Source organism: the organism of the source record quoted next, unplaced genomic scaffold, assembly GCF_019419815.1.
Source record: "Pyrus x bretschneideri cultivar Hongxiangsu unplaced genomic scaffold, Pyrus_bretschneideri_v1 Contig10, whole genome shotgun sequence".
NCBI lineage: Eukaryota > Viridiplantae > Streptophyta > Magnoliopsida > Rosales > Rosaceae > Pyrus > Pyrus x bretschneideri.
Window position 1 is genome coordinate 2,869,212 of NW_025999391.1, and position 141,005 is coordinate 3,010,216.

Below are 141,005 nucleotides of genomic sequence, written 5' to 3' on the forward strand. Positions count from 1 at the left end.
CATGCATTAAAAAACAATTCATAAAACCCATGACTTTCAAAGCCTAGTATATGGTGAACCATAAGACTCTTTAACAAAATTAAAGAGAATAAGAATTTAGAGATTCTTTACCCTTGAAGCTCATCCTTGATTGCACAAGGGATTCACCCAAGTGGAGGGCCTTCAAGTCACCTCCTTGCTCCTTGAATCTTCCTTGTGATTTCCTCCCTTTTAGTGCTCCTTTTCTTCTTTGAGGATTTGAGGATTTGTTCTCCAAAACACCAAAAGTTTGGTGTCTCTAAGTCTCCACACCAAAGATGTTGTGTGAAGATGAAATGGATGACTTAGGTAAGAAAGATTGCTAGATGTTCCTCACCTAAGGTAATGAGAGAATAGGTTTCACCCAAATTCAATTAGAAAAACCCTTAAGGTGAAATGGCTATAAAGATGTATTTATACCACCTCACAATGGAGTGGCAAACTTGCAATTAAGCCAAGTTCACTACCCTTGAAGGTTATGGCCGGCCATATAATGTATTTGGGCTTAATTGCCCATTTTGTTTTAGTTGTCATACAACTTAAACATAATGGGCCTTGTGGACCAAAACGTTTTTGTGCCCCGAAGCCCAAAACTAACTTAAACGCCCAATACGAACCTTTCGTATAATTAATTAACTATTTAATTAATCTTGACCATTCTTCAATTAAACCATTTAATTGCTTATCCATTTCATATAATTTCTTCACTTATATCTTTACTCGGTGTACGATCCATTAGGTTCCAATTAGCGAGGTAGTGGGCGATGTTACTCTTAACGATCGATTGTGAATTGAAACCACATTTCAATTCTCCCTTAAATTAGTGTTTGCTAATCTTTAGGGCTTCCACAAACCATGGGTGACGCCTAGCAGCATGTCATGGTTACCCAAGCTAAGTAGAAGTGGTTGGAGAACCTATCCAGTTACAACTACAATGCAATACGGTCCTTATCTAATACAATACTCTTAATCACATTGTTTAAGTGATAGTTTGTTTCATGTCTACTATCCAATGTGATACTTCTCTATATGATTCAATTGAATAAGATTTGGAACATCTTTCTTAGTCATATTCATATGCTTTGGCCAAAGACTCTCGAATCATATCTTAGAGTATTCTCCTTCCATCATGGAAGGTTAGAGATCCCTTGTTGTACATTCATATGCCTACATGACTAGATAGCTTGACCCCAACAATGCCGTGGACACTCCAATGGAATGCCGTTGACATAATCAAAGATCAAGGACCTAACCATTAGACATCAATGATGCCTCAGGTCAAAGGACTACTTTGCATATTGCAACTATTGAGTTCTCACATGACATGTATGTTCGAACTCTTGTTTGATCGTTGTTCAGTGTACTCGATTACTCTTTCGAGCACCTATGTGTTTGCCTTAGTGTCCAACACCAAATGACTTGAGACTAGTTCATACTCACGCTTGAGTCGACATAACACATACTAACCTTAGCGGATTGTCAATGCCCAATTGGCAATCCTATGGCTAGGAACGTTTTAGGAATGAACATAAGAGAAAGGTCTCGTTAATTTAACTAACTTAAATCACTTGTCTCTTAGATCAAATACATTCCTTGGATTCCCTTATTGCTTAAACACAAGATACTATAAATAGTGATTAACAATAAGCTTTGCCCTTCTATTAAACATATAAAAGTTTAACACAATAAGTATTCCAAAAAGGTATTACATCAAATGAGTGGCTTTGTGGGCATACTTCCAACAATCTCCCACTTGCACTCAAAGCCATCCTCCCATGTATCTAATACCCATCTTTTCCATATGGCGGTCAAGTTGGATTTGAGACATTGGCTTCGTTAGTGGATCTGCTACGTTATCGGCTGAAGCAACTTTGAGGATGTTGACTTTCCCCTCGGCAGCATATCTTCTAATGATATTAAAGCACCTATCAAAATGCTTGTTCTTTTGATGTGCCCTGGGTTCCTTGGCTTGAGCTATCGCCCCATTATTATCACAGTACAAAGTTACTGGTGACGTAATGGTTGGAACCACTCCAAGTTCAGTGATGAACTTCTGCATCCAGAACGCTTCTTTGCCGGCTTCAGCTGCAGCGACATATTCAGCCTCTGTCGTGGAATCAGCAATTACACTTTGTTTCTTGCTTTTCCAGCTGACAGCCCCACCATTCAGAGTGAATACATATCCGGAGTTGGAACTTCTATCATCGACGTCAGATTGGAAATCTGCGTCTGTATAGCCTTCCACTCGCAACTCTGATGCTCCTCCATAAACGAGGAACATGTCCTTAGTTCTTCTTAAGTACTTAAGGACCGTCTTGACAGCTGCCCAGTGTTCTGATCCTGGGTTAGATTGATATCGACTAGTAATGCTCACAGCATATGCGATATCAGGCCTTGTGCATATCATGGCATACATGAGACTTCCTATGGCGGAAGCATAAGGAATAGTATTCATATGCCGTATCTCTTCAAGAGTCTTAGGTCCCATGGACTTAGAAAGGTGAATTCCATGTCTCACAGGAAGAAAACCTTTCTTAGATTGTTCCATCTGGAACCTACTTAGCACCTTATCAATGTACATAGATTGGGATAATCCAATTAATTTTCTGGATCTATCACGATAGAGCTTTATCCCAAGTACATAAGATGCATCTCCTAAATCTTTCATGTGGAAGGTTTTGGATAACCACACTTTTACAGAAGAAAGTACTGCAGTGTCATTCCCGAATAGTAATATGTCATCTACATATAACACTAGGAATATAACTGCTTCCCCAACGACTTTTTGATAAACACAATTGTCGTCTTCGTTTTGAGTAAAACCAAACGATTTGATTTCAGTATCAAAACGAATGTTCCAGCTCCTGGAGGCTTGCTTAAGTCCATAAATAGACCTCTGAAGCTTGCATACCTTAGTCTTTTCAGACTTGGACACGAAACCTTCGGGTTGAGCCATATAAAGCTCTTCCTCTAGGTAGCCGTTCAGAAAGGCTGTCTTCACGTCCATTTGCCAGATTTCATAATCATGGTACGCAGCTATAGCAAGCAAAATCCGAATGGACTTAATCATGGCTACAGGAGAGAAAGTTTCTTCATAGTCAATCCCTTCTCGTTGCCTGTAACCCTTGGCTACTAGTCTAGCCTTATAAGTCTCCACGTTCCCATCAACGCCTATCTTCCTCTTGAATACCCATTTATTTCCAACAGGTACTATACCTTCTGGAGGGTCTACAAGAGTCCAGACTTGATTTTGATACATGGAATCCATCTTGGATTTCATGGCCTCATGCCATCTCTTTGAATCAATGTCGGACATTGCTTCATTGTAGTCTCTAGGGTCCTCCTTTGTGTCATTGTCACCTAGAAGGTGCAATTCCGCAAAGTCATTGTCTAAGCCATACCTCCTAGGTTGCTTACTAACCCGTTCAGATCTACGTGGAGCTAGGGGTTCAGGAACAGGGTTGTCAACTTGTCGAGTGCTTGTTTGTGGTTCATCATTAATCTCATTAATTTCCTTCAATTCTATCTTGCTAGTTCCTTTAAGAACTAATTCATCCTCCATGAATATAGCAGTTCTGGCGACAAAGACTTTCTGGTCGTCAGGGTGATAGAATTCGTATCCATAGGTTTGTTTAGGATACCCCACAAAATAGCATTTAACGGATCTCGCTTCAAGCTTTCCAGCATCTTGTTTCTTAACGTATGCTGGACAACCCCAAATCTTAAGATGTTTAAGACTTGGCTTCTTTCCATACCATATCTCATATGGTGTTTGTGGAACAGATTTAGAAGGCACTGTATTTAGCAAATAAGCTGCTGTGTGTAGTGCATATCCCCAGAATGATATTGGTAGATCAGCGGAACTCATCATAGAACGAACCATGTTCATCAAGGTTCGGTTTCTCCTCTCAGAAACTCCATTATGTTGAGGAGTTCCTGGTGGAGTCCACTGTGATACAATTCCACACTCTTTGAGATAATCTAGGAACTCGTCACTCAGATATTCACCCCCTCGATCCGATCTTAGGGTCTTTATCTGTTTCCCAGTTTGCTTCTCAACTTCATTCTTGAATTCTTTGAACCTTTCAAAGGACTCTGACTTGTACTTCATAAGATACAAATAGCCAAACCGAGAGTGATCGTCGGTGAATATGATATAGTAGGAGAAGCCTCCTCTCGACGTAGTAGACATAGGTCCACATACGTCAGTGTGGATTAACCCTAGAATTTCAGTGGCACGCTCTCCTTTCCCAGTGAATGGAGATTTGGTCATCTTCCCCAGTAGACAAGGTTCACAAGTTCCCATGAGGTCATTACCTAATGGGCTAAGATATCCATCTTTCGACATCTTGCGAATCTTATCCTGGTTTACATGTCCAAGTTTAAGATGCCAAAGTCTAACTTGGTTAACTTCTTCTCTAGCCCTTTTGGGTTTTGAGGTATTCCCGCTTTCAATACAGTGCATCCCACTATTCGTCTCTAGGTGAAAAAGTCCCTCTATCATATTACCATGAGAGATAATACGACCGTTCAAGTATAAAGTGCAACTCATTTTGTCAAACAATACTGAGTGCCCATCTCGTAAAAGCTTAGAGATAGAAATCAAATTCTTTATACATGAAGGAAAATATAAACAATTTTTAAGTTCCAGGACTTCCCCAGAGGGTAGGTTAAGCATGTAGGTGCCTATTGCTTTTGCAGAGATTTTGGCGCCGTTCCCAACTCGCACAACTATCTCCCCATTGCGCAGTGTCTTGCTCCCTACTAGTCCCTGCATCGTATTACAGATATGTTGACTAGCGCCTGAATCAAATATCCAGGAATTGGAGCTCACTGTAAAAGCACTTTCTATGACCGAAATAGTCTCTTCAAAAGTTCGTGTCATAAGGCTCGCAATGCGCACCCTGTATTTCTTCTTCCAACGTTCATCCCTTCCACAATGAAAGCATGTTCCTTTGGATTTCTTTGCCTTCTTCTTAAGAAACCTTTTCCTTGTTTTTGCATTCTCACTCCCACTGTCCCTTTTGAAACCTTTTTCAAATTTACAGCACATGTCAATCATCTCGTTAAAAGTATGATCGAATCTATTCACTTTATAGTTTACAATAAACTTAGTGAAATCATCCGAGAGATATGCAAGGAAAAAGTCTTGGGCCATTTTGTCAAGTATAATGGTGGGTAGTATTTTAGGCATGTCGTTAACTACATAACATAACAGAAATCGTATTAGATTGTTGATTAACTACTTGATTGGGTCTTGAATCAAATAGTACCACCCACTATTTTTGGCAAACTCCACATCCCTCAATGGAATTCGAGAGTTATATTGAACTCTTAGCGGGGTATGGGAGACTCACCATTACCAAGCCCACCTCACGATTATACGATATCGGTTAGCAAAAATAATGATGAGAGAATAACACTTTACTCATTTACAACTCTTGTAATTACCCATCTAGTTTGGCCTCTAGAGAATGAATGCCTCAGAATTATATCATGTTGGCACCATTGCACTTAGTTAAGTTATTCCCACCATGCTTAGTTTATGTAGAGGTTCAAGCACAACCTCAGAATTATATCATTTTGGTCATACTCGTTGTCTACACTCACCTCATCATATGTTTATGGACTCCTCTTGAATGTAAGCCCATACTTTGTACCTCCCCATTATAGGGTGAAGTCGGTGCATGAGTCACAAACGATTGGAGCCCACCACGGTGGAAGGCCTACGAAGAAATGTTCAAAACATCTCTCGTTTATCAACTTAATATTCGTTTGAGGGAGTAGTTTTGGGCTACATCAAAACATTTTAATCATATTAAAAGAACATGGCCCTATCATAACTATTGGTCCAAGTTAATATGATTTAGTAGCATATAATACTCCCACTGTTTCGTTGAAACAAGCGAGACTATATGGAACTACTAACGAACGCATTGCATCCTCATATGGACTATATAGTCATATTAGGTTTTAGGATGATTATGAACCATTTGATTTGATCCAACACGAGCCTTGTGTTGGACCTTGGGTTTAAGGTAGATAGTTGTTGATTTTAGTTACGCGTTTAATCCAATTAAACCGTTATTTCCTATTGGGCGTTGGACCCAACTATTCCAATTTGCATACATATAAACAAAGAGGAATACATGAAATAATAAGAAGGGCTTATGCCCTTTTACAACACAAATAATGGGCTTATGCCCTTTACAACAACTTGAACTAATCAAATTACATTCATATCTACATTACTTAAAACCCAAGCATTCATAATGTAAATCGGCCAATCACATAGCTCAATTATCGAGGCCTTTGGTTCATAATCACCCTTTTCTCAATTAACTAAATTAACTAAGAAAGCAACTTTAAACAATTGGTTTTTGGATCCATAGAATTGATTTAAATGGAACTAAATATAATGAAAATCCAATTCTCATTAAAGAGACAAAACAATTTTTGTTCTCATTCTATTTGGGCCATTTTGCAAAAACACAAACTTTTGGGCCAAAATACAAATACACAAAAGTATCAAAACTTTATTTAATTGCACAAAAGCACCCCACTAGAGGAGTGGCCGGCCATTGATTGAAATATTGAGTTTTTGATACAATAAAATTTTGTAAGTGGATTTTGGTGGGTGAGATTAAAAATGGTGGGGATGGTTTGAAAAGAAAATATACCTTTGATATAATTAAAACCATTTAATCATTTCTTACCAACAAACATCATCCATTAACTAATATTCAAAAATATATCTTTGACATAATCATCACCCATCAACTAATATTCAAAACTTTATGTAAAACATAAAACTTTTGAATCAAAACTTCAAAACTTTTTGTTCTTGATAAGAACTTCAAGAAATATGAAGAACATACATGAAAACTCATAATAGCTCCATGGATGTTTTCTTTCATCAAAACTCAAATTTTCACAACTCAAAAGAGGGTTATTATCCTAGGGTACTTAGGGGTTCCAAAAAGCACTTTAAAACCATTTTAACAAGCCTAACATGAACCCAAAAAATCACCCTTTGGATTTGGCCGAAAATCCCAAAACACTTGGCACCAACTTTTAGTTCCATTATTCATGCTTTAATGAAATACATCTACAACATTTGAGATGCTAAATTTTCAAGTAAAATTTATATTCAAAGCAAGAACAAAGCTTGTAACATTTACAACACTTAAATCACAAAATATGAAAAATCACAAAACCCAAAAGGATCCACCATAAACTAGGCCTAGGCTCTGATACCACTTGAAGGAAAAATTTTGTCCTAGCTAAGAACATGTAAGAACATTTGAATACATATGCAAACTAATAACTCTTTAAAGTAGGCATGCATTCAAAAACAATTCATAAAACCCATGACTTTCAAAGCCTAGTATATGGTGAACCATAAGACTCTTTAACAAAATTAAAGAGAATAAGAATTTAGAGATTCTTTACCCTTGAAGCTCATCCTTGATTGCACAAGGGATTCACCCAAGTGGAGGGCCTTCAAGTCACCTCCTTGCTCCTTGAATCTTCCTTGTGATTTCCTCCCTTTTAGTGCTCCTTTTCTTCTTTGAGGATTTGAGGATTTGTTCTCCAAAACACCAAAAGTTTGGTGTCTCTAAGTCTCCACACCAAAGATGTTGTGTGAAGATGAAATGGATGACTTAGGTAAGAAAGATTGCTAGATGTTCCTCACCTAAGGTAATGAGAGAATAGGTTTCACCCAAATTCAATTAGAAAAACCCTTAGGGTGAAATGACTATAAAGATGTATTTATACCACCTCACAATGGAGTGGCAAACTTGCAATTAAGCCAAGTTCACTACCCTTGAAGGTTATGGCCGGCCATATAATGTATTTGGGCTTAATTGCCCATTTTGTTTTAGTTGTCATACAACTTAAACATAATGGGCCTTGTGGACCAAAACGTTTTTGTGCCCCGAAGCCCAAAACTAACTTAAACGCCCAATACGAACCTTTCGTATAATTAATTAACTATTTAATTAATCTTGACCATTCTTCAATTAAACCATTTAATTGCTTATCCATTTCATATAATTTCTTCACTTATATCTTTACTCGGTGTACGATCCATTAGGTTCCAATTAGCGAGGTAGTGGGCGATGTTACTCTTAACGATCGATTGTGAATTGAAACCACATTTCAATTCTCCCTTAAATTAGTGTTTGCTAATCTTTAGGGCTTCCACAAACCATGGGTGACGCCTAGCAGCATGTCATGGTTACCCAAGCTAAGTAGAAGTGGTTGGAGAACCTATCCAGTTACAACTACAATGCAATACGGTCCTTCTCTAATACAATACTCTTAATCACATTGTTTAAGTGATAGTTTGTTTCATGTCTACTATCCAATGTGATACTTCTCTATATGATTCAATTGAATAAGATTTGGAACATCTTCCTTAGTCATATTCATATGCTTTGGCCAAAGACTCTCGAATCATATCTTAGAGTATTCTCCTTCCATCATGGAAGGTTAGAGATCCCTTGTTGTACATTCATATGCCTACATGACTAGATAGCTTGACCCCAACAATGCCGTGGACACTCCAATGGAATGCCGTTGACATAATCAAAGATCAATGACCTAACCATTAGACATCAATGATGCCTCAGGTCAAAGGACTACTTTGCATATTGCAACTATTGAGTTCTCACATGACATGTATGTTCGAACTCTTGTTTGATCGTTGTTCAGTGTACTCGATTACTCTTTCGAGCACCTATGTGTTTGCCTTAGTGTCCAACACCAAATGACTTGAGACTAGTTCATACTCACGCTTGAGTCGACATAACACATACTAACCTTAGCGGATTGTCAATGCCCAATTGGCAATCCTATGGCTAAGAACGTTTTAGGAATGAACATAAGAGAAAGGTCTCGTTAATTTAACTAACTTAAATCACTTGTCTCTTAGATCAAATACATTCCTTGGATTCCCTTATTGCTTAAACACAAGATACTATAAATAGTGATTAACAATAAGCTTTGCCCTTCTATTAAACATATAAAAGTTTAACACAATAAGTATTCCAAAAAGCTATTACATCAAATGAGTGGCTTTGTGGGCATACTTCCAACACCTATTAGATTAGGAATGTGATTGTATAAATCCTAACATATCTAAGATATACTTATGAGATTCCACCATATCTCTTAGACTAGATATTATCCTATTAGAGTTGTAATCCTATAGAGGTAAGGAATTTACCTTCCCTACTACTATAAATAAAGGCACAATGAAATGATATAACACACACCTCACAATTAAATCTCTCTCTTCTCTTTCTTGCCGCCGTCTTCTCTACCTCACTAGTCCTAAATACAATTCAGTCAAATAGACATACAACAATTTAATATTTTTTTTATGTAATTTTTTGTTTGCTTATTAATTTTATTAGTTTAGTATTTTTTTTTGGTGAAGATTAGTTTAGTTTGATAAAAAGCTTGAAGGGCCAAAAAAAGAAAAAGAAAAAAGGTCCCCTAAGATTATTATAACATAATTACACGCAACCAAGGAGCTTAATGACGGAATTGGATACCATTTGGTTTCACTTTGGGGGAATCCTAGGATCTCCACATCTTAATCATTCATCGTGTATCGTGCGATTATAAATCATTTGACTTTTTTTTTATTTAAAATTAAACACAAATAATATCTGACAAAAACTGGCCACACGATGTATAATGAATGGTTAGGATGTAGAGATCCCTTGGATCCCCACAAAGTAAATCTGGAGAGTATCCTCTTCCCTTAATTAACAACTACTCATCTTACAATGCTCCATAAAAAATGCAATTGTCCTTTGCAAAGCTAATATATAGCGTTCTCACATCCACAATAAAGAGTTTGTTGTAACAAATATTATTTTTTAAAAAGGGCACAAAATGGATTATGTATTGAAAATGTTCAATACCTCAGTCTCCTTTCGTTTACAATATAATTACAATGATTAAGAATATTAATCCATGAAATTTATACGTATTACTAAAGTAGCTATTCATACATACATGGCACCATAAGAGCTCATATCATATATTAGAGTTAATTAACGTCAAATTAAGCAAAAAAAAGATTAAAGAGAAAAATTAACGACATAAAACACAATGATAAACTCCTCAAACTAAAAAAAGGGATACCAAATAAAAATCCGAGCAAAATACAGGACCAAAATGGTATTTCAAAAAAAAAAAAAAAAAAAAAACTTTTCCTCTCCAATTTTAAATGCAAGAGAATTGTGTAGGTCCATGTTATATAACATGACTTATAAAGAGAATTAAAATTAATTTATTATGTCATAAATAAAAATTGTCACATCCCAGCCCTGAACGGATCATTTCCTGGGCCCGCTCCACCACCGTAGTACGATATTGTCCGCTTTGGGCTTACCATTCCCTTACGGTTTTGTTTTTGGGAACTCACTAGCAACTTTCCAGTGGGTCACCCATCATGGAATTGCTCTCGTGCGCTACTCACTTAACTTCGGAGTTCCCATGGAACCTGAAGCCAGTGAGCTCCCAAAAGGCCTCGCGCTAGGTAGGGATGAGAATATACATATAAGGATCACTCCTCTAGGCGATGTGGGATGTTACAATCCACCCCTCTTAGGGGCTTGATGTTCTCGTCGACACACCACGGCCAGGGTTAGGCTATCATACCAATTATCACATTTCGGCCTAGGGCGGATCACTTCCCAGGCCCGCTCCACCACCGTAGCACGATATTGTCCGCTTTGGGCTTACCATTCTCTCACGGTTTTGTTTTTTGGGAACTCACGAGCAACTTCATAGTAGGTCACCCATCATGGGATTGCTCTAGCCCCCTTCTCGCTTAACTTCGGAGTTCCTACGGAACCCGAAGCAGTGAGCTCCCAAAATGCCTCGTGCTAGATAGACATGGGAATAAACATATAAGGATCACTCCCATGGGCGATGTGGGATGTTACAAAAATAGTGTTGTTATTTCCAGCCAATATTTTATTTCTCTATCCATTTTTTTAATGAAATTTTTATTATAAGTTTGTCCATTTGTAAAATAACTGATAAAGACCTTAAAAAATAATAATAGGTTGGATGCGAAAATGTAACAGGAGCTCTAAACTTGCATTAAGTTGTGAAATGAATGGACAATATGTGAGCCAAATTCACAAAAGATACATAAAGGATGAGGGCAGAGGAAATTCTAGAATGAAAAATTGTGGATGCCCTTTCCAATTAAAGAGTAAGAAGCTAGCAATTGATGTTGATTGGATACTGATGGTAATATTATTAGATTGCATAATCACACAACAGAGCATTTGGAAGGTCATTCATTTTCTAGTAGATCATCGTCGAATGAGACTTTGTTGTTGAGCAAATATCATTACAATTTTTTTTTTTTGGAATAATAAAGGGTGAGGAAATAGCATTTCAAATTTTTCATTTTATATGGTGAGTGGGATTATTATTTAGTTGGAGAAATAAAACAACGAGATGAGTCTAGCCGCTATTGTAACTAATGAGGTGATGAGCTACATGTGAACCAATATTTTAATAAATACGATATTAAATTTTTGCCCATACATCTCGAATTTGAAACCTTTTTTTTTTTCAATATTATTGAATAGTTTCACGCTCGGTGATGAGCAAAAGTGAAGTTGACCACTTAAACAAGTCATAAACTCCAATTCGACAAGAATATGCGAACCTAAATGTAGAGACTCTCACCTTCCTTTAATTGTTCTCTTACAAATAGGTTTCCCCTTGGGCACACAAACCCACCTGTACACTCCTTTTGCCTGTTCGATTCCAAATCCTCTTCAATTTCCTTCGTTTTCATTACAATTTTAATTGTTTATTCCCCCAAAATTTTTATTTCCATATACCCATATATATAACGTATACATTTAATTAGTAGCACAATTTTTCTGGGCTGTTACCTTTCACTTCGGAGGCATCGATTTCAATTTCGTAATTTCTAGGGTTAGGGTTTTCGATTCATTCGTCCTTGCGATCGATCGATTGGGTGGGAGACAATTATGGGTGGGGAGGGCGATTCCAGCGAGCCTAAAGTCAGTGGCCAAGGAGGAGAAGGAGGAGAGCAGATTAACATTCGATGCTCGAATGGTTCCAAGTTTTTGGTGAGGGCGAGCCTGGACTCGACTGTTGGGGCATTCAAGGAAGTTTTGGCTCAGAACTGCGATATTCCAGCTGATCAGCAGAGGTTGATTTACAAAGGTCGTATTTTGAAGGACGACCAGACCCTCACTAGTTATGGTACGCTCGATTTCATTCTCTGCTCGTTTCGATTTTTTAATATTTATTTTGTATTTTGTATCGAATCTGGGTTTGATTGTGATGTGGGTTTGTGTCAATTTGTCGAAATTTGCTTATAATTTTGTTATATTTGTCTCGGAAAATTGATTTGGGTTTTGTGGTTTATCGATGAATGTTTCGGGTTGAGATTGTTGGATTTGGATGCTGTCAATGGTAGTGAAAGTTCCCATATGTCTTGTTTTGGTGATTTACTGTAATCTAATCCATGGTTGGTTTCTTGTGTTGAAGGTCTGCAGGCAGATCATACTGTTCACATGGTCCGTGCCTTTGCTGCACCTGCATCAACCCCCGCTCCTCCTGCTGTTAATGCTACTTCTGCTAGTCCTACAACTGCTCCAGGTGTTACTCGCGGTGTTGGTTCCACTGAGCGTGAGGGGCTTCAGACTCCCGATCTTGGGGCATCTTTGTTGTTTGGGCAGGGTTTAAACCCACTTGGTGGTGGTGGAGGACAGGGGTTATTTGGAGCTGGTCTTCCGGAATTTGAACAAGTGCAGCAGCAACTGACTCAGAACCCGAACATGATGAGGGACATAATGAACACGCCTGCCATTCAGAGTTTGATGAATAACCCTGATTTGATGCGTGGCTTGATTATGAACAATCCGCAAATGCGTGATATCATTGACCGGAACCCAGAGCTTGCACATGTACTTAATGATCCTGGCATTCTCCGACAGACATTGGAAGCTGCAAGGAACCCTGAACTCATGCGTGAGATGATGCGAAACACTGACAGGGCAATGAGTAACATTGAATCTTCCCCTGAGGGATTCAACATGCTGAGGCGGATGTATGAAAACGTTCAGGAGCCATTTTTGAATGCTACAACCGGGAATGCTGGAAATGATTTGGGTTCAAATCCATTTTCTGCTCTTTTGGGCAACCAGGGTGGGGCACAGGCCCGGGATGGGTCTAACAACCCTTCAACCACTGGCTCAGAAACACCTGCAGGTTCTGTTGCACCTAATACAAACCCACTTCCTAACCCTTGGGGTGCTGCTGGTGGTGAGCTTCTCCCTCTTTGTTCTCTATTTTCCAAATATTAGTTTTGTTGATAGTGTTTTAATTTTATTATTCTTGACAAATTATGGGTATTAAATGGAAGAGACTTCACATGAAAGTATAATATTTTTATCGGCACTAAATTCTATCCTGAAAGTAGGACTGATTTTGCCGTTGGAGATAGTCTTGGTTATACAAACTTGTTGCTGGGTCTTGAATCTTAACACCAATCTGCTTAGTTGTCAATTCCAACACTTGTTACATTTGTAGTTGTGGAAATTTTAGCATGATATGGCCCTCTCATTTTTAATGCGGGGTATGTAGATGTTCTCAGTTTGTGCACCCTTCTGGAAGTTTATGTTCGAGTCTGCATAATATTATTTAAATCGTTGCATAAGAGTCTTTAGTAAATGCAGTTGCTTGTTTGACGTGGATTCAGTTACTGTTGACCTTCAAATTGATTATTAGGTTAACTTAGGCCTTTTACTGTTCTATTTTTGAGTTTTTCTTGTTTTTGTTTTTATTTTAATTTTATAGACTTTATCTTTTAAAAGAATAGGTGCTTTGAATATATTATGAAAACCATATTGATATATCATGATCTGAATTGTTAGGAGGAAATCAGCCAAATACTACCAGGACAAATTCTGTTGGGGATGGAAGGGCAGCCGGTATTGCTGGCCTGGGAGGTCTTGGTCTCCCCGGAATGGAACAGATGCTTGGTGGCATGCCAGATGCTAATGCAATGAATCAGCTTTTGCAGAATCCAGCGATATCACAAATGATGCAAAGCATGCTTTCCAATCCCCAGTACATGAATCAGGTACCATCATTTGACAAAGTTTCCCTCACCCAAGATGTTAGCATTTTGAGAAAGTGATGTTTTTTAATGTTTCTGTTATGTTTAACTTTAGATTCTGAATCCACAACTACGCGGAATGGTTGATTCAAATCCTCAACTTAGAGAAATGATGCAAAATCCAGAGCTACTGCGGCAGTTAACAAACCCTGAAACAATGCAGGTATTTTCCCTTTCAAAAGTCTGCTAATTTTCCCCATTTCCTGCACGGATCTGTATTTCTTTGTTAATCTAGACGTGCTGTCCCTAAGAACACAGAAATTGTTTGGCTTGTGAACAACCAATCTTTAATGTTAATCTTTTTCTTACTCTGACTTTTCATCTCGCAGCAAATGCTCGCGTTACAGCAGTCGCTATTTTCAGGCAATCGACAGCAACCAACTCAGTGAGTCTATAGACCTTACCATGCCTGCTTGGCTTCCACATTCAAATTTTGTAGTTATATTTTGTCGTTGTCTGATTGGTTTTTCACTTCATACTTCTGTCTAAATACAGCATCCTTCTAAGGTGTCAATGATTTCATAATATACTTGTGTCTAAATAAATATACATCATTTACCCCAAAATTATTTCTATGTCCATGGAGGTGTGTCAACTCATCTCAACTAGGAGTTTTGGCCACTGAAAAGGAAACAGAACAATACTTGTCCTTATGTTAACTTTATTACTAATCATTTGTTGCGTTCTTGCCAGGGATCCAACTCTCACCGGTGGTGCTACAGGTACATTGATAATAAAGAAGTTCAAATATAATTACGGGTTCTTGCAATTTTCTCCTTTTGGGTGTTCACTTTTGTTCATTTCTAATGTATAATCAGGTGCCCCCAATAATACTGGGTTGGAGATGCTGATGAACATGTTTGGAGGTCTTGGAGCCGGCAGCTTGGCCACTGCAAACCCTAATGGTTGGGCTCCCTATTCATTCTCAATACATCTTACCCTTTATGAACTCAACTTTTTGTCACAAGAAGTCGAATTAAATCAACTGTTATGTTGTCTCTGAACATTTGTCTTTGTGGTTGCAGTACCACCGGAAGAGCTGTATGAAACTCAGCTAAGGCAGCTTCAAGAAATGGGTTTCTTCGATACCCAAGAGAATATCAGGGCATTGCAAGCCACTTCTGGGAACGTCCACGCTGCGGTGGAGCGACTTTTAGGGAATCCCGGGGCGTAACTTTAATCGGCTTCATGTTTTTATATTTATTCAATTGGGATTTTTTCTTGTGGACGTGTAAAAGTAGTAAAACTTGGAGTGAAGTCGTCTCAAGACACAAGACATACAGGCACTTGTAGATTACATTTTGGGGGTGTGGATAAGCAACAACACACACGATGATGATAGAGCTGTGAACTTGTGGCTAAGCTTATGCCTAGCCCCAACTGTTTACCTGCGTATCTTACTCTCACTCATGTTTGCTTCAAAAGTGCTTTGGTATACAAAAGTGCTTTCTGGTTCATGTATACGTGCACATTTTTATTAAATAAATGGTTTCAAATTTCAATGCCTTGATTTATTGAATCGATTATCAGTCAATGCAACTATACAAGGCCCTTCTTTAGGAAAACAATTTACTTAACACGGGTATACTGCCGTTATAAATAGTACCCTTACATGAGTATCCATGTGTAGGGGAACATGGCGATGAGATCCTTCATTTCTCTTTATTGTGTAATTTGGGTGTTTATCTATGTTAACCTAATAGTAGCGGGGATTGAATTTGAGATTTTAGATGCATGAAGAAAGCTTTTAACCGATTAAGCTACGACTTAAGTCTAATAATATACAACTAAAATAAAAGTTAGAGGCCCAACAGGCTTCTGTACAAAATGACAATCAAGTCCTTCTGGGGTGAAAATTAATTATCCAAGGACTGTAGGACCAAGTCCAAACTTTCTAAAAGTAGTAAACATAACGGGGAGACCAAACTACAAATTCGTCGCGTTATTCGAGAGCCAAAGCTTCTGGCTTTTGAAACCCCTTCTTCCTTCATATGTTTCAAGCGGTTCCAATGAGCTAAGGTAAATGCTCTTCCCGTTCACCTTCCATTGCTTTTTCTCGATCAACATCTTCCTTTTCTTCTTCGAATCATTCGCTGTTCTGGTCTTTTTTCTCTTGTTAGGTGTTGTGGCGATAGAACATGAATAAAATCTCAATTGCATGTGGTTTTTTTCGTATGGATTTTCATTATTAAGTTAAATTGATCAAATGGGTGTTGCTTAATTTTCGATTTTAGTGGAACCCATGTCTCGAAATCGATAAATTCATGCATAAATGCAGTGATTTGGGTAAGGGTAATGCTTTGATGCATGTTTGTCTTGAAGTTTCCGGAATTAGATAGAGGTATCGAAATGTGCGAATAGATCAAGTTATTTGATCATTCGTTAGGGTTTGAGCTGCTTTTCGTGTGGAAAAAAGTATGCATTGTTGGGAATTTGGAGGCAAAAATTGTGTTTCTATGGGATTTGAGTTTGGGTCTTCTGTGTAAGTTGTTAAAGTTCAAATGAAACTTGCAATGCAATTTTAGGTCATAATACCGAACTTAGAGTTTTCCCGCCAAGAAAGAACTAGAAAGATAAAATGTTGATCATACAACATTTAATGTTTTTGCCCATTTGGATAAGGGTAGTTTCTTTGATGGATAATTGTCTCAAAGTTTCCGGAATTAGATAGAGGAATCAAATGGCATCCATAGAACAAATTATTTGATCATTCATTAGCCTTTAAGTTGCTTTTGCTGTAAAAAAAAGTATGCATTGCTAGGTATATGGAAGCAAAATTGGTGTTTTTATCAGACTTGAGTTTGGGTCTTCTATTTAAGTAAGTTTAAAATAAACTTGCAATGCAATTTTAGGTTATAATACCAAAATTGAGTTTTTCCCGCCAAGAAGGAATGAGGGAGATAAAATGTTGAGCATACAACATTTAATGTTTTTGCTGATTTCACTTATTTCTTTATTTATAATGCACTTATTAGCACCTTCTTGTTTTAGAAATAGTAGTTTTCTACTTGTGTAGATGATTACAGAGGATGAACACTTGGTCAAACTACCTCTTGTAAGATATTACTTTTGTAGTATTGTGTTTAGATGAACTCTCCCAACGGTTTTAGCTATGTGTACCACTTTGCAACCTATGTCAAGGATGATCTAGTCTCTTATGCGCACCATTAGGGTCTGTAGGTGAGAATTTCTGATCAAGAACATTCTTCGTTTGTCATGCTCTGGCGATCTCATGCAAATAAGCTTGTCTGTTTTAGTTTCCCATTATAAGTTGGATTTAGTAAATCATTGGGTTACCATTTTGTTTCTAATTTTTACTGGTTTTTCCCTCACAAGGTCAATTACTTCAGATGGTTCAGCAAACCATAGATTCTATAGTCAGTGAATATGGGATGGGAACTACAGAATCTGAGTCGTCTATTCATGATAAACGACAGCCAGTTCCTGTAAAGAAGACAGTGTTAAGAGATCTGCAAAATGTTCCCAAGGATAGACCCACTAGTAATGCCCCTAGAGTTTCGGGTACCAAGAGACCTTTACCTGAGAGGCCAATGAGCCCTCCTCAACACCAATCCCCCAGTAGCAGTCCTGCAAATACGCAGCTTGTCTATGTTCGTAGAAAATCTGAAGCAGATGCAGTCAGAAATAGTACATGTGATAATGCAAGCATTAATGCTGAGTGTCAGATGTCAAGGAAACTTAGTCACCATGAGGCAAGCACCCAACCCATACCCCAAACAAAGGAAACAAAAGTTTATTGTGTGCCGGCTTTTGCACCTTTTCCAGTGGCAGCTTCAACCATTCCGCCTGGAAAACCTTCAGTTCCGGTCCCGCCTAGTAAGTCTGGTACTGGACTACCACCAGCAGGAGCCAATGGTCATCCCCATACTTCTTCTACAGTGCATTGTTCTATGGGTCTAAAAAATCTGCACTGGGAAGAGCGATTCCATCAATTGCAGTTGCTATTGAGGAACTTGGACCAATCAGAACATGAGGATTATATCCAGAGTACGCACTTGAATTGAGAAAATCCACCTTAATATGTTTTGTTTGGATTTCCTTAAATTGTAACTGTACTGACTTACCCTTTGGATTTTGATTATCTGTTAGTGCTGCGGTCGCTCTCCTCGGTTGAACTGAGCAGACTTGCAGTTGAGTTGGAAAAGAGATCAATTCAGCTTTCACTGGAGGAAGGTAATATGATTCTCTTCTTTTTATGTTTTTTAAATATCTATTGTAGTTAGAAAGATGTTAACATGGAAATTCTTGTTTTATTGTCTTACTACAAATTTAATTATCATGGTCTTTGTGTAACTCCACATTGGGAAAGTTAGCTATAATATAGATTAAGAAATCTATGACCTGCTTTCAAGATTTTTACCTTGCAAATGTTTGCCAAATCTGCAAAATATCTGTCTACTTAATCTGTGAAGATTCACAGGTTATTTTGGTTGAAATGATCTTTACCGTGGTCCTACCTTTTTTAGCAACGCTGTGAATAAATAGTCAGTTGACTTTCTTTTATAACCATTGACACCTTCGGTGTCTGCTATTTGGTTTCTCAAAATTCTCAAAGTTTTTCACATGTTTGGTAGCTACCATGTTTTGCCATAGTTGTTGTTTGTGTAATAGGATAAAAGAGAATGTTTATATGAAGATAATTTAAACAATAATAATCAGTAAGTTTCTAAATTTCTTCTTCTTTTAAAGTAATAAGTAGAGATGTTTATGTCCACATGGTGCGTGGCATACATATTTGTCCAGGTTCTGTAAGTAAGATGATATTTTTTTCCTATCCTCATGCATAGAAAAATTAAGTCATCCATTGAGTTGGCCATCGTGGCGCCCACACGATACGGGTGAGTTGGTGATGACAAACCTTGCAAGGCAGCTTGCGCCTTATTCATTCTTGTCAACGAGTTAGGTTACAAATGTATGTGATCTGTGAATTGCTATCACTTTTAGATCCACTAAACTGATAGATGATATTTTTATTGACCTCTTTTGGGTGGATTTGTGTTTTCGGTACTTCAATGTAAGTGCAGTCGTCCAAATACGTGGCATCTATCTTTTTTTAAAAATAATCCATTACTCTTTGTCATGGACAGAGCCAATGAAGGCTCAGTGGTGGCACATGCCCCCACTCAAGTACTTTGTTTGTTTAGTTGCAGGCTACAATTATATAATATACACGGGTTATCTTTGAAGAAAATATGTATCTAATATCCAACATACATTCATTCTACTTATACTTCATATCAAATATTATATGAGCAATAATGCTCTTGTTCTGTCATTCAAACCGAAAAAACCCTTTCCCGCCTATCATGTACTTATATTTTTTTCGTCACTTTGCCACTCTCCACTACTATATTGAAATTTTTGTAACATTGAAATTGTGATACATCATCATTTGAAACCATCCTTAATATCATATTACGTATAACCATACTATAATAAGGTTTTCTTAATTTGTTTTCGGTTGCCCCACTAGAAAAATTTCTGGCTTCGTCCCGCTTTGTCATTAAAAAACTCTATGATTCGTTTGAAAGCATAATGTTTCATGTCATATCTGGTAATCATGACCTCTTCCTTTTGTCGCCATAATTGTTGTAGCGAGATGGTGGTTACGTATCAACTTTTGAAGCTTTCTATTTATTTTTCCTATTATACCGCCCTGAATGTCTGGACGCGGCATAAAACCTCTCTCTTGCATTCCTCCTTACATCTCCCATTACTACAGCAAAAGAGTTGCAGCACGTTGGGCGATTGAATGTTCTGGGGAAATCTGTGAAGCTGTTTAAAGTGCCCTCAACTCAGGAAGACCGATCGGAGGATTGAAATGACACCAAGGAAGAAGGAGCAAATTGTGCTAATCAGTAAATTGCAGCTGGATAAAAGTGTGCCTGCTGCTGCTGCTAGTTTATTTTCCACGGGTTCCGACCTTTTCTGCAGTTGGTTGTCCTGCTTGTATTCACCACAAGTTGTCTGTAAAATTTGGGTTGCCGTATGTGCACCACAAGTTGGTTCTCCTGCTTGTATGTGCAGTATTCTTACATCAGCTGTAGCCAAAGCTGCTGAAAGTATTGAATTGTAACCGTTGAAAAATATAATTAAAAGGGTAAATTTGTCAACTGCTATCTCAATGCTTTGTTCCTGCGGTGCAGCTTCTAATCTTATACTTGTTTGTTTGTGTATTGGGCTCTGTCCTTTGAGGTGCATTGGGCCCAAAATGTGGTGGGCCTGTCACTATTTTAAACCCAAAGTTTATGTGAGCGTTTGGTCTTTACAACTTAAGCCCAATTGTATGATTTGTGACAAATCAATGTGGAACAAGCATACTGACTGGTTTCTAAGTAGAATTTGTTTCAACAAAAAATTAATAAAAATTCGAATTTGTGTGGTTCAATACATGTAGAATTATAGTCATCTTTTTAAGCTTATGATAATCCTTTAATAATTAAAAACTTCCCCAGTTGATGGGTCGTTTAAAAGGGTAAATATTTTGGCACCTTATTTGTCGTTGCATACCAGGATGGAAAAAATTAAATATATCCCTTGGTATTTGGCGTGGGTGACTTAGAAAATGATGCTTCATGGACATGGTTAATTACAAAATCGAGAGGGTGTCATTGGAGATTTAACAGACTTGGTGTTTGTATCTAATCGGCATGGAAGCATTGTAAAGCTGTGCAAACCTTGTTTCCAGATGCACATCATGGAGCATGTATGTATCATATAGCTGGCAAAATGAGGAAATTTTTAGTCATTAAGGTCATATTGGTACTTTCATTTCAATTTTTTGTTATAGTTATCATAAACTTAAAAATGTGGCTATAATTTTATATAGAATTCAAATTTAGTTTTTTTTTCAAATTTTCCATACATCTTTAGAAGTCTCCTTTTTATCAATTTGAAGTCCGCATTTTATAACATAGTTGTATGATTAAATCATACATTTGAGTGTCATTAAAAATATAGTTATTATTCACCTTTGCAAGAGAATCTTGGGTCATCCAGCCTAATTGCGTGGCATTTTTTATGTTATTGATTACTGACATGTGGTCCGTATTATTGATGTTATTGATACTTTGACTTCATAATTAAATATATGTTTATTAGTGTCCATCTAGGTGGAATTTTCATTGTGGAAAGTACATGATGATGTGGCAACATTTGCGTTATTGAAAAAGAAACATAGTTAGGAACCGACTCAAATTATCTCTCATTTGACATGTTTACTTACCAGGTATATGGGGGAAATAAAAATTAGGAAATTTTAGTAATAAGTGAAGTAAAAAATTGGGAAACCAAATTATCTCTCATTTGACATGTTTACTTACCAGGTATATGGGGGAAATAAAAAGTAGGAAATTTTAGTAATAAGTGAAGTAAAAAATTGGGAAACTTAAGAATAAGGGAAGTGAATAAAACAAATTAAAAAATAAAAAAACATTTGGGCTAAATACCCTATTCTGGATCCATTAGTTTGAGTTCATGGTTTAATCAGTTTGCTACATATTCCAGTTCCAAAGAAGACCTAACTCAAAAACACCAATTAATAATTGCTTCCAAACAATCTTAGCTATTGGAATGGAACACAATTGCCAATTTGATTCAATAGCCCTAACGTCTGAACTTCTGATTTTCAGACTAGATTTCCTTGTATTAGACAGCTTGTAGAGGAAGACCTACATATGCTCCAGTTAGAAGATGCGATTATGAGACAGAGAGTCATGGCAAAAAGGGTAAAGGAAGACCTAGGAAGCCTTTGAAAGAGACTAAGAAAAGATATGGAATACTTGGAGCTAACGGAAGATTTGGTGCAAAACTGAGTGCGTTCTAGGGTTCATACAATGACTCCACTTAGAGGGATAATGCTTGGTTGTTTTTGTCTAAGACAGCTTGTAGCTACAAATCGATCCGGTTACCGCTCAGAAATTAGGTCTAACTACTGAAATTATACACAACATGGCTTGTAACTCAATCCCAGAGTTGATCTGTAGTTCAGTGGACAACACAAAGCAAATGACAAACCAAACTAGCAAGAAGGTGCAAAGTTGAAGTTGAAAGTTGAACAGAATAACAAGCATTAATACAAACCAAACTCAGATAATTTGTAATTTATGCGTATAAATATAAAGCTATCTTTACAGGTATTCTGTAAACCACAATATTAATTTATATATAATCTCCCAATTGAGGAGCCAATAACAAGTACTTTAACTACAATACACATATATATATATCTTCCAAGTCAAATATCAATTGTTACAAAATAAATCACCTAATTATGTTCCAAGACACACATATACATATACATATACACTAATTCAGATTCATTCAAAGACCCAACCTTAAATCCAAAGTGAGTCCAGAAGAAGAGTACGAAGAGGAGTAGTACTGATCATCTGCAGTGTGAGAAGTAGAAGCAGCAGCAGAAGGCAAATTCAAGACCAGCCCACCACTACCACCAGCAGAATTTTGACCTAACAATAATTCCCTTGAAGTTCCATAAGGCTGCTGCAGGTTGAACCCTAACCCTAACTCTAACTGGTTCTCCTCCCCTTTTTCCCAGTGACACCGCATGTGCCCTCCCAATGCCTGCCCACTTGAAAATACCCTCCAACAAACACTGCACTTGTGCCCTGCTGATGACCCCACCAACTCCATGTGATCCTCATCCATCACATCATCATCACCATCACCATCACCATGTTCATTGTGGTGATGATGATCCTGATCAACCTCTCCATCACTCCTTGTAATTGCAAAACAGCCCTTCACATTCTTGTGGCTTGCCCTGTGGCCCCCCAACGCCTGGTGGGACGCAAACACTTTCTTACAACTCGAGCACTCAAACCTACCACTATTGTTACTATTACCACCATCAAACACCTCCTGTATACCTTGGAGATTACTAGTATTACTCACACTCTGAGTAGCGGTGGTAGTAACGATGATCTCATTACTTGTCCCAGAAGTAATCCCACTGGAAAGCATTAGCAAACTCGAGGCGGCCTCGTGGTCCTCTTCACCCATGGCCAATCCCAACTCGCTCAACGTGATGTTGGGTGAAGCGGGCAGCCGCAGATTCGGTGGTGGGTCAATGCCCCTCCACTGGCGCTCGGGGTGGCACCGCATGTGCCCGAACAAAGCCTTCCATGACCAGAACGTCTTGCCGCACTCAGTGCAGGGTTTCGTGATCTTTGGGGCAGATGGGTCTGGTTTTTTCGCATGCTTAGGCCTCAAAACCTTGTTCGGAGCAGCCTGGTTGTCGAGCCTGATCAGCTTGGAGCGTTTCTTCCTGGGATTGTGGTGGGTTTTATCTTCTGCAGTGAAACAAGTGGAAGAAGAAGAAACCGCGTAGGCAATGGTGGTGGCGGGGGCGGCCGGAACGACGGCGTCTTGGTGGGTTGGAGGGGATATGGGGAATCGGAAATCGATGTCGGGGGAGTTGTTCATTGAGGAATGTGCTGTTTTCTTGTAAAAGATGAGTGGATTTGGTGGAAGAAGAGACAAGATAATGGGGGAAGAGGAAAAAAGTTCAACAGTCGGGAGTGCGTTCAGAATTTGTAGGGCAACAAAGGGCGGTTACTTTGGACTCATCTCTGAATTGGCAGTTATAGACAGTTATTCTAGTTCCTATCCGTACAGTTCAAACCCCACTAGCCCACAATATTTACTTTTAAAAAAAAAAAAAAAAAAAAAATTCTTCCTCTGCAAGCACATTGCGTGCGCATGAAGGTGGAGGTGGTGGTGGTGGTGGGAGAGCTCTTGTATAGAGTTTTTATTGGCCTTAATTTTGTTTACTTTTCCTGCCTGGAGATTTTGTGCAGGAAGGAATAACCGAACAATGTTTACTTATCGCAAGTGGATTGTAACTCTGCTGCTTAAATAATTTTTCTTTGCACTCAAGTTTTCGTGTTCAAATTCCTCTCTGTAATTTAAATAATTATAACAAATTATCCTATCGTTTGTCAAGAAATTTTTTTTACTTACTAAGAATGGATAGGAGAGAAAAAGAATTATATTTTCAATTCGCTTTTCATCTTTACCAACACATAAAGAATAAAAAAAGAACATGCGCTCAACTTCAAATCATTATTTCCATACCATCAAATACTAGAGTGAGGCTACACGCTATGCATGTGAGATAGTTTCTACAGGAAAATTAGGGTGCGAAGGAAGAGAAGGACTTGCATGGCAACGGTTCACTTTCACATAGCGTTTCGTGTCAATAACGCAAGAACATGTGTTAGTTTTTTTTTCACATGTTCTTATATTATTGGCATGAGACGCAACATTGTAGCGATGAATTTGTGTCATACAAGTTGTTCTCGTAAAAAAGGAGAAGGTCTTAGGTGCGGCACAAACCAGAATTTCTGGTGACAGAGAGGGAATGGGTAAACTAGAATTATAATGCCGCCCTTAGTTATTAAAGTTATATTTAAACCTTTTAAGGTATCAAGAACATTGTAGTTATTTTATCCTCTATATAGTATAGTTGACTAATAAAATTTTCATAATATATTGTTGACCCACAAGACCAATTACATAATGCCACATGGAGTATTTAAGAATCCAAAATCTAAATGACCAAACTGTTGAGTTAGCAAAACATAAAGAGATAATTTGTGATAAAACCCCGTCTTATTTTTCTCATCACGAACAAGTTGCTCAAAACTCTCACAATAAAAATTAAAACACCGTTGCTGAACATAGTTGACGGCTGAGTGATTTTGTATTATACATTGATTTTTGAAGTGTTTTTCGCTACTATTTTATATTTATACATTGCTAAAAGTATGGATCGGTTCACAGATACAGGCAGAGTGGAGTACCCAAGTACAAAAGTATCGAATATGAAGCACGTAAGGGCCAATGGAGGCGTAATAATCAAGTAGATGCCGATCTGAGGTATTCAATGGACTGATGGAGGTCTCACAGTTGAGTAGAGGCCAGTTTATGACTTGGGGCAGCATGCACCAATGAGGAAAATCACACACTTCCTTTCTCATGCATCCTCTGGAGGTAACAACTGAGGTTCTAGCTTCCTCTAACTTTGCTGGGTCGCCAATGCTTTCGGAATGTCATCTAATCATAGGAACAGAAGCCGAATCTAGTTAACTTGATGCACATCAGGAAGAAACTCCTGAAGAAGAAAGATTGGGTGAGCTTTTGTGACAGAAATTAAGGAACTATAGCAGGTAGCGGAAAGGTTAGAATAAGAGACAACAAAGGTTGGATCTTCACAAGGAGACGATAAGAATTCACCCGGTCAGTTAAATTTTATTCAGAGACAATGTGAAACTATGTACATCAACCATGTTGGGGTGAAGAGAACTTTATGGAAGATAAGAACTCAAGCGAGCAGCTTAATACTAAGTGAGTTGCATAGCCGTACATACCATAAACTTTTCCTTTTGCGAATTTTAGCAACTAAAAACAAAGGAAGAAGCATCGACACCATAGTAATAGATGCCTCCCATACCCACAATGAATAAGGGCGTTCTAATTATGGACAGGACGCTAATCAATTTCTAGTTAGTCCATTCAATATCCTAGGAAGGATTCCGGCATGTGTGTGTCGTAAGATATCTGAAATCAGTTAATGTAATTCTGTTTAATTATTGAGCTGAGCAAGCATTAAAATCCAGCAAACTTGGCTGCAAATCTTAAATGAGATGTTAACAGGATTTACTTCTGGGCTTTCATTGATTTCACATTGCCCGACACTTGTGAGAAATTGTATAAAAATATAAAGTAGAAGAAAATAGAAGGAAAAAGTCAAAACCAGAAAACCAATTGTACCTGAGATCCTAAAGGTTGATATCTTTCTTGGCTTTGTTTTGGGGTTCCATTATCTCTCCAACCAGCTGAAAGAAATTGACGGATCATTTCCTCTCAATAATCGATAAATTTAGTTGTCTGGGGCTGCAAACTCGTTAGACTCTCTCGACCCCAGCCTTTCTGTACCCGCTTAAGGGTTTTCAATGCAATTCCACTGCCATCATCTCTGTGAAAGAAAAAAGGTAAGTTACCAAACGTCATAATAAAATTAAGACTAGATTGCACAAATAAAAGCGTAAAGAGCTTCAAGCATCAAGGCCGCACTACTGCAAGGGTGAGATAAAAAAACCTAGTGAAATTAATATGGGCAGGCCTGCCTCAGCCATCAACTATTGATTTGATGATCAAGGCATTTATTAAGTACCTCAAAGAGTCATTTAATAAGTTGTAAAGTGGAGAGCGGGAGAATAAAAAAGAGTACAACTCATGAGACATCAATTCAAAAATATTAAGAAACAGACATGGTCCATGTATAATGGCAAAGCAATGCCAGAAGTTGTTTGAACCAAAACGGAAAAGAATCGTGTATGTATGTCAACCATACCTGTGCACTATGGTCTGCCAATCACTTCCGTGGGTGTTATTTGGTTTCCGACCAATCATTTCCCTCTCATTTCGGTAAACCTTATCTGCTACCCTACCTTCGGTCTCCATTTCCAACATTATCTCTGAAAGTTCATCAGCCTCCTGCTTATTTCCCCTTTTACCTAATCCATCAATTACTGGCAGGAATGATGCTGGATCAAATCCGTATCCTTTATTCTTCATTGCACGAAGGATGCTAGCAGCATCCTCTAACATTTCATCCTTGCAAAGTCTGTCAATGAGATCATTGTAGTTAAAATTCCCCAAATACCTGTACAATGCAATTTCAAATAGCTCTTTAGCACTCCATATTTCCCTTCCAGCGAGCAAACAACAAACTATACAAGGCTTCCTTGTAGCCGCAGCATACACTTCAAGCAACGTCGAATACCTCATGAGCGGCTCCAAAATCATATCCCTTGGCGAAAGCTTCAATCAATATTCTGAAGGTAGATATATTCGGGGATATGCCTTTCTGCAGCATTTCATCTAAAAGAGAAGTGGCATCTCTTACTCTCTCTCCTTCAAAAAGACTTTTCATCATGTTATTATAAGTGCATACATCAGTAGGGACTCCTCTTTCTCTCATCTCATCCATCAATCCGTATATTTCAAAATTTTGCTTTTTCCTCCCTAATCCCAGGATTAATGAATTATAAGTTCGAGTACTCGTGTTGCAACCATTTTTCTCCATGTCCTTCAACACCTAAAATGCTGATATCTTTCCTTGTTCGGAAAAACTTTGTATAAACAAATCATAAATCAGTGAATCAGGGTGCAAGTTTTTCCCCAACATCTCCATGAACTTCTTCTTCGCTTCATCAAGCCTCCCAGCCTTGCATAACCCACCAATTATGGTTGAATACGTTATCAAATCAGGGATGCATTTCTTCCCATTATTACCATCGTCAACCAGGCCAATAAATGAGTTCCCTAAGTTTCCAAGAGCCGCACTTCCATGAGTCCACATCCCACTCACAATTTCAATTGCTTTGTCCAATTTCCCATCATTGCATAGACCATCAATCACATTATTGCAGGTCACAGTATCTAAGCCATAACCTCTCTCATTCATCTTTTTCAGAAGCTCCTCTGCTTCTGATGTCCTTCCCTCCTTCCAAAGGCTATGCAGCAAAGTGTTGCAAGTATGAGAATTTGAGAAGCAATTATTCGTCATCATCTCATGCAGAATATTGTTGGCCTCAAATACCTTACCCTTACTGCAGAAACCGTGAAGTACAGTACTGTACGTCACCGTATCTGGGGAAATATTATTTCTTTCCATTAGACTCATCACCGTTCTTGCATCACGGAGCCTCCTGCTTTTGCATAACCCATTTATCACAATGTTGTATGAGTAAATACTGGGTTCTATGCCTTCATCTACCATCTCTTGAAGAGCTGATCGTGCCTCTAAGAGCTTCCCGTGCCTTCATCTATCATCAAATTATATGTTACAACATTAAGTTGCTCAAAACTCTCACAATAAAAATTAAAACACCGTTGCTGAACATAGTTGACGGCTGAGTGATTTTGTATTATAAATTGATTTTTGAAGTGTTTTTCGCTACTATTTTATATTTATACATTGCTAAAAATATGGATCGGTTCACAGATACAGGCAGAGTGGAGTACCCAAGTACAAAAGTATCGAATATGAAGCACGTGAGGGCCAATGGAGGCGTAATAATCGAGTAGATGCCGATCTGAGGTATTCAATGGACTGATGGAGGTCTCACAGTTGAGTAGAGGCCAGTTTATGACTTGGGGCAGCATGCACCAATGACGAAAATCACACACTTCCTTTCTCATGCATCCTCTGGAGGTAACAACTGAGGTTCTAGCTTCCTCTAACTTTGCTGTGTCGCCAACGCTATTGGAATGTCATCAAATCATAGGAACAGAAGCCGAATCTAGTTAACTTGATGCACATCAGGAAGAAACTCCTGAAGAAGAAAGACTGGGTGAGCTTTTGTGACAGAAATTAAGGAACTACAGCAGGTAGCGGAAAGGTTAGAATAAGAAACAACAAAGGTTGGATCTTCACAAGGAGATGATAAGAATTCACCTAGTCAGTTAAATTTTATTCAGAGACAATGTGAAACTATGTACATCAACCATGTTGGGGTGAAGAGAACTTTTCCAACTTTTCCTCGAACTCAAGAGTGATGCCTTTCTGCAATCTTCCATATTCAGGATTTATCTACAAATAAAAAAGAATGTTGTTATTATGTAGTTTATGATTACTATAACTAGAATAACATCATAACTGATACAAAGTGCACATACCTGAATCTTATTATTCCACTATTCATCAAAGGCATCCATTGTTCCCTTGCTTGGATTCCACTCTAGGCCAGTTTCTTTCCCAATTAGTTTTTTGCACAACTACCAATTCTTTTTTAGTCTATCTCACTTATTTTTCAATTGCGCTTTACTATAAGAATTTCCTGTTTCTTTCCTAAAGTTTTCTATCAAATTTGCCGATCTTTCTTTGTTAAAGTGAGGGCCAAGACAATGTCTGAACTCAACATCCTTGATGCACAACTCACTGAATACGGATATATTATGATCATTGCATGTACCATGTGGAGCTCTTGCTGAAGTTCCCACCTTTTTTGCCATCCTTATATATATAATATTAAAGGAAAACTAATGAAAAAGACTTGAAAACTTTGAATTTTATTAATAGAGCAAAACAAGACACAACGTTCAATGGAGACCACAACAACATCAGAAGCTATATGATGTATATGGATCTGGAATGGAGACCACAACAAGTCACGCAATAAAGCAAAAAAAACCACAACATCATCAAGACTTACATAACATAATTGTAATTATGAGCCAGAGATAAGGCTCTGAGATGTTCATTGCCTGCTCAAAATCATATGCTTACTATGATTCTGCAATCTTCCATTTCATGCGACTCATACTATTTTTTTATCTTTTGGTCCAAATAAAAAAACTACTTTTGAAAAGCTCACTATCCACATGCCGGTGTAAATTTATGTTGCAGACATGTTTTCGCTGATACCACGTGAAAGAGAGTATCCATGTCTGTGTAAATTTAATTTAACAGCAATCAAATCTTCCAGTATCATCCAAAAACTAATCACCAAACTAAATTACAACTAATCAACTAATTATACGGGAAAAAACGATTCTAACCAAATTAACCAAAGAAATTAATCCACCTCAAGTCCCAGAAATTAATTAAAAATAGAATTTAACCAAATTAATCAGCAAATTTCAATCATTTTGGAACAAAAATCAATTGCAGAAAAATGAAGAAAATGACTTATAGTTGAATCAGTTCAATATTTCAATATTCCAACAATAAATTGTCAAAATAAGCAAATTAGAAATTGAAACGAAAGAAAACTCACCTGTTGTTGGTGAAGAGTGCTTGAACCGGAGGAGATGAAGAGGATAGATGGGCTATGCCCGAACCAGATGAGAGAGAGAGGAGAGAGCGCGAGAGAAGGATAGTATTGTCAGCATAAATGTTTCATTAATTGACAATTCTTACGCGCTTCTATGAAAAAAAAGTGCTCTTTTAGAGTCTAACCTGATTTTGCTTTCTATTGTTTTTGATCCACAATTGAAGGAAAAAAAAAAAAACTCTTTTTTCTAACCAAACACAATTTATGGTTCCAACTTTTAAAAAAAAAAAAAATTAAGCAATCCCAAGCCAGCCTTATGTTTAGAGGAGGACATATAAATTTAGAATTTTGGCATGGAAAAAAAAAAAACTTAGAATTTGGTACCTTCAATTCCTAAATTTTGTTTCATGTAAATAGATGTTATTTTCATATTTCTATAAATGAGAGTTTAAAAATAACAAATTCTGTATTCAATTCTATTGTTCTTTTAGGTTAGTCAAACAAGCAAATTCACAAGTTCTAGATAATAAAATTTTGTCATTTCAATTTCCATCATTTTACAATTCTTTAGTAATATAAATTATTTTCAACCAAACAGATTGTTAGGTTTTATTCTTATGCTATGTGTGTACGTCATTTTGTAGTTTAACATAAAGAAGATGAATTAATAATCAATAAGAGTATTGTCTCCATTTTTCTAATAATATATGAACACAACTACAAGTTATTTTAACTTAAGATAGTACAATTCAAAAAGAAAATGGTGCAACCTCCACTTCAAATTTCTAGAGTGCACAAAATTTGCCACAAAAACAAAACAAAAAAAATCCTTCCAATTTTTTTCTCGTGTTGCACAATGCCAAAATATCATGTGCATTCTCCGCACCTCCAATTTTCCATTTGCGAAAAATCTACAAAAAGAAAGTCTTGCTCAATTTTCATATTGTTTGCCTCATTCGTCTTGTGAAAAGACATTAAAATTTGTTATTGATTCCTGCAAACAGAAAGTTAAGCGGGTAAATATATAATATAATTAGCATTTATGACATCAAGTACACATCTATATTTGTTTTTATGTATTTGTAGTTGTCATATATGACATGTCATCTCGACCAAACTTTTTTCCTGTATTATCAGACTTATTTCTTCTCAATTCGCCCTAGTCAACTACTCTCTTTTTTCCCTTCTTATCATCTTTTCTTATGTATTGAATAGTCTCATTCTTCTTCTCATCATTTGGTCCAACAGTTTTAGATTGTAAACAAATATCTTCCGTGGATTCCTCCATAATATCTGGTGGTAGTACACTAGACAAAGGTAAGATCCACTTGTCATATAACTATTGTATTGAAAGATATATCTTTCGATGAAGTGGAAGAAATAGATCAAAGGAAATCTATAAATTAGAGCTGAGGATGCTTAAAGGAAGAATATCTTATATTATAAAAAAAAATACAAATATGCTATATTATGTTATGCTTAAAAAAAAAAAAACGAATGACTGAAAAAAAAAAAATACAAACAGATGACATGTTTCACGATATATATAGTAATGGGGGATTATGGGACAAAAAATAAATCCATTTGGCATGGTGCTAGAACCTTGTTTCGAGATGTTTTTGCTGGTATTGATCCAGATTTAGATGCTCAAGTGGAATTTGGAGCATTCCAAAAACTTGGAGATCCAACTACAAGAAGACAAGTAGTCTGATACAATATGCTTTGTTACTTGTTACTTTTCATTTTTATTTTCTTTTTGTGATTTTTAGATGGGGTACCAGATAAATCTTGATTTGAATCACTGCCTTTTCTTTGACTCTTGTTCTTTATTTATCCGGGAGACGATCCCAAATAAACAGGTATGGAAGCTATAATTGTAAACCACGATCGAATCTATGGAAGCATTGGTTCATACATTCCTTTTAGTCTCAACTCTAGAAATAATATTTTTCGCTATCTTTTTTCGAGAACGGCCTAATGTTCCAACTAAAAAGGTAAAATGATTTGTTATCATCTCAATTAAAGTACGAATCCTCCCAATATTGGGAGAATCCATACTTCAACTGGTCCCTTTGTTCCTCGAATGGATCTCTAAGTTGTTGAGAGGGTTGCCCAAAAGAAGTATATAAGGTGTACACTTTTTTGGTTGATAAAGGGATCAAATGGTATAATTCTTTTGTTGGTAGATTGGAGGATTACGAACATGAATATTGCTTCCCTATTGGCTGTTTTTGCATTAATTGCTACTTCTTTAATCTTACTGATTAGTGTACATGTTGCATTTGCTTCTCCTGAGGGTTGGTCGGGTAACAAAAATGTTCTATTTTCCGGCATATCATTATGGTTTGGATTAGTCTTTCTGGTGGGTATCCTTAATTCTCTCATATCCCAAACCTATTCGTTCTATATCCAAAAATGAAATGACCCCCCCTCCCAATTCCTTCAGGTTGTGAGACACACTAAAATTCAATATAAGTCCCAAAAATTCAAATAAAGAAAAAAATTAGAAAAATTAGAGAGGGGTCAAACTTTTGTGTTTTTGAATTGTAAAAATATATATAAATGAAAAATATTAAATCAAAATAAATAGATGTAAGCTAATAAAAACCAGTCTCTTGAAACAATTAATCAATTTCTTGTACTACCAAGAAGAAGCCACCCCAATGGTATCCTTTCACAATCTTTAGGAGCGAAATTGCCAATTTGAGAACCTAGCTATTTCGATGCCTTCTTAATTAGCGTGGAAATACAATTTCACAAAACCACACGGATTCAATGACACGCCCCGACCCCGATATTCCCCGAATACCAGGGTAGGCACGTGCTGGCCGACACCCGAGGGTGACGAAAGCCATTTATTGAGTGCAAATGCTGAAAACAAAGGATAAATAAGGTTTATAAATATAAAAGAGTAATGAATATGCAAATAAGGACCGTGTTCAGAGCACACTACAAATCTAGAACACTAAAAGAAAATAATATAAAATTGAATGAAACAAAGGAGTGGTCCTACGCCGAGAGGACTCGAAGATGCCGATGCGAAAGTGCCTGGACGTCGGGATTGCATGCCTTGATTTTAAGTCCTGAAGGGGGCGCAAAACAAACATGAATGGACCAAGTTGATATATATATAATAAAACAGTTATCAACATATTAACCCCCCAAGTTTTATGAAAACACATATATAATGATAAACATAGGTTTTCCGAAACCTAGTATGTCGTGCAATGTCTCAAATCATAATTCGCATAAATAATAACCACTAGTGAATGTCCGATACAACTCTCCAGGCCCCATGCCGACTCCCTATCTCTGAGCACACAGTCAGAGGAAAATACACTTCAGGCCCCATGCCGGCTCCCCGTCTCTGAGCAGACAGTCAGAGGAAAACACACTCCAGGCCCTATGCCAACACCAAATCGTCGCTTGGGACGGACCGGATCTATCCCTACGTCTAGTAGTGGAAAGGACCACTAGGTAAGTACCAAAACCAATGAACATACATATATTGAAAATCAAAACATGTTCTAAATATCATATCGTCATCCATCAGATATTATATAAGAACATGGGTTATAGGAAAAATAGTAATCATTCAAACTAGCCTTAGTAAGCATGTTATCTCGTAAAACGTTTCATAAAACGTAATCATCAAATCATGTTTTTCACGTATGCATTTCTACTATCAAAACATGCATTTTTAGAAGGGGTCCACTCACAGTACTTCGCCGTCAAAAAGCCACACCATCTAGCGAAGAAGGAAACGCCACAAATAATCACCCCTAAGCACATAAACGGTACATTTAGTCAAACTCTACTCAAACAATTAAATTTGGGAAAACGGACATCGGAAACGGGTTCAGAACGTCGAAATTAGCCTAGGAGGGGTCCCGCACGAAAACCCAAAAAGGCAACCCGAGGTCAAAGTCAACGCTGACAGTCAACGTCAACGCTGACCGTTGACCGGGTCAATGGTCAACGGGTCAGGGTCCGGGTCAACAGGTCAGGGTCACGGGTTTGGGCTTTAGGGTTTGGGTTAGGGTAAATGGGTTTAGGTTTTAGGTGAATTGGGTTTGGGTATTGGGTTTGGACTTGGGTTGGATCCGGGTTGGGCCTAAGGGTTTGGGTCTAATGGGTTTAGGGTTAACGGGCCAGAGGCCCTAAAACAAACGGCCCAAAGGCCTAATTACAAAGGGTGTTGGGTTGGGCTGCCTAGGTTTTGGGCTTGGCAGGAAAGGCCCAAAGGCCATGGGTGTTCGTCGGAGTCCAAGGAAGGAGAAGGCCGGTTCTTGGCCGGAGAATTCCCAAGCTCCGTTGGAGCTCAAAAAGTCAACCAAAACATGTCATTCAATATACCAAATTGAAGCCCCGAAAGTAAGGAATCGAAATATACCCTTGGTTCCCATCATCGTGGCCGGAGTTGGCCGGAAAACAGCCTGGAAGTCACGGGTGTCCGCCGGAAACTGGGTAAGATTCAAATGAGCATAACTTCTTCAATACTCAATGAAATTGGGTGAAACAAAAAGGAAAGTTGTAGTACTCAGCGAGACGAAGAGATTGATACCTTGCACGCCGGCCAACTCGCCGTGTTTTGGCCGGAAATCGCCTCGAAAGGGACGGTGCTCGCCGGAAAACTGGGGAATGTCTCCAAGGTGATTTCTTCGTGGTTTGACGTCCAAAACACAACCACGGGGTTAGAAAAGAGCTATAGGTGTGGGCATGGGTGTGTGTGTGTGTGTGTTTCACGGGGAAGAAGAAGAGAGAAATGGGGGAGTTTCGAAGGAAGGGAGAAGGTGCAGACAAAACAAAACAAAAGAAAGGAAAAGAAGAAAAAAGAAAAAGAAGAAAGAAGAAAGGAGGGACACGGCAGGGGGGACAAAACAGGGGGTGGGCCCTTGGGCTCACCAAATAAGGTTCAAAAACAATTTTAAAAAGGAAGGTATTTCCTAAACTTAGTGAAAATACAAAAATACTCATTTTCTTACGTAAATCCCGGGACAGGATGTTACATTCAATATTAAAACTCTAACAAGAAGAAAAAGATCAAGATTAATTAATTCTTCATCCTTATCGACTATGTACTTACGTAAAGAATTCTGGTCATAAATTTCTACCTTTTTGTTGGGTCAAATAATTTTCTACTGTTTGAATAAGTCTTTGTAGCTAATCGCCCATATTCAACTTCAAAAGTTTTGCCCATCAACAGTTGGACAGGCATAATATAAATATGCAGATAAATGACTCTTTGTTTCCGAAACCAGAAAACATTTTCTTTCCCTAGAAAAGTCAAGAGTATTCAAGGATTGATCATTTCAAATTAAGATGAGATCGATCCAACTGTTGTGTACATTATCTTACTTTTCAACTCAAGGAATAATTTTTTTATAAATAATGTATTTTTGTAGTATAAGTTATTAATTTCTTAATCTTAATATGAATATCATATATACAAAAAACTATTCAAATTGAAGACTGTTTAGTCATCCAAATGTATCAATAAAATGAATAGTTCGTTATAAATCTTTTATTGAAATAATCTAAATGATCACAATATAAAATTTGTAGAATATGTGCATTCCTCATAGGTGGAACGCAAGGATTATCCATTCTTTTACGTACGTAGACAACTATTGGGTACATGAAACGTGCTTTCTTTTAAATTACAGACCATGACTTGGACTTTAAACTAGGACTTTCAAAGCCAATTTTGTTTACAAATTTTAACCCTTTACTATTCTCATTCTTGTACCAGCAAGAAGAATGTGTAACTACTATACTTTGAAGGGTGTCCAAACCTTCGAAAAAACCACTCCAATGGAATCCTTTCACAATCTTTAGGAATAGCCAACTTGAGAACCTAGCTATTTTGATGCCTTCTTAATTAGAGTGGAGAGACAATTTCAAAAAACCACTAGGTTTACCAATTCAATACTAAAACTCTAACAAGAAGAAAAAATCAAGATTAAATTCTTCATCTTTATCGCTTACTACTTATGTAAAGAATAGTGGTCATAAATTTCTGTTTTTTTGTTGGCTCAAGTAATTTTCTACTGTTTGAACAAGTCTCTATTGCTAATCTTCCATATTCAACTTCAAAAGTTATGACTTCAACATTGGGACATACATCATATAAACATGCAGATAAATGGCTCTTTGTTTCCTAATGCAGTTAACATTTTCTTTTGCAGGAAAACTCAAGGGTAACTCAAGGATTGATCATTGCAAATTAAAATGAGATTGATCGTACAGTTGTCTACATTATCTTACTTTTCAACTCAAGGAATAATTTGTTTTTATAAATAATGTATTTTCATATATATAGTACATGTTATTGATTTTTTAATCTTAATTTGAATATCATATATGCAAAAAACTGTTCAAATTGAAGGCTGTGTAGTTATCCAAATATGTCAATAAAATGAATAGTTCATTATAAATCTTTTACTTAGTATCAACACTATCGATTGGGTTCATATATTTAAATGACTAAACGATCACAAATTCAAATAATTATTTTTGTTTAGATGATCTTCAAATAAAGATTAAGGAACTGAAGGATCACAATATAAAATTTGAAGAGTATGTGCATTCCTCATAGGTGGAACGCAAGAATTATCCATTCTTTTACGTACGTACACAACTTTTGGGTACATGAAACGTGCTTTCTTTTAAACTACAGACCATGACTTGGTCTTTAAACTAGGGCTTTCAAAGTCAATTTTGTTTACAATTTTTAACCCTTTACTATTCTTATGAGCTAGTACGTAGACACCATATCCCTTCCTCCCTTTCTCTATATAAACCCCATGCAATATTCCAGGAGGAGATAACTTAATTATCTCGATCGATATCAAAACTCCCAAGTTATGGCAATGAAATATTCACGATCTTTGCTCTTTGGTGTGCTGCTACTCATTGGCTTTGCATTGACAAATAGCAAAGCAACTAATACAGATCCACCTGTTCATTGTGAATTTCTCAATCGCAGCAGTTTTGAACCAGGGTTTATATTTGGCACAGGTTCCGCAGCTTACCAGGTCTGTATATATATGTATTTTACACACACACACACACATTTATATATTTCTTTTGGGATTATTTACCATATTTTTGGTGTATTTTATACATGCAGTTAGCATCCATGCATGAATTATAATGTTGACATCTTCCTTGCGTGTGTAGTAGTACTCTTACGTATATGCATGTGTGTATATTTCAGTATGAAGGTGCAGTAAAAGAAGATGGAAGAGGCCCAAGCATATGGGATACCTTCACCCACAAACATCCAGGTCTGTGATTTAATCAATTGGTAATATGAAAACTTTAGCTACTTCAATTCAAAAGGAGTATAAATAGCACTGCATTCTTTTCTTCGTGAGGACAAGTAAACTCCAACCTCTCTAATAACCATGCACTTTGTTGGGAGAGGAATAGTACGTGGTCATGTGATATGTACAATATATGTATATACATCATCAGTGCGCACGCATATAAAGTACTTTGCACATGATATGGATTTCACCATTATGTTTTTGAATGACTACAGAAAAAATCGCTGATGGCAGTAACGGAGACGTCGCTATAGATCAATATCACCGCTATAAGGTCTAAAACCTCATAACTTTGTCTCTTGACCCTTTATACTTGAAGGGCACATGTTAACATATTAAATTGGAGCCTCTATAAAAATAAAATAAAAAGGACAATATATAATGAGATCCTCAATATTTAATTTTAAACTTTTGTCATTTTAGGAAGATGTGGGGATTATGAAGGATATGGAGTTGGATGCTTACAGATTATCTATTTCATGGTCCAGATTATTACCAAGTAAGTTGCTCCACATCCTCATATTTGGTTGGGACCAATGTCAATATTGTGCATAAGAATTATTTTTCCTACAAGAAAATTATTCTCTTTATATACTTTTAACTAAAGTAATGTGATCGAGTTATCTACTGGTTAACCCTTTTTTTTTCTTTTTTTTTTCTAATTAGATGGAACATTAAGTGGTGGCGTTAACAGAAAAGGAATTGATTATTACAACAATCTCATCAATGAACTCCTACGCAATGGTTAATCATCCTACCTTAAACAATTATTACATGAATTTTTAGAACATCATTCAATTAGACTTTTAATTCGATTTTACTGATCACGTACTACAGGTTTAAAGCCGTTTGTAACACTCTTTCATTGGGATGTTCCCCAAGCTTTAGAAGATGAATATGGTGGTTTCTTAAGCCCTCGTATTGTGTAAGTGAACAAAATTTATTTTCTCATTGATAATTTGATGAAATACATACTGATATACGTAACATAAATTTGTATCTACAGCGATCATTTTAAAGACTATGTAGAACTTTGTTATAAAGAATTTGGTGATCGAGTCAAGCACTGGTTCACGGTAAATGAGCCATATACTTTTAGTAGCATGGGTTATGCTGTTGGGACTCTAGCACCGGGACGCTGCTCTTCTTGGCAAAATCTAAACTGCACCGGTGGAGATTCAGCCATTGAACCATACTTGGTGACACACCACATTCTTCTTGCTCATGGAGCAGCTGTAGAATTGTACAAGAATAGATATCAGGTTCAATAACAGTTTCTTTCTTTTTATTTTTTATTTTATTTGTTTGGGTCAGCATATTGGCTCCTAATTGAGAATTCTATATGAATCATTATTATTGAGTTGTAATACAAGAGGGAATACTCTCAATAGTAAGATAATCTAAAGGTTGTATCTTTTTCTATAACTCCTATTTATTCAACCAAAATTCATATTTTTGGGCAGGCATCTCAAAAAGGCTTGATAGGAATAACATTGGTGACATACTGGTTTGAGCCTGCTTCGAAGTCAAAGCAAGATAAAGATGCTGCCTTACGATCTTTGGATTTTATGTTTGGATGGCAAGTGTCTTAATAAATTATATATAAACTCAATTACACGTTTACTTATGACTTGTAACATTGATACAACTAGCTAGCATTACTCTTTATATATAATGCTATAATTAGGCAAATATTTGGAATTTTCATGTTTTGTAGGTTTTTGGACCCGTTAACAAGTGGTGACTATCCACACACCATGCGATCAATTGTTGGAAAAAGATTGCCAAAATTCACAAAAGAACAATCCAAGTTGCTAAACGGATCGTTTGATTTTCTTGGAATAAATTATTATACTGCTAGATACGCAACTAGTACACCGAAGAACAATTCACTACAGGCAAGCTTCGTAACAGACCCTCAAGCTGATCTTACAAGTGAGTGCGAAAGGAAACTTACTTTCAATAGCTTAAGTTCTTTGTTCTTCTTGACCTAGTTTGACTTCTTAATTACATTAATTATATTCTAATATTCACACCAATTGTATTCTAATGTTTGTAAATATTGTGGCAGCTGAGCTTAATGGAGTACTTATTGGTCCACAGGTATACATCAAATTTATCATTTTGAGCTATTTGCATTTGGAGGATTAGTTTTTTACCCCAACATTAACGTATTATCTTGAAATGGTGTTGCAGACTGCTTCAGATTGGTTATATGTATATCCAAAAGGAATTCACGATCTTGTGCTCTACACAAAGGAAAAATATAATGATCCACTCATTTATATTACTGAGAATGGTATGTCATACATACTTTTAAGCCTTGATTAAATGCAAAAGTTTCACATATTTATAATGGTGTAAAATGAAACTACCCGTTTTTTTTTTTTTTTTCAGAGGAAAAATCTAAATTTAATTTTTTGTGCAATAATATGTACGTAGGTGTATCAGAGTTGAATAATCCAGAACTATCAATTGACGAGGCTCTTCATGATACCAATAGAATTGACTACCACTACCGTCACCTGTGTTACCTTCAATCGGCGATCAAGTAAGTAGTTATTAACAAATTAATTAAGGCTATATACTGCCTAGCCTTCTTAAGTTATTGTTATTCAATCATTATATTGACCTAATCCATTTGAACATTTGTGTATTTGTGTGCAGAAATGGTGCGAAAGTGAAGGGATACTTTCCATGGACATTGTTGGATGACTTTGAATGGGATTCTGGATACACCGTCCGATTTGGTTTAAACTACGTGGATTATAATGACGGGCTAAAAAGACACCCAAAACTCTCAGCACATTGGTTCAAAAATTTGCTTAAGAAGAATTGAAGGAATTAAAAGAAATTTATTGTTGATTATAAACATTTACGTGGATAATTGTCCTTTTTATGTATTTGCATTTCAATTCCTTCCGCATTTGTATTTCCTTTCAATAATGTAAGTATTCTTTGAGATTCAATAATTCAATAAAAAGCTATAAGAGCTGTGAATGCTACAGTAAGACCTCTCTATACAAAGGAATAACTTATTTATAGCTGTAAACAGTTTTGGTCCTAGTTTGGGTTGAGGAATAAATAGCACATTGTAATAAGTTATTATTTTTCTTGGTCCTATTGTAAAGAAACTCGCCTCGACATAGTAGTAATTGTTAATAAGTACAATAATAAACAAGGCCACAAAAAAATAAAAAATAAAAAAAATAAATAAATAAGAACAGGTTTTAGATGGACTAAAACATTTCTATACTATTGTTTGGGATGGTTTTCTTTTTTTCTTTTTTTTTTTTTTGTTTTTTTTTTTTTTTTTTGATTTTTTTTGGAGTTGATACCACACCTTGGGGCTTTTGGGTACGTATGTAAAACCTTGTTAATATCTTCTTGTTGAAGTCAAAATATTTCTAGCTCCTCAGGATTATCTTCGTCCCCTTCTTGCCTAATTGTATTAGTGATTATTTTTTCAATTAAAGCGTGCTCAACTTTTTGCACAACTTAACACAAATGTTTTCAGTTAGCTGGCTTTGCATATGACCTTGGGTGACGTGACAAATTTGATAGAAGAAAAGAAAAAGTATACGCTTGAACTGGTCGAAGGTTGGATTGTACATATTTGTCAAATTTGTTTAGAAGAATTAAAGAGTTTTAAAACTTTTGCTATATATTACAAACATCTATTTTTTATTCTTTGTTGAACATAAGGATGCTAATAGATTTTAATATATTCCACCTGTTTAACACAGTTTTAAAATTCACGGCATCGCGCGGGCTTAATTGCTTGTAAGAAACTATTTACAAACGTTGATGCACAAAATCAGTGAGACTTTGAAACGACGTAAAGTGTTGAGTTTGTAACCATCGCAATGTTGCTTCATCACCTAGTGAGGATAATATGTAAAGAGATGGAGGTAGGGAAGCAACACAAGATGTACGTGGTTCACCTTAAATGGGGCTACATCCACGAGGGTGGAGGAGTCCTCATTAATAGTGAAGATTTTACACAAGACATAAGTTTAAGCATAATCATCATTAGTGAGTTCTAATGATGAGTTTATGCACAATAATGACATTAGGAATTAATTGTTCGAGAACGGTCTCCTTGTATAGTTGATGAGGGTCTTTGGCTCCCATCCACGATTGATGTGGGACTCTAGGAGTTTTATTTTTAGGTTGACGCTTGTCGTGTTGTGATTGGTCTCTTGATTGGAGAAAAACTCATGTGCTTCGGCAAGGGTGCCTCCACATGAAGTCTTCAGTGGGTCCTTGATGGTATAAGGTTGACCGGTGCTTAGTAGTTTCGAGGGTGGTGAACTACGGAACAAACAGTGGTCCCCCAAGTTCACGAGTGAGGAAAGCTTCTCGGTTGGAGACTTGCAAAACCCAAATTGGTGAGTACTCATGAAACTTTTGAGTACTAAAGTGCATTAGCATATATTAGGAGTCCACCAAATCTCCTATCGATGAGGATTACCGAAGGAGGTGTCTTATATTTCCCGAGCCAATGAAGAAAATAGACTTTAAAAATTTTTTCCTCTTTTTTTTGGATGTAGCCCAAGTACATATATTTTTTTTCTTAAGCCCAATTCCTTCTTTCTTTTTTTTTTTTGTTGAGAAAAAAAAATCTGATTGAAGTTTTTCATTTGTGTATATAACTTGAGTGGTTGAAGCTTTTTCCTTTGGACAAATGGCTTGAAGGGTTGATGTTTTTTCCTTTGGGCACATAGCTTGAGTGGCTGAAACTTTTTCCTTTAGACACATAGCTTCAGTGGCTAAAGATTTTTCTTATGGGCGCATAGCATGGCTGAAGTTTTTTCCTTTGGCCACATTGTTTGAGTGGTTGAAGCTTTTTCCTTTGGCTGCATAGCTTGAGTGGCTGAAGCTTTTTCCTTTGGATACATACCTTAAGTGGTTGAAACTTTTCTCCTTTGGACACTTAGCTTGAGTGGTTGAAGCTTTTTCCCTTAAGCACATAGCTTCAGTGGTTGAAGCTTTTTTCTATGGACACTTAGGTTGAAAGGTAGAAGTTTCCATTTACCATTGTTGGCAAGTAAAGTTAAGATATAACACTTGCATGTTGTCATGGTGGCTATATAGGTTATTGAAGTTTGTGACTTCGAAGTTCTTGTAAATGTTGGAGTAGAAAATGCCTGAGGTTTTTAAAAAGCCTATAAATGAGTTTCTTTCAAACCATATCCATGGCAACCCAACTAATTTAATGAAGCTACAATGTTTGACCTCCTTGTATAGTTGAAGGAGATGTTAATAATGCTTCATACTGCATGGTGCAAATTAAGCCACTGAAGAGTTGAAGCCTATGTGTTGCTTGAAGCCTTTTGGAAGCTATACAAATTGATTGACCTCCTAAATGTGTTATTCCCCCTACGTAGTGCCTTTATATATAATAATAAGGTTGGAAAGAAATCATTCTCCTCCAAGGAATATAAGTCCTAATAGGGAAGAATAACTAGAATAAAATCTAATTTAAGATTTACACAATCACACTTAAATAAGAAGTTTATAACACTTCACCTCGAGTGTGTAAATACTCAAGTAGATTCGGCATCATGTGTTGTTGAGGAAGTCGACTTGTCGTCACTAATTCTAGGAACACGGTAGTCTCAATAAGGTAGGAACATGCATAAGGAAATAAGTCTCATAAAAAATCCTAAGCCTATGGTAAAAATCCGAGTAAGGACAAAATAGTTAAAGAAAAATTTGTGAGCAATGCAAAGTCAAATGAAATGTTTACAGGACGTCATTAGGGATATAACCAACCCAAGATGAGAGCCTCGTCAAAACCTCGTCAGGTAGCAAAACCCTAGTGGGAAAAATGCTTCTAATCGTAGGGAAAAATAGTACATTAAGATCAAGCAAGTATACTTCAGGATACTCCCCTGAGTTTGACATAATTCCAAAGGGAACTAACAATGTCACAACTCAAAAAGTTTACGCATACCAATCCTTGAACAAGCTTCTGAAACGTCGCCTTCGGTAGTGATTTGGTAAAAAGGTCAGCCAGATGGTCTTGTGAACGAATCTGCGTGACTTCAACCTTCTGATGCTCTTGTTGTTGATATGAGAAGAAAGACTTCGATGCAATGTGCTTGGTGTTGTCTCCTTTGTTGTAACCCTTCTTAAGCATTCGATGCATGTTGCGTTGTCTTCATAAATCATCGTCGGGAACAGATTGTGCAACCTAATATCCCAAATTTATGCTTTTGGCAAAGACCCATGAATTTGAAATTGCTTTGTGTAGGTGATTCACCATATTTCTGTCCAATTTAACTTCACTAAGGTCTCTCTTATTCTGGTTTCGTATGGAGGCTAACCCTGAAAAATGCGAGAGGAAATATGCAGCTTTCTTTTGTTTTTTTTTTTTGTTTTTTTCTTTTACTTGTCGGTTCAGTATTGCATAGACTTGTGATCTATGAAATAAACACGTGCTAAAGGCTTCTCCAATTCCAACAAGTGACATGCACTGCACATAAGGCAAAAGAAAATGAATGTAGGCCACAAGTATATTATACAGCCAAATAGGTAGACACTTAAATCATAACAAACCATTAGGTTTATTTAAAAATAAGGAATTATAACATCATATTTTCCTCCACCTCATTAATATAACTATAAAAGCACAACACTATGTAATTCCTTTCGTCTAAGTCCAAAATATCACAAGAAAATGTAGCTTTCGCAAGAAAATAAATAGTAAAATATGCGTTCATCATTATGCTATTTCTTAATGCCTCCATCCCTCCTTGGTCGTGATTTCGATCTTCCTCTTCATCATCATCAATATCGCTCTCTTCACTATAGTCTTCGGGGTCATCAAAATGCCTATCACGTTCAGAATGCCTCCTTTTGTAGTTATGAAGAGCCATTGTAGCAATGACAATATTCACTTGCTTATTGAACACACAATCAAGCATATCCCTCAAAATTGCCCACCTTTTTTTCATACTCTAAATGTACACTCAATTACGCTTCTAAGAGAAAAATGTATATGGTTGAATACGTCTTTATGCCCTGTTGGTTGGCCACTCCTATAAAAATATGAGAGATGATGTCTTTGACCTTTATGCCCCATGGGGTGGTATTAAATTTCAAATCTATAAGTTTGATAATATCTATTGCCATCTAACATACAGTATCCAACATAACACCAAAATATCTACTAATGATCTCCGAAGAGTGTTGAAATTGCTCTTAGCTATTCTTTTTTTTTTCTTTTTTTTTTCTTCTATACTATGTCCTAACATATGCAAGAACATTCCTAATATCACTTTCTCCTTGAACCTTTCAAACTATAGTTAGCTTGCAATACTTTCATTAACCAAATGTTACCTATTTGAAAAAATTCATACATGGAGTTTTATGCACATATTTTAGATAATATGCTTCAATAGCTCGAGTACAAGCACATGCTAATATGTCAAACTCTTCCTCATCATTATCTAGAATGTCCATATTCAAGCGCACGTGCAAGTTAACAAATAATCCTTAACAAAATTCAAGCACCTTGCCGATTAACAGTTGTACCAATATTGAAAACAAAGTATCTAAAAATTAACTCATAATTCAAAATAACATTCAAGGAAGGTGTCAAACAAATTCTACGACATAATCCTAAAATCTGACTAAGAGTGTACAAATCCAGAATGTTTTGTAAAACTACAACTCCCTCATTGGTTGATGAACTCATAATTCAGCCAAGTAAGTTGCACACTAGGATCTTTCATGATAGAGAACATCTCTCTCTTCTCTTGATTAAAAAACAAACGAGTTGCAAACAGCCACAACGGGCTAGTACGCTCACAACCGGTAACGATTCAACAACCTGCACAACTTCAGGAATACTAGTGCCTGTCACCAATTGCCTCATAGTGCTCTTACCCTCTACTCCACCAATAAGGCGGTCAATTTGACCATACAATTTTCCAGCATCGCCAACCTTTTTCCTTTTTCTATCAAACTTACTTGTTCTTAATTCACCTTGTTCAGCTCTTTTCTTTTTCTTTCAGCTTTTTTCTTTTTCCTTTCTTAGCACCTTTTCTCATAGATTCGGTAGTGCACTCTCCTCATCATCTGATCCAATAGATTCATTTTGTATATTAACATTTCCTGTTGAGTCATCCCTACTATTTGGTAGTAGTGCACCAAATGAAGGTGCCCAAGCATTTGCACCAATAGCAACGCTATTTGAGAGCATCCTATCCAACTTTTCATCGAACTCGGGAGTGATGCCTTTCTGCAATCTTCCATATTCAGGATTTATCTAAAAATAAAAAAGAATGTTGTTATTATGTAGTTTATGATTACTATAACTAGAATAACATCATAACTGATGCAAAGTGAACATACCTAAATCTTATTATTCCACCATTCATCATATGCATCCACTGTTCCCTTGCTTGGATTCCACTCTAGGCCAGTTTCTTTCCCAATTAGTTTTTTGCACAACTACCAATCCTTTTTTAGTCTATCTCACTTATTTTTCAATTGCGCTTTACTATAAGAATTTCCTATTTCTTTCCTAAAGTTTTCTATCAAATTTGTCGATCTTTCTTTGTTAAAGTGAGGGCCAAGACGACGTCCGACCTCAACATCCTTGATGCACAATTTACTGAATACAGATATATTATGATCATTGCATGTACCATGTGGAGCTCTTGCTGAAGTTCCCACCTTTTTTGCCATCCTTATATATATAATATTAAAGGAAAACTAATGAAAGGGTTTGAAAACTTTGAATTTTAATGATAGAGCAAAACAAGACACAAAGTTCAACGGAGACCACAACAACATCAGAAGCTATATGGTGTATAGCATAATTGTAATTATGAGCTAGAGATAAGGCTCTGAAATGTTCATTGCCTGCGCAAAATCATATGCTTACTATGATTCTGCAATCTTCCATTTCATGCGACTCATACTATTCTTTTATCTTTTGGTCCAAATAAAAAAAACTACTTTTGAAAAGCTCACTATCCACATGCCGGTGTAAATTTATGTTGCAGACATGTTTTCGCTGATACCACGTGAAAGAGAGTATCCATGTCTGTGTAAATTTAATTTAACAGCAATCAAATCTTCCAGTATCATCCAAAAACTAATCACTGAACTAAATTACAACTAATCAACTAATTATACAGGAAAAAACGATTCTAACCAAATTAACCAAAGAAATTAATCCACCTCAAGTCCCAGAAATTAATTAAAAATAGAATTTAACCAAATTAATCAGCAAATTTCAATCATTTTGGAACAAAAATCAATTGTAGAAAAATGAAGAAAATGACTTATAGTTGAATCAGTTCAATATTTCAATATTCCAACAATAAATTGTCAAAATAAGCAAATTAGAAATTGAAACGAAAGAAAACTCACCTGTTGTTGGTGAAGAGTCCTTGAACCGGTGGAGATGAAGAGGATAGATGGGTCTATGCCCGAACCAGATGAGAGGGAGAGGAGAGAGCGCGAGAGAAATAGGGAAAGGTGGAAATTGAACGAAGCATAGGAGAAAAGGATAGTATTGTCAGCATAAATGTTTCATTAATTGACAATTACGCTCTTCTATGAAAAAAAGTGCTCTTTTAGAGTCTAACCAACTTTTGCTTTCTATTGTTTTTGATCCACAATTGAAGAAAAAAAAAAACTCTTTTTTCCAACCAAACACAATTTATGGTTCCAACTTTTTTTTTCAAAAAAAATTAAGCAATCCCAAGCCAGCCTTATGTTTAGAGGAGGACATATAAATTTAGAATTTTGGCATGGAAAAAAAAACTTAGAATTTGGTACCTTCAATTCCTAAATTTAGTTTCATGTAAATAGATGTTATTTTCATATTTCTATAAATGAGAGTTTAAAAATAACAAATTCTGTATTCAATTCTCTTGTTCTTTTAGGTTAATCAAACAAGCAAATTCACAATTTATAGATAATAAAATTTTGTCATTTCAATTTCCATCATTTTAAAATTCTTTAGTAATATAAATTATTTTCATCCAAACAGATTGTTAGGTTTTATTCTTATGCTATGTGTGTACATCATTTTATAGCATAACATAAAGAAGATGAATTAATAATCAATAAGAGTATTGTCTCCATTTTCTAATAATATATGAAAACAACTACAACTTATTTTAACTTAAGATAGTACAATTCAAAAAGAAAATGGTGCAACCTCCACTTCAAATTTCTAGAGTGCACAAAATTTGCCACAAAAACAAAACAAAAAAATCCTTCCAATTTTTTCCTCGTGTTGCACAATGCCAAAATATCATGTGCATTCTCCGCACCTCCAATTTTCCATTTGCGAAAAATCTACAAAAAGAAAGTCTTGCTCAATTTTCATATTGTTTGCCTCATTCGTCTTGTGAAAAGACATTAAAATTTGTTATTGATTCCTGCAAACAGAAAGTTAAGCGGGTAAATATATAATATAATTAGCATTTATGACATCAAGTACACATCTATATTTGTTTTTATGTATTTGTAGTTGTCATATATGACATGTCATCTCAACCAAACTTTTTTCCTTTATTATCAGACTTATTTCTTCTCAATTCGCCCTAGTCAGCTACTCTCTTTTTTCCCTTCTTATCATCTTTTCTTATGTATGGAATAGTTTCATTCTTCTCCTCATCATTTGGTCCAACAGTTTTAGATTGTAAACAAACATCTTCCGTGGATTCCTCCATAATATCTGGTGGTAGTACACTAGACAAAGGCAAGATCCACTTGTCATATAACTATTGTATTGAAAGATATATCTTTCGATGAAGTGGAAGAAATAGATAAAAGGAAATCTATAAAGTAGTGCTGAGGATGCTTAAAGGAAGAATATCTTAGATTATAAAAAAAATACAAATATGCTATATTATGTTATGCTTAAAAAAAAAAATGAATGAATTAAAAAAAAAATACAAAACAGATGTCATGTTTCACGATATATATAGTAGTGGGGGATTATGGGACAAAAAATAAATCCATTTGGCATGGAGTTAGAACCTTGTTTCGAGATATTTTTGCGGGTATTGATCCAGATTTAGATGCTCAACTTGAATTTGGAGCATTCCAAAAACTTGGAGATCCAACTACAAGAAGACAAGTAGTCTGATACAATATGCGTTGTTACTTGTTACTTTTCATTTTTATTTTCTTTTTGTGATTTTTAGATGAGGTACCAGATAAATCTTGATTTGAATCACTGCCTTTTCTTTGACTCTTGTTCTTTATTTATCCGGGAGACGATCCCAAATAAATAGGTATGGAACCTATAATTGTAAACCACGATCAAATCTATGGAAGCATTGGTTTATACATCCCTTTTAGTCTCAACTCTAGGAATAATATTTTTCGCCATCTTTTTTCGAGAACTGCCTAATGTTCCAACTAAAAAGGTGAAATGATTTGTTATCATCTCAATTGAAGTACAAATCCTCCCAATATTGGGAGGATCCGTACTTCAACTAGTCCCTTTGTTCCTCGAATGGATCTCTTAGTTGTTGAGAGGGTTGCCCAAAAGCAGTATATAAGGTGTACAATTTTTTGGTTGATAAAGGGATCAAATGGTATAATTCTTTTGTTGGTAGATTGGAGGATTAGGAACATGAATATTGCTTTCCTATTGGTTGTTTTTGCATTAATTGCTACTTCTTTAATCTTATTGATTAGTGTACCTGTTGCATTTGCTTCTCCTGAGGGTTGGTCGGGTAACAAAAATGTTCTATTTTCTGGCACATCATTATGGTTTGGATTAGTCTTTCTGGTGGGTATACTTAATTCTCTCATATCCTGAACCTATTCGTTCTATATCCAAAAATGAAATGACCCCCCTCCCAATTCCTTCAGGTTGCGAGACACACTAAAATTCAATATAAGTCCCAAAAATTCAAATAAAGAAAAAAATTAGAAAAATTAGAGAGGGGTCAAACTTTTGTGTTATTTCTTGTACTACCAAGAAGAAGCCACCCCAATGGTATCCTTTCACAATCTTTAGGAGCGAAATAGCCAATTTGAGAACCTAGCTATTTCGATGCCTTCTTAATTAGCGTGGAAATACAATTTCACAAAACCACTGGGTTTACGGATTCAATATTAAAACTCTAACAAGAAGAAAAAGATCAAGATTAATTAATTCTTCATACTTATCGATTATATACTTATGTAAAGAATTCTGGTCATAAATTTCTACTTTTTTGTTGAGTCAAATAATTTTCTACTGTTTGAATAAGTTTTGCCCATATTCAACTTCAAAAGTTTTGCCCATCAACAGTTGGATAGGCATAATATAAACATGCAGATAAATGACTCTTTGTTTCCGAATCCAGAAAACATTTTCTTTCGCTATAAAACTCAAGAGTAATTCAAGGATTGATCATTTCAAATTAAGATGAGATCGATCGAACTGTTGTGTACATTATCTAACTTTTCAACTCAAGGAATAATTTTTTTGTAAATAATGTATTTTTGTAGTATAAGTTATTAATTTCTTAGTCTTAATTTGAATATCTTATATACAAAAAACTATTCAAATTGAAGACTGTTTAGTCACAAATGTATCAATAAAATGAATAGTTCGTTATAAATCTTTTATTCAAATAATTCTTTTTGTTTAGATGATGTTCAAATAAAAATTAAGAAACTAAACGATCACAATATAAAATTTGTAGAATATGTGCATTCCTCATAGGTGGAACGCAAGGATTATCCATTCTTTTACGTACGTAGACAACTAATGGGTACATGAAACGTGCTTTCTTTTAAATTACAGACCATGACTTGGACTTTAAACTAGGACTTTCAAAGCCAATTTTGTTTACAAATTTTAACCCTTTACAATTCTCATTCTTGTACAAGCAAGAAGAATGTGTAACTACTATACTTTGAAGGGTGTCCAAACCTTCGAAAAAACCACCCAATGCAATCCTTTGACAATCTTTAGGAGCAAAATAGCCAACTTGAGAACCTAGCTATTTCGATGCCATCTTAATTAGAGTGGAAAGCCAATTTCAAAAAACCACTAGGTTTACCAATTCAATACTAAAACTCTAACAACAAGAAAAAGATCAAGATTAAATTCTTCATCTTTATCGCTTAAGTACTTACGTAAAGAATTCTGGTCATAAATTTCTATTTTTTTGTTGGGTCAAGTAATTTTCTACTGTTTGAACAAGTCCCTATAGCTAATCTTCCATATTCAACTTCAAAAGTTATGCCTTCAACATTTGGACATACATCATATAAACATGCATATAAATGACTCTTTGTTTCCTAATGCATTTAACATTCTTTTGCGGGAAAACTCAAGGGTAACTCAAGGATTGATCATTGCAAATTAAAATGAGATTGATCGTACAGTTGTCTACATTATCTTACTTTTCAACTCAAGGAATAATTTGTTTTTATAAATAATGTATTTTCATATATATAGTATAAGTTATTGATTTTTTAATCTTAATTTGAATATCATATATACAAAAAACTGTTCAAATTGAAGACTGTGTAGTTATCCAAATATGTCAATAAAATGAATAGTTCATTATAAATCTTTTACTTAATATCAACACTATCGATTGGGTTCATATATTTAAATGACTAAACGATCTCAAATTCAAATAATTATTTTTGTTTAGATGATCTTCAAATAAAGATTAAGGAACTGAAGGATCACAATATAAAATTTGAAGAGTATGTGCATTCCTCATAGGTGGAACGCAAGGATTATCCATTCTTTTACGTACGTACGCAATTTTTGGGTACATGAAACGTGCTTTCTTTTAAACAACAGACCATGACTTGGTCTTTAAACTAGGGCTTTCAAAGTCAATTTTGTTTACAATTTTTAAACCTTTACTATTCTCATGAGCTAGTACGTAGACACCATATCCCTTCCTCCCTTTCTCTATATAAACCCCATGCAATATTCCAGGAGGAGATAACTTAATTATCTCGAACGATATCAAAACTCCCAAGTTATGGCAATGAAATATTCACGATCTTTGCCCTTTGGTGTGCTGCTACTCATTGGCTTTGCATTGACAAATAGATAAGCAACTAATACAGATCCACCTGTTCATTGCGAATTACTCAATCGCAGCAGGTTTGAACCAGGGTTTATATTTGGCACAGGTTCCGCAGCTTACCAGGTCTGTATATATATGTATTTTACACACACACACACACATTTATATATTTCTTTTGGGATTATTTACCATATTTTTGGTGCATTTTATACATGCAGTTAGCATCCATGCATGAATTATAATGTTGACATCTTCCTTGCGTGTGTAGTAGTACTCTTACGTATATGCATGTGTGTATATTTCAGTACGAAGGTGCAGTAAAAGAAGATGGAAGAGGCCCAAGCATATGGGATACCTTCACCCACGAACATCCAGGTCTGTGATTACATCAATTGGTAATATGAAAACTTTAGCTACTTCATTTCAAAAGGAGTATAAATAGCACCTCATTCTTTTCTTCGTGAGGACATGTAAACTCCAACCTCTTAATAACCATGCACTTTGTTGGGAGACGAATAGTACGTGATCATGTGATATGTACAATATATGTATATTCATCATTAGTGCACACGCATATAAAGTACTTTGCACATGATATGGATTTCACTATTATGTTTTTGAATAACTACAGAAAAAATCGCTGATGGCAGTAACGGAGACGTCACTATAGATCAATATCACCGCTATAAGGTCTAAAACCTCATAACCTTGTCTCTTGACCCTTTATACTTGAAGGGCACATGTTAACATATTAAATTGGAGCCTTTATAAAAATAAAATAAAAAGGACAATATATAATGAGATCCTCAATATTTAATTTTAAACTTTTGTCATTTTAGGAAGATGTGGGGATTATGAAGGATATGGAGTTGGATGCTTACAGATTATCTATTTCATGGTCCAGATTATTACCAAGTAAGTTGCTCCACATCCTCATATTTGGTTGAGACCAATGTCAATATTGTGCATAAGAATTATTTTTCCTACAAGAAAATTATTCTCTTTATATACTTTTAACTAAAGTAATGTGATCGAGTTATCTACTGGTTAACCCTTCTCTTTTCTTTTTATTTTTGTTCTAATTAGATGGAACATTAAGTGGTGGCGTTAACAGAAAAGGAATTGATTATTACAACAATCTCAAAAATGAACTCCTACGCAATGGTTAATCATCCTACCTTAAACAATTATTACATGAATTTTTAGAACATCATTCAATTAGACTTTTAATTTGATTTTACTGATCATGTACTATAGGTTTAAAGCCCTTTGTAACACTCTTTCTTTTTTCTTTTTTTTTTTTTTTTTTTTTTTGGGTCAGCATATTGGCTCCTAATTGAGAATTCTATATGAATCATTATTATTGAGTTGTAATACAAAAGGGAATATACTCTCAGTAGTAAGATAATCTAAACGTTGTATCTTTTTCTATAACTCCTATTTATTCAACTAAAATTTATATTTTTGGGCAGGCATCTCAGAAAGGCTTGATAGGAATAACATTGGTGACATACTGGTTTGAGCCTGCTTCGGAGTCAAGGCAAGATAAAGATGCTACCTTACGATCTTTGGATTTTATGTTTGGATGGCAAGTGTCTTAATAAATTATATATAAACTCAATTACACGTTTACTTATGACTTGTAACATTGATACAACCTAGCTAGCATTACTCTTTATATATAATGCTATAATTAGGCTAATATTTGGAATTTTCATGTTTAGTAGGTTTTTGGACCCGTTAACAAGTGGTGACTATCCACACACCATGCGATCGATTGTTGGAAAAAGATTGCCAAAATTCACAAAAGAACAATCCAAGTTGCTAAACGGATCGTTTGATTTTCTTGGAATAAATTATTATACTGCTAGATACACAACTAGTACACCTAAGAACAATTCACAACAGTCAAGCTTCGTAACAGACCCTCAAGCTGATCTTACAAGTGAGTGCGAAAGGAAACTTACTTTCAATAGCTTAAGTTCTTTGTACTTCTTGACCTAGTTTGACTTCTTAATTACATTAATTATATTCTAATATTTACACCAATTGTATTCTAATGTTTGTAAATATTGTGGCAGCTGAGCTTAATGGAGTACTTATTGGTCCACAGGTATACATCAAATTTATCATTTTGAGCTATTTGCATTTGGAGGATTAGTTTTTTACCTCAACATTTACGTATTATCTTGAAATGGTGTTGCATACTGCTTCAGATTGGTTATATGTATATCCAAAAGGAATTCACAATCTTGTGCTCTACACAAAGGAAAAATATAATGATCCACTCATTTATGTTACTGAGAATACATACTTTTAAGCCTTGATGAAATGCAAAAGTTTCACATATTTATAATGGTGGAAAATGAAACTACACGTTTTTTTTTTTTAGAGGAAAAAATTAAATTTAATTTTTTGTGCAATAATATGTACGTAGGTGTATCAGAGTTGAATAATCCAGAACTATCAATTGACGAGGCTCTTCATGATACCAATAGAATTGACTACCACTACCGTCACCTGTGTTACCTTCAAGCAGCGATCAAGTAAGTAGTTATTAACAAATTAATTAAGGCTATATACTGCCTAGCCTTCTTAAGTTATTGTTATTTAATCATTATATTGACCTAATCCATTTGAACATTTGTGTATTTGTGTGCAGAAATGGTGCGAAAGTGAAGGGATACTTTCCATGGACATTGTTGGATGACTTTGAATGGGATTCTGGATACACTGTCTGATTTGGTTTAAACTACGTGGATTATAATGACGGGTTGAAAAGACACCCAAAACTCTCAGCACATTGGTTCAAAAATTTGCTTAAGAAGAATTGAAGGAATTAAAAGAAATTTATTGTTGATTATAAACATTTAAGTGGATAATTGTCCTTTTTCTGTATTTGTATTTCAATTCCATTCGCATTTGTAATTCCTTTCAATAATGTAAGTATTCTTTGAGATTCAATAATTCAATAAAAAGCTATAAGAGCTGTGAATGCTACAGTAAGACCTCTCTATATAAAGGAATAACTTATTTATGGTCGTAAACAGTTTTGGTCCTAGTTTGGGTTCAGGAATAAATACCACATTGTAATAAGTTATTATTTTTCTTGGTCCTATTGTAAAGAAACTCGCCTCAACATAGTAGTAATTGTTAATAAGTACAATCATAAGCAAGGCCACAAAAAAAATAAATAAAAAATAAATAAAAAAAAAATAAAATAAGAGAAGGTTTTAGATGGACTAAAACATTTCTATACTATTGTTTGGGATTCTCTTTTTTTTTTTTTTTTTTTTTTTTTTTTTTTTTTGGAGTTGATACCACACCTTGGAGCTTTTGGGTACGTATGTAAAACCTTGTTAATATCTTCTTGTTGAAGTCAAAATATTTCTAGCTCCTCAGGATTATCTTCGTCCCCTTCTTGCCTAATTGTATTAGTGATTATTTTTTCCATTAAAGCGTGCTCAACTTTTTGCACAACTTAACACAAATGTTTTCAGTTAGCTGGCTTTGCATATGACCTTGGGTGATATGACAAATTTGATAGAAGAAAAGAAAAAGTATACGCTTGAACTGGTCGAAGGTTGGATTGTACGTGTTTGTCAAATTTACTTAGAAGAATTAAAAGTTTTAAAACTTTTGCTATATATTACAAACATCTATTTTTTTATTCTTTGTTGAACATAAGGATGCTAATAGATTTTAATATATTCCGCCTGTTTAACACAGTTTTAAAATTCACGGCATCGCGCGGGCTTAATTGCTTGTAAGAAACTATTTACAAATGTTAATGCACAAAATCAGTGAGACTTTGGAACGACGTAAAGCGTCGAGTTTGTAACCATCGCAATGTTGCTCCATCACCTAGTGAGGATAATATGCAAAGAGATGGAGGTAGGGAAGCAACACAAGATGTATGTGGTTCACCTTAAATGGGGCTCCATCCACGAGGGTGGACGAGTCCTCATTAATAGTGAAGATTTTACACAAGACATAAGTTTAAGCATAATCATCATTAGTGAGTTCTAATGACGAGTTTATGCACAATAATGACATTAGGAATTAATTGTTCGAGAACGGTCTCCTTGTATAGTTGATGAGGGTCTTCGGCTCCCATCCACGATTGCTGTGGGACTCTAGAAGTTTTATTTTTAGGTTGACGCTTGTCGTGTTGTGATTGGTCTCTTGATTGGAGAAAAACTCATGTGCTTCGGCAAGGGTGCCTCCACATGAACTCTTCAGTGGGTCCTTGAAGGTATAAGGTTGACCGGTGCTTAGTAGTTTCGAGGGTGGTGAACTACGGAACAAACAGTGGTCCCCCAAGTTCACAAGTGAGGAAAGCTTCTCGGTTGGAGACTTGCAAAACCCAAATTGGTGTTTTTTTTTTGTTTTTTTCTTTTCCTTGTCGGTTCAGTATTGCATAGACTTGTGATATATGAAATAAACACGTGCTGAAGGCTTCTCCAATACCAACAAGTGACATGCACTACACATAAATCAAAAGAAAATGAATGTAGGCCACAAGTATATTATACAGCCAAATAGGTAGACACTTAAATCATAACAGACCATTAGGTTTATTTAAAAATAAGGAATTATAACATCATATTTTCCTCCACCTCTTTAATATAACTATAAAAGCACAACACTATGTAATTCCTTTCGTCTAAGTCCAAAATATCACAAGAAAATGTAGCTTTCGCGAGAAAATAAATAGTAAAATATGCGTTCATCATTATGCTATTTTTTAATGCTTCCATCCCTCCTTGGTCGTGATTTCGATCTTCCTCTTCATCATCATCAATATCGTTCTCTTCACTATAGTCTTCGGGGTCATCAAAATGCCTATCACGTTCAGAATGCCTCCTTTTGTAGTTATGAAGAGCCATTGTAGCAATGACAAAATTCACTTGCTTATTGAACAGATAATCAAGTATATCCCTCAAAATTGCCCCCCTTTTTTTCATACTCTAAATGTACACTCAATTACGCTTCTAAGAGAAAAATGTCTATGGTTGAATACCTCTTTATGCCCCGTTGGTTGGCCACTCCTATAAAAATATAAGAGATGATGTCTTTTACCTTTATGCCCCATGGGGTGGTATTAAATTCCAAATCCATAGGTTTGATAATATCTATTGCCATCTAACATACAATATCCAACATAACACCAAAATATCTACTAACGGTCTCAGAAGAGTGTTGAAATTGCTCTTAGCTATTCTTTTTTTTTTTTTTTTCTTCTGTACTATGTCCTAACATATGCAAGAACATTCCTAATATCACTTTCTCCTTGAACCTTTCAAACTATAGTTAGCTTGCAATACTTTCATTAACCAAATGTTATCTGTTTGAAAAAATTCATACATGGAGTTTTATGCACATATTTTAGATAATATGCTTCAATAGCTCGAGTACAAGCGCATGCTAATATGTCAAACTCTTCCTCATCATTATCTAGAATGTCCATATTCAAGCGCACCTGCAAGTTAACAAATAATCCTTAACAAAATTCAAGCACCTTGCCAATTAAACAGTTGTACCAATATTGAAAACAAAGTATCTAAAAATTAACTCATAATTCAAAATAACATTCAAGGAAGGTGTCAAACAAATTCTAAGACATAATCCTAAAATCTGACTAAGAGTGTACAAATCCAGAATGTTTTGTAAAACTACAACTCCCTCATTGGTTGATGAACTCATAATTCAGCCAAGTAAGTTGCACACTAGGATCTTTCATGATAGAGAACATCTCTCTCTTCTCTTGATTAAAAAACAAACGAGTTGCAACCAGCCACAACGGGCTAGTACGCTCACAACCGGTAACGGTTCAACAACCTGCACAACTTCAGGAATACTAGTGCCTATCACCAATTGCCTCATAGTGCTCTTACCCTCTACTGCACCAATAAGGCGGTCAATTTGACCATACAATTTTGCAGCACCGCCAACCTTTTTCCCTTTCCTATCAAACTTACTTGTTCTCAATTCACCTTGGTCAGCTCTTTTCTTTTTCCTTTCTTAGCACCTTTTCTCATAGATTCGGTAGTGCACTCTCCTCATCATCTGATCCAATAGATTCATTTTGTATATTAACATTTCCTGTTGAGTCATCCCTACTATTTCGTAGTAGCGCACCAAATGAAGGTGCCCAAGCATTTGCACCAGTAGCAACGTCGTTTGAGAGCATCCTATCCAACTTTTCCTCGAACTCAGGACTGATGCCTTTTTGCAATCTTCCATATTCAGGATTTATCTACAAATAAAAAAGAATGTTGTTATTATGTAGTTTATGATTACTATAACTAGAATAACATCATAACTGATACAAAGTGCACATACTTGAATCTTATTATTCCACCATTCATCAAAGGCATCCACTGTTCCCTTACTTGGATTCCACTCTAGGCCAGTTTCTTTCCCAATTAGTTTTTTGCACAACTACCAATCCTTTTTTAGTCTATCTCACTTATTTTTCAATTGCGCTTTACTATAAGAATTTCCTGTTTCTTTCCTAAAGTTTTCTACCAAATTTGCCGATCTTTCTTTGTTAAAGTGAGGGCCAAGACGACGTCCGACCTCAACATCCTTGATGCACAACTCACTAAATACGGATATATTATGATCATTGCATGTACCATGTGGAGCTCTTGCTCAAGTTCCCACCTTTTTTGCCATCATTATATATATAATATTAAAGGAAAACTAATGAAAAGGGCTTGAAAACTTTGAATTTTAATGATAGAGCAAAACAAGACACAAAGTTCAATGGAGGCCACAACAACATCAGAAGCTATATGATGTATATAGATCTGGAATGGAGACCACAACAAGTCACGCAATAAAGCAAAAAAAACCACAACATCATCAAGACTTACATACTATTGATTTGATGATCAAGGCATTTATGAAGTACCTCAAAGAGTCATTTCATAAGTTGTAAAGTGGAGAGCGGGAGAATAAAAAAGAGTACAACTCATGAAACATCAATTCAAAAATATTAAGAAACCGACATGGTCCATGTATAATGGTAAAGCAATGCCAGAAGTTGTTTGAACCAAAACGGATAAGAATCATGTATGTATGTCAACCATACCTGTGCACTATGGTCTGCCAATCACTTCCGCGGGTGTTATTTGGTTTCCAACCAATCATTTCCCTCTCATTTCAGTAAACCTTATCTGCTACCCTACCTTCGGTTTCCATTTCCATCATTATCTCTGAAAGTTCATCAGCCTCCTGCTTATTTCCCCTTTACCTAATCCATCAATTACTGGCAGGAATGATGGTGGATCAAATCCATATCCTTTATTCTTCATTGCATGAAGGATGCTAGCAGCATCCTCTAACTTTTCATCCTTGCAAAGTCTGTCAATGAGATCATTGTAGTTAAAATTCCCCAGAAAAAAATACCTGTCCAATGCAATTTCAAATAGCTCTTTAGCACTCCATATTTCCCCTCCAGCGAGCAACTCATTAAACATCAAACTATACAAGGCTTCCTTGTGGCCACATACACTTAAAGCAATGTTGAATACCTCATGCACGGCTCCAAAATCACATCCCTTAGCGAAAGCTTCAATCAATATTCTGAGGGAAGATATATTCGGGGATATGCCTTTCTGCAGCATTTCATCTAAAAGAGAAGTGGCATCTCTGACTCTCTCTCCTTCACAGAGACTTTTCATCATGTTATTATAAGTGAATACATCAGGAGGAACTCCTCTTTCTCTCATCTCATCCATCAGTCCGTATATTTCAAAATTTTTCTTTTTCCTCCCTAATCCCAGGATTAGTGAATTATAAGTTTGAATACTCTTGTTGCAACCATTTTTCTCCATGTCCTTCAACACCCGAAATGCAGATGATATCTTTCCTTGTTCACAAAAACTTCGTATAAACATATCATAAATCACTGAATCAGGGTGCAAGCTTTTCCCCAACATCTCCATGAACTTCTTCTTCGCTTCATCAAGCCTCCCAGCCTTGCATAACCCACCAATTATGGTTGAATACGTTATCAAATCAGGGATGCAATTCTTCCCATTATTACTATTGTCAACCAGGCCAAAAAATGAGTTCCCTATGTTTCCAAGAGCCACACTTCCATGAGTCCACATCCCACTCACAATTTCCATTGCTTTGTCCAATTTCCCATCATTGCATAGACCATCAATTACAATATTGCAGGTCACAGTATCTAAGCCATAACCTCTCATTCATCTTTTTCAGAAGCTCCTCTGCTTCTGATGTCCTTCCCTCCTTCCAAAGGCTCTGCAGCAAAGTGTTTCAAGTATGAGTATTTGGGAAGCAATTATTCGTCATCATCTCATGCAGAATATTGTTGGCCTCAAATACCTTACCTTTACTGCAGAAACCGTGAAGTAAAGTACTGTACGTCACCGTATCTGGGGAAATATTATTTCTTTCCATGAGACTCATCACCGTTCTTGCATCACGGAGCATCCCGGTTTCGCATAACCCATTTATCACAATGATGTAAGAGTAAATACTGGGTTCTATGCCTTCATCTACCATCTCTTGAAGAACCGATCATGCCTCTAAGAGCTTCCCGTTCCTGACCAGACCCAACAACCATATGTTATAACTCCCTAAATTAATAAAATCACCAGCCCTTTCCATAGATTTGATCAATGCCTCTGCTTCCCCTAACATCCCATCCTTGCAACGTCAAATTATATGTTACAGCATTAGGTTGAGACAGCCCCAACTCTTGATCATCTATATGCATATCTCTAAATATTCTAGAAGCTTCAAGGATTTTCCCAGCACTACAGAGAGTCGAAATCCTAGAATTGAAAGTAACGGGCATCCGGAAACAATCCATCCTCTCTACCAACTTCTCAGCCTCATCAGTCCTGCCTTGTTTGCAGAAGCTAGAAATCAAAGTATTGTACATAACCTTGTTCGGAAAAACGTCAGAACTCCTCACCTCATCCAAAACTTTCAAACCTCTGCCAGCAAGCCTAGCTCTACAATACCCACAAATCACAATTCCGACACTGTACTCATTCGGCAGACAACCCTTGTGACGTATTTTATCAAACATGTCGCGGGCATCATCCAAACGATCCGATTCACAAAAGGCCCATATCAAAAGATTAAAGGTATATGTTTCCGGCTTAACCCTGGAGACGAACATGTCCTTATACAGCCACAACACGAAATCTACATGATTCTCCCTGAGAGAAGACTCGAGGAGCAAATTATACAAATACACAGAGGGGGGCTCTTCAGGGAACCGGCTGCGGAGGGATTTAAAATGGGCAACGGCCTTATAGGGGAGGTTCGACTTGGCCAGGGTTTGCACGAGCGAAAGGAGGCAAGGGCGAAGGGTTTGGAGGGGCTGCGAGTGGAGGAGGAGCCGGTGAAGGCTGTCGATTTCGCGGTGCATTTTGGAGTCGATGAGGATACGGGCAATGACGGGGAGGGAGCGGAGGCGGAGATCGGAGGAGGGCGAGGAGGATGAGGATGTGGGGGAGGAGAGAATGCGCTTGAAGAGGTGCCATGCTAGCTTGGGATTGTTGGCGTTGTTGAACAAAGCTTTGGTGAGTGACGTTGTTGGGTCCATGTTTTGGCGGGACTAACTTTTAAATATTTTTTGTTCCTTTTTATTTTATTTTATTGATTATTTAACAAGTGTCGTTTTTAAGAAATGAGATCATAGGAGGATTCTTTACCTTCCTATTCTCATCCCTTTTCATCTCCGTCTCTCACACATTATTTTTTGTCTTATTATTTCTATAAAAAAAATTAATGTAAGATGTTGACGTGGCTTAACCATGACTATTTAAAGAAGAAAGTATAGAAGGGTAGAGAGATTAGGAGGGTAGAGAATCCTCCTCCGAGATCATAACCTCCTCTACCAAAATGAAGACATGAGGTAATAGGTGGCATGACATGGCTGCTAATGTATGGGAAGTGTTATTGGCACTTCAAAAACCTCATTCAACGCTCCTCACAAGTGTATTTTTCTTTCTAAATATAAAAAGTTTGAAATGTAGGATGAGAATTTTGAAGTGCCTATAACAATTCCCTAATAGATTAGCAAAATGGTAATTTTTTTTCTTCATTTTTCTAATAAATAGTAGAAGTTAATCATGTATCAATCAACCGGTGAATTGACATGAATACGGCTAATATAAATAGATCAACCAGTGAATTGACACAAATACGGCGTATATAAATGGGTCAACCAAACAGTCATGTATGCGACATTAGACCTACTTTTATTTAGCAGTTGAAAGGGTGTCCGTTGTGCTCACAACTTTGGACCTGCTTCACTTCCTCTTATTGTCAACCCTAATCCGTTTAATTACGTCTCACTTGGGTCCGCCCTGCCCACATGGTGCAGCAACTTAGCCCTGCTTGAGGGACGACGGTACGACGTTGACAATGCTCTAATTGCTACAACATTGCGTTTTAAGGTAATTTCCACATCATTGAGGATTCGAAGGTTTTGCTGCCAGGGGTCACTGGAGCTTCTACTTCCCATGCGCGTCGCCAAGCCAATGAAATTGTTCACCGCCTTGCTCGTTTTCCCCAAGCGACTGCACTTGAGGAATCACTGGATATTATTATTGATGTATTGTTGTCGGATAGTAGTTCTTTGATATAGCAGGAGCTTCTCCTGTTTCTCTGTAATTGTTACTATTCTCTGAACACTTAAATCAATGAAATACCATATCGTTGCTAAAAAAAAAAAAAAGTACTTACTTAAATCTGTAAACAAACTACCATCAAAAGATGGAAGGTATATATGCGAGAGACTACACGATCTTTGATACACCCACACAAAAAGCCTGCAATGTTGCATGTCTTTGCTACGTCATGTGCCACAAACGTGAGACACCAGTTACATATGGGCAAAGTTTATTTCCACCCATACAAATCGCAGCCCATATTAAGCATAAACGTGGTTCAGGTAACATTCCTCTTACTTAATGCACAATGTACCCACAAAAAGAGAATCATAATGATTGAATATTACAGATGAGGACATTATACGATTTCTTTACAAGATTTTTGTTGTGAAATTATAAAGTAAATAAAATATAATATTTACGAGGTTCGAGAAGTGTGTCTACATCCTCGCGGCAGCAATAGTATTTTATTTCATTATCAGAAATAATAAGAGTATAAAATAATTCTTACTATTTCCTCTTCTCTCTAGCGGCTCATTGGTATTCTCCATATGTTTCTCTTCTTTGTGTGTTGGGTTTTTTTTTTTTTTTTTACTTTGAAATGATTGATCTTTTATCATATTGTTGACATTTGTTTGTTACGTCATCAATATTTAAGTTTTATGTCATTGATATATAATTTTTTTTCAATTCAGCAATGGTATTTGATTTTTACCATTGCTAAATGATACAAAAATTACCCTGTTAGAATGAGTCACCATTCTATATATATGTCACAAAAATTACCCCTTTTTTTTTTTTTTTCTTTGTCAAGTTAGGTTGTTACCAATCTCTCAACCGTATAGGAACAATGTTATAAGGAGACTTCCGATGGCATTTGAATGCCCCTTATACGCACAACTAAGTGATTTGTGTGAAAAAAACTGTATTTCATTCCAAAAAAGTCATCATGCATCGTCCACATTTTCGCATTAGAGGTCATACAAAAACAAGTCCCTTATACCGTCCTAAGTCTTTCGTTTCCCGAAAACTAATGGTAGAAAAGCAAAGATGTAGCGCAGCGTATCGCATAGGGTTCTTCTGGAAGTTTATTCAATTTTCGACACTGAACCTACACCATCAATCCCAGTCACCACGAGCAACTGACTAACGAACTTTGTTCGATTAAGTCGAAATCTCGAGCATCGAATGCGTATTTCCATGAGAAGGTGAAACGGATTTGGAGTGGGAATTATCAACACCAGCAACAAATCTACATGCCTTGTTACCAACATGCACTAAGCTGTAACCAGCCGCAACACTCACCCTTCTTTCCTTCACCAGCCTTCTCATACTCGCTGCATCAATCCACAGCCCGTTCGCTGCATAAATACTCGACGCCAGTAAGTACCCGGCTGAGTTTTCAGGCTCCAATTCAGGGACACGAGAGGCAGCTTCTAAACCAACTTCGCTGTTCCTAAAACTTCTACAAGCACTCAATAATGCACCCCAAGCATTACTTGTTCCGGAGGCCATCAAACTTTCCGGGCCTTTTCTTATAAATTCTGTTAACTGAAGCAGCCAGCCATTGTAGACTTGTTAACAGCCAGCCATTGTAGACTTGTTAACTGAAGCAGCCAGCCATTGTAGACTAAAGAATTAGGAAATCAGACATGAATTCCATTGTAATTAATAAAGTAGTTGTAAGCAGTAAAGTTAGGTATAGGCAGTAGTTTCATAGCAGTGTTTTTATGACTTCTTGTACTGGTTTCATACCTGATCATCATTGTTTGTACTCCTATATAAATCCTCCGATTGGGAGATGAATAGATCAAGAAATTAACTCTATTTTGGCATGGTATCAGAGCCATTCTGATCCAAAAGGAGTTTCTATTCTGATTAACCTACTGGCACTACTGCCATCTACCCCATAAGACCTGCAGAATAGCAGGCCTTCTACTTTCATACGAATCCACTCTCTCTTTGGCCATATCTGCCAACATCACTACCCATATTGAGCTTGTTAACCATATACATTCCGCTGCATCTCTACCCATCTTCTGTCCATTTGCAATATCTCCACGAACCCATAAAACTTTCCAAAAAACAAAAAAAAAATTTTACTACCCCATACCCTATAAACCATACCCGTTGGAATCACCCAACAAACCCGTGCCATTACCTCTTCCTCCTTGCATTTTGTTCCTGCATCTCTCTCAGTGAGACTGACTCTCTATTGTTTCAATAAAGAGAATTCGTTGCAGTAGTAATGGGTGACTCCAAGACCACTGTTTCAGCTGCTGTTACACAAAATGATATGTCTCTGCATATCACCCCAGACAAGTTGGATGGGTCCAACTATTCCTCGTGGTCCTAAAGTGTCCGCATCTACATCACTGGCAGAGGCAAATGGTCTTATGTCAGTGGAAAAAAAAAAGGCACCAGCAGAAGCCGATGCATCGTATGCTATATGGGAGGAAGAGAATGCCATGGTTCAATCTTGGCTTCTCAACTCCATGACTAGAGATTTGCGGGCCATTTTTCTCCGACTCTCTACTGCAAAAGATGTTTGGGATGCTGTTACCCAAACTTACTCAATTGAAAAAGATGCATCAAAATTATATGAACTTCGCCGTCAAGCACTGGCGACTCGCCAGAATGGTGAGCCTTTATCTGCATATTATGGTAAACTTCAGCAAACATGGCAAGAAATAGATTTCTTACGTCCTGGAAAATTGAAATGTGCTGATGATGTTGCTGCTCGAGAGACAGAAATTTCAGAAGAAAGATTGTATGATTTTCTGGCTGGCCTTGATCCTCATTTAGATCATGTTCGCAGTCAAGTTTTGACTCAAACACCTTTGCCATTTGTTCGTGCTGCTTATGCTCTTGTGAATGCTGAAGCAAGTAGGCAAACCATTATGTTGGTTGGCCCACAAGTGGAAGGATCAGCCATGGTAGCTGCTCCGTCTCGATTTCCCCGTGGAGTCTCGAATTCTCGATCAGGTGGATCTAAAGTTACTGATACAAGGAAGTGTACTTATTGTGACAAAGATAAGCATACTAGAGACACTTGTTTTAAGTTGCATGGATATCCTGATTGGTGGGTTCAAAAGAAGGAAAATCAAAAGAAAAGCATTGTTGGATCACAAGCACACCTGTCTACACCAACGCCTTCCGTGCCTCGAGTAGATCAATCTGCTCACTCAGTTTCTCCTACTACTGCTTCCACTTCCTTAGTCGACGCAGGTAACTTTGGTTTTGCCTTGAACACCACATTTGGTGCTCCAAATAAACCTTGGATCATTGATTCGGGGGCTTCTGACCATATGACCAATAACTCTTCATGGTTTGCTTCTCACACTACTCCACCTTTAAATACCGTTAAAGTTGCTAATGGTATTTCCACGCCAGTGCTTGGAGCAGGCTCCATCTCATTAACACCATGCCTATCTCTCTCATCTGTTTTACATGTTCCTAATCTTTCTCACAATTTGCTTTCCATTGGTAAACTTACAAATCAACTAAACTGTCTTGCCATCTTTTCTCCTACTCATTGTTGGTTTCAGGATATTCGAACGAAAGCGTTGATTGGTCATGGTAGAGAGAGGGGAGGTCTATACTACTTGGACTTACCACCAGATTGTGAGAAGGCAAGTTACAGTTGTCAAGTGGAAGCTAAACAATTTGAAGCTTCTGAAAAAGTTTGGTTATGGCACAAAAGATTGGGACATCCTTCCTTTCAGTACCTGCAATATCTATTCCCTTCTTTATTTTCTAAAGTCAAGGTTTCTAATTTCCATTGTGAAACTTGCATCTTTTCTAAAAATCATCGTGTTTCATTTCCTTTAAGCTCCAATAAAAGTGATGTTCCTTTCTCTCTTATTCATTCTGATGTTTGGGGACCATTTCATATTCCTACTTATACTGGTGCTAAATAGTTTGTCTCTTTCATTGATGACTGCACTCGAGTTTCTTGGGTATACTTACTAAAAAGTAAGAGTGAGGTTATGTCTGTTTTTCCAATATTTCATCAAATGATTCAAACCCAATTTAATGCTAAAATTCAAGTTGTTCGATCTGACAATGGGAAAGAGTATTTGAATTATGGACTTGGAACATTTTTTCAACAAGAAGGTATCATTCATCAAACATCTTGTCCACATACTCCTCAACAGAACGGTATAGCAGAACGTAAAAATCGTCACCTCTTGGATGTGGCTCGATCTTTATGTTTTGCTATGCATGTTCCTAAACGTTTTTGGGGTGATGCCATTCACACAGCTGTTTTTCTTATCAATCGCATGCCATCACGTGTTCTCCAATTTCAAACACCTATCCAAACCCTTTCCCAGTATCATTCTCTTCCTTCACTCCTTCATATTCCTCCAAAAGTGTTTGGTTGTGTCTGCTATGTTCATGTCCACATGCAAAATCGTGATAAGTTGGATCCTCGAGCCATCAAATGTATGTTTATTGGCTATTCTGCTACTCAGAAAGGGTATCGATGTTACTATCCTCCCAATGGGAAAATTTTTGTCTCTATGGATGTTACCTTTCAGGAACAAGAGGCTTATTTTTCAGAGGGAGATTCGGTCACTTCTCTTCAGGGGGAGATGGGGAGTAAGGAGGAAGAGCAGTGGCCACTTGACATTGGCGGTGGTATGCATTTTTCGGATGAACACTTGTCTGATGCCGGTGATGGTCCAAATTTGCCTAATGATGAGGCAAAGAATGGAAAAATATTGAAGGTATATGAGAGGACAAGAAAAAGGTGAGATAAAGGAAAAGAAAAAGAAAAAGTGGCTGCTGAGATAGACCACCCACATATAGATCCCCTCATTGACCAACTCTCTGACCAATCAGCTGCTGCTCATACGAATTATCCTGAGGTAACCACTCATTCTCCTTCTCTTCAGCCTACTATATTTGATGAGTCCAATCATGAGATTTCATTAAGTGCTGATCCAAATGAACCACATCATGAGTCTGGTTCTCGTTATCCTATTCGAGAAAATCGAGGGATACCCCATGTTCGTTATGGATATTCTTCTACAAAGGGTATTCAATATCCTATATCTAATTTTGTGTCATCTCATCGCTTGTCAGACTCTTATATAGCTTTTGCAAACCAATTGTCATCAATCTCAATTCCTAATAAGTTACAGGATGCTCTTAAAAATCCAAAATGGAAAAAAGCTATGATTGAAGAGATGGAAGCTCTTCGAAGAAACTCCACTTGGGAACTGGTTAAACTTCCTGAAGGCAAGAAACCTGTTGGGTGTAGATGGGTGTTCACAGTAAAGCATAAAGCTGATGGTTCAGTGGAGAGGTACAAGGCCAGATTGGTAGCCAAAGGTTATACTCAAACCTATGGCATTGATTATCAAGAGACATTTGCGCCGGTAGCAAAGATCAACACTATTAGGGTTCTTATGTCATTGGCAGCAAATCTGGGGTGGCCTCTACGACAGTTTGATGTGAAAAACGCATTTTTACACGGAGACTTGGATGAAGAGGTATACATGGATCTTCCTCCTGGATTCACTACCACTTGTGATATTGGCAAAGTATGCAGGTTGAGAAAGTCCTTGTATGGATTGAAGCAATCACCAAGGGCATGGTTTGGCAGGTTCGCTCAATCGATGAGAAATTATGGGTTCAAGCAAACTCAGGCTGACCATACCTTATTTCTTAAGCATGATAAAGGTAAACTTACAGCCTTAATTATTTATGTGGATGATATGGTGGTTACAGGTGATGACGTCGAGGAAATTCAAAAACTTCAAATGTATCTAGCCAAGGAATTTGAAATGAAGGACTTGGGTACTTTGAAATATTTCTTGGGTATTGAAGTTGCAAGATCAAAGCATGGCATTTTTCTTTCTCAAAAGAAATATGTTATAGACTTATTAACTGAGACTGGGATGTTAGCTTGTAAACCTGCAGACACACCAATTGAGCAAAACCATGGATTAGGAGACTATCCTGATCAAGTTTTGGCTAACAAGGAAAGATACCAAAGATTAGTTGGGAGGTTGATTTATTTGTCTCATACACGACCTGACATAGCCTATGCTGTAAGTGTGGTGAGTCAATTTATGCATAGGCCAAGTGAAGCCCACATGGATGCTGTACAACGCATTCTCAGGTATTTGAAGTCTGCTCCTGGAAAAGGCTTGATGTTTTCCAATCATGGACATCAAGAAGTTGAAGGATACACTGATGCAGATTGGGCTGGGTCAGTAACTGATCGCAGATCGACTTCTGGATACTTTACAATTGTTGGAGGAAATCTAGTTACTTGGCGTAGTAAGAAGCAACATGTAGTGGCTAGATCCAGTGCTGAAGCTGAATTTAGAGGTATGGCACACGGCGTGCAAGAATTGTTATGGCTCAAGATTTTGTTGAGAGAATTGGGTTTCAATTCTACAAAGCCATCAAATCTTTATTGTGATAACAAAGCCGCCATTAGCATTGCTCATAATCCAGTTCAACATGATCGTACTAAACATGTTGAAGTGGATAGACACTTTATTAAGGAAAGGTTGGTTGATGGTACCATTAACTTGCCTTATGTGAAGAGTGATGACCAGCTAGCAGATATTTTAACAAAGGCAGTGTCAAGTAGGATTTTCCATCTTTCACTCAGCAAGTTGGGCATTCGAGATATTTATGCACCAACTTGAGGGGGAGTGTTAACTGAAGCAGCCAGCCATTGTAGACTTGTTAACAGCCAGCCATTGTAGACTTGTTAACTGAAGCAGCCAGCCATTGTAGACTAAAGAATTAGGAAATCAGACATGAATTCCATTGTAATTAATAAAGTAGTTGTAAGCAGTAAAGTTAGGTATAGGCAGTAGTTTCATAGCAGTGTTTTTATGACTTCTTGTACTGGTTTCATACCTGATCATCATTGTTTGTACTCCTATATAAATCCTCCGATTGGGAGATGAATAGATCAAGAAATTAACTCTATTTTGGCAAATTCCATTGCTGTTACAAGCTTTCCTGCTCAACTCAGCATGTCAACTACACAAGTGTAATGTTCCAATCGTCGTTCAACTCCGTGATTTTGAACCATTGAAGCGAACAAGAAAAGGCCCTCTTGGATTAAACCTCCATGGCTACACGCAGATAGCAGAGAAAGAATGGTCACTGCATTTGGTTTCAAACCATACAGATTCATTTCTGCAAGCAAAGATAGCGCTCTTCATTTTTGCAAGCAAAGATAGTGCTTCATGGCCAAGACCATTCATTCCATACGCAGCTATCATGGCACTCAACAACACAATGTTTTTTTTTTTTTTCCACAAATTTGTCCAAATGCCTTTCTTGATTCTCCTATTGCCCCACATTTCTGAGTACGTGTCAACAATTGCAGTTCCGATGGCTACTTGTGCTGCCAAACCTCTTCTAATAGCAATTCCATGAGCCCAATTCAACTGAAGTTGAACAAGCGTCAAAAACATTTATGATGGCGATCTATTGGGCTTCTGGTCTTGTCCCTGCACATCATCTAATTGAAGACCGCAATTGCTTCATCAGGTCTGCCACAATTGGCAAAACCTCCAATCGTATTGCTCCATGAAACCACCTCTCCTTTCTTCATCCCTCTGAAAAGTTTCCACACAAGTTCAACATCGTTGCACTTTGCATAAGAATCCATGAGAGAATTTAGGAGCAATTCCTTTGATTCGTATCCCGATCTGATTGTTATGCAGTGCACCGACTTGCAATGAATCAAGCCCAAATGTCAGACTTTTGAAGAACATTCACAAGAGTCACTTCGTCCGCGTCAATTCCTTCCTTCCCCATAGAGAAAAAACAGAGACGGGGCCTCCAAATGCTTCTCGTTGAACACAAATCCAGATAAAATAGAATTCCACGAGACCTTATTCCTTCACGGCATTGCCTCAAAAACCTTAAGTGCAGAATCCGCATCACTGCACTTGGTATGCATATCGATCAAAGAGTTTCCAACAAACATATCACGATCTAGACCTCTACAGATTACCAACCCATGGACCGCCATTCCCATGGTCAAGCCCTTCAAATTAGTGCATGCTTTAAGAACACTGACCATTGTAACACCATCCGGTCCAATGCCAAGCTCAGATACCATCTTTCGGAACATCCGTATCCCAATTCGAGCTTCCTCACAACACTCAAAGCCACCAATCATCACACTCCAAGAGACAACATCTCACTCACGCATTTCATCAAAAAAGTTCCGCGCGCTGTCCATGTCACCTTCTTCTGCATACAGACTCAACAAAGAGTTCTGAACCAAAGATACAAAGCAAAACCCGCCTCGAATCACATAACCATGCACCGCCAGCCCCTTGCACTTAGCTCCGAGGCAGCGACAAGTTTGGATTACAAGCACCAAAGTAGAGTTAATAGGCTGAAATTGAAACCCATCAGCAGAAGCCCCAGGATTGTTCAACCACTACAACCCTTGTGCCAAATCACCCTCATCAAGGCACCCACAAACCACAATATTCCAAGAAACTTCATCTCTGCTCCTCATGCCGTTGAAAAAAGACATACAGCCTTGGCAAGAACGACGTTCTGCGGAATAGATGACTCATGCTCAAAAACACACAATGCAGAACCCAATTCCCCCGCTTTGGCGTAAAAATCCATGGCGGAGTTCGCCACGGAAGTGCAGGACTCGAAACCGGTCTTGATCAAGCTTCTATGCACCACCTTTCAATGAGCGTAGCGGTCATCATCACGTGATGTTATGATATCATTAATATTTTATGGACGTAAAGTATTAAATATTAATAATATAATTATATATATATATATATGTTCTATAATATTAGTGAATTAGTAACAGCGATCCTGTGTTCGATTTCCCCTCCCCCAATCTCATTTGTATCAACAGAAAAATGTGAATAAAATTGACTATTTACGTTCATCAGCCAGCATAGAAACAACAGAAAAGAGAACTACCATAACCATCAACGAGCATATGATAAAAAGTGTATTTCTTAATATGATTTTCGGCAATTTTTCACACTCGAGACTATGGATTAGTTCCTGGAAGCTGTAAATAGCATTCCAAAATAAGCACGGTTTCCAATCTGCAAAAATATCTTACTTCTCTTCCTAGACTACAATGGCAACGCCTCCGAACGAAATAAAGAATTTCGAATTTCCATTTCTTCTTCCGACGACAAATTACAACAGCGTGTGTGTGTGGTGGGGGGAGGGTAGGTTTTTATTCACTGATTCTACAAAGTCGAAGGTAAGGGTTATCAAACATTACATATTTTGACCAGTATGCCTTGTATTTTGAAATAGCCAGATCCAACCATGGCTTGTAGTTTCCGTTGTAATGGATCACAGCTGCATTCTTTATCGCTGTTTGGTTGAGGGCTGGGTCATAGCCGAGTCCCAACGCATGCCAACCCCGATCCAGCGGATAGGTCAGGTTGTAAAAAGTTATAAGTCCTGGTGGCAATGTCCCAAGTTTCCAAAGAGTTCTATCTTCATTCTGCAAGACAGTTCTTCCATCAGTTACAGTTTCTTAATTGGGAATATCTTAAGAATTTGAGAATGAAACATGGAAAATAATGGGAAGAACGGAAAAGGTGATGAATTTTACCATGTCTTGCCAACGATGATATATTCCAGTGATGTTTCGCTTCCTCCACTCCTTCAAGTCAAAGATATTCATGCCGTATGCCCAGCCACAAGCATGGGGATCGAAGTTTGCAGAGATTAATGGATTTGAGAAGTTGAGATATTTATCATACCGATGGAAGCTCTCTTTACAGGTCTCTACTGCACCATTTACATTCCCGTGAAGATCAACAGACCAAAGAGGTGTCAAATCCTTCTGAATGACAATATCATCATCCAGAAATAGGATCTTATCCAGCTTCGGGTAAACATCCGGAAGATAGAATCTCAGATGATTCAGCAGGGACAAATATTTTGGATTCCGATATTTGAGATGGTCAGAACCAATAGAGAGGGAAGAAGGATCATTTGCCTTGAAATAATATTCTTGAAGTCTGGCAGATTCAAGCTGACGGAGAACAGAACACGAAGAAGAATTCAGCCACTTGAAATCATCAATGTTTTCAACCTGGACTGTTGCTCCTCCTGCAGGAGGGTTGACAATAAACCACATTCTCATAGCAGCATAATTTAGTTTGTCAGTGACTACATGAAAAACATGCTTGTTGGGTTCCTTCGCATGCACTACGGTAGAATTAACAACCACTGATGTTGCTAAAACATTATCAGAAAATATGGCATAGTGGTAGAGAGAAGGATCCTCAAGCTTTTCTTTGTTCGCATCCTCTCTATTATGGTAACCCAACAAGAAATAGTCAGATGTAAGTTGTAGAGGAAGGCAATGTAACGGTTTAGGGACTATTTTTGCAGCAAGCTGAATCAAGAATGCACTCTTTTTCTTCAAATCATTTACTTTCTCTTCAGTTGACTGAAGCATGGCTCTTAACTTCCTTTCCACAGTGAGGCAGTCATATAGTTTGTCCTTTGCCGCAGAGAGAACACGGCCCATTGCTTTTGCTCGATTAAATGCACTGGTAAAAGAAAAAAGAAACGAAATAAAAACTCTGCATGAAAAATCAAAACTGACCCTGGTAAGCTTGCAAGCAGTTAAGGAATAGAAAAACCTTGAATGAAGCTCAAGGTCTGAACTTGCTTCTCCAATAGCATGCTGACTGAGTTTAAAGTGTTTCATGAGAGAATTAAAAAGATCGGTTTCATTCTTAGACTTGGCAATGTTTGCGTAAGCTTTGGCCATTATGATCTGGTCCTGCATGAGTTTCAAGGTTGAATCAGAATTTGGGCTTTCATAATCACTCCTCCATATACTGTACTTTCCCTTGACTAGGGGGTCAAAGTCATTTGATCGTTCAATTGCTGCGGCAGCCATCTGGTTATTAGCTTCTGTATCTTTTCCTATCAACTCTGCGGTCCGAAGATTCCTCCTTTCTTGCCGCATTACCTAATGGGCCAGGAAAACGTTCAGAATTCAAACCCAACTGAACAAAATGAATAGAGTGAAGTAAAACAAGAAGCATTTGACAATTCACCCGACGCTTGAGCTTCACTGGGCTCATTGATGATAGACGAGGATATGGGAGTTCACCTTCTCCAGATTGATGATCATCTGTAGGATGCTGAGTCTTTTCTTCAAATATCATTCCAGATTGAGATGAATCCTCCACCATCTGGAAAGTAGCATTAACTAAGTTAATTTCCTATCATGTTTCTATCACAACTCCAATCCAGTTCAACTAAGAGCCTGTGACAAACAGATACGTAGAAGTTGTGAAATTTCAATCTATGCGACCTTCATTTCCTTCAGCTATGATTAGAAACTGAATATTCAATACCTGAAAACTCTTTGGATGTTCCTGCTTTCCATCAATAGGATTTTCCAAGACCCAGGAAGCAGATAGGTCCCCCATTCTAACCCTACTACTTTGCACGGCTCCAAGATTGTTGCTGTATGTTGCAATTATGTCAATATTCTGTTCAGGATGGGATAAAAGACATAAGTACCAATGGCATATACTCCAAACATAAAGAAAAAGTACCCGTTATCAATTACCTTTTCATCTGGAACAGTGCTGGCTCCAATAACAGAAGATGCACCCTCTCCCTGCTCAGCCAGCATATAGTAAAGATTTGGCAATATGAGATGTTTACATAGCCACTTCAATTGACGATAAAGATAAACATATGAATGAAGGGTTTGTGGGTGTCAGTCACAGATACGTATCACTTCAGCGATCAATCTACTCTACTCTACCAATCATATGAATTCTACCAGTCATTCTATAACACTTCAGTGATCAATCTATCTCTCATATAGCAACCCAGTATGGTAACTTAAACGATTGTAGATCAAATACAATTCCTTTGGAAATATCCTTCCGTGTAATGTATTTTCCTAGATCATCAAGAAAATGACAAAGGATAACTTTTCTCATAAAATAAATATCTAGTAATCTATATAACTAACTCCGAGAACAGCTATGCAGAAACTATAATTCCCAACTTAGGTTCCATTTCGTTGTCCTTTTCTAAATGGCCCCAAATCTTTCCAAACTAAGAACTCTCTCAATAAATAAAAAAATATAACACAACTGGATGCAAGGCCATGAAAGCAAAACGAACATAGGCGACTAAACCTGTGTGTTTCCTACAGGCTGGTACAACTAAACTAGCATCACCACAAATGCATAGTTGCTAAATTAACATTAAATGAGGAAAGACGGGATACAAACCTTGCTATCTCGACATTGCTCGCAATCACAGAGCGATCGGTATTTACTGATATCTCTTTGTCTGAATTAAAATCACCAACAATAATTAAAACAATAAGAGAAAAAAAATTGGAACAAAAACAACAGAAGCAATTCCGTAAAACCAAGAACAAAGCGGGACATACCGCGTTGTAGCATCAGATACAGCTGCTCCAACTAGGTCACAGTGGAAGGCAACCTGAATTAATTGATTCATCAAAAGCAGAACTTAATACCGAATCTGAAATAAATTGATGCATAACCAGAAACTGCTCAAATAAGTGAATGATCTAACGGTATAACACTAATCACTAAACCGAGATTAGCACTAATCAGTCAATCAGAGAATGCAGCAGAATCTGACCTATCCGTCTCGACTAATACAATTAGATGAATAATTAGCGGATTATATGCATAATAAAGAGGGATCTACGACGGTAAGTTATGGAGATCGATCCGCCATAGGAACAAAAAACCCTAGAAAATCACAGAGAGAGTAAACTTGTTACCAATGAGATGCAGAGGATAAGCAGAGAAGCGAAGCTAGCCGACGTTCTCGGAAGAACTTCCATTGCCGACGTACAGACAGAGAGACAGATGGACAGAAAGAGAGAGATCGTCGTCTCTATTTCTGAATTCCCATTCACTCGACGACATGCCGTCCTGCTCCTTTTTTAATTTGATGTTTTCGCCGATTTACCCTTTTAGTTTTTAAATATTTTTTAGGCAATTATACCTCTTAATTTTAATTTTTATAGTCGTCACGTGTATAGTTCCTGAGCTATAATTTGAGTTAGATATTTAAATTTATAGGCATAAACAAACTTAGTGGTTCAAAAATACAGATGTCTAACTTTTAAAATTTTGAGATTAAACATTCATGTCTTTTAAAACTTTGATTAAACATTTTCCTGGAATTTATGTATGACATGCATCAGAAGTAGCCTTTTTTTATAATGTAAAATTACCCAACTTGCCATTATATAAATATACATTTTAATTCCTAAATAATACATCAAAACTCCTAAAATCTTGTAGATAAATATTGTAGAATTTAATTTCAATAAAAAGTCTTTCAAATTACACATGAACGTGACTTGCCATTATATTTAATATACCTTTTAATTCTTAAATACTATATATAAACTCCTAAGATCTTGTAGATAAATATTGTAGTAATCAATTTCAATAAAAACTATTTCAAATGACACATGAAACGTATATTTCTTCTTGGTACATATTTGATACGTTACTTAATATATCTTCTTGGTACATATTTGGTATGTTTGTATCTGCATTTGGTACGTTTATATATCTTTTTGGTACATTTATATTTATTTTAAAAAAAAAATATGGTACATATATTTCTTCATGATACGTATTTGGTACGTTACTTTTATATATCTTCTTGGTACGTATTTTATACGTTTGTATTTCTTTTTCGTATATATTTGGTACATTTATATATTTTTGGTATGTTTATATTTATTTAAAAAAACATATTTAGTATGTTACATTATATATCTTCTTGGTACGTATTTGGTACATTTATATTTATTTTCAACGAAAAAAAAATATCAAAGAATAAACTGAAAGATACAATGAAGAACAGATTTTTGTATACTCCTAATCCTTGTGGGATATGAACTAATATACAAGACATACACAAATTACAATTCAATATAAGTCTCGAACTCCTTATCCATAGTGGACTAAACAGCAACAACAATATCACAGCAAGATTATACTGTAGCAGCAAGCATAGTTGATCCAGGCTTCTTTGGTTTATCACAAACAACTCGGCAATTTTTGGTCGTTTGACTTTCTCCAATTTTTTTGCCATTTTTTCATTTTTCTTTTTCCAACGTTCCAACGCCAGGAGGGATCCAAATAGACACAAAACCTGAAAATTAATGGGATACATATCATCTTTATCTTTGAATTTCAAAATTCAAAAAATTGCCGAATAAAAAACCCTCTCCACAAATTAAAATTTGCAAATGATCATAGCTTTAGCAGGCAAAGAACATAGCTTTTCTTTATGAATTAATAATTTAGAGCAATTTTGTATTTACATAAACTACTAAAAGACTAAGAAGATGGATCAATGTACCAACCTCTTGATAAAACCTGAAGCAGTAAAGAATATTGATGAAACCTGCTCAACGTACCAACATTAAGCCACTGAAAACTGAGAGTAAATAGCAGAACGTACCAGCATTATGCTGCCGAAAACTAAGAGTAAATAGTAGATTACATATACGTCTAATTATCTCAAATGATAACAAGATAAAATTGTGAAAACAACCATTAATTGAATTGGATAAACCCATTCAAGATTCAAAAATGGAAGATCACAAAATCAAACATGGAAGAGAAATCCAGGTTCTCATCAAATTCAACAAACCAGAAACTACTTCCTAAAATAAAGGTCACGTACAAAGAAATATCAGCCTAAAAGAATATATTTGGAATTCAATAATTAGCATTTTAATTTAAAAAAAAATACAATAATGTCATGTAATTTAAGTAAATGTAAAAATGCTGATGTGGCTATTGTTTAAGGTGGCTATTGTTTAAGGCAGCTTAATCAAATCTTAAAATTGAACCAATGTTTAATCTAAAAGTATTAAAAAATGCGGGAATTCTAATTTAGACATTTCTTATTTATAGTTCAAGTTGTACAATATTACGACTCGTTTAAAGTGGGACAGCATGTCACGAAATGATTAAAAATGGGACAGCTTCTAGCCTGAAGATGAGCCATATGATGAGTAGAACAAGCACCGATGTTAAAAATTTGAGCCTTACCAACAATTGGTTTATTAGGAGTCCTCAAATTCCATAAGTTACATATAATTACACGTGGGAACATATTCGGAAATAATATAATCATATGTATCACGTTGTCACATGTGATTGACTAGCTGAATGATTCATCTTGACCAAGCCAAATTCAGATATCTTGACAGTATACAACTGCACTACAAGATATGAAGGATTTGAAGGATTGTGCGTGCCATTTTACTAATAAATTGAATCAAGTTAAAAAAAAAACATATAATTGATTGGGCACTAAATGCACGGGCACGAAATGAACATCATATGTGTACTAATGGGGTACAAAATGTAATCGCGTGACAATGTTTCAGATAACTAACTAATATCTAGTCTAAATCATAAAGTGAGAGAATTTATTTAAGTAGCAAATATCATTTGTGTGTTGTGCATGGCGCACTTAAAACGAACTGTACTCATGTTATATTTGTGTTGACTTCGCCCATTGTACACCTCGAATTATGAGCTAGTCCGTACGTTTACACTTATTTTAAATGCATAACTCAAAGTAACATTCTAATAACAACTAGTGTAAACATCACTATTGTTAAATTAATGTAACGTCTCTATATTTTACATGATTTGTACTGATGTTGCTGTAATACCAACATTTCAAATTTAAACTACAAAAGGTAAACTGACAGTAATATATTTTGTCCTTGAACCTTTAAACTTGACAACAAAATGGAAGGGTAAATTTCCCTTCCAGAAAATGACAACTAATTACTCTGCTTACAAGTTTTGAAGCTTAATCACCGAAGCTAAACAATAATTACAGTGTCACTGCTAACAGAACACACCCAGTTTAACACAACAATAAGCTTAATCTAACCTCCCAGGAGATACATAAATGAACAAATCGAAACTTTTTGACACAATATTTCCTGACAGCAGTCGTGCTAGAGTTACTTCAGTCGAACCTGGTGTGACTGTTGGTAGCTTTGAGATCCGTCTTGCCTGGGGTGAAGTGGAGAGCGATGATGCAACGGCTTCTGGCCTTGTCGATGAGTCATAGGATGAGTAGAACGAGGCCTTGGTTCCCTTGTAAGTTCATTAGCCGATTCTATCCGTTCCAATGTCTCCACGACATCTTTCATTGATGGCCGGTTTCTGTGTTCAGATTCGATGCATTTTAGAGAAAGAAGAGAAATTCGAAAGGCAGCTTTGGAAGGATATCTTCCCTGCAGCTGGGGATCCATAATGCTTTTCAGTTTTCTTTTGTCTGAAAGAAATGGTTTTATCCAGTCTACTAAGTTCTGTTTTCCACTTGGACGATGTGTATCAAGGGCCCTCAAGCCGGTCAATATCTCGATCAAAACAACACCAAAACCATACACGTCGCTTTTCACATACAGATGACCTGTAAAATTAAACATGGCACTAGGAATGTCATGGCTCGAACTTGAATTTTGTAATTGGCCTAAATCTTTGCCAATCCAGCATCAAAAAGTTGACCCTTTCCACCAATTGGTGTTAGGATCCCACAAATTCCATAAGTTACGTAGAATTACCTGTGGCAACATACTCAGGAGCAGCATAACCATATGTACCCATAACCCGTGTTGTCACGTGCGATTGACTTGCTGAAGGACCCATTTTCGCCAAGCCAAAGTCAGATATCTTGGCAGTGTATGACTGCAGTACAACAAAAAGTAAAAAATAAGTCTAATTTGTCTCTCTTTTTTTTTTCAAGCAACAACTTTTGAATTAGAAATGATTTCAACAATATGGTGGATAAAAATGAGTATGTGGCATGGGTAAGGTTTGAACATATGAAAAAAGATCTCTTGAGCAATCGGAGAAGCACTTCGATGGTAAGAAAATGAAACGTATAAGCGTTTCTTAGCTTAATTCTTGATAACTGTTCATAAATCAAATAGAATTTTACCCCGTCAAGAAGTATATTTGAAGCTTTGAAATCTCTATAGATAACTTGCTTCTCTGATGTATGCAAGAATTCCAGGCCTCGAGCAGCTCCTATTGCAACTTTAATCCGTGTATCCCATGGAAGTGGCTGAACAGCCGATCCCCCTGCAAAAGTAGAAAACATGAAGTGTAAGGTGAAGAACGAACTTGCTATATTTGTAAACTAAACACCTTATGCCTGCACACAGGAAGATGCGCATGTATAACTTGTAATGTTTGAAACTTATTTATGCTTCTTTACTTACTTCCAAATAGATGGTTTTCCAAGCTACCCTTTGACATGAACTCATAAACAAGAAGCAGCTCCTTATCCTCCCAACAGTATCCAAGTAGCTTTACAAGATTAGGATGAGATAGTCGCCCTAAGAAATTCACCTCTGACTGCACCGGCAAAGAACACTCGGATAAGGATACAATGCGTTAACTAAATTGACTTGACAGTTGACACACACTGCTTTATACTCCCAGAAGACGGATAAAACAGGCCAGAAGTCTGCCAAGGGCTAATATTTATGTGTGTGCGCAATGCATGCCAAGAATGCAGGAAAGAGATTATGGCTTGAGTTGAGGGGTGTTTGGCAAAATGATGTCGCTCGACTTAGCCTTTTTTTTATTCAAACTAGAATCCACAATATCACCTAATCAAATTTGAAGAAACTGCATATCGTGGCATTGCTTTATCATCTACAGAACTCTATATCTCCCTTAAATTGTTGTGGACTCAGGGCACCAGCTGCATTAACCAATCGGCACTCTGCCCTCCGAAAGGTCAGTGGATACCACAGTGATTGTAGCTACAAAAATTGTTATTTACAGTTTAATTTTGGTAAAGGATCAGTATTTTACTTTACTCTTTCGATTAGCATATCTAATCAGAACTGCAACCCTTAAGATCTCATTTCCTTGAACAAGTGCTAATACAAAACAATTAAGCACCACCAATTCCCTCAAGTGCAGCTAATTTACCTGCCATTCCTCAAATCCTTGCAAGCTCTCAGAACTCAATTTTTTCACCGCGATAACTGTTGATTTTCCTGACTTGGCCGGCGCCTTGTCCTCGAGCCAGCCTTTGAAGACCATCCCAAAACCTCCTTCACCAAGCACTGTATCTGGTCTGAAGTTTCTGGTTGCAACTTTCAACTCCAAATAACTGAAGATCCTCAAGTTTGGGGTGGGTAAGATCTGCCCATGTGCACTGGCCTCCTCGCCGCTTGCAGCGGAGAACTGGCTATTCCGGGATACAGTACACTCCCCTGAAGATGTGTTATTACTGGTTGTCCGAGATAAGTTGCTGATGTTATTACTGGTTGTCTGAGATAAGTTGCTGATATTCTTACTGGTTGTCTGAGATAAGTTGCTGACCACTGAAGAAGTAGCACAAAGTCAGAAAATAACATTCAAATTAAAACCCATGGATTTTTCATTTTTCCCATTTGACATGCAGCAAGAACATCAGCTTTTCCTAGAAATCCAACAAATTCCAGCAGGAACCAATTATAGTTACTTGAAATCCAGTAGCCACAATATTCATGATTTAGTAATTACTGGTCAATGGCACAGGTTAGAAACATAATTGGCAGCTCAATTAATGATGGGCGTTGCTCAAAATCAAATACAACAAAAACCCAAATCAAAAGTTGAAAAATTTATGAAATCTAGTGAAAGAAAACAACAAAATATAAAAAAAGTAATTGTGGGTTTTACCTATACTGAGATCACCGGTAGTTACTGGTGTTGGGTTTTCAACTGGAGAACCGCAACAATTCCCCATCTTCTTCTTCTTCTTCTTCTTCTTCTTCTTCTTCTTCTTCTTCTTCTTCTTCCTCCTTTCTACCTCCTCTAAGCTTCAACCACTAAAATGATATTTCTCTCTCCTCCCTCTCTCTCTCACTCTCTTCTCTCTCTCTCTCTCTCTCTCTCTCTCTCTCTCTCTCTCCAGTTTCCCAGAAGAAGAAAAAAAGGCTACTCGTGGATTCTACCTCCTGAAAGCTTCAACCACTAAAATGATATTTCTCTCTCCTCCCTCTCTCTCTCCAGTTTCCCAGACTTCCTGAAAGCTTCAACCACTAAAACGATGTTTCTCTCTCCTCGCTCCCTCTCTCTCTCTCTCTCCAGTTTCCCAGAAGAAGAAAAAAAGGCTACTCTTGGATTATACCTCCTGAAAGCTTCAACCACTAAAATGATATCTCTCTCCTCTCTCTCTCTCTCTCCCCACTTACCCACAGAAGGAAGAAAAAAAAAGGCTATGACTTTGTTATGGCTGTGGTTTTTGTGAGCCAATTAAGCATAAAAGAAAAAGCGAGTAAAGACTGAGTCTTTACAAAGGAAGAAGGTGAAGAGCTTGTTGGCGGGTAATGCAGAATTTCCAGACTGTCTTATTCCAAGTCAAGTCAACGGCCGGAATTATTTGTAAAGGGGGAGGCAGATTGTCTGCCCTCTCTTACCGTACTCCTCTTATTCATTTTTACTTGTACGATCGTAATTAAGTTATGTTAATATTTTATATTCTTATTACTTTTTATCTTATTATTTATATTAAAAAATTAATATAAAATAGGAGTTTTTTGAAATAGATCCAAAGTAACTAAAAATTGGACCTATTTCAAAAATCAAAAATCACTAAAAATTGAACTTATTTTAAAAAATAGTTTATAAAATTAGACTTATTTCAAATTTTTCCTATAAAATATTAATAAAACCTAGTCGTAACCGTAAAAATAAAAAAGAATGAAAAGGGGCAGACACTCAGCTTCCATTTGTAAGTCAGTTTGGTCAGCACACAGAATTTCAATTCAATGCAAACAACTAAAGCGCGCAATAAACTAATAAATTTAAGAGCCAGGCTGTTATTGTTTTTTTTTTTTTTTTTTTTTTAGAATTTTAACGAAAAGCTCACAGTATTATTTATTTTTAAAAAAAATTATATTTTTACATTAAAAAGTTAATTCTGGTACTATTCACTTTACCCTTTATTTTGTCATTATCATTAAAACTTAAAGTTTTCAAACTCTTTTCATTAGTTTTTTTTTTTTTTTAAAGGGTTTGACATAAGCTTCATCATAGCAATTTATTCTTTCAAAAGTCGGGAAAACTCACAAAAATATTTTAGCCTTCTTTAATTATCATTGTATGATTTACCAATTCTAAAAAATGAACGTAAAACGTGTTGTGCAGAATACAAATCTAAAATTCGTCTCTAATTATCGAATCTCTTTGTGATGGTTACGTTGTTATTGTTGGATAGTAAGTTGTCCCGAGCAAAAGAAAGTCTTTCTCTTCTACCTTCAAATTATTATTTTATTAGTGTGGGAACCAGACAAGTTTTGTCATCGGTTTCCAATTTGCCACCTGAAAATGAAATTTGTAAGCCAAATTTAATTAAAGTTTTGTTAAAGATTTATAATTGTGCTCCTTGACGTTGACGTCGTGTTTGTTAAGAATTGGGGGAATGACTAAAGCGTTTTTGTTTTTTTTTTTTTTTTTAAAGAATTATGATACATTTAACAGAAAAATTTATATATGTTTTTCGAGTTTTAAAGTGTTTTTTAGAGAAACACATAATATTTTGTTTTTTATGAAACATTTTGATTTCAATAAGAGTTTCCCAAGCGAGTTGAGTTTATCATTATGCTTAGAAATTTAGTGTATATTCTGCACTAGATTCTTAAAAAAAAAAGTGTTTATCGATATTTTCGCCATTAGAGTACCCTTCAAAGAGGTCATCAACAGAACACCATAATTTTTGGAACAAAAATGGTAAATGGAGTTAGACTAGATGACACATTGCAACCCCATTGACAATGTCTTTGGGATGTGACGGATGGGGTAGTGTTGGTCCTGAAAACTAGAGTTTGTGTTGTTGTTTCATTGAAGCACAATAATTCCAGGCAAACATAAAGGTGATAAGGGTTTGCAAAATGTAAGTTGGGTCAATACATTAGCTAATTGAGTATTTGACTAGGCACCGAATATTTGAATTGATCCAAATAGAAGCCAAATCTTGTTAGCCATTTAACTTAGACAACTTTTTCCGAAAAGAAAGGATTACTCATCTTTTGATTTTAGTCTAAAGAGATTGAAAAACCAACCAATTTTTTATATTATTAATGAAAATTTGGTCTACGCGTTTAAAAATTATGTGATGTTAGTAAGGGTTTGCAACATATTAACAACTCGCAATCATTCAAATGCGTGTGTAAAGGGACTCGACATGGCCTCCAAGGTGCCAGCTGCTTGTCACACCATTAATTGTTATGCTTAGATTGAGCAATTGAGTTAGAAACATCGTGCCATTGTTGACCAGGTCCCTTCCAAGAGCATAAGGACAGCACTACCTCTCCCTCTCTCTCTCTCTCTCTCTCTCTCTCTCTCTCTCATGGTCATGGGTCATCCACTGCCTCAGGTCAAGACATTTTGTTCCCAAAGTCAAACCTGTGGCCGACTTTTAAATAACAAGACAATTTCACAAGGGTACGAGTCACGACCAAAACTGAATTCAATTCCATTAGAAGAAAATGTGTACCCACACTATCTAGATCGTTCACATGTCCACTAAAAAAACTAAGGGCAAAGGGATAATGTTCTTGACGTATCCGTCTTTACATTTCAGACACTTTTATTAATTTACGTTATTGATTTTTTTTTAATTCATTTGATTCGACAAATGATATTGAGAAAATATGTAAGAGGTAAAAGTGTTTGGATAATACCATCCAAAGTAACAAAAGGATAACAATGAAACAAAAGCTCGAATCTCTACCTGTAATTTCACATTAACATCATAAGATAAAGAGTTTGTAACTTAGTTAAAAGTATTTATTAGTTTACTAAACGCCTCAAGTTCGATTTCTGCTATTGTAATATTGCTTGCAATAATAATACTTTGTTGTTATGATCCTCTTCAACCAATGTGCGCACTGCTTGCAGGGGTGCAAGAGTCTTTTCAAGCTTAAATAAGTGTTAAATTTACTTTAATGGCAGGCATATTCACAATTATAAATGGGGTGCACATAGGAGTTCTACTTCGGACGCTACGTATCATTAAATATTACGAGTATTGAATGACTTGAATTCAAAAAACTATATTAACGCAATAATTCAAACCAATTTAGATCATTTAATGCTACTCTATAAATACTAAGTAACATAAAAAAAAATTTCTACACGCTAATCGAAATTCCACAAAATTTAAATGAAATATTCAATTTCAAACCGATAAAAAGAACAACCTGATAAAGAATTTTTTGAAAAGTAACTGTGTAATACATTAAAAAATAAGAATGTGCCCACTGCCCACGGTAAGAGAAGTTGTCCATCATCACTCTCCCATCTAAAAGAAATTGTCTCATCATCCCATTTTTCATAACTGGATATTTTTTTTAAATTAAAAATTAATTATACCCCTTAAGAAAAAATAAATAAAATATAAAATAAAAAGCAATGCTTTCACCAACTTTGATAAATTAAATTTGCAAATCATATAATGTGTCATCAATTTCATATAATAAGACATCAATTAAAACAAAAATCAATCATGTCTTCCAAATCTGACGCTTATAAACACATCATTGAATAATCTCAATCAAACTTTTTTTTATACAAACTATGTTCTACTGTAATTTACATAAACCCGAGAAACAGTGAGTTATAGCTAAAATCCCCTAACCACCAGGACAATTTCACCGCTTACAATCTCAAGCAAACTTTATTTCTCCAGGCTAATAACAAAAATTCCAAATGTGTGAAATAACAATATTATCATCAGAGATTACACTCCTTGCAGGATTACACAAGGATTTTCTAAGTTTAAGAATAGTCAGTACATCATCTTCAGACAAACATCCTAAACCCTGCCTACATCATGGTTTCTTTCTAACCTCACAAATCAAACTTTTTCTTTTACTTTTGCCCCCGAACAATTAGCATTAGGATACATTAATACTGTACAAGAACAATCTACCCCTTTACATTACAGTCGAGGGGGGATGCGCTCGACGACGCAGAGAGACCACCTACGGTCTCATCGCTAGAAGGAGCAACTTGAATCACTCACCATTCTATTGGTTAACTTAATCGAAGGAGAATCGTAATGGGGGAGGAAAAAAATGGATTAATCTCACAGCTGCAATGCTAAATCCGGCTGCGCTGAATCAGCCCGGCTAGAACTAGGGGACCCTGGGGACTGGAACCTGACATTCAGGTCTGGTGGAACTGAGTCGGGCTTTTGTTGTGGCGTCAATGCTGAATTGGGTTTCTGCTGTTGTGACAACCCTTGCCAAGATGGCCGAGGAAGAGTCCCCATTGTCCGTGCTGCCGTTGCCTCATTCACTGAATTTGGAAATGAACTGGAAGAGCTTATTATACCTGGAGTTTTGGAGAGTTTAGTTTCTTCTGAAGTTAAGCTGTTTGAAGTAGCTGGATGGAAGTTAGCGTTAGTCCTAGAGACTGCGTCGAGCATTTGAGATGGCTGGAAGTTAAAACCACCGGGCCTGGCCACTCCAACTGGCTTTCCCATCTGAGCACGAATGTTTAATCCGTATGTGCCGTTAAATCCGTTGATCCCAGGTTGGAATACGGAATTCTGATGCATCTGAAATGGAGGCCTCGGTCTCATTACACCAAGATTGCTGCTCGGCATATTAAACCCAGTATGAGCGTTTGATCCTTCAGCAGTTTCTACTTTTCCAGGGAGGGGTTCAGGAGATTTATTAGCAACAATGGGGGGTGATGAGGTAGTAGCAGACAGAGGAAGAGGACTGCTTGTATTTGCTGAAGGAATAGAAGGCACATGCTTCTCTGACGAGTTATGTCCCGATGGCTTCTCTGACAATTTATCTCCATTAGACTCAACAGAGCATGATGTTGCAGCAGAAGATGCATTTGGACGAATAGGAAAGGGCTCTGATGAAGGTGGCTGACCTAGTGAGGCTGCGGCTAATTGCAGTGGCCTATTTGGCGCAACGTCATTTTCTCCAATCCACCCTGGGCCAAACTTAACACCAGGGGGTAAAGACCTTTCAATCTTTTTTGCAGCAATGTTCCACGCAACAGGTCCATGATTTGCAGCAAATCGAGCCAGGCTCCTTGCATAACCATAGTCCGAGTGAAGCCCTACCTGATTCACATAAAAGACAAGTCAGCAAACCACACAAATTTAAATCCATACAAAAGACAAGTCAGAGACCACACAAATTTAAATCCACACAAAAGACAAGTCAGCAGACCACACAAATCAAAATCCACACAACTGACAAGTCAGCAGACCACATAATATCATCCATCAAAAGGCAGGAAGCAGGATGTGCTGGGGTGTGTAAAACCACCGCAATGAAAATCTCTCACAGGGCATCAAAAAAATCCAAACCTACCACATGGTTTAATTGTATGTAATATAGAGTTAAATATCCTTTTTCCTTTAGTATGGGTTTTCCACTTAAATTAACACCCCAGACGGGTCATGACCATCCACTAGCAAATAAGTATAACCCCTAAAACATATCTAAGACACCAATATACACAGTTCTTATACAAGTTGTGGCAAAATTCAGGCACCAACTAAAGTATGAACTCAGAGAAATGCATAAAGTTATATACGTACAGCCATTAGCTGTTTCCTTTCTCCGTCGAATGTAGTCAATACAGATGACTCTTGTCCACTGGCTGAAGGATGAGATTGATTATATGTATTACGCCTGTTCTCATCAAACACAAAATGTTTTTTCCCTAGCTTCGAATTAGCCTTCGTGGAACCTGAAATAATTGCAGATTTAAGATCAATATTAATCAATGACCCACCAAGCCTATTAAATGAACAAGTAATACCAGAATTGATGCACATAAAAGCATATCAAACCTGTGACGTCATCATTCCTCTCAAACTTGTTATCCGTCAACCAATTAGTATAAACATCATTATTCCGTGAACCTGTCAAACCAGACTTGTCTGAAAGATGAGATCCTTTTTTATGATCCAATGTGGCATTTTCAGCCCCAGTAGCAAGAGTGGCATTTGAGAACTCTGAACCAGCACGGTCCAAGGAAGGCCTGCCCAGTTTTTTATGCAAATTTTTTGTTGGAGGTCTACCTCTTCTAACGACCTTTGGTCCTGATTCATTATCATCACTGTCTTGCCTCAAATTTTCAAAATTCTTTTTCGCAAGCTCTTGTATTGAGCGTGCCTGGAAAGTAGTCATCAAAGTTCAGACAACAAACAGATAACCTCAAACAAAGTAAGAAAGGAGCTGGATCTAACTGTACCTGTCGAAAATATATGGTATCTGGGGCATTGTACTGCATCGCATTGGAGCAGATTAAGAAAATATCATCCTGCAAGATCATAAAATTGATTTTTAATTCTGATATGCCAATATTCCAGCAAAAATGGAAAATTAGATAATCATCCCTTCGTCAATGGCACCACCAAATTCTATTGCTAATGTTCAGTGGTCCAAGACAGAATTTGCTACAATGTACTCCATGAAGATACTACATACTAGAATTTCAATAGTCTGAACCAAAAGAAAGCCAAAAAATTTTAAAGAAGATGATTTTAAAGCAAAAAATAGATTTTTGGAACATACAAGGTCAACATGAAGAAAACATTGCATGACAATCAAACATGGTAAACTGTTATTGCTTAAACTAAATAAGGAGCGAATTATGCAGTTGATAACTACAAAAGCAACATGTCGGTGGCCCGAATTTCAAGGTGTGAATATTTGATAATGTCCTAGCTGAGCATCTACACATAAACTCCTAGCTGAGCATTTTCGACAAATACATCGGAAGATTGATCTTTTGATTCAGGGAAAGCAATACAGTGGAATCTTTCTTATTAGGTACAATCATGTTAACAAGTGAAGATTGAGCCATCCAATTATGCTTCACTACTGAATAGAATATTTAGTAATTAACTCTCCAAACTGAAAAGGTTCTAAGCTGGAAAAACATGAACTGTTGAAGTTAATACTCTCAAATTCCCAATGCGCATTGTATATTGACCTACTCGAATGGCATTTAACAAAGTGCAAATTTTGTGAAAGTTAGAGAAAAGTACGTACTGGACTAAGTACGCAGCTCAAAATAAAACCAAAATGAAACAAGAACGTACATAGACTAGAGCTTATAGTGTTTATTGTTTAACTAATAACTGATCAAAGTACTTCGTAACGCCACGATGAAAATGGATACTAGAAGAAAAATTAATCCAATGGTCACTTAACCAATTAAATGTAAATGACCACTAGAAGACATGCAGGATGGATTTTCAGCCGACAAACTCTGATAAGGTGGGCAACATGCTATTAAAATAACTGCAAGGAAACCTCATTCCAAATCAGGACTTCTCATAATCAACCTATTCAATTGGCATACAAAACACATCACACCAGTACAGGGTAAAATAATGGAGATCTCAAACAGATGATGCAAGAAGGACTAAAAGAAGATGATATCGGTGTAAGCTGACCTCAAACTGTTCCAAACTGGAATACACTCCACTCGTAAGTTTCTTCTTCACCGTCCCGAAATCCATAGGGTGCTCTATTACTTCATGGTAGTCCGGAAGCTGCATAACATAGAATAAAAGTTAACAAAAAAGAAATCTTTACACAAATCCTGGAGGTTAATGTGTCACCACAAGATAAACCAACCTCTTTGGGGTCCACTGGTTCAGAAAACACTCCATACGTGTCCTTCCTGAAAAAAAAATTGAAAAAACACAATCAAACATCATCCAACTCTGATGTTCTAGAAGCTACTGCAGCAAAGCAAGCATAGCACAAATCCAGAAAACCCCAAAAACACACACTTTTGGAGCCTGTCAAGAACGAACAGCAGCAACTTTTTATCAGGCAAAGGGGTAGAGGGTCCAGGGTCCAACGTTGTAGCCCCTCCTGCACATGATTAAAACCCCATTGTATACAAAACACAGCTTCCAAAATCCAAATCCCAATCCAAAAAAATCAAAATTGTTTCCAGTAAAAGCACACCTTGGAGGCTGCTTGGTGGGTTTGCAGCAGGAATTGATTTCTCACCCTGCAAAAGTGAAAAATTAAATTTGGCAACCCAAAAACAGCAAATTTATATTTTCCATTGTTGGCTGTGAAAAGGGATTCAAAGTACCCCAAAAGGGGCAAATAATACAGTTTGCCAAAGCTGTGAAATAAAAATTATAAAATTGGAAAAAAAGGACAAAAGACAAATTTAAACTTTAGCAGATGGATATGACAGTCAAATCATCATTAAGGGTTAGTAAATAAAACATGAATCTAATCAACAAAATCTAAGAAAAACACTGACAATTATGATCAAAGTTAAAAACTTTTTGGGAAATTTATGCAGCTCTGCAGAAATTCAATAAAGACCCACCAGGTCAACCCTATTTACTAAAGATTCTAGAAGAAAAACACCTGAAATAAAACATAGTTCAAGGGTGCGAAATTCAAGGAATTTTGAAATAATAATGTCAACGTATAGTTTTCCAGACCCACAGAAAAATACCGGGTTAAAAAGGAGGTATATTTTTTGGCGCTTCGAACCCGCGAAAATTAAAAAGACAATTGAAAATCTGGGCATTTCGCCCAAAGCCCCAAAATTGAAATACCTTTTGAGGGTGAGCGAGACCAGATCCATCGCCGATCGCATTGATCTTGCGCTTCCGGTCGGTTCTGTAGTCGCCGTCGTCGTCGTCATTGGACTCGGAGCCGCCGCCGTGGGAGTTCCGAGTGGCGGAATTGGCCGACGACTTCTGATTGTTGGGGGGCAATTTGAGGACCAGCTTGAGTTTTTTCTCGCGGCGCTTCCCGGCCGAAGCGTCTTCGTCTTCGTCTTCATCCTCCTCCTCGTCGTTTGAATTACCGTCGGGGTCAGGGTTGCGGCGGGTGGATCGACGGAGGGAAGCGCGGGCGGAGTCGGCAGGGGAAGTCCTGTAATTAGGGTTGGAACGAGGGGCAGGGTTGGGCTTTCGCTTCTGCTGCTGTTGCAATTGCTCCTGCTGCTCTCTGAGAGTCCGTTTTTGAAGATCCAAAAGAGAGGGCCGTCCTTTCTTCTTCTTCCTCTCCACTACCTTACCCATTTTTGGTGCCCTCTCTCTCTCTCTCTCTCTCTCTCTCTCTCTCTCTCCTCTCCTCCTCTCTCTCTAGGCAGACAACAAACAGCGTCTTATTTTTAAAAAAATTAATTATATTTATCTTTTTTACTTTATTTATGTGGGAAATTATGACTTTTGGCGACGGAAGGTGCATGCGAATCACGTGATTTACACTGCCTTCGCGTGGTGAATCGACACGTGGTGCGGGAGATGCCTGGAATGGGAGCCGTGTCAGAGGGGAACCTCCCGGTTCTGAGAACTGACTGGGTTTTTGTCTTTTTGTGTACCTACGACCGTCGACGTGGCGGAATTGCAGACGGAAGAGACAAGAGCTTTGTGAGGCGAGGTTCCAGGTTCCACAACGTGTTTTAATGTCGACTGATCTGACAAAACAATTAAGAGTGATTATAAAACATAAATAGGTTGTTTTACAAGTACGAGTAGTTTGGGTGTTATTATTGTCGCTCTAAAAATGTTTATACTGCATCCTGGTGGAAGAGTATAAAGAAATTTTTTTTTACTTAATTGACTCATAGTAATTAAATTTTGCGTAAATTTTAACAATGAAACCTGAAATGAGTTGTAAGATTGTAATTGGGAGACGATAGGGGATTCAAATGAGCTTACCAATCTTCACTATTTTCAGATACTCAAGTGACCGGCTATTTTTAAAGATTCAAGTGAGCGCGACTATCGTTATATTAACAAGAATCTAACTTGCATGTTGATTATGTTTTCGGTTGTCATTTAATGTCAAACTAGAATCTCACAGTTTTCATTGGTTATGACATTTATCTCCCATTCTTGTTTTACATGTTCCACTTCCGTTCTCAACATTTATTCTCGTTTAACTTCATGGTCTTGAGTTAATATGTACTAAAAACACAAATAGAGGATCCAAAATGCATGTAAATTTCAATTGATCATTGTAAAATGAAGCATTGCTTCTTTGGGTCTTGTTAGAACATGAATTAGACAGACATTTAAAGTACGCTTCAGACCATCTCCAAAGAAGATGTCAAATTTGAAATTTAAAATTTAAATTTAAAATTTAAATTTAAAGGCTTACATGATGCTTTGACATATTTTAAACTTTTACTCTCCAACCGATATGTCAAATTTTAAGTATAAAATAATAATTTCTATACTTTCTTTGCATTGGGAATGAAAAGAAACAAAAGGATAATGCTTTAAACTAATAAAAAATTAATAAAAAGTATTTAATAATTAATTAAAAAAAATCTGAATGTGCTGTCAAATTTGGCAGAAAGAGGGAGAGATGTCAATCCATGTCATGCCACATCAGATTTGGCTTCTTGGTTGGAAAATATTAATATTATCTTTTATTACTGTTTTTACTGATTTGGATAATTTGACATTTCTTTTGGACATGTGACACAAAATCCTCCGCAGCGAAAAAAGTTTCCTCTTTTGGAATCAAAACCTTACCGCCAATCCCACGTAAAATCCTGAAAAAGTGCAAAGCTTTACCCCCAAGAAGGCAGCTATTGACCCACGTTTCAGTGGGGCCAACTCACGACGTGGAGAGAGAAGTGAGAGATCACGATGGACCGTCCTTCAACGCAGAATCGTTGTAGATTGTAAGCGTTGAGGAACCAAAACTCTGCAAAAACGAAGTAAAAATTGTGGGGGGAAAAAAAAAAAGGCTACAAAATGTGTATAGCTGCGTTCGTGTGGCAAAATCACCCAGTTTACCCGTTCCTTCTGCTGCTCAACAGGGACGAGTTTCACAGCAGGTGAGTGTGGCAATTCTGGGTTGTTCTTAATTTTCTATTTTCTGATTGAAATTTGATGATAGATCTGATTCAATCGGGAGACTAAGCTAAAAGTAAAAGTGGGTTTTTTGGTTAATTGGTTTGGTTTGGATGGCTCTTCTGGGTTGCTTTTAATTTTATGTTTCTGATTGAATTTGAAATCAATTTATCCAATGGATTAGTGAGCTAAAACTGCAAGTGGGGTTGTTTTGATTTTGGGGTTTGTTCTTAATTTTCTGTTTTCTGATTGAATTTGATTTTATTCAATGGGGTTAGTGAGCTAAAACTACAAGTGGGTTTGTTTTGGTTTTTGGATGGCTCTTCTGGGTTGCTTTTAATTTTATGTTTCTGATTGAATTTGAAATCAGTTTATCCAATGGATTAGTCAGCTAAAACTGCAAGGGGGTTGTTTTGATTTTTGGGTTGTTCTTAATTTTCTGTTTTCTGATTGAACTTGATTTTATTCAATGGGGTTAGTAAGCTAAAACTACAAGTGGGTTTGTTTTGGTTTTTGGATGGCTCTTTTGGGTTGTTCTGAATTTTACTTTTCTGCTTGAATTTCATTTGATTTTATGGGTTGTTGTTAATTTTATAATTCCTATTTGAATTTGATTTGGTTCGATGGAGTTAATGAGCTAAAATTTCAAGTGGGTGTTGCTTTGGTTTTGGTTTTTGGAGGCCAACAGAGCCTCTGGCATGGTGGGAAGGAGGGGAGATCTTAGGGGGAAGAGATGGATTGGCAGGTGGGACATGGCTGGCTTGCACCAGAGATGGTAAGGTGGCTTTTATCACAAATGTTAGAGAAGTTCAGAAGCTTGCTCAAGCTAAAAGCAGAGGGGACCTTCCGGTTCGATTCTTGGAGGTGATTATCCTGTTTGATTTCATATGTTTTGCTTCACCCACTCTATCTGCTTGTTTGATTTTCTCTATCAGCTGTTGGCAAGAAGTTTTGTTTGCATATATTGATGGGATTTTGGGTACTTTAGTTAGTGTAATGGATTGCAAGCTGAATTCCCATGTGCAGGGAGATAATAGATGGGAAATTTGGTGGAACATTGAAGTATAGGGGTCCAATGAGCTTGTGATACACCATTTATTCTCCCGGCCGGATTTAAAGAACGCAGCCATTTAGAGCTTAAACTTAGGATTCTAGTGTCGGATTGGTTAAAAATCGATTCGTTTTCAGATTTAAGTATCATATTTTCGGCAAACCAGAAAACAAACTATAAAGGTTCAAGATTTAAGGTGTAGGTGAAAACTTATTAACTTATATGAAGTTATGGAGCAGGTTCCATCCCCCCAACCTTCTAGATTGGCAGTGAAGAAAGTACTCTACCAATTTGTGTTTACGTGGTTAATTAAGTTTTAGGTTCTTATTGATGTTATTGTTTGAGTAGGGTGAATGATTTTACTGCAATGTACTACAGAGAGCTTCAACTCTGACATGTGATTCAATTGCCAGCCAATTCTTCAGATAATATCGAAAAGGAAATTTCGTTGGTAATAATGTTCTCTTCTTATTTTTATGTTGGTTCTCTGTATGGAAGTAACGGAAGACTTGGTGCAAAACTAAGAGCAATAAGATTCGTATAGCTGACCCCACTTAACGGGATAAGGCTCTATTGTTGTTGTTGATTCTGTGTCTGATTTTCTCTAGTGAATTCAACAATCAATCAATATTTCTTGGTTTATTGCTATTCCTTTTTCTTTAAGCATAGTGATTTCCAATCTAAACTCTAAACTTTAATGTTTCATCAGACTAATTCCTTTTATTAGAGACAAGCTGAGAAATTTCCTCGGATAATTATCGCATCTTTTTGTGATTGCAGAGCAAGAAGAGTCCCATGGAGTTCGCCGATGATGTTGTGGTGGAGGCGGATCAATACAACGGGTTTAACCTGATATTGGCCGATCTTTGTTCTAGGACCATGGTTTATGTAACCAACAGACCGAAGGAGGACAGGAATTTTGTCACTGAGGTCTCTCCCGGGATCCATGTCTTGTCAAATGCACAACTAGATTCTCCTTGGCCTAAGGTGAGAAAGCTTCTTGTTCCACCTTGTTTGCTTTGAAATAGTAAAATATCGGTCCTAGGATCGGAACCTGGAACCCGACTCCGCTACCATATTAGAACGACAGCATCCAACACAACGGACCCGGAGTGGTCCTGCATCGTTTAAACTGCACTCCCAATTGTGTTTCCATCTCTATATTTTTGTTTAACTTTCGATCCCCGGGCTACAGACTTCCGAGTTATCTCGCGTATCGTTTTGATTCGGCTTCCTCTTTTGCAGGCTCAACTACTAGGCGACAGTTTCAGAGAGATACTTATGGAATCCAGCGGCGACGATCTTCCGATAAAATTAATGGTTGAAAAACTAATGACGAACACGGTTAAAGTCGAGGACGAAAGCCTCCTGCCTCACATATATCCTCCGGAACTGGAGCACCATCTCAGCTCCATATTTGTGGAGAAAGCCCCTCCGTTGGTAAATCCATATATCCATCTGCCTATGCAGCTTTTGTCTTGTGTTTCAACAGAACCTCTCAAATGCTTTGTTTTGCATATTTAGGGACACTATGGCACTCGAAGCACCTCGGCATTGTCTGTGAAGACTAATGGGGAAGTTAGCTACTACGAGAGATATCTGGAAAATCAAGTGTGGAAAGAAGGAACATTAACTTATCAGATTGGAGATGGCTGTAACTTGTAACTCTTTCAGCCTTGTAAGATTAAATTCTTGTGCTAAATTTTTACAGACTATCCAGTTTGGACTAATTGAAAGGAAAATGATTTCCGCAAATCCTTTATCGCCTTATAAATACTTCCGTTTGTTTATTTATGTCTCTCGATTCTCAGAGTTATTGTAATCTTCCAAAGGAGATTGAACCCCATTGCTTTGGTGGGATTTCAGCATCAATAATATCGATAACTGAAATTGTGAGGAGGAATAATCATCTAAAGAGGAACAAGGAGGGGAAACATAAAACACTTACAACACACTTTATTTACTTATTCTACCATTCCAAAGCTCCATAAAGCCAGTAGGGTTTATAATTACTTGATTACACGACACTATCCGTCAACCGCGATGGAACTTAACTTTAGCTGTCTAAAGCTAATCACAGCGTCTTCTTAGATACTTGGGGGTTCACGAGTCTGAACCATTAGGCTGCGCAAGAGACGCATGCGCAGCCCGCGCCACATGTGCATTTGGCCTTGCCAGCCGTGGCTGCGCTCTTGGCGCAAGTGCATGGGTTGCAGCTGCAGTGCTCGCCGCAGGAGCATGTCATGTGGTCGCCCCCGCTCGTGGGGTCGGCGGTGGTTGCGCACCTGGAAATACATACAAGTACGTAACAAAGAGTTAGATGCGTCACATTGTGAATCATAATCATCAGATCGACGAAATTATTTCGAAAACTATGGCAGAACATTTTGTTTAATTCCAAATGGAATCTAAAAACATAGTATATCTCAATTGATGTGGAATCTGCTAACCAAATTCGATATTTTCATAACCAAATATAATATCCAAAAGTCTGGTAATTTAACATACCAACTATCTGAAGGTCTTACAACATATCAGATATGCAATTTCTTAAGCAGTTACTTACTTGCAAGAGGAGCCACCGGGGCACGGATTAGGGCAGCCGCACCGGTCGTTGCAGCTGGCCTTGAGACCTCCCGCTGTGGTTGTATCTGCCATTGTTGCTTCTTGCTGTGAGATGTACTGAGAGAGCTAGCGGCTGCTAGAACTAACTGCTTCCTTTTATACTGCTTGGAAGAAGGGACATGCGTGATGCATGCCGTATTCGTTCGCACAGATAATAGATATCGTGGTGATTCGAGATTTTAGGAGAAGTGGAGGTGGCAATATTTTTCCATGCATGTATTGTAGTTGCACCACGTACACAAAACATTCAACATCCTTCTAGAGATTGGGATTTTATTGAAAAAGTGAAGAGATAATTATCATTTAAATTCAGGGGAAAATATTGTTCCTGAAAATTCCAGGCTCGTATGCGTGCTTATCTCATGCTCGCTCGAAAGTCAAAAAGTGTTTTACTCCAACTTTCTTTTCTTTAATTTGATAAATCTTTGGTATTTTTCATATTTATTTATTTTACAGTAATCTTCTACCATCTGAGTTTTTGATCTACGTAATGAAAGGAGTTATATATTTCTGTGCACTTGATAATCAATTGATAAAATTGATGGGTTAATTAACAATTATGAAAAATAAATATAAAAAAAATGCATGTATGGTGCAACAACTTGATGATCATAATTCATTAGGGGAATAATTCACCCTTTCCTTTTACTATTCTTGGAAATATTTCTAAAATTATTGTTATATCTCACAAATTTGTAGGAGAAATAGGTTTTACATTCAAAATATAGATGAGGTATTTACTTTTAATATCACCGAGACTTTTTGTTAAAATCTTACACCTAATTATTGATGGTTAAGTTGACTATAATATCTATAATGTTCTTGAAGTTTATCAAAACTTAAGCATACCTTCTCTAAAAAATAACTTGCATGCAATATTAATATGTTTATTTTTCTTATCACATGATCATCAAAAGATTTAGCGTTTGAAAAAGTCATATAAAATTGAGCAAGGAAAAGAATACAGGGTCCCATGGAGGGGCCGCTTAAGAATGTTTTTATGTGAATTTCATTGATTACACCAGCAGACAGCAGAAATTAAGCTCCACCATCTTTTTAGCTAGATTGAATTAAGCGTCTCTCTGCTGGGACCTTTGCTTTTGGGGGGCGGGGGGAGAGTGGATTCTGTGGTGGGCTGCGAGCGTTAGATATTTCACAAATATCATTGACAAAACAGTGAGAAAAGAAAAAAAAAATCATTACGTAATCGATATTTGAGGTAGTTCACATGCGCAACATCGAACTATTTACTGCGACAAAAGTTGGACCCAACTTTTAAGTGACAATCATTCAAGGGGTTGTAAAATATGAATAAATTTAAGTATAAATTATCATAAATTAAAAAATTTGATATCGTAAGTTGTTTATGCATTTGTTCACAAAATCTGATCGTATGATATATTATGAGCTAATATGTAAGATGAATAGGAAATTTTCATGCACGCATGGGCAATGAGAAGACAAAAACACATAGTTTCTAACTCGCTTTCTAGCCAAAATGATATATTAGATAAAAACATTCTGTTGAGAGATTACAAACTTCGACCCTTTGAAAATCATGTCCCAAATGTATTTGAACCATGATCTGAGTGACTCTATTTGATCCCCAAGGGAAATTCATGATCCCAACACCATAATTAGCATTCAAAAATGGTGGTGCTATCCACACACCAACTTTTACCTCTCACATATTTCTCTCAATTTTCGACCGTTGGATCAAAAGAATTGAAGAAGATCAATGAATAAAAATTAACAAAAGTAATTTGAAGTAAAAAAGATGTGTGAATAGCACTCTACTTCAAAAATTGGACCTCGAATGAACAAACCACAAACATTTCTAGGAATATTCATAAATTTCAGCATGAAATCAACTGGAGCAAATAATTAAGCAGCAACTCTGACATGTCAAATATAATAAGATAATAAAAAATCAGATTTATCTTATCATGTGTATCAGCTTGCAACTCTAGGGAAAACAAAGTTTTAAAGGAGTGCATTTTATTTTTACCCGATCTTTTTATCTCTTACCCAACTTTAATAATTTTCGTTTATTAATCATTTTTAATTCATTTAAGTTATTGATTAAAATTTAAAAAAATATGTAAAAATTAAAAACGTACGCGTAGATAGCACATCCTCAAATTTTATTGTCAATGGAAAGGGGAAAAAGGAGTCAATGGTTTACCACCGCCATCTGCAGCAGAGCTTGGTTTTGGACTTTTTGGACCCACCGTGGTCATATTTTGGTATAATTAAATCTAAATCTTTCTTTATTTTTTATTTTGCAAGCAGCCACTCCAAAGAGACTTAGCAAAATTGCAAGGCCCAAGGCCCTCTTTTGTATATAATAATAAATGTGTACTTTTGTGGTCCCCAATATTAGCTGTAGATCACAAATGTGCCATTAAAGTCGGGACTTTGGGTCATGGGTGTGGCCGATTGTCCAAGTTTCTACCAAGTACCACACAATTTGACTACAAAATGCTTAAATATGCCAACATCCGTTCATTCAATAATACTCGAAGATAAGTAAGAACATTTAAAATTTAAGAACTTTAACGAAAAATTCTTGGTACTGTTCATTTTAACGAAATATTACATTTTTACACTAAAAAGTCAATCCTGGTACTATTCACTTTACCCTTTATTTCGTCATTATTGTTAAAACTCAAAGTTTTGAAGTCATTTTCATTAATTTTCTTTTAAAAAATTTCATGTTTGAATTATAGAATTTTGCTAATGATTAAAAACATTCATTTTATGAATCATTCTGTAATATCATATTTACTAAAAATAAATTAAAACTAAGGTGGTTTAGTTAATTTATTGTAACAAATACATAAATAGTTAGTAATGTTTTTACTATTTCCGTTTATTTGTTTTTATACAGCTAGATGACCAAATGACGTTAGTTTTAAATGAGTATATATAGAGACGATCTTTATAGCATGATTTATAATATGAACGATTTTGATCATAAATACGAAGTTATATGGCGGTCTCCTTTCCAAAATCTTTAAAAAAATAAAAACCTTTTGGTTAAAATAAAGTTTTGGCAATGGCGAGGTTCCAGAATCAACATTGCTTGGCTCTTGCACGACGCACTTCTCTTAACCTGCAAATTACGGTTGGAAATGCATACATGTTAAATTATAATAAATTAATTAACAATAATAAATAGGCCCAAGAGATTCAAGATCTTTTAAGTCATTAGGACCGTTGGACATGCCACATGGATAATATATGCTATGGTTGAGAATTTCATTTAAAACTAATTGCATATAAAGTTGTATGTTGGAAATCTGACGTAACAAGTATATTCAGTGATTTTACTTCTGATTGTACCAAGTCCTCTTGTGGCATGTGATCAAGCTAACATTTGATGGACCAGACTCTGAATTTTTATCACATTGTGTAGGGATAGATGTGCTCGTGAGGTTGAATTTCCCTTCCCGCACTTTAGATAAAGGGCATGTTTACTTAATGGAATTGGGAAAATGAAGGCATTAGAGAACTAAAGATACGAGAAGTAAGAAAAAAAAATCAGATCAATTAGTCTTCCTTGATCGATATGATTTTTTATTTTTAGGTATTTGATTATGGATTTCAAGGGAACTTATCCGCCTTTTTATGTGCAAGTAAATATAGTAGAAAGTTAAACAGTGAAATGATTCCCTTACGTATATTTTAGTAAACGCAAAGAACTCAAGAATCAAAATAATTTCTATTTATTTCGTGGAAGTAAACATGCCCAATTTAAGCTTAACAAAGATTCATTTCAATATGAAAGTCGAGATACAGCCAACATAAATGACTCATTTCATGCATGAAGGAAGCATTTTGTTTAAAGAGTGAAGGGAAAGAACATCAAATCACATGACCAAAATGATTGTAAGGTAGGCGGCGATGGTGATTAACTGCATAATACAAGATTACGTCCACTACATAACAAACAATTAAGATTATGTAATCAAACTTTTGAACTTATGTTCAACAAATACTTTATGATTATTTAATCTAAATTTTATTTTTAAAAATTTTCTTTAATTTTGTATTGAGTAAAAACACAAGAACCCACTTGAAATTCCAATAGTAGCGTGAAATATGATATTTTTGGCTCTCCAACTTATGTTCAAGGCATGACGATGATGACGACTGTAAAATATGACATTTTTGACTCTCTAGCTTCTGTGTATCAAAATCTAAGTAAAATGCTTAAATAAATGCTACACTTTATTCACTTTCACAAGCTTCTAAATTCGACAACTAAATAGTGAATTCCACAGTTCAAAATACCTACCTCTTTGTCCAAGTTGTTAGTGATGATAATGACATTGGCATCCACTTTTATCCATTTTTATAAAACCCAATTTCCCAATACGTATCAGCATATTTTATAATATGTGAATTTTTAACTTTGCGTGAAAGTACCAGGCACTTAGTACTAATCTAAGTATATTCATTTTCCCTTATATGTTAGAAATCTTATATTTGATTCTCGTCAACAGTAAATTTGAACTACATTATTGCTAGCTGATTATAACGCTAAAACTCATCCATTTACTTGAGGTTGATAATATTGTTTGTAAAAAAAAAAGTGAACAAAACTGCCAATGCAAATTTCCTTCAAATGGAAAAAAAAGAAATAAACATGAACATATAGTATAAAAATTGATATCTAAATAACCTAACTAAACCCACCAAAATAAAAAAGAAAAATCAAGAAAATTACTATAAGCTCAAGCAGAGCTTACTTTATCCTCCTCCGCCGCCGCCGGCGCAGCTACCACCACCGCCACCCAGATACTCTCTGCCTCCAACTATCCCTCCTATAACAAAATAATACAAATTTCTATCATTTTTCTTTCAAATTTAATCTAGTCCAAAGCATTAGGCCCAGCGCAGGCCTTCAAAACAGGGCTCCAAATCCATTGCAACAAAAACTTCCTCCCTTTGCTTCCGTTCACATTGAACGTCCTCCCTTCCCTGTCCCTCATCACCTGCCCAATGTAACCGCCCCCGCCACCGCTCCCGTACAACCCTTCGCACAAGTCCCCAATCTCCGTCGGCGCCGTCGGATCCTCCCCAGCGTACCACGCATTCACAAGCGGGTTGGACGCAAGCTCAGCGAGCTCGTGCCCAATCACGCTGATCATCCCGTCCACGCCCACGTCCCTGTTGGGTGGGGACAGCGCCCCGGGCCCGCCGCCACCCATGTAACCGGGGATAGCGAACGGGTAGGCGCAGACTTCCGGGCACTGCTTGCCGGAGTTTCCGATCCAGGCGTATGGCAGAGTGTGCCCCACCATGGAGGGGAAGGTGAAATAATGGAACCCACAAACGGCTCGACAGAAGTCCTGAACGGTGACGTCCTCGGAAGTGAGGATTAGGTAGACGCCGTGCTTGTGATCGACTGGGAAGGGGGCGGATCGGACGGCGGAGGCGATGACCTGCTGGACGGAGAGGCGGGTAAGGTGATTCCCGTGGGAGTACTTCATGTCGGAGTATTGGCCGGCGACGACGACGGAGCGTGAGACGTTGGCGCCGGTCTGGTCGGTGTACAGGGAGACAGTGCGCCACCACTCGGCGACGGAGGGGGATGCGGAGGGAGCGGCGGAGATGGAGTGGATGAAGTCGGTGATGAGGAGCTTTTGGGGCGGGGCCCACTTGCCGTACCAGATGAGGTAGATGTTGATGGGGGAGGAGGAAAGGACGGGGCCCATGTGGTAGCGGAGGTCGACGAGGTTGGAGGAGCCCTCGAATTTCTTATTGGAAGAGAGGGTGCGGGGAGGGAGCTTGGGGTTGAAGAGCTCGTGGGTGTGTAGGGTTTGGACAGAGGGAGTGGCTGCGGCATTGGCGCGGGAGAAGATTGTGGCGATCGTGAGCAGGAGGAGGCGGAGGAGGAGGGAGGCGAAATTGGAGAGCGGCATTGTTGGGGGGTGGAGGACAATTGGAGAGAGGGGGAGGCAGGAGAGGGGTTATATAAAGGTGGGAATGGGAATTGGGAGGGAAATAGGCTGGAGACAGCTGCAATGTGTGGGCACAGAAGAGAGAGAGAGAGTGATGTGAGTGAGAGTGGGTGTGCCACTGTCTCTCTATCTTGTGTTTGTTCTGGAAAACCGGGAATCGGTTTTTTGAGCGATGAGTTTTTTTTCCTCTTTTTAAAATTTGGACACGAAAAGATGTGAGTTAGTTTGACTGACAACACTAGTGTGTAATTTATTGCATTCAAGTTTGAATTTTTGTTTCAAACCAACAAGCTTTCATCTTTTATGTTAGAAGTTTCGACATCGCAAATTAGAGTAATTTGAGATATATATACATACACAAAAAAATTACAATTTCGCTTGATTTAGTTAGTTGACTACCATGAAGCACGGATTCGGGAGCTTGTATTTCAAAAATTGTTAAAAACAAGAATCATTTTTTTGACTTGCCTTTTTCATTGAATCGTTATAAGGAGCTTGTAGCTTAGATATGTGCCAAGGTTTAAGATGAAAAACGAAAATGGAGAACTGGAAGCGGTGAATTTGGCTTCGTCAAAACCAAAGAACTCTGATTTGGGAACGACATGAATATGTCAATTGAAAACATTAAAGTATCTTAATAATAATAAGTGTTCCAAATTGTCCTATTACTATTAGGAGTCTTATTATTTAGTATTTTTCTATTAATAATTTTATTTTTTAGTTTGATAGATAAGGAAAAGAAAAAAAGAAATGATATTAAATAAAACGTTACTGTGTCGACTTTATCTTCTCCCTCGCCATAAGCCTTGAACAAAAAACGACTTCTCCTTTTCAAGATTGCAGCCGCTCCGAGCCAATTTCAAGATGAATTTCTTGCGAACCCAAAAGAATTTGGCCGCTGGAGCGCAATTCGTCACCAACTCGAAAAAATTGACATGCAAAGTTCGAAAAATGTCATAAATTCGGACTTGGATCCTCTCCGAGACAAACCCTCGTGATCCTGCTGAGCGAGAAACACGTACCGTTAGATTTCGATTCAACGACTACAAACAGGGGTCCCTTTTAAATTTATAATAATTGTAGCCGTTGGATCCAAATCCAATGGTCCGTGTTTCTCGCTCAACAGGATCCCGAGGGTTTGCCTCGAAGAGGATCCAGGTCCCATAAATTCATGGTATTAAATTTTATTTTGATCTATGATAATGTAATAAAAAAATTAACATTTTAGGCTTTTAAATATAAATTACATATTGGTGCGGAAAACATCATGCATGTGTACCATGGTGGGGATTTGGCTGCCACTGACTCCACTTTGCTTGACAACTAACTGTATAGCTGAATAACGTTATCATTCTACTAATATATATAAACTACATTAACATAATTGAATCATAATCCTTTTAGACCTAAATTTTTTACTCAAGACCTAGTTAGAGTTGTTAATAATGCTATAACAAAATTCAAAGTACTGTAACACCACGAAATTTGTTCCATAATATAGGGATTAGAGACCACAAATATAATTTTGGCAAAGAAATTGCTAACCTCTCAAAGATTTTTGAATAAAAAATTTAGCACTCGTTTGTCTCTTATCGTTGTCGTGGCTCATTTTCTAAGCTTTGTCTATTATTTAGGAGAAAGAAACACATGGTCAATAGGCATGGTGCTCCCAAACATTCGTTATCAAAGGGGATGGGAGGTGATAAAAAGGTAAGATGCGTGCCTTTTTCTTTTTTGGCAGTGAAGAAATTTTTTTTAAGATTTATTTCAAAAATTAAAATGTTCACTGATAAATACAAAAATATATTGAACTAAATGAACCGAGGAATATTGTAGGTTGCGTAGACGATTGGAGTAGTCTGTTATCTATCTTCCACCTAAATTTGATTTCTCTTTTATGTGAATTATAGTAATTAGAATATCAAACTGTAAAAGAAAAAAAAATAACGCTTTACAGTTTGCTACCATTTTCTACTTGGAATGGAATCGAATGAACAGAGGAGGCTACACGAGCATCTTGATTTTACTCTAGAACCCAAAAAATAAAAAACTTATTTTTAAACTAAAATAAAACATGTTAGAATTTGTTATGACTACGACGGAGATATATGTCACATCCCCGTCCGGGCCCCCATCATATTTCGGGCTCGACTCCACCGTAGCACGATATTGTCTGCTTTGGGCCCCGACCACGCCCTCTTGGTTTTGTTTTTGGGAACTCAAGCGAGCATAACTTCTCAGTGGCTCACCCATCATGAGAGTGTTATCGCGCTACTCGCTTAACTTCGGAGTTCCCATGGAACCCGAAGCCAGTGAGCTCCTAAAAGGCCTCATGCTAGGTAGAGATGGAAATATACATATAAGACTTACATGATCCACTTCCATGAGCGATGTGAAATGTTACATATATCTCCTAAAAGTTTGGGGCAATATTTATTAGGGGTTTTTAAATTTTAATCCTTCAAGAAGATTAAAATTTAATAAAAACTTTGTGTTAGATTATATATTGATTTTAGTCCCTTAATGTGTACTTAATTCAAATTCGTATTATATTTTTGTTTTAATATTTCATAGATATCTTATTTAATGTCTTAATTCATTAATTTTATTTAATTTCTTCTAATTAGTGTACCTAAACGTCTGTATATTTTACTAATTTAGTGTACCAAAATGTTCATACCTAAATATATTTAAGTGAATTAGTGACACATAAGAAAATATGCAAAAACATAAGTGTACCGAAAATTATGTACCTAACTATATGATACTAAACTAGTGTACCGAAATGTCGGTACCTAAATATATTATACTAAACTAGTGTACCTAAATGTCCGTACCTAAACATACTAACTCAGTGTATTGAAATGTTCGTACCTAAATATATTGTAATGAATTAGTGGCATATAAGAAAATATACAGAAACATAAGTGTACCGAAAAATCTCTACGAAAATATTTTCTTATATAAGATACTCACCATAATAAGAATTAAAATTTATAATATTTTCATAAAATGTAATTTATGAACACCATAAAATTATAAATAAAAAAAGGACATTGAATACATATGTTGGCATTAAATAGAGTTTAGGGACTAAAATCAATTTTTAGTCTTGTATAAGACACTTTTCTAAAATTCATCTTATTTAGGGATTAAAATCTAATTTTCTATATTTATTATTGCCAATATTTTTTTTTGAATAAATTATATTATCTACATTAAGGGAGACGAGTGGGCTTAGCGTCACAATAAGCTAACAATAATGTAGTTCAAATTCATTTTTGACGAGAATAGAATTTAAGATTTCTCATTTATAAGTGAAAAAATATTATTACAGCGTAGTGCTAATCGACTATTATTTAAAAATATTAGTAACTCTTATTTAATTAAACAAAATAACAGTGAATATTGAGTTGTCTAAGGGCTAGTTTGGTATTGCTGTACTTTGAAAAAAAACTGCTTTCTGTTGTGTTGTGAGAATAAACAACTGTGAAATAAAGCAGCAGAGTGTTTGGTAAACTTTTTTGTAAAAGTGCTTTTGAAAAAAAAAAAAAAAGCAGTATTATAATATTTGATAAACTTTTATGTAAAACAGATGTAAAAAAAAACTGGTTTTTCAAAGATGGGTTTTGCAGCTTTGTGTTTTTGGCTTTTTTTCACCTAAAATTGTGAAAAAAAAAAAGTTGAAGCTGAATGTTTATCAAACATATAGCCATTTTTTTTCAAAATCACATCAGAACCAAACTAGGGCTAATTACAACACACAAAACATTTCAGTAAATTTTCCAAAAAGTATGAAAATTACATCCCAAGTTGACCCAAAATTATGTTCCTTGTTGTGATCAAAACGCAAGTTTTGTCATGGAATTGGAGACAGATCAGCTTAAAATTTATTAATTTTGACCTCTTTTCTGAAATAATTGGGAAGGCAAAAGGGCCTCCAAAGTGACGCTTAGAAAATGCAAAGATCTACCTTTTAAATTGTTGAGTTTCTATAAATATCTACAAAACCTCTGAAAATATCTAGTGGAAAACTTAAAGTTTTCTGTAACTAGTGACTACTGCAGTTGCATTTAATGGGAGCGATCAACTATTTGTCCCAGTCCTTCATTATTTCCTTGATTATTAAACTCAACATTTATTGGAACACAGGAGCAGAAGAGAAAGAGGAGTTGTGTTATTTTATGTTTATATGAACATATGTTAAGATAGTGATATCCTAAACTAATTATACGACGTTAAATTTGGCCATGAAATGTTTGAGCACTATCAAAAAAACCTTAGCCGTCCCACTTTTTGAAGTTTGATTTTTATGACATTTATACCTTTGGAAAAAAAAATTTATGACCTTATATATGAAAAAGAGTTCAACGTTCACCATTTTTCCTCTATCCTTTTAAATCCTATTATTATCGTGTATAATCTTCAATTAACCTAGGAGTTGTATTAATCTTTAACCTTGTATTTAGGATTGATTCGATTGACAATTCTTTGACACAAGCTTGTTACATTAACCAATAATTAAATTGTGAAGAATTACTAATTTTTATAACTTATTGTTTGCGATGATAATATTAGGATGAATTATCATAGATTGTCCAACATTAACAAATTCTATTTTATAAATCCGTGTTAGCTTCGTACCGTGTTGTGTCAAAATTTATCATCCTCCAACACCAACGGTCCAACACGATAATGTTGTGTGTCATTGCGATGAGGATTGAGGATGATGAAAATTGAAAGAGCACTGGCACCCCTTCATCAAATTTCACTTTCATCGTAATGTTTTCGTTGCTTTCTGCATGACTGGCCACATACTCAACTTTAAGAATAATGCTAGGGAGATCAATTTTTAAAATTAAATATACAAATAATCTGATGTATCACTAATAAAATAAGTATATTAATAAATACTTAAAGGGACATTTTGGATGTGGTCCCTATCTATTAATGTTTTTTGACTAAAACTTTTGTGATTTTTAGTTTTTTATCGAAGTCTGTAACATTAATGTAATAATGTATTTCTATGTAGGTTATTTTATTGTTAAACTAAAAATAAAATTTGTAGTTATTTATAATAATGAGATTCTAAATAAAAACTCATAATTTATGGGATTAAAAATATTAAAGATAAATTATACTCTCCAATGTATTATGTGCATACATGGGTGGGTACGTTCATAAAAAACTAACCAAAACATGGGTGCATTTTTCAAAAATACAAAAAAAAAAAGATATTAGGCTTAATAATTATTAAGCATTTCTTCTCTTAAACTTGACATGAATACATTCTTAAATCAACAAAATAGAATGTACCCATGTAAGTTTAAAAAATGGATTAGAGAAAATATTGAATGAATTTTATATGAAAAATGGATACATTTTATATTAAAAAAGGGTACATTTTTCATATAACAAATTGGTATATTTAGGAATGGGTACATATCATTCTTTTATAAAAATTTAATGGGTACAAACTTATTCTGATTTTATTTTTTATATTTTGGAAATGTTTGAATTCAAATTAATTAGGAGTTTAATAAGGGTGTGAGTATTAAATGTCACATCCCTGCCCGGGCCCCCACCATATCCCTGACTCAACTCCACCGTAGCACGATATTGTCAGCTTTGGGCCCCTGCCACACCCTCACGGTTTTGTTTCTGGGAACTCACACGAGAACTTCCTAGTGGGTCACCTATCTTGGGAATGCTCTCGCCCCAAACTTGCTTAACTTCAGAGTTCCTACAGAACTTAAAACCAGTAAGCTCCTAAAATGCCTCGTACTAGGTAAAGGTGGGAATATACATATAAGGCTTAGAGGATCCACTTCCCTGAGCGATGTGGGATGTTACAATCCACCTCCTTTAGGGGCCCGACGTCCTCGTTGGCATACTACGACCAGGGTTAGACTCTAATACCAAATTGTCAAATCCCGACCCGGGCCCCCACCACATCCCCGACTCGACTCCACCATAACACGATATTGTCCTCTTTGGGCCCCAACCACGCTCTCACGGTTTTGTTTTTGGGAACTCACACGAGAACTTCCTAGTGGGTCACCCATCCTAAGAATGCTCTCGCCCTAAACTCACTGAACTTCGGAGTTCCTATGAAACTCGAAGCTAGTGAGCTCCCAAAAGACCTCGTGCTAGGTAAAGATGAGAATATACATATAAGGCTTAGATGATCCACTCCCCTGGGCGATGTGGGATGTTACATTAAAACTCTAAATCAATTACTAATTTTTATTATAAAAATTATGTAACTTACTTGTAATTCATTAATATATTAATGCTAGGGACTTTGATCAAAATCTAAAAACTAATAAGGTCTTAATCAATGAACATTAGAAACTAAGGACCAGATACAAATTTTTTTGTACTTAAATAATATCCTAATCATCAATAACTACGTCATATAATTTACAAAATATGATTTAAAAGATAATCTCCATAGCATTACCCCAACTTCATATGGTACAAAATGGAAATTTGGTGTTGTCTTTGTCTTTGATGCTCTCAAGAGAAATGCAGCCATGTGGCACACCAAAATGGACGGACATGGATCCTCTCCAGATCCAATTGTCTTAATCCTAGGGATCAATGAGTCCGGGCTATTGAAATTTGATTCAACGGCTACAAACAGGGGCCTACTCTAAAAATTATAATAACTTTAACCATTGGATCAAATTTCAATGAACCGGATTCATTGATCCCTAAGATTAGGACAATTGGATCCGGAGATGATCCATTTCCAAAATGGACAACATGATGCTTAGGTGTCATTCTGTCATTTGTGCAGCCAAAAACAAAAGAATAAGACAAGGAAAGGGATCCGTCGGATCCCTTCCACCTGAGCCAATTGAGTAAAAAATTCGGACCTTTAAAATTTGATCCAACGATTACAAATAGAGAGTCTCTCATTAAAAGTTATAATAATTTTAAACATTGAATCAAATTTCAAGGATTTAAATTTTTTCCTCAATTGGCTCAGACGAAAGGGATCCAGTGAACATCCTTTCCTAAGGACAACGACAGGCGTGTGAGATGTCTAGTGTCGTTTGGTTGTAAAAGGAAAACTATATGTCTTTTGTGTCGTTTGAGTCGTGACATGACAAGATATGTGCCATGATGGACATTGTCACGTTGTCGTTTGCTTCTAATTCTGATTCGAACTCAATGCTTTGAGAGGCCTAGGCAATTGGGCTTTTATTAGCTAAAAGTAAGGCCCCTTTTGAAAGATAAAAACCCTTGTGGCCCATTGTTTGATGGCTAATTCATTATTGAACACTTGATGGCTAGTTTGGTACCGCTATGTTTTGAAAAAAAAATTTATTTTTGTTATGCCATAAGAATAAGAAGATGTGAAATAAAATAGTAAAGTGTTTGGTTAACTATAGTTATAAAAGTGTTTTTAGCAAAAAAAAAAACGAAAAAACCTATGTTATAATGTTTGGTAAATTTTATGTAAAATAGATGTGACTGTTTAAAATGAACCAAAAAATATATAATACTAGACGTGCTATTGATTTATAGTGTTTGGTAAATCTCCTAACTAAGTAAACATTTTGTATTAGCTTACATATATGATATATCAAAGGGAACTTGATGTATCAGAAATATTTGGTTCTTTATAATTACTCTAAGTAGGAAATTTTAATAGTTTGATGAACGTATGTATTGAATTTTTTCATTCGTGCTTAAAGATGGGAGAGTAAGGCTACAAAGCAGTCCAATAACCAAGTCTTTGTGAAAACTTCCTTCTGTTGAAGATGAAGAGATTTAGGGAGAGATACGACGAAATGGGACGGAGATTTTTAGTTTTTGGTATTAAATGGTTGATATTAATGCGTGGAATGAAATATTTTATTGAAAATAATAACATTAAAAAAAAAAAAAACTGAACTAGGCTAATTATGATTTAGTTCGGATTAGTCCAAAATTGTAGTATTTTAGTATATAAAACCTAAAGCAAACAACTCAAACTAGCATAATTTAACGTGTTTTAATGGTCCGTGCAACTTTTGTTTTGTTTTACCCTTTACTCTCACTAATGTATGTGAGAAATGATCTTCGCATTTCACTTTACCCCCTTGCACTCCTTTTCTTTTTTGCATTTAAAAAGAAAAAAAGAGTGAAAACGTTGATAACGTGTCATCGATGTTGTTATGACTAGGCAATATGGTAAGCTACACAGATGATGAGAAAGCCAATTTGCTTTGGATTTTTGACCCAAAAAAAAATGTCCCATGGGAAATGAAAATGACATCTCCTCCAAGATACGAAGCAGCTTGGAAAATGGTCTTCCCAACAAGGCCGTCATCGGATCTAATCATCAACCTTTATATGTGTTTTGAGGAATTTTCATTGGTAATACTTAATGGGCCGGGCTCATTAGAATAAGTGGCAGTTTTGAAATATCACTACAATACAGTACCAATTTTGTCACAAAAAATGAAAAGGAAAAATCGATTAATGCGACCGTCTTTTTACCTCAAACTATTGGCATCTCTCAGCGTCTCCGTCGTCTTCTTATTTTCCTCCTAATCGGAGAAGAATACGTCGTCGTTTTCTAAGGCTTCGGAGTCTTGGTCCTCCGAATTCGTGGTTTTCTGATTCTTGCCGGCGCTCCTCACGATTGATTCCATGGTCTGATCTTCCGCGAATCGCAATCCGACTGTGGCGATGGCGTCGGCTCAGAACCAATCTGCGAATGTGGATCTCTTCGATGCGTATTTCCGACGAGCAGACTTGGACCGCGATGGCCGGATTAGTGGCAATGAAGCCGTCGCTTTCTTCCAGGGCTCCGGTCTCGCCAAACAGGTCCTTGCGCAGGTACTCTCTCTCTCTCTCTCTCTCTCTCTATATATATATATATTTGTATATGCTTGTGTGTGTGTATATATATATGTATAATTGGATGTGTATTGTAGTGTGTATGATTATATTGTGTAATTATAGTGGTTGATCGGGATTTGATGCTGGTGGAAATGTGTTCCAAATCAGATTGATTTTGAATTTTTAGTCTAATTGTAGTTGAAGTGGTTAATGTCAGCTCGGGATGTCATAATTCTCTGATATAAATGCGGAATTGAAGTCCAAATGGTAGAACATAAGTAGATGAAGGGTTTATACTACAGTTGTGAGGTAGAGAGTTTTTAGAAATGTGTTATATGACACAGGGATTGACCAGGGATTGTTTATTACATTACAATAATGTAGTAGTGAAAACCTGCAGCATAAGATGACTACAGAACAGTTAGGATTGTAGCATACAAGGGAAATGTTCTTGGGTCATGATCATATCGACAAATAGGTTCTTGAAGCTGTATATTTGTTTTGCTGAAGGGATTTTCCGTATAAAATGATAACCGGGGGCATAATATGTTAAATATTGATTATATTAATGCACTTTCTCATTATTGTTTCGTAACAGAAGTTTGGATCTGTTCTAATTTATATTGGTTGCTTATGTTTATTGGCAGATATGGGCACATGCAGACCAGAGGCAGACTGGATTCCTTGGTCAGGCAGAGTTTTACAATGCCCTTAGACTTGTCACTGTGGCACAAAGTAAGAGAGAACTTACGCCAGAAATGGTAAAGGCAGCATTATATGGCCCAGCTGCAGCTAAAATACCTGCACCCAAGATAAATCTTGCAGCGACTCCTGCCCCTCAGTTCAATTCTGCTGCAGCAGCACCTGCCACTCAGGGTGGTGCTGTTACTCCGACGTCCTCGCAAAATCTTGGGTTTAGGGGACCGCAAGTACCACCTCAGTATAGTTCTTTTGGAGCAGCACCTGCCACTCAGGGTGGTGCTGTCACTCCAACATCCTCCCAAGATTTAGAGTTCAGGGGACCACAAATACGATCTCAGTTTAATTCTGCTCCAACAGCGACTCAGGGCGGTCCTGTTACTCCAACATCTTCCCAGAATCTTGGGTTCAGGGGATTACCTCCAAGTGTGAATGTGAACCAGCAAAATTTCATTTCTCAAGATGGAAGGTCAATTAGGCCTCCAGTGCCTCCATCTAGTTCTGATTCCCAACCCACACAGGGTGTTGCTGCCCCAGGCTTTCCCAGTGGAGGTTCAGTGGGTGGTCCTCAACCACAAAATTCAAGCATGTCAAATGATTGGGTTGGTGGAAGGGCAAGTGGATCAACGTCCGGGATACCCTTGCAGGTTGTAAACAAAGGGATCACTCCTTCTGCAACACAAGATGTATTTGGGCAGGCAACATCAGGACCAACAGCTTCCCTACCACCTAGGCCACAGGCAGGTTCTGGGATCAGACCACCAGGACCACCGACTAAGGATTCCAAACCATCAAATATATCTGGGAATGGCTTTGCTCCCGACTCATCTATTGGAGTCGATGTGTTTTCTGCAACCCCATCTCAACCAAAGCAGAATTTTCCTCTTGTCAGTGTACCCTTCTCATCAACCATTGTGCCAGTATCTGCTGGGACCCAGTCTTCAGCTAGCCCAAGTACACAGGTTGGTGGGCAGCCTGAGCCGGCCCAATCATTTGCAAAAGCAAACAACCAGGTCTCAGCTCAGACTAGTGCTGCTGGAGTTTCACCTGGAGCTGGGAACTCTGCTTCTAGTCAGTCCCATTTGTCATGGCCTAGGATGACTCAAACTGATGTTCAAAAGTACACCAATATTTTTGTGAAAGTTGACACAGATAGAGATGGGAAAATCACTGGTGAACAAGCCCGCGACCTATTCCTGAAATGGGGACTACCAAGAGGTAGTATTATTTTCTTTGAATTCATCTTTTAGCTTGCGTTTTACAGGCACAGGTGCCATGTGGTTATTGAAGCTCTTTTCTTTTGTTTGTTTCTCTTCTGTGTTAGCTTGTAACTAAACTGATGCATTTTTGCAAAACATGTATGATCCCTATCCTGTAGTTAAAGTTGTTTATGTTTCCTCTTCCGGGTGATGGATTGGTAATGTTTAGTTGGTGACATTTAGCTTGAATTCCTGAACATAAAAGGCTAGATCAAGCATCTTTTAGCTTGCATCTCATCAACCGTTGTGATGTGTTTGTATATTGATGTAAAACTTACTTGATGCCATAGATATTTTGGTAGATATAAAATTATATTTGGAAATCGGAGTAATTTTTTTCTGGACAATTGACATACAAAATCCATAAATACTATCTATCATGCCACATTATCTTGAAAGAGAACGTCGTTATTGCATGTGAAATTTCAGGGTGTGTTAAAACTCATATAGTGCACTTCTTTAAGCTGATAGTGCAGGCGTGGACACTGTCCATAGTTACAGTTATGCGCCTATATAGTATGACCACAAACATAACTTTTGGAAGCTATAAGTTCCCCTACTCTTAACTTTATGCTCTGTTTACATCTGTCAGAGGTTTTAAAGCAGGTGTGGGATTTATCCGATCAGGATAACGATAGCATGCTTTCTGTCAGGGAGTTTTGTGTTGCGCTATATTTGATGGAGCGGTTTAGGGAGGGACGCCCTCTTCCAGCAGTGCTACCAAGCAATGTTATGTTTGATTTATCCAATATTTTTCAACCTGCAAATAATTACTCCAATGCTGGCAATATAGCCTGGAGACCTGCATCTGGTATTCATCCATAAAACAAATCACTTTTTTTTTTCTTTGTTTTTTTGAAACCATACGTCTTTCTTTGATGGAGAATAGTTTCTTATTTTTCACTTTCAAAGGCTTTCAACAACAGCAACTGATGCCTGGTCCTGGTGCTCGGCACATGGCACCTCCAGCTGGAGGAAGGCCACCGAAGCCAATTGCTCCTTCTCATGCTGTGGAAAGGCAGCAGGCCAATCAGCAGAAACCCAGAGTACCAGAATTGGAGAAACATCTTGTAAATCAACTGAGTACAGAGGAGGTTAACTCGTTGAATTCAAAGTTCAAAGAAGCAACCGAAGCTGATAAAAAGGTACTTAGAACTTTAATGTTTCCCCAATTTTTTCAGCTTCAGCAGCAAAGTGATGTGTGCATGTTACATTCTGATAAATGTCAAATCATAACAAATATCCCAAAGACTTGGAATTCTTGTGATTGTGAGTTTTACTTTGCTCTTAATATTGCTCATTTCCATGGGCAAGATTTTGATCAAGTTTAAGAAGCAGGGAGGCTTTTAAGGGTTTTGAAGTTCATGATCAGTTCTTTGATATTAGTAATTTTAATGGTTGGCATTCCACATTTTTTTAGTGCATGGCATTCATTATACTTTCTTTTTGATACAGCATTTATTATACTTTATTGCTGTTTTGTTCCATGTTCAGCTTGTTTTTCCTCAACCTTTTGATGCGATTCCATTTGTTCTTTGCAGGTAGAAGAACTGGAGAAAGAAATTTTGGATGCTAGAGAGAAAATTGAATACTTCCGGGTCAAAATGCAGGAACTTGTGAGTATCTCGTGTTCTTTTCTGCCCTTTCTTTCTTGTATGCCATTGGTTGTGCATATTGAACATTCCACAGTAGTTTTAATTTTTGCGTTTGAATATAATTGTTCTCGATTGATAGATTTTTGGATGTCCTAATCCTTTGATGTTTTTAAATAATCTGCGGACTTCTTAGTATTTGATCTTTGCAGTGGTTTAAGATGCTTTTTTGAACAATTGGATGTTTGTGGTCTGAATTAGTATTGAGTCTTGAATTGACAAGTACTCTTGAGAGAAGGTGCAGATCACGTTTTATCATTGTCCTCTAGCTTTATATGTGTGGCTGAGATTGTGTAGGGAAGGAAATGTGAGCTCGGTAATTCCTGCAGAGTACATATGTAGTTTGGTGGTGATATGAAGGCTTTTGTGAGGGTGCAGTATGCCAGCAATTTATTTAGGGTTTCTTGGTTTGAGAGAAACACGAGGGTTTTTGAAAACTACATATTTGGGCGAGGAGTAGTTATGGAATAAAGTTAGATTTTGTTCACCACGTTGGCTCAGTATTTTCTCAATTTCATGATCTATATTTCTTAGTCATATTCTTTGATTGGAAAGATGCTGTTTTTGGATATTCTATGTTGAAGGTCCTGTATGTAGGAAGAAATTGTATTGTTCATGTAGTCTAGTTTTCATTGTTGTCTGTTAGCCGAAGAGATTGCACTGTTTGAATAAAATTGTGTTGAGGAGCTTTGGTAGGCAATTAAAGCATTCCTTTGTATTCACCACAATGGTGATGAAATAAAGATCCAAATTTGGTTGAACGGGGAACTGGGGGTTGGGAATATTTTATCATATGTGTAAATTAAGACCACATTCTTACAAGATAATTTTATCTTCCTTTAGGCTCGGAATAATTTAGAAGGCATTTGACTCAAAAATGTAATAATTTTTTATCTAGCTACTAGCCTAAGGAAATGATGTTTTTAACTTTCAGTTTTGAATGCTGATTCTGCATAATTGTGAATGCTGGTGCTTTATTTTAAGTCTCACATATATAGGGTGTGGTGTTGAAACTATGATGTATACCTTTTTATATTTGCTGTAATATATTTTCTTATTGGTATAAGGTTTTGTACAAGAGCAGATGTGACAATCGCCTCAATGAGATCACAGAAAGGGCATCTGCTGATAGACGTGAGGTATGCTGTTGGATACTTGAGACTAAGCACATATTTGCATTAATCTTTACCTACTGTCTTGGCTTAATGAATACTACATGAATCTAGGCTGAGTCCCTGGCTAAGAAATATGAAGAGAAATACAAACAAGCTGGAGATGTAGCTTCCAAGTTGACTATTGAAGAAGCCACGTTTCGTGATTTACAGGTACCCTTCACCACATATAAATTTGTGGACAATTAGTGACCCCATGTAGTGTATTTGCTTTTGCTCATTCGAAGATCAAGGTGTTAAAGGCTTGCTGTTTGTTTTGTTAGATCTGAGTCATAATTGCCTGTACATGTGATGTGAGATGGTGTGCTTTTATTTTTTATGAGATAAGTGCCAATCAAAATTAAAAAACAAGTATGACTAGGACGTTTTACTTTTTGGAGAAACAAAGAGAATTGTTTTATGGTTTTTGGGCTCGTTGGGATAGATAGCTGATGACAGAGAAAGTAGTGTGGGAAAATAGAATCAGTTGAATGGTCATACCCCTAGCAGTGTATTCATTTTATTATCACTGGACTGATTATCTTATGTGATTTATTTGCAGGAGAAGAAAATGGAGCTATACAGGGCAATTGTCAAGATGGAGCAAGAAGGTGATGGTGATGGCATGCTTCAGGTACCTTTGCACAACCTTGCTGTTTAAAAAATATCTTTGCTCAACTTTTCTAAGATCATTTCCAACTGAAATTTTCAGGATCGTGTTGATCGCATCCAATTAGATCTTGATGGGCTTGTGAAAACTCTCAATGAGCGCTGCAAGAACTACGGATTACGCGGAAAGCCTACAACATTAACTGAGCTTCCCTTTGGTAAGTTGATCTCTTAGCTAATTTCTTGGAAATCTAAGAATACTATATATAATGATAAGGGTACTTACATTAGCTTATTCTTTATCAAACTATCTGATGGATTGCACATAGAACACACTGTTTTTGGATATACTTTTGCTTTGGGTAGTCAAATAATTTCAATTTATTAATAGCATTGCCTTTCTAGAAGCCGAAAGTCATTCTGTTGCTAAATTATCAATATCCTACACAGAAACCCTTATTTTCACTATTGTAATTTTTCCTAATCACTCTGGTTTGTTTGATTATCAATAGTCGTATTCTACGTAGCTTTCATGAATGTGTCATTTTCTTTTTTGTTATTGTTCACTGCTGCGGTATTTGTACTACGTTGCATTTTATAATCTGAAAATTTATTTTATTTTCATATAGGCTGGCAACCTGGCATCCAAGAAGGAGCTGCTGACTGGGATGAGGATTGGGATAAATTTGAAGACGAAGGTATTGCCAAAAATGAGTTATTATAGGTCCAGTATTGTCTCTGAGATAATAAATTTCTTGTGGCACTTAAGATTCCTTTTACCTTTCACCTTGTGGTAAATGGATCATATTGCCCGCTTTTTGTAGTTTTTGTCGTCTGGTTGTGGTTTGCCATCCTGTTTAGGAGTTTTAGCTATTTGAGGTGATTGATTCAGAAGTTTAATTGTCAGGATTCACTTGTGTCAAGGAGCTCACTCTTGATGTGTCAAATGTCTTGGCACCTCCAAAACAGAAATCATCATCAGTTCAGAAAGAAAAAGCTCCCCAAGTTGAGAGTCCAACAACTGCTTCTTCACTTAAAGTTGATGTTAAGTCTGAAAAGCCTCAAAGTACAGATGAGAGGGTCGTTGAAAATGGAGCAGCATATGATAAAAATGAGGACGAGTCAGCAAAAAGTGCTCCGAACAGTCCATTTGCCAGCAGTACTGTTGGAAGCCCATCTAGAGAATTTTCAGATTCTAACTATGGAAAGACAACAGATGCAGATGCCTCACCCCGTAATAAGAAATCTCAAAGGTATAGTTCTCGATCTGTAGTTTTCTACATATTTCACCCTGATTGGTGCAAAGTTGTTGATATTCTAAACTTTCATGCTCAGTCATGATCATGCGGGTGCTGGGTCTATGTTTTCTGGCGACAAAGGTTCCGATGAACCAGCATGGGGGACATTTGACAATAATGATGACGTTGACTCGGTGTGGGGTTTCAATGCAGTTAGTACCACCAAGGTAAGCCGATATTGTCCGTTCAGTAATTATTTATTTTTATTTTTATTTTTGTATTTTTTTGTATTTTAGATTGCATTCAGTATTTATTTATTAGAACTCAATTGTTTGACCTTGTGTTTATGGTGACTGGATATTGCTTCATGATTGCTGTTAATACCACTTAGTTGTTTGTGGTGGTGACCACTTATCCTTGTTTTAAGAGTTTGCCTTAAGTGTCCTAATGCTTGCTGAGTTGTTTAGTTATTAAAGATGGTTCTGGGAATTGTAACATTATTTGAGTAGTTTCTATCTTCACCATTCTGATGGTTTCATCGTGCAATCAGTTAGTAGTATGGGTCTTTCAACCAAGTATGGCGAAACTGACTTTCCTGATTTTAGTTTTGGTTCACTGTAGATATAAAAAGAAGGGGTTGCGGGATTGTTCTTGGTGCAATTAATTGCACATTGAAGGGGACTCTGATTTAAGCCTTAGGTCTTGGTTAATCTTAGTCAAGATCTTTTTTGTGTTGACAACTTGACATTAACAAGAGATGGTGCCATATTGCGCCCACTTTTCGAATATTGACGGTTTCCAGGTTAACAATGTATTAATCATTGTTTAAAATAGTGACTGGAAAAAAGAAAGGAAAACTAATGAAAAAAGTTTGAAAATTTTGAGTTTTAACGATAAGGACAAAATAAAAGGGAAAGTGAATAGTACCAAGTTTGATTTTTTTGTGTAAAAATTTGGTTTTTCATTAAAGTGAACAGTACCACGGGCTTTTCTTTAAAACTCCCTAAAAAAGAAAGTTATGTTTCAAGTTAAAAAACTAGCATTCATTGTCATGTTAGAAACACTTCTTGTTAACATTTTGTAGCCGATGGAAAGTTTCCATTATTTTGCACCTTCCAAGTAGGCATGGACTCTAGGTTCCAGTGAATCTGCTTTCTTTTCTAATAGCATGTCGGTTATGTAGCACTTTCAAGCTTTTTGTTTTTGTGGTTTTATATTTGTTGTTATTGCTGGCATGCTGGATTGTGCTGTAACTGCTCATAATCGTGTCTGATGTAGGATATGGATCAGGAGAGTAACAAGGATCACTACTTTTCTGGCCCTGGGGAGTTTGGCCTCAACCCTATCAGGACTGGGTCATCACAAGGAGGTGGCTTTTCCCAGAAGAGCCGCCCTTTTACTTTCGACGATTCTGTTCCTAGCACACCACTCTCAGCCTTCAATTCAGGGTATTCACCGCCAAGGTACAAGGATAGCTCAGAACCTTCATTTGACACCTTTTCTAGGTTTGATTCGTTCAAAAGCACACAAGATACTGGATTTTTTCCTCAACCAGAAACACTCGGAAGATTTGATTCTATGCGCAGCAGTAGAGATTTTGATCATGGTAATGGTTTTCCAACATTTGATGACATCCCAGACCCGTTTGGCTCTTCGGCGCCATTTAGGTCATCGCTGGAAAGTCAAACTCCAAGAAGAGACTCAGACCCCTTCGGATCTTCAGGTCCATTTCGGACGTCACTGGAGAGTCAAACTCCAAGAAGAGAATCAGATTTTTTCGGGTCTTCGGCAGCGCCATTTAGGACATCATTTGACAGTCAATCGGCAGCGCCATTTAGGACATCATTTGACAGTCAAACTTCAAGAGGAGACTCGGACGCATTTGGGTCCTCTCCGTTTAGGACATCATTCGATGGTCAAACTCCAAGAAGAGACTCGGACCCATTTGGGTCTTCAGGGCCTTTCCGAACGTCATTGGAGACTCCGAGAAAAGACTCTGATCATTGGAGTGCATTTTAGTCAGGTGGTTGCTCTGCTTCGTTTTTGTGTCTGCTATTTGCCGTTCCAAGCCTTTCTATCGTGAGTGTTACGGGCCGTGGCCATGTTTTATGCTTGAAATCACTGTGCTTGTAATATGTCTTTTGTATTTCATTTATTTGTGTATGTATCTCGCTTTGTCTTCATTCTTTTTCCTTTAGCTTATAAGTTTTCTCCGTAATTTTGGAATGTTCCTAGTCCTGTTGAAGCGAAGACCCCAATAGTTTTATCGCTGTTACAAATTTGACGATTGTATTATTAAACTGGGGCTGTGCCTTTCCATTTTTTTTTGGTTGGCCTTAATTTGCTGTAAGTTTTTACCCTCCTTAATAAAATTTGTTCTCCTGATCTTTCTTTGTTCAAACAAGAACACTGTTTTGCCGGTGTTAGTCCAATCGGCCCTAGGCCTGTTGTGTTAATTAATGTCCACGTCTATGATACAAAGGCGAATTTCAAGATGCCGTTGGACTTGATTAAAGATGAGAAATATGATATTGCACACTTTGTCCACAACATTGCGCTTTATAATGTAAAAACAATACTAAAATGGTAAGAGCCTTGCCTATTTGTCGGTCTTATTTCTTTAACTTGCCACTCTCTTCAGCGCCGTGCAGCCTTCAGCTTCAACATTACATTAAGATTGAAGCTGCTTGATTGAACTTGCCATTCTTCTCAAGGCGATAGCAGTCTCTTATATCCAAGTAAGAAATGTTTTCGTTAGACCACACTGATTCAGGCAACTCCTCTATACCACTGAAATGTAAATCTAAGTATTCAATATTTCCTGGCATCTCTGGAAGATACTTGAGATTCATGCAGCATGCAAGATCAAGATGAGTAAGCTTGTGGAGATGTTGTGATTCAGGCAACTCCTTTATACCAGCGTAATGTAAATCCAAGTATTTAATATTTCTTGGCATCTTTGGAAGATACTTGAGACTGGTGCAGAATCTAAGATGAAGATGAGTAAGCTTGTCAAGATGTTGAAAACACCCAGGAATTTCAACCAAACTTTCACAGCCAGAGAGATTTATGTTCACAATGTTTAGACTCCCAGAGAGATTTGGAACTTCAGTTAGATTTGTAGAGTCATGCAGATCGATCACTTGTAAGTTCACAAGTCTCTGTATCAAGAGTAAATAGAAATATAAAGAATTAATATAATTTCTACACTTGATTTTATACAAGAATTAAAATAGGCATATAATATAATATACCTTCTCTTCTTTCCAAAGCTTCTTAACTTTGCTATTGGGCATATGAAGCTCAACTAGATTTTCCGGAGAAAAATTTGACGGCAAATATTCCAATGGATATCCCCACCACTCAAGATAACGAAGAGAATTGGGAAGGTCTATAGAAGCGTTGAATTTGTAGCCACCATACACAACTAGCAATCTCAGGTTAGACATCACTTTGAAGTCTACACGTTTCAATGGTAGCTCTGCAATGTTATACGAAGTAAGGAATATGGCTTCAACATTTGAAGTTTCCTGACAATAAGAAGAAAGTTTAAATGTGAATATATGTATGTGTTTTCAACATATTAAAATGTAATGTGCACTTGGAAAAGGAATTCTACAACGTTACATAATAATTTAGTATTTGCGATGGTAATGATGTACAAGTGTCTAAAATATCCAACATAATTGTATCCTCCTCTACTTGTCTTAAAAAACAAACATTTGTTCATATTCCAAAGACTTCCTAACACAATAAAAATTCAATCAAATTAAATTTTTTTTTTTTTTTTTTTACACGAATCTGATTTCTTTTTATAAATGCAAAAACACTACTCTTACCATCTAATTATACCGTCAATTGTACAGTCTCTATTAATCTCTAATAAAGATGAGACTCATATGTGTTTTTTCTACGAAAAGAAAAGAAAAAAAAATTGAGTGCATTTGACTCTTACCGTGTTACTTTTCAAAACATGATAAACATCCTCATCATTGAACAATCTACTCCGCTTACCGGAATCTTCAATGCATTGTTCTTGAACAATTGTCCTTCCCATTTCTTCAAGCAGATCATGCATCTCGATGGTTTCCCGTTCCCATCTTGAACCAATTGATATGAAAGACATATCAATGAGAATTCTAATTCCGACCGTTGCATAGAATCCACGAACATCTAACAATTGTTTTACCTCATCCACACCATGCCCTTTATGAAAACATGCTATATCCAAAAATATCTCCTTCTCATTTCTTCCCAATCCATCATAACTTAATCTCAACACTCTCTGGATATTTTCATTGGGAAATTGTTTCAATTTGTCCAATTCAGCTTCCAGGTCTTCTTTGCTCTTGCAATTTAGGAATGAGGACCCCAGAAGTATAAGAGCTAAAGGAATGCCTCCGGCATAATGCATCGCCTTTTCTGCCAACCCCTTATAATCTATTATACGAGAATTCTTGAAAGCACGCGAACAAAAGAGCTGAAGAGCGTCATCCGGTTTTAATCTCCCAACCTCATAGATTTTACCCTCTTCAACAGTTTGCCTAAGTGTGCCTCTGTTTCTACTTGTGATAATGATTCTACTTCCATTACCAAACCGAATACGATTGCCAACTAAACCTTCCATTTGCATTGAATCACTCACATCATCAAGAACAATGAGGACGTTTGTACGGCTAAGCCTATCTCGAACAAAAGTTGATCCTATGGATAGACCTTCTTCCTTTAATATCTGACTGAGAAGTGTATTTTGCAAGTGTTGTAACCCATCCTTTTGTTCTCTCTCCCTAACATTTCTAAGAAAACAACATGCTTCGAATTTAGAAGAGAGTTTGTTAAACACGGCTTCAGCAAGGGTGGTCTTTCCCATACCACCCATTCCCCAAATACCAACACTGATGCAAGCGTCCTGTGAATGAATGTCTAATAGCGATTCAATTTGCTCGATGCGGCTTTCAATTCCAACTAGGCCCTGTAAATCGCATGATGATTCATGACACAATTTGGTCAAAATATCCTCTACAACTTTCTTAACCAAATCAGCATCCGTCCTGGCATATATATGTATAATTATGTAGGAAAGTAATAGTTAGTCTTAAATCTATATACCTAGCACAAACAAAATCGACACAAGTTTAAAGAAAATTTAAAATTTTATACAAGTTAAAGAATTCGTTAGTTACCCATAATTTTTTGAATCAAAGCCAGATGTATTTGCTGCATTTGTCAAAGCATCCCTCCACTTGCGCACCTTGCCGATACTGTTCTCGAAACGTTGTTCACAGTTAATTTGGGATATTGTCATTCATGATTTATAAGAAGAATAACTGGAAATCGATTTGTATGCATTTAATTCATGTGTGGAGAAGAATTCTTAAGCTATCATTTTATCCATATTTCATTCACAACTTAATTTACTTGCTGCCATTTAATTTTGTTTTCATTAAATTCGTCCAAAATCCTAAACTAACTATGTAGGAAAGTAATAGTTAGTCTTAAATCTATATACCTTACAAAATCTTAGCACAAATAAAATCGACACAAGTTTAAAGAAAATTTAAAATTTTATACAAGTTAAAGAATTAGTTAGTTACCCATAATTTTTTGAACCAAAGCCAGATGTATTTGCTGCATTTGTCAAAGCATCCATCCACTTGCGCACCTTGCCGATACTGTTCCCGAAACGTTGTTCAAGTAGATCAAGTGCATAACTCCCCCGTTGTTTTCGTACATCCGATGGAAGGATGTCGTAAAAAATGGGTATAACCAACTGGCCATGGTTTTCCTTGCATTCTAGGATATGCACAAGCTCATCCAAACACCACGGGGAAGAAGCGTAGTTTTTTGAGAAAATGATCACCGAAAGCCGTGATTTTTCGATTGCTTTGAGAAGGGCAGGTGCGATTTCATCTCCTCTCTTAAGCTTGTCATCAACGTAGGTTGTGATTTTTTTCTCAAGCAAGGCAGCGTGAAGATGGCTGGTAAAAGTACGGCGGGTGTCCTCACCTCTGAAACTAATAAACACATCGTACTTTTTTGTAACAGCAGCATCAGCAGGAGTAGCAGCGGATGAAGAAGAAGAAGAAGAAGAAGAAGAAGAAGCCATATTCATAATCTCCAGTTTTCAGATCCAGGGAGTTGTTGCAGAGAGAATACTTGTTAATTGGAGGGGGAGAGAGAGAGAGAGAGAGAGAGAGAGAAACTAGTTTAGAAATAAGGATACAAAAGAAAAATAAAACCTTCTCCGCATTTAAGAAGGAAGTCCGGAGCACGGGAGTGAGGGATGGGGCCCTCCCATTACGCGCTGTGCGTACTCAGTTTTGAATTTTCCCGGTTAGTTCGTTAGAGACCAAAGTCTTTCAACAAATTTTCATGCCTGGTTACGAGAAAAGTAAGTGGTGAATCATCTTTATGGTTAGATTATTTTTCTTTACTCTATGTATCTCTAGTTCATACCTTTCATGTTCCCTTTAATATAAATTAGTATAGAATATCGCTTGTAATTAAAAAAAAAAAAATCCAAGTGTTTCTCCTTCAATTGATGTGTTTACACCTTTTACCTTTTACTTACAAAACTTTGAACTTTTTCCGTTGGTGACCAATTTCTTTCAAGAAATTTCCGAGCACTTTCAATTGAGTGCCTTTTTATAATTCCTAAAGCAATTAAAAAAAAAACAAGTGAATTTCACACTACAAAATCATGGAGAGCTAAGAAGAATTGGATAATGGGGGCCGAGTGGTCCCTTATGTTATATTTTTTTCATAAAGCAAAACGAATCGTTCTTTCTATGTTATATAAATCTTTTAGAACAAAACAATGTGGCCCTGATGTTATATATTTTTCTGAAAATTTAACTTTCCCCCTCCAAACTCATTTTTTCTAGCCTCTAGCCCATCATATAATATTTGTCCGAATAAAACCCAACGATTAGGATCCAACTAAGCAACTTACCAAATTAAGTTTGTGCGTCCGTTTTTATAATTTTTTGGATCCTTAATATACCCTATCTAAGCCAGTATGAAAAGTTCTTGTAATTTTGTTTTAATTGATCACGTGCATTGAATTTGGCAAGGTCTTGTATCCATGAAATATGGTTCTAGATGGAGGAATTAATTTGGTATTTTGTTTTTAATCTCGACAATAAATTTCAATTTGAATATACCTAATTTAGTGTTTATTTTCAACAATATCTATTGTTTAATTTTATGAAAATAATTTACCTACTATGAAAATTAATTTTATGAAAATAATATCTATTGTTTAATTTTATACCTATAGTATAATTACATGAAAATAGTTTACCTACTATGAAAACTAATTTTTTGAAAACAATATCTATTGTTTAATTTTATGAATATAATTTACCTAGTACATAATTACATGAAAAGAATTTACCTACTATGAAAATTAATTTTTTGAAAACAATATCTATTGTTTAATTTTATGAAAATAATTTACCTACTGTATAATTACATAAAAATTAATGTGCCTACTTTTTAAACTTGTAACAAAATTAAATTACCTACTTCTTTTTATGGTAATAGTGTACATAAATGTAGAATATATGTCTGTATATATTTGATCTAATTAGGTTTTGGATTGGAGGAGTTCACACAAAATTAAAAATATATTAAACAAATTAAATGTCTAAAAAGAAACGTATAAGAGATTTGGTGGCATGGTTTTGTAAATAAACACAAATTTATGGACATCTTTTATCCAACATGACATTGTCATCTCGAGGGATTGTACATAGAACACATTGTTTTTGGATATACTTTTTCTTTGGGTAGTCAAATATTTCAATTTATTAATAGCATTACCCTTCTAGAAGCCGAAAGTCATTATGTTGTTAAATTATTAATATCCTACACAGAAACCCTATTTTCACTATTGTAATATTTTCCTAATCACTCTGGTTTGCTTGATTATCATTATTCGTGAATGTGTCATTTTCTTTTTTTGGTTGTTCACTGCTACGGTATTTGTAATACGTTGCATTTTGTAATCTGAAATTTTATTTTATTTTCATATATATAGGCTGGCAACCTGGCATCCAAGGAGCTGCTGACTGGGATGAGGATTGGGATAAATTGAAGAAGAAGAAGGTATGCCAAAAATGAGTTATTATAGGTCCAGACTTCCAGCATTGTCCCTGAGATAGCACTTAGATTCCTTTTACGTTTTCACCTTGTGGTAAAAGGAACATATTGCCTGCTTTTTGTAGTTTTTGTTGTCTGGTTGTGGTTTGCCAACCTATTTAGGAGTTTTAACTATTCGAGGTGACTGATTCAGAAGTTTAATTGTTAGGATTCACTTTTGTCAAGGAGCTCACTCTTGATGTGTCAAATGTCTTGGCATCTCCAAACCAGAAATCATCACCAGTTCAGAATGAAAGGGCTCCCCCAGTTGAGAGCAAGCCTAGCATTGCTGGTTGCTCGGGGGACGGGCGAGAGAAAAGGGGCCTGAGGCCCTGTGGACCGGCTCCAACATTGGAGAGCCCGAGTGGAGGTGGAGGCCTGAGTTCCGGGCCCGTGGAGAATTGCCAGCCTAAGAGCCCGAGTGGATGTGACGCCAGCACTGACGTCAACCTAGCGTCAGGCCTTTTTTAATTTTTTTTCTGTCAGACGCGTGCACCCCACTCGCGCGTGGGGGCACGTCGCCGACACAAAATCAGAAAAAAAAGTGCTTTTTCAGTTACTGTTGGGAAGCCACGTGGCTTCCCACGGTCCGTTCGATCTCAGCGGTCAAAAAAAATTAAAAAACTCTTATTTAATATCCACCGTTCGATCTGAGATCAACGGTGGATATTAATATGCTTTATAAATAAAAAAATAAAAGAAAAAATAGTTTTAAAATTAAGAAAAGTTACCGTTGTGACACGTGGCACAATTTGGAGTGTTGGAATTCAAATTTTTTTATATCCAACGGCAAAGATTAATTAGTTGAATAAAAATTTAAAAAAAATTGTAAAAAATTCAAAAAAAAATCTGAAATTTTTTTAAAAAAAATTGTTTTTACTTTTCTATAAATACCTTCTCATTATCATCTACCTTACACAACAATTTCATATTTTCTCAACTACTTTCAATCACATTTCTTTCTTTCTCTCAAAGTTTCAATCTATTTTTTTTCAACAAAATGACTACTGATGTAGGTACGAATTGGTCGCTTCTTGAAGATGTTGTGTTGTGTACTAGCTAGGTTGAAGTTACTCATAGTTCGCTTACGGGTAATGAGATGCAGTTGCGAGAAATGTGGAGTCTTATTCATACCAATTATCTTGAGAAAATTGGTGGGAAAAGAACCAAAGAATCGATGTCCAGTCGTTGGAAATTACTTAGCCAATCATTTAGTACGTGGAGAGACGCTTTGACACAAGCTAGTAGTAATATTCGAAGTGGGGAAAATTACTCGGATCAGGTAACAATATATTATTTATTTGATACCCAAATTTACATTATAATTATTTGTTTGTATTATTTATTTGTTACGTACTTACATTATAATAATTTGTTTGTATTATTTATTTGTTACCTACTTACATTATAATTATTTGTTTGTATTATTTATTTGTTACTTATTTTCATTATAATTATTTCTTCTCCCGCATTGTGTAGGAACTTCAAGCACAAGCTTGGTACGCTGCCAAAACCAAAAGCAAAAATAAATCATTCAACCGGTGGGAATGTTGGAATATTGTCGAAGATTGTCCTAAATTTAGAGTTGTGCCAGTCGGTCCAGAAGTTTTCATGAACAACACCCATCTACACTCTACACCCGATCATGTCTCGCATGTTCATGAAGATGATGCAGAAGAAGTGCCCAAAATGCCCCTCCCTGAACAAGCGTCGAGTTCGACCCTCTATCCAATTAGGCCTCAAGGTAAGAAGGCTTCAAAGAGAAAAGGGAGTGCTTCCAAGAATGATTATGCAAAGTTCATGGAAGAACTTACTCGCCAAGGTGAATTGACTTTGGCGAGGGAACTGGCGAAATATGAGGCTGATAAGGCTAGAGAGGACGCAAAAGCTGCAGCTATTGAGAGAGAATTTCAGGCTAATGAGAGAGAAAGAGAGCTACTTAGGCAAGAAAGGGAACATGTTAGAGAAGAAAGACGGGCTCAACGAGATCGTGAGATTATGAACACGCCTTTAGAAGGGAAGTCTCCAAATTCTAAATCTTTTTGGAAGTCAGAGAAAACAGACGTGGTGTGAAGGAGGCGTGCAAGAGAAGCGAGAGCAAGCCAAGATGGTCCTAGCACCACAAATTGGTTAAGTGATGATGAATAGAGTAGTTTTTGTAATCGGAGCCCATAATTTTCCAATCATTTTGGGTTGTAATTTATTATTTATTGAATATAGGTCTAGGTCTTGTTGTTTCCAATTTATTGAATATTTATTCAAATGAATTTGGTAAGTTATTTATACTAAGAGAATATTTATTGAAATGACAAAAACACACCAAATAAAATTACATAAGCATACCGAATAATAAAACACACCAAATAAAATTACATAAACATACCAAATAATAAAAAACTCACTAAAAAAATTACATAAACATACCAAATAATAAAACACACCAAATTAAATAACATAAACATACCAAATTAAAAAAAACACACTAAATGAACTTAATTATCTTCAGCTTGTTTCAATGCCCACTGGTACTCTATCAAGTCAATTTGTCGGGCTTGTGCATATTTGGCATTTGAAATGCAGTATATCGTTGAATGAGCCTTTCATTGTAATGTCCATCCCTTTGTAATGGCTCATGTTGTACGGGTTCATCGGTGGCGTCATGAGCACAATATATACGTGTTCTTGAATTGTTCATCGTGTCTGGCTCATATTCATCAACGACTTCATAATCGTACTCATCTTCCACAATCATGTTGTGAAGAATGATGCACATTATCATGATGGATCGAAGCGACTCTACATCAAACAATCTGGTAGCACCCCTTACGATCGCCCAGCGAGCTTGGAGGATACCGAAACAACGCTCCACATCTTTCCTGCACCTCTCTTGACAGCTTGCAAAGTGTTTTTCCTTTGCACTTCGCGGACGTGGCACTGTTTTGACAAATGTTGACCATCGCGGGTAAATGCCGTCAGCTAGGTAGTATGGCCCGTCGTACATACGTCCGTTGACTTCATACGTGACTTTTGGTGCCTTTCCTTGCAGGACATCGTTGAACACTGGGGATTGGGCAAGGACGTTGACGTTATTTTGAGCTCCTGGAACCCCGAAAAAGGCGTGCCAAATCCATGTATCAAAAGATGCCACCGCCTCCAGAATGATACTTTTTGCTCATTTTTTGTCCCCATAAGCGCTTTGCCATGCACTTGGACAGTTTTTCCACGTCCAGTGCATACAATCAATGCTTCCAATCATCCCAGGAAAACCACGCATCTAGGCCTTCTTCAGCAGCCGTTCCAAGTCCATGTTTGTAGGTTTACGGAGGTACTCAGCGGTGTAGATAGATTCGATTGCTCCGCAAAACCTCATCAGGGACTCAAGAATGGTTGATTTCCCCATCCTCGTTATCTCATCCACTTAGTCTGCAGATGCTCCATATGCAAGAATCCGCAAGGCATCAGTAATTTTTTGCTGAAGAAGGAGACCCATAGCACCAAAAGCATCTTTCTTTTGCACAAAGTAAGAATCATGGTTGCAAATAGCAATCATGATTTTGTTGAACAAATGTCGTTCCATTCTAAAACGACGTCTAAAGTACGTATCAGGGAATGCACTATTAGGGACAAAATAATTGTCCAAGAGTTCCATACCTCGTCGTTGCTTGCTTCTATCAAGGTTTCCGGAACGGCTGGGCCTGCAGATCTGAGCCACAACTTGGATGACTCGACGGGAATGTGAGGCTCTGCCCATTCTTACTTCGTCATCTCTCCTTTTAAACTCCTCATCCTCTTCCCTCTCATTTTTTGTCCCGGTGATTGAACATTCCTTCTGATTGGTTAAACAATTCTTCCTCTTCCTGATCGAGTTCCCACATCATCCTTGAGGAAGAAGAAGACATTGTAAGAAAGAAGCAGAAACTATGAATAACGATACAGATTTTTGTGAAGAAGGAAGTAGAAACTATGAATAATGATTGAGATCTTGAGAAAATTGGTGTGAGATTTGTGAGGATGGATGGTGGATTATATAGAGGATTCAGAAAGGATTAGGTTGTACATAATGCCACGTGGCATGCCGTCATTCGTTAAAAATCTGGTGGAAATCTATCCTCAAAGATTGTAAACAGATTATGACACGTGGCGCGACGTGATTGGTTAATAATATTATCAGAAATCCATCACCAATAATTGTATTTTCGGATAATGATACGTGACATAACGAGTACGATTAAAAAATTTATTGGAAATCCATCCCCAATAATTGTCTTTTCGGATTTTATGACAAGTGGCGCAACGACAACGATTAAAAATCTTATCCGAAATTACAAATAAAATTATTTTGTATTATTTAATAATACTTCGGATAATGACACATGGCGCAACGAGAACGATTAAAAATCTTATCCGAAATTACAATTAAAATTATGTTGTATTATTTTATAAATAAAAAAAATACTAATATTTTATTGCCTATTACCAGGGCTATTGAAGTGTAACGGTGGAGATGCAAATGCTATTGCCAGGGCTATTACTGGTGATTAAGAGCAGTTACTGTTCATAAGGTGGATTGAATAGTGCATAGCCTGGGGGGAGGGCTCCAACGCTGGAGTTGCTCTGAGAGTCCAATAACTGCTTCTTCACCTAAAGATGATTTTATGTCCGAAAAGCCTCAGAGTGCAGATGCCAAGGTTTTTGAAAATGGAGCAACATATGATAAAAATGAGGACGAGTCAGCAAAAAGTGCTCCGAACAGTCCATTTGCCAGGAGTACTGTTGGAAGCCCATCTAGAGAATTTTCAAATTCTAACTATGGAATGACAACAGACGCAGTGTAATAAGGAATCTCAAAGGTATAGTTCTAGATCTGTAGTTTTCTACATATTTAAGATCACCCTGATACCTGCAAAATTGTTGATTTTCTAAACTTTCATGCGCAGTGATGATCATGCGGGTGCTGGGTCTATGTTTTCTGGTTACAAAGGTTCCGATGAACCAGCATGGGGGACATTTGACGCTAATGATGACGTTGACTCGGTGTGGAGCTTCAATGCAGTTAATACCACCATGGTAAGCCGATATTGTACACTCAGTTTTTTTTTATTTTTTTTTTAGGTATTTTAGAGTGCGTTCAGTATTTATTTATTAGAATCAATTCTTTGACCTTGTGTTTATGCTGACCGGATCTTGTTCCATGATTGCTGTTAATACCACCTAGTTGTTTGTGGTGGTTACCACATATCCTTGTTTTAAGAGTTGCCTCAAGTGTTCTAATGCTTGCTGAATTGTTTAGTTATTAAAGATGGTTCTTGGAATTTTAACATTATTTGAATGGTTTCTATCTTCACCATTCTGATGGTTTCATCATGTAAATCAATTATTAGTACGGGTCTTTCAACCAAGCATGGCGAAACGGAGTTTCCTGATTTTAGTCTTGGTTCACTGCAGATATAAAAAGAATGGGTTGCGGTATTGTTCTTGGTGCAATTAATTGCACATAGAAGGGGACTCTGATTTAAGCCTTATGTCTTGGTTAATCTTAATCAAGGTCATTTCCGTGTTGACATTGACAAGGGATGGTGCCATATTGCGCACATTTTTCGAATTGACGGATTCCAGGTTAATCATCGTTAAGAATAGTGACTGGAAAAAAGAAAGTTAAATTTCAAATTAAAAAACTAGCATTTATTGTCATGTTAGAAACACTTTACGGACGCATGACATATGTACACGACTCTTCAATAAAAGATAAAAGCAAACTAAAACATTTGAAAATGAACCATCAAACCTTTGAGATAGAAAACGCACACCTTCCAAACTGGCTTCAGTGAACTAGAGTTAGGCTGACTACTAGAAAAACAAACGATGGATTGCCCTTATGATTATGTCATTTTTCTCCAATTCACAATGTTTTGGGTTTGTACTCTTTTGCGTCCCCTTAGTATATAGATTAGTGTAATATATCCTTTGTAATTTAAAAAAAAAAAAAAATTAGTATCCGGTTTCTAATTACTAATGTTATTAACTGAGACTTTATCAATTTTTAGATTTTGATAAGTTTCTAACATTAATATTGTATTAATTAATTTACATGTCACTTACATAATTTTTTTAAGGCTTAAATGTCAAAATAGTCCATGTGTTATAGCCATATGACCAATTTAATCCCCTTGTTTTCATGTAGCTAATTTAATCATGGTTTGTTTCTGTTAGCCAATTAAGGACATTGCATTTTGTCTCTTTTAAAGAATTCATAAGAAAAAATACATGAGATATAATTACTCTTTCTCTTTGCAGAAAAATGCAAAACAATGAGAAATAACACATAAAAAAAAACTTAAAAAAATATTATAGAAATTGTTACATTGATCTTGGTTAATCACTAAAAAAATAAAAATAAAAATCCCTAATTTAAAGAATGTACATTGACTCTCAAATGATAGATGGGAGGATTATACAATCCGGTACGTCTTGTAGTATTCATCTTCATTTGTAAATGAGAGGGCTTATATTCAAATATTGTGGATAACGAATTCGATACTAAATTAAGTTGCTAATATTAAATTAAATGAAGACAAATCAAAGCTAGCTGACTACTCGCAAGTCAAATGAAGACAAATTAAAGCTAGCTGACTACTGGCAAGTCAAATGAAGACAAATTAAAGCTAGCTGACTACTCACAAGTCAAAAGTGCACTGTAGTGGCAATCACACAGTAGCCAATATTCCCCCTTTCCTGGCCTTACGCGTTTTAAGTACAAATAAGCAACCAAGCACGATGTTGCGGGTTATGAAATTTTGTTAAGTGTGTGGGATGTTAAAATTTATTTACATTTATATTAATATTTACTTCCTTATATTTAATCAGGAACAAATGATACATGTTATAAAGTATATCAAGTCGTTCATATAATTATAATACACATAAAAATTGTTTCATTTTTTATGTCCCAACTTCTCACATTATTGTTCAGTACTTCACTCTTCTTTCTTTTTTATTGGCAAAAAGATGATTCTCTTATATCATGCATAGGATTTTAGACATAGACCAAACCCATTCTGTAAGCCATCTTCTAATAAAATATAAGCACAAACGACAACCAAGAAAAATCATGAGAGATTAGACAAAAAATGAAACATAAAATATGTAAAGACGAAATTGCTCACCACTTTCCTTGCAGAAACCATCCAGTAGTTTCAGATTTGGTCAGCAGGAGTTGGCAGAGGTTGGCAGACCATCCACTAGTTTCAGCTTTGGTCAGCGGACAAGGATTGTCTGCCATTTCATTTGCTCTCTTATTTTATGTGATCACGGTTAAACTACGTTAATATTTTATATTAATTTTATAAAGATAATAAGATAAAAATAAATAGTAATTTAAAATATTAATATGACTTAATCGTGATCACACAAATAAGAAAGCATCAAAAGTGAGAGGACAGACAATACTTGTCCTTGGTCAGCAGACCATATAATGAGTTTTTATATTGACAAAAACAGCTAACCTACACCGGGTGGGTCACTATAGGGATCACGTACTTGTTTCTTTTAATTTTTAATTTATTTCATTTTAAAATATTTTAAATCAAATAAATTATAATTTTAAAATAAGTTATAACAATTTATAAAAATTTTATTAAAATTAGATGAAAATGTGTTTAATTAGCTAGCAGAGATAAACACAATGACCAAACTATCTAAATTTAAAACACATGGACTAAATTGAGTCAATGACTGAAACACAGCGACCATTTTAACATTTAAGCTTTTTTTTTTTTTAAAACAAATTATAAAAAACAATATTAGAATAGATTTGTACCCGTTAATTCTTTAATAAAAGATTTTCAATTTTTTAATCTTAGTTGTATTCATTCATATAATTTTTACTTTTTTTTCTAATCTTAAATGTACCCATTGGAAAATATACCAATTTGTTATATGTAAAATGTACCATTTTTTTTAATAAAATGTGCCCCCTTTTTGTATAAAGTCTATTTAACTTTTTTCTATTCCATCTTTTAAACTTATATGGTCATACTGTATTTCGTTGATTTGAGAATGTATTCATATCAAGTTTAATAGAAAAAATATTTAATAATGTTATTAAGCCTAATATATATATATATATATATTTTTTTTTTTTTTTGTGTGTTTTTTAAAAATGCACACATGTTTAGGTACAATAACTTTTTGGTTAGTTTTGATGAACATACTAATAATATATATTGGAGAGTATAATTTATTCTTTAATATTTTCAATCCCCTAAATTATGAATTTAATATAATATCTCATTAATATAAGCAACTACAACTACATGTTTTAATTTAAAATTACAATAACTTACATAGAAATACATTATTAATGTTAGGGATTTTGATAAAAAAACTGAAAACAACCAAGGCTTCAATCAGAGAACATTAGTAGTTAGAGACCGCATCCAAAGTTTCCCTAAAAAAAAAAAAAGAACTCTTGCTCACTCAATTGACGTGTTTACATGTTTTACATACAAAGTTTTAAACTTTCCTAGTTAGTGACCAATTTCTTTCAAGAAATTTTCAAGCACTTTCGATTGAGTACCTTTTTATACTAATTTCTAGAAAAAAAAAAAGTGAATTTCACACTACAAAATATACTTTCAAACTACAAAATCATGGAGGGCTGAGAATATAGTCATTCACTACAGATTGCCTAAGATTTGAAATTTGCCTTTTCGAGGCTATCGAGAGGTCATAAGTGAGCGAGGAACTTAACCTGAAAGTAAGCGAGAAAAATAAGGGGTGAATTGCCTTTATGGTTAGGGCATTTCTCTTCAACTCACTATGTCTCATGTTCAAACCATATTGCCTCCCCTTAATATGGATAGTGTAGAATATCACTTGTAATTAAAAAAAAAAAAAACGCTTTCTCAATCATTTGACATGTGTTACGTACAAAGTTTTGAACATTCTTAGTTAGTGACTAATTTCTTTAAAGAAATGTCCAAACATTTTTGATTGAGTGCCTTTTTATAACTCCTAAAAAAATAAAAACAATTCTATTTCACACTACAAAATCAGAGAGGGCTAAGAACATAGTCCTCACTATTGGAGATTGCCTAAGATTTGGAATCTGTCTTTCCGATGCTTACCAGAACGTAACAAGAGACCCTGAAAGTAAGCAAGAAAAACTTGTATGAAGGTGGTTAATCATGTTATCCGTACGAGAATAATTATTAAAAAGATTTTTTACGCTTTAGAACCAAAAGTAGAAAAAGGGGCAGGGCCTCCCTTTACACATTTCACGTACATGGTTTTGAATATTTCCAATTAGTTAGTTAGGGACCAATTTTTTGTGCACTTTCGATTGAGTACATTTCTATAATTTCTCAACAACAAAAAATCATGGAGGGCTAAGAATATAGTTGTTCACCAATGGAGATTCCCTAATATTTGGAATTATCTTTCTTAGCACAAGTGGCAAATCAACCTACTGGATTTTTAAAGGGTAATCAATAAGAGTCTCATACTCATTTAGTTTGATTTTATCAGAAAGTATTACACAATCATTACCACTACCAATCCCACCACAATATTATAGTAAAATCAAATTAAACGGGTCTTAATAGTTACTCATTAATAATTTAATGGGTTAGTTTACTACCTCTATTTTTTAAGCGATCAAGAGATCAAGAAAGTCCAAAACTCCGCCTGAAATTATGTGACTTGGCCCAAGTAAGAGATCATGATACACCATCTCTCTGTCTATCTATTTAGGCACTAAACTAAGCAAAAGACAGAGGTAGAAATTTGGAAGCAGGGAGGAAGGAGGTAGAAATTGGGAAGCAAGGGAGGAAGGAGGTAGAAATTGGGAAGCAAGGGAGGAGAGAGTAGCTGCCAGCAGAGACTAGATCAGGTTTGTTTGTTTGTTTTTTTTTTTTTTTTTTGAGACGGATTTGACTAGATTAGCACTTCGTTAACAGCTGTGTGCGAGACACCAACTCTGTCCTGCAGGAGAAAGGAATGTTGCACTAGAAACCCCCACACGTCCCCTCTGTATAAGATTTTATTAATAATACGAAGAAAAAAGGATATGAAATAACCCAACTCAAGCACCTTACCTTCCCTTAAAAAAAAATCAATTTGTTCTCGCATATCAAGAAAGACAAAATAAGGGCACATTAACATCAGTTCATAACTTTTATTAACCATAACTCACAAGTCATCCCTTATGCGCTTTACACACAAATTTCTTTGAACTTTTTTTTTCCCACTAGTTTAAGCTTTGATCAGCAGGCCATCCAATTAAATTTAGTCTTGACAAAGACTGCTAATCTACACCTTGTCGGCTATAGTAGGACCTTGGTTACATGCCTGTCCGTTCATTATAGTTTAAGATGTCATAATAGCGTACTAAATATACACAACTCTTCAATTAAAGATAAAAGCAAACAAAAACATATTAAAATGAACCAGCGAACCTTGAGATAGAAAACGCACACCTCCCAAATTGACTTGGGTGACTAGAGTTTAGCCTCGTTACGAGAAAAACAAGTGATGAATTGCTCTTATGGTTGGTATATAGATTAGTGTAAAATATCCTTTGTACACAGTGTTTTAAAAAACTTGTCCCAAGCCGCGCCTAGGCGGCTTTAAAGGCAAGGCTAAAGAAAAATCGCCTCTGTTTTGTGGGAGTAGGTGAAAACTCGCCTAGGCTTCGTTGGGGGCGCATGGGCGGCCGAGGCGCACCTCATGGTGTTTTATTGGGCATCAATGTTGCCAAAATTTGAAAAAAAAAAAGTTGAAATCTGGGTTTCTAGTTATAGAAGTTACTAGATTTTCTCTTTGCAAAGCTACAAGAAGAAAGATGAAGAAGACGGCAAATATTTTGCCTTATTTTTAGTAATTATTAGAAAATTTTCTCTTTTTGTTGATAGTTGTCCAGCATATGCCTTTAACATATTCTTTTTTGTTGTGTTTTTGTTTTTATTATAATTTATAAATATCAAAGACTAAAAGATAAGCCCAAAACACAAATATTTTTTACTTTTTATTGGCCAGCAGGAAAAGAAATAAATGATAGAATCATTTTGTTTTATTATTATTTTTGTAATGTTAAAGATTATTCTTGTTTTTCCTTTTAAGACTCTATGCATCCACCAATATATTATATATATATATAATATATATTAAAAAAATTAAGATTTCAAGGCTTTCGCCTAGGCGAGGCTATTCGAGAAACGTCTCGGCTACATTTTCGTCTTTTAAAACATTATTTGTATGTAAAAAAAAAAAAAAAAGAACTCTATTATTACACATTTTTGCATACAAGGTTTTGAACTTTCCTAGTTAGTTGCCAATTTCTTTAAAAAAAATTTCAAACATTTTCGATTGAGTACCTTTTTACAATTCCTATAAAAAAAGAAAAACAAATAAATTTCACACTACAAAATCTACTTTTACAATACAAAATTGTGAAGAGCTAAACAATGTCGCTCAGCTTATGTTATATAAATTTTATTATAAAGCAAAACAATGTCATTTAGCTTATATTATATAAATTTTATAAAACAAAACGATGCCATTCAACTTATTTTTTAAAAAATTCCCCAAGGTCCAAAACATCATCGTTTTGTCCAAAGTGTTTTTAAAAAAAAGGAGTTGTGCGTCTCGCAGGCTTTGCAGTAGCAAAGAGTCAAAGGTGCTTGTTACAAGGGGTGGCTAATCCCTCATAGGCTTGATTTTCAGCAGTAGAAGGTGCGGCTGCACCTCCTTGCATAAGTAGCTTCGCCAGTACTTCACGGCATGCCAAAAACATAATAAATTTCAAAGTACAACTTGTCAAGCAACATAACCTATGCATCATGCCAAGCTAAAGACAAAATAAAATCAAAAAGTGTCAAGCAAGCTCCTTAATGGTTCAAACAATGCCATGAAACATCATGCCAAACTAAGAATGAGGCATGATAAATTACAACATACCATTCAAATCATTCAAGCCGAAAAATCAACCCAACCAAGTAGAATGTGCCTTCCCATCCTATCCAGGCAAATCACCAAGTACAAACTGACTTTTTCTCAATCCATTGTGCCTGCTTCACAAAATCAAATGCCAAATTATCTTCGCTATCATAAGAAAATTCATGACATTCACATATGCCAAGTTATTGCACTTGTTTTATAAGAAAATCTGCTAGCCCTTATGAAGCATACAAGCAAATATCAAGCCTACAAGTTTGCAATGTCAAACATATAAGCCAAAGCCAAACCTACGATATTAAGCCTACGAGCCAAAACCCAAGCTACAAGCAATGCGTGAGATAATCCAAACAAGCCAATTGTATACTGACCAATTTCATTTAAGAAATTTCTAAGCACTTTCGATTAAGTACTTTTTTATAATTCTTAGAAAAAAAAGTAAAAACAAGTGAATTTCACACTACAAAACCACGGAAGGCTAGCAATTTAGTCCTTCACACTATTGGAGATTGCCTAGAGATTTGGAGCTATCTTTTTTAGCACAGGTGACAAATTCACATTAATGGGTAACAATTAAGATTCTTAAACTTATTTAGTTTGATTTCATCATACTTATTTAGTTTGATTTCACCATAATAAAGTATACACAATCATCACTACTACCAATCTCACCATCATATTATGCGAAAATCAAACATCATATTAAAATGAAATCAAACTAAACAAATCTTAATGATTACCCATTAATAATCTAATAGATTGATTTGCACCTCTATTTTTATAACTATGAAGAGATCATAAGAGAATCAAGAACTCTGTCTAAAAGTATGTGCCTTGGCCCAAGTCTCTTTCCCTCTCTTTAGGCACTAAACCAAGTGAAGACGGAGGTAGAAATTGGGAAGCAAGCAAGGGAAGAGAGAGCAGTTGCCTGCAGAGACTAAAATAGATTTTAGTTCTGCAATTGTATCAGTTGACTTGATTTGACTACTTGCGCAAAGTTATGGTGCTCCGAATACGAAGCCTCCAAGAAAATATCCAAAGAGATGATGGGAAAAAAAAATGGAAATGAAGAAGAAAGACAAATTAAGGGCACAACAACATCGGTTCATACCTTTTATTAAAGCTAGCTAACTACTCACAAGTCACACAGTAGTGGCAAACACACAGTAGCCAATAGGCCCCCCTTCGCGGCCTTATGCACTTTTAAGTACAAACAAGCCATTGAGCTCACGCCACACTCTGAGTTTCAAAACTTTGTTAAATGTGTGGGATATGTTAAAATTTATTTACAATCATATCAAGATCTATTTATATTCTTATGTTTGATAATGAATAAATGATATGTGTTATAGAATACAGTAAGCCATTCATATAGTTATAATACACATAAAAACATCTTGTTTTCTATGTTCCAACTTTTCACATTATTGTTTAGTACTTCACTCTTCTTTCTTCTTTACTGTCAAAATGATGATTTTCTTGTAACTGCATAGGATTTTTAGAAATGGATCAAAACTAACATGCAATATAGAACTTCTGCTTTTCACTTGATTATTGATTTTTAGAAATGAATCAAAACTAACATGCATAGGAATTTTTTATTCTTGTCAAAATTGAATTTGAACCATATTATTGTTAGCTAATTGTGAGGTTTAGTCTATCCCCTTATCTTAGGATAGATAATATCGTTTATTAAAAAAAAAAAAAAAAAAAAGAGAGAGGATGTTGTTGGGGTGGGATTTATTGAATGTGGCAAGATGTTAAGAAAGAGAGATAATAAATACGGTAATGTTTACAGACAGAGAGGGCTTCTCATTCACGACATAAAGAAATTTTTCATTGTTACCTAAACACGGATAATATATCATGTGTTATTATAAAAATGGTGAAAATTTTTATTTTTTAAGTTATTAAATTTTTAATACAAATGTTTCACTAATTATATAATGACCATTGATGTATCATTCCATGTTTCAAGCATCTTGAAAAAATAAGTGACCAAAGGTGACCAAACACTGCTCCCAAGTGCTTCTCATTCACGACTTCAAGGGGTTCGTTGGGCGGTAGGAAAATAAAAGTGATCAAATGCTACTCCCAAGCACGTTTCTTTATCGTCTCATACCTGCTGACCTCACGCTTTCACCGTGCATTTGTTTCCACGCTCTCCCACAGTAGATCAAACCATTTCTTTGGGACAAATTTTAACAACTTAAATGTCAAAATGATCCATGTGTTATAGCCAAATGGTCAATTTAATCTCATGTTTTCAATTTGACCAATTTAGTCATTGTGTTTATCTCTGTTAGCCAATTAAGGACATTTCATCTAATCTCTAATAAAGAAAAATTGTAAGAGATATAAGTACCCTTCCTATTTATAGAAAAATGCAAATCAATGAGAAAAAATACATATAAGAGAAAAAAATTACAATTTGTAAAATTATTAAGGTTATGACATAGAAAAGAGAGGGAAGTAACGTTAGAGAGGAGGTCGGAGAGTTGGAAGGAGAATAATTTTTCTTTTATTTTTTAATTTTATTTCATTTTTAAATATTTTAAATCAATAATTTTATAACTAAGTTTATAATAAATTTTATGAATTTTTTTACAGATATTAAATGAAAATGTCCTAACAGAAATAAACATAAGGACCAATTTGGCCAAATTTAAAACACATGAACTAAATTGACCTAATAACTAAAACATAGAGGCCATTTTAACATTTAAGCCAATTTTAAAAGCTTTTTATTTTCTCATATTTTCTTTAATCTTAGCAAAAGTACAAGTATATAACGAAAAAAACAACCATCCTTTTCAGTATATACTATATTAGTATATATTAGTTCATTTGATATTGTCTTAATTATTTTTACATACTTCAGAAAAGGGTTATTATCTACTCGTTATTTATCAAATTATAAAAGAAAAAATATACATAAGTGGAGAATGATTATTTTGACATTGTCTTTTCTAATTCTATTGGATAATGATGCTTAAAATTGTTGGATTAAAAGTCTTCACTGACTTTAATCTAAACGGACTAAGCAATTTTAAGTAAACTTATTATATCAAAAAATTAGACTAAAAAAAAAAGAAAAATAATAAAACATTACCCAAAAAACTTAAAAAAATATTATAGAAATTGTTACATTGATCTTGGTTAATCACTAAAAAAATAAAAATAAAAATTCCCTAATTTAAAGAAGAGAGTTTTAATGAAAAACTCACGGTACTGTTCACTTTAACGAAAAAATACATTTTTACACTAAAAAGTCAATCCTGGTATTATGCACTTTATCCTTTATTTTGTCCTTATCATTAAAACTCAAAGTTTTCAAGCTCTTTTCATTAGTTTTCTTTTTAAAGAATGTAAACTGACTCTCAAATGATAGATGGGCAGATTATACAGTATGGTGCGGTCTGGTGCTATTCCTCTTTATTTGTAAGTGAGAGATTCTAGGTTCAAATATCATCAATGACAAATTTGATACCAAATTAGAATGTCTATTCTGTTGTGTGGCTTAGCCGAACTCTTTCTCATCTTAGTGTAAAATATATTGTTATACTAAAAAAAAATACAAAATGTCAAGTTGGCCTTGATTTAATCAATCTTTTTAGTATTTTACTCATTTTTCTGTTCTTTCTACGGAATGAGGATTCTCTACTCTCCTATTTTCATCCCCTTCCATCCCCTCCTCTCACACATTACTTTTTATTTTATTATCTATATAAAAAAATTAATAAAAGATGTTGACGTACCTTAACCGTGATAGTTCAAATAAGAGATGATGAAAGGGTAAAGAAACTAGGAGGGTAGGGAATCATTTTTCCTTTCAACGTGCCTGAG

General features: G+C 36.3%; 13 protein-coding genes, 2 long non-coding RNA genes and 4 pseudogenes across 27 annotated transcripts; 7 read left to right on the top strand and 12 right to left on the bottom strand.

The window, feature by feature from the left end:
- The first annotated feature begins 11,722 nt into the window (after positions 1-11,722).
- LOC103962424 (ubiquitin domain-containing protein DSK2a) lies at positions 11,723-15,717 on the top strand. Its single transcript, XM_009375123.3, has 8 exons — positions 11,723-12,294; positions 12,583-13,359; positions 13,971-14,179; positions 14,271-14,378; positions 14,545-14,600; positions 14,909-14,937; positions 15,034-15,120; positions 15,241-15,717. The coding sequence occupies exons 1-8, from the start codon at positions 12,057-12,059 to the stop codon at positions 15,387-15,389; spliced, it is 1,653 nt and encodes a 550-aa protein (XP_009373398.2). The 5' UTR covers positions 11,723-12,056; the 3' UTR covers positions 15,390-15,717.
- A 386-nt stretch (positions 15,718-16,103) lies between these two features.
- Positions 16,104-20,349, top strand: LOC103962427. Its single transcript, XM_009375124.3, has 4 exons — positions 16,104-16,234; positions 17,552-18,223; positions 18,326-18,409; positions 19,959-20,349. Exons 2-4 carry the CDS (start codon positions 17,566-17,568, stop codon positions 20,054-20,056), a joined length of 840 nt encoding a protein of 279 aa, XP_009373399.2. The 5' UTR covers positions 16,104-16,234; positions 17,552-17,565; the 3' UTR covers positions 20,057-20,349.
- A 2,209-nt stretch (positions 20,350-22,558) lies between these two features.
- Positions 22,559-23,920, bottom strand: LOC103962456 (zinc finger protein ZAT3-like). The gene has a single exon (XM_048564089.1). The coding sequence runs from the start codon at positions 23,678-23,680 to the stop codon at positions 22,559-22,561; it is 1,122 nt and encodes a 373-aa protein (XP_048420046.1). The 5' UTR covers positions 23,681-23,920.
- A 929-nt stretch (positions 23,921-24,849) lies between these two features.
- On the bottom strand, positions 24,850-28,085 carry LOC103962457 (annotated as a pseudogene).
- A 75-nt stretch (positions 28,086-28,160) lies between these two features.
- Positions 28,161-34,859, bottom strand: LOC103962426. 4 transcript variants are annotated; one of them, XR_007251218.1, is made up of 5 exons: positions 34,604-34,859; positions 34,433-34,502; positions 30,043-31,033; positions 28,943-29,279; positions 28,161-28,856 (listed from the first exon to the last, which is right to left on the bottom strand). It is a non-coding gene; the product is annotated as an uncharacterized LOC103962426 (long non-coding RNA). The 4 variants fall into 4 exon arrangements; XR_007251216.1 differs by having other exon boundaries at positions 28,161-28,599; positions 28,722-28,856; positions 28,943-31,033; XR_007251219.1 differs by having other exon boundaries at positions 28,161-28,645; positions 28,722-28,856; positions 28,943-31,033.
- Positions 34,860-36,876: 2,017 nt separating this feature from the next.
- On the top strand, positions 36,877-40,264 carry LOC103962458 (beta-glucosidase 12-like). The gene is made up of 13 exons (XM_048565488.1): positions 36,877-37,076; positions 37,259-37,328; positions 37,586-37,644; positions 37,794-37,869; positions 38,037-38,114; positions 38,208-38,295; positions 38,377-38,632; positions 38,834-38,949; positions 39,088-39,305; positions 39,442-39,473; positions 39,567-39,669; positions 39,813-39,921; positions 40,038-40,264. Exons 1-13 carry the CDS (start codon positions 36,906-36,908, stop codon positions 40,207-40,209), a joined length of 1,548 nt encoding a protein of 515 aa, XP_048421445.1. The 5' UTR covers positions 36,877-36,905; the 3' UTR covers positions 40,210-40,264.
- A 3,651-nt stretch (positions 40,265-43,915) lies between these two features.
- Positions 43,916-46,951, bottom strand: LOC125468877. Of its 4 annotated transcripts, none has more exons than XR_007251223.1 (3): positions 45,735-46,951; positions 44,718-45,648; positions 43,916-44,210 (listed from the first exon to the last, which is right to left on the bottom strand). It is a non-coding gene; the product is annotated as an uncharacterized LOC125468877 (long non-coding RNA). The 4 variants fall into 4 exon arrangements; XR_007251221.1 differs by having other exon boundaries at positions 43,916-44,416; XR_007251224.1 differs by having other exon boundaries at positions 44,738-45,648; positions 45,735-46,950.
- A 2,033-nt stretch (positions 46,952-48,984) lies between these two features.
- On the top strand, positions 48,985-54,677 carry LOC103934975 (annotated as a pseudogene).
- A 2,724-nt stretch (positions 54,678-57,401) lies between these two features.
- On the bottom strand, positions 57,402-61,154 carry LOC103962428 (annotated as a pseudogene).
- A 2,454-nt stretch (positions 61,155-63,608) lies between these two features.
- Positions 63,609-65,925, top strand: LOC125468883. Its single transcript, XM_048565539.1, has 2 exons — positions 63,609-65,295; positions 65,616-65,925. Exons 1-2 carry the CDS (start codon positions 64,359-64,361, stop codon positions 65,648-65,650), a joined length of 972 nt encoding a protein of 323 aa, XP_048421496.1. The 5' UTR covers positions 63,609-64,358; the 3' UTR covers positions 65,651-65,925.
- Positions 65,926-69,007: 3,082 nt separating this feature from the next.
- Positions 69,008-71,052, bottom strand: LOC125468881 (annotated as a pseudogene).
- Positions 71,053-71,198: 146 nt separating this feature from the next.
- On the bottom strand, positions 71,199-75,012 carry LOC103962429 (probable galacturonosyltransferase 3). Of its 3 annotated transcripts, none has more exons than XM_009375125.3 (9): positions 74,858-75,012; positions 74,495-74,547; positions 74,331-74,391; positions 73,652-73,702; positions 73,434-73,571; positions 73,131-73,268; positions 72,708-73,042; positions 71,666-72,614; positions 71,199-71,554 (listed from the first exon to the last, which is right to left on the bottom strand). In XM_009375125.3, exons 1-9 carry the CDS (start codon positions 74,918-74,920, stop codon positions 71,279-71,281), a joined length of 2,064 nt encoding a protein of 687 aa, XP_009373400.2. In that variant the 5' UTR covers positions 74,921-75,012; the 3' UTR covers positions 71,199-71,278. The 3 variants fall into 3 exon arrangements, with proteins under 3 accessions (XP_009373400.2, XP_009373401.2, XP_048421478.1); XM_009375126.2 differs by having other exon boundaries at positions 73,434-73,545; positions 74,858-75,010; XM_048565521.1 differs by lacking the exons at positions 73,652-73,702; positions 74,331-74,391; positions 74,495-74,547; positions 74,858-75,012 and having other exon boundaries at positions 73,131-73,342; positions 73,434-73,542.
- A 2,701-nt stretch (positions 75,013-77,713) lies between these two features.
- LOC103962430 (probable serine/threonine-protein kinase PIX13) lies at positions 77,714-81,350 on the bottom strand. Of its 2 annotated transcripts, XM_048565528.1 has the most exons (7): positions 80,817-81,350; positions 80,445-80,476; positions 80,079-80,411; positions 79,358-79,493; positions 79,075-79,217; positions 78,698-78,821; positions 77,714-78,546 (listed from the first exon to the last, which is right to left on the bottom strand). In XM_048565528.1, exons 1-7 carry the CDS (start codon positions 80,881-80,883, stop codon positions 78,092-78,094), a joined length of 1,290 nt encoding a protein of 429 aa, XP_048421485.1. In that variant the 5' UTR covers positions 80,884-81,350; the 3' UTR covers positions 77,714-78,091. The 2 variants fall into 2 exon arrangements, with proteins under 2 accessions (XP_048421485.1, XP_009373402.2); XM_009375127.3 differs by having other exon boundaries at positions 80,079-80,476.
- A 3,447-nt stretch (positions 81,351-84,797) lies between these two features.
- On the bottom strand, positions 84,798-90,201 carry LOC103962432. The gene is made up of 9 exons (XM_048565510.1): positions 89,716-90,201; positions 89,102-89,147; positions 88,921-89,005; positions 88,763-88,808; positions 88,579-88,677; positions 87,369-87,437; positions 86,965-87,289; positions 86,710-86,861; positions 84,798-86,226 (listed from the first exon to the last, which is right to left on the bottom strand). Exons 1-9 carry the CDS (start codon positions 90,184-90,186, stop codon positions 85,228-85,230), a joined length of 2,292 nt encoding a protein of 763 aa, XP_048421467.1. The 5' UTR covers positions 90,187-90,201; the 3' UTR covers positions 84,798-85,227.
- A 1,492-nt stretch (positions 90,202-91,693) lies between these two features.
- LOC103962433 (transport and Golgi organization protein 2 homolog) lies at positions 91,694-94,780 on the top strand. The gene is made up of 5 exons (XM_009375132.3): positions 91,694-91,958; positions 92,655-92,838; positions 93,806-94,012; positions 94,271-94,465; positions 94,550-94,780. Exons 1-5 carry the CDS (start codon positions 91,876-91,878, stop codon positions 94,688-94,690), a joined length of 810 nt encoding a protein of 269 aa, XP_009373407.2. The 5' UTR covers positions 91,694-91,875; the 3' UTR covers positions 94,691-94,780.
- Positions 94,781-94,956: 176 nt separating this feature from the next.
- LOC103962434 (metallothionein-like protein 4B) lies at positions 94,957-95,895 on the bottom strand. Its single transcript, XM_009375133.2, has 2 exons — positions 95,592-95,895; positions 94,957-95,310 (listed from the first exon to the last, which is right to left on the bottom strand). The coding sequence occupies exons 1-2, from the start codon at positions 95,681-95,683 to the stop codon at positions 95,145-95,147; spliced, it is 258 nt and encodes an 85-aa protein (XP_009373408.1). The 5' UTR covers positions 95,684-95,895; the 3' UTR covers positions 94,957-95,144.
- Positions 95,896-100,258: 4,363 nt separating this feature from the next.
- Positions 100,259-101,595, bottom strand: LOC103962435 (protein EXORDIUM-like 5). The gene has a single exon (XM_009375134.3). The coding sequence runs from the start codon at positions 101,578-101,580 to the stop codon at positions 100,528-100,530; it is 1,053 nt and encodes a 350-aa protein (XP_009373409.2). The 5' UTR covers positions 101,581-101,595; the 3' UTR covers positions 100,259-100,527.
- An 8,680-nt stretch (positions 101,596-110,275) lies between these two features.
- On the top strand, positions 110,276-119,450 carry LOC103962444 (epidermal growth factor receptor substrate 15-like 1). 2 transcript variants are annotated; one of them, XM_048565565.1, is made up of 14 exons: positions 110,276-110,454; positions 111,105-112,374; positions 113,008-113,226; positions 113,328-113,560; positions 113,957-114,031; positions 115,135-115,206; positions 115,294-115,392; positions 115,781-115,852; positions 115,931-116,045; positions 116,457-116,525; positions 116,735-117,080; positions 117,163-117,292; positions 118,344-118,870; positions 118,907-119,450. In XM_048565565.1, exons 1-14 carry the CDS (start codon positions 110,305-110,307, stop codon positions 119,082-119,084), a joined length of 3,555 nt encoding a protein of 1,184 aa, XP_048421522.1. In that variant the 5' UTR covers positions 110,276-110,304; the 3' UTR covers positions 119,085-119,450. The 2 variants fall into 2 exon arrangements, with proteins under 2 accessions (XP_048421522.1, XP_048421517.1); XM_048565560.1 differs by having other exon boundaries at positions 118,344-119,450.
- Positions 119,451-119,550: 100 nt separating this feature from the next.
- LOC103962443 (disease resistance protein RUN1-like) lies at positions 119,551-123,257 on the bottom strand. 3 transcript variants are annotated; one of them, XM_048565663.1, is made up of 5 exons: positions 122,728-123,257; positions 122,249-122,316; positions 121,021-122,116; positions 120,320-120,595; positions 119,551-120,226 (listed from the first exon to the last, which is right to left on the bottom strand). In XM_048565663.1, the coding sequence occupies exons 1-5, from the start codon at positions 123,175-123,177 to the stop codon at positions 119,732-119,734; spliced, it is 2,385 nt and encodes a 794-aa protein (XP_048421620.1). In that variant the 5' UTR covers positions 123,178-123,257; the 3' UTR covers positions 119,551-119,731. The 3 variants fall into 3 exon arrangements, with proteins under 3 accessions (XP_048421620.1, XP_048421618.1, XP_048421623.1); XM_048565661.1 differs by having other exon boundaries at positions 122,249-122,326; positions 122,660-123,256; XM_048565666.1 differs by lacking the exon at positions 122,249-122,316 and having other exon boundaries at positions 122,660-123,257.
- Positions 123,258-141,005: the final 17,748 nt, after the last annotated feature.

What these genes read in the sequence shown, in the direction of transcription:
- LOC103962424 (XM_009375123.3), top strand. Translation starts at nt 12,057, where the DNA reads ATGGGTGGGGAGGGCGATTCCAGCGAGCCTAAAGTCAGTGGCCAAGGA. An exon ending in CCAGACCCTCACTAGTTATG is followed by an intron (nt 12,295 to 12,582) that starts GTACGCTCGATT and finishes CTTGTGTTGAAG; the next exon opens with GTCTGCAGGCAGATCATACT. An exon ending in GGCCACTGCAAACCCTAATG is followed by an intron (nt 15,121 to 15,240) that starts GTTGGGCTCCCT and finishes TTGTGGTTGCAG; the next exon opens with TACCACCGGAAGAGCTGTAT.
- LOC103962427 (XM_009375124.3), top strand. Translation starts at nt 17,566, where the DNA reads ATGGTTCAGCAAACCATAGATTCTATAGTCAGTGAATATGGGATGGGA. An exon ending in ACATGAGGATTATATCCAGA is followed by an intron (nt 18,224 to 18,325) that starts GTACGCACTTGA and finishes ATTATCTGTTAG; the next exon opens with TGCTGCGGTCGCTCTCCTCG. An exon ending in TCAGCTTTCACTGGAGGAAG is followed by an intron (nt 18,410 to 19,958) that starts GTAATATGATTC and finishes CCATTACTACAG; the next exon opens with CAAAAGAGTTGCAGCACGTT.
- LOC103962456 (XM_048564089.1), bottom strand. Translation starts at nt 23,680, where the DNA reads ATGAACAACTCCCCCGACATCGATTTCCGATTCCCCATATCCCCTCCA.
- LOC103962458 (XM_048565488.1), top strand. Translation starts at nt 36,906, where the DNA reads ATGGCAATGAAATATTCACGATCTTTGCTCTTTGGTGTGCTGCTACTC. An exon ending in CAATGAACTCCTACGCAATG is followed by an intron (nt 38,115 to 38,207) that starts GTTAATCATCCT and finishes CACGTACTACAG; the next exon opens with GTTTAAAGCCGTTTGTAACA. An exon ending in CCCTCAAGCTGATCTTACAA is followed by an intron (nt 39,306 to 39,441) that starts GTGAGTGCGAAA and finishes ATATTGTGGCAG; the next exon opens with CTGAGCTTAATGGAGTACTT.
- LOC125468883 (XM_048565539.1), top strand. Translation starts at nt 64,359, where the DNA reads ATGATATGTCTCTGCATATCACCCCAGACAAGTTGGATGGGTCCAACT. An exon ending in CACTTCCTTAGTCGACGCAG is followed by an intron (nt 65,296 to 65,615) that starts GTAACTTTGGTT and finishes TGTTGGTTTCAG; the next exon opens with GATATTCGAACGAAAGCGTT.
- LOC103962429 (XM_009375125.3), bottom strand. Translation starts at nt 74,920, where the DNA reads ATGGAAGTTCTTCCGAGAACGTCGGCTAGCTTCGCTTCTCTGCTTATC. An exon ending in GCACTGTTCCAGATGAAAAG is followed by an intron (nt 73,572 to 73,651) that starts GTAATTGATAAC and finishes CATCCTGAACAG; the next exon opens with AATATTGACATAATTGCAAC. An exon ending in AACATCCAAAGAGTTTTCAG is followed by an intron (nt 73,269 to 73,433) that starts GTATTGAATATT and finishes GCTACTTTCCAG; the next exon opens with ATGGTGGAGGATTCATCTCA.
- LOC103962430 (XM_009375127.3), bottom strand. Translation starts at nt 80,883, where the DNA reads ATGGGGAATTGTTGCGGTTCTCCAGTTGAAAACCCAACACCAGTAACT. An exon ending in CAAATATACTTCTTGACGGG is followed by an intron (nt 78,822 to 79,074) that starts GTAAAATTCTAT and finishes GTTGTACTGCAG; the next exon opens with TCATACACTGCCAAGATATC. An exon ending in TCCTGAGTATGTTGCCACAG is followed by an intron (nt 78,547 to 78,697) that starts GTAATTCTACGT and finishes TTAATTTTACAG; the next exon opens with GTCATCTGTATGTGAAAAGC.
- LOC103962432 (XM_048565510.1), bottom strand. Translation starts at nt 90,186, where the DNA reads ATGGGTAAGGTAGTGGAGAGGAAGAAGAAGAAAGGACGGCCCTCTCTT. An exon ending in GAGGAATGATGACGTCACAG is followed by an intron (nt 86,862 to 86,964) that starts GTTTGATATGCT and finishes CAATTATTTCAG; the next exon opens with GTTCCACGAAGGCTAATTCG. An exon ending in AAAGGAAACAGCTAATGGCT is followed by an intron (nt 86,227 to 86,709) that starts GTACGTATATAA and finishes TATGTGAATCAG; the next exon opens with GTAGGGCTTCACTCGGACTA.
- LOC103962433 (XM_009375132.3), top strand. Translation starts at nt 91,876, where the DNA reads ATGTGTATAGCTGCGTTCGTGTGGCAAAATCACCCAGTTTACCCGTTC. An exon ending in AGGGACGAGTTTCACAGCAG is followed by an intron (nt 91,959 to 92,654) that starts GTGAGTGTGGCA and finishes TGGTTTTTGGAG; the next exon opens with GCCAACAGAGCCTCTGGCAT. An exon ending in TAGATTCTCCTTGGCCTAAG is followed by an intron (nt 94,013 to 94,270) that starts GTGAGAAAGCTT and finishes CCTCTTTTGCAG; the next exon opens with GCTCAACTACTAGGCGACAG.
- LOC103962434 (XM_009375133.2), bottom strand. Translation starts at nt 95,683, where the DNA reads ATGGCAGATACAACCACAGCGGGAGGTCTCAAGGCCAGCTGCAACGAC. An exon ending in CCCGGTGGCTCCTCTTGCAA is followed by an intron (nt 95,311 to 95,591) that starts GTAAGTAACTGC and finishes ATGTATTTCCAG; the next exon opens with GTGCGCAACCACCGCCGACC.
- LOC103962435 (XM_009375134.3), bottom strand. Translation starts at nt 101,580, where the DNA reads ATGCCGCTCTCCAATTTCGCCTCCCTCCTCCTCCGCCTCCTCCTGCTC.
- LOC103962444 (XM_048565560.1), top strand. Translation starts at nt 110,305, where the DNA reads ATGGCGTCGGCTCAGAACCAATCTGCGAATGTGGATCTCTTCGATGCG. An exon ending in CCACGTTTCGTGATTTACAG is followed by an intron (nt 115,393 to 115,780) that starts GTACCCTTCACC and finishes ATTTATTTGCAG; the next exon opens with GAGAAGAAAATGGAGCTATA. An exon ending in ATGCAGTTAGTACCACCAAG is followed by an intron (nt 117,293 to 118,343) that starts GTAAGCCGATAT and finishes TGTCTGATGTAG; the next exon opens with GATATGGATCAGGAGAGTAA.
- LOC103962443 (XM_048565661.1), bottom strand. Translation starts at nt 123,177, where the DNA reads ATGAATATGGCTTCTTCTTCTTCTTCTTCTTCTTCTTCTTCATCCGCT. An exon ending in TTTGGTTCAAAAAATTATGG is followed by an intron (nt 122,327 to 122,659) that starts GTAACTAACTAA and finishes TTTCGAGAACAG; the next exon opens with TATCGGCAAGGTGCGCAAGT. An exon ending in AGCTTTGGAAAGAAGAGAAG is followed by an intron (nt 120,227 to 120,319) that starts GTATATTATATT and finishes CTCTTGATACAG; the next exon opens with AGACTTGTGAACTTACAAGT.